Genomic DNA, 120349 nt, shown 5'->3' with positions numbered 1-120349 from the left:
CAATTTATTGCAACAATTTATTAGGAATACTCAACCAATCAGGTAGCAGTAGTGTGTTGCTTAAAATCAAGGCCTAGCAGCTTCAGGTAATGTTCACATTAATCATCAAAGTGGGGAACAAATTTGATGTCTGTCATTTTGGTACCAGACCAGCTGGTCTGAGATTCATAGCAGAACAGTGTGACGTAGAAGAAACAAGCAATAGTTATGCAGATGGAACACCTTATTGATGAGAGGTCAACGGCGAGTGGGCAGAAAGTCTATGGTAACTCAGATGACCACTTAGTAAAATTGTGGTGAGCAGAAGTTCATCTCTGAACGTACAACATGTTCAACCCTGAGAAGGATAGGCTAAGCCTACAGAAGACTACATCGGCTTCCACTTCTATCAGCCAAGAACAGAAAGCTGAGGCTTCAGTGGGTACAGACTCACCAAAACAGGACAGTGGAAGACTGGGAAAATGCAGCCTGGTCTAATATTCTTGATTTCTGCTGAGGCACACAGATGGTGAGGTAAGAATTTAGCATCAGCAGCATGGCTCCATGGACCCTGTGTCAACAGTCCGGACTGGTGTAGGGAATGTTGTCTTGGCACACATTGGACCCTTTTATGACCACAATTTACCCATCTTCCAACGGCTACTTCCAGCATGATAATGCACCATGTCACACAAGCAAAAATAGTCCCGAACAGGTTTTGTGAACATGGCAATGAGTTTAGTGTTCCTCAGTGACCTTCCTAGTCACTGGATCTGAATCCATTAGAAGCAAAGGTGTCAAAAGTATTCACAGTCATTACTCAGGTAGAAGTGTAGATACTAGGGTTTAAAAAGACTTCTATAGAAGTTGAAGTATCAACTTAAGCATTTTACTCAAGTAAAAGTGTAAAAGTACTGGTTTCAAAACTAAAGTAGAAAAGTTAAAGTAATATAAGGTAAAAAGAGGCCAAAAGCTCAAGTCGCGCCACAGGGGGTTATAGTGCACTACCACACCTCCCCAAAGCCGTAATGACTATACTGTTCTATTAAAATGTTCATGTTGAAAAATGTTGGGATGCACTAGGCTGCCTGTTTCAGCTGCATATCTGCCCATTGAAAATGAATGCATTTTAGTAATATCAAATATATTAAAGGAGCATCTATGTGCACTACTGAGCGTTAACATGTTACATGGAGGGAAAATATGATGAGTAGTTGCCAAGTATTGTAATGGGGGAAAAAGTCAAACTTCAGAGGCATGTTATCAATAAGCTTTATTGGAATGTAAATGTGGGGCTTACTTGGGACATTTTTCTCGAGTTCTCTTGAGTCTCTGACACGGACATCTTCATACTAGGCTACATACATCTGCTATGTCTCACTTTTCGATTTATCTGGATAGTTTTTTTGAACAATGACTAGTCGGAATGAAAACAAACTGAAATGAAATGGGAGTGACAAGGCTATTTTCAAAATGTAAGGAGTAGAAAGTACAGATAATTGGGTGAAAATAGTAAAAAGTCGGCTGAAGAATAATTACTCCAAGTATAGATAACTGAAATTTCTACTTAAGTAAGATAATAAAGTATTTGTATGTCGTTACTTGACTCCTCTGATTAGAACACCTTTAGGATATGGTAGAACAGGAGATCCACAGTATTAAAGAGCTCCTGAAAAATCTGCAGGAATTACATGACACCATCATGTTAGCATGGACTAAAATCTCAATCTCTGGTTTGTTTCAGATATCTTGTGGAATACCTGCCAGATGCTGTTTTTAAGAGCAAAAGAGGCCATACAGAGTTCCTCTGTTCCTTATAAACCTCTCACTAACTATAATAAGTTAGAAAAGAGTGCAGAAGTGATTTCACTAGTGGTCTGACTTTTAGGACCTGCTGTGAGATCATTAAAGTCCACCGTCATGTTCTAATAGCTATGCTGTCTGAATTACCAAGGTCTTAGTGTGCCCTTAAAGCTCACTGGCTACAGTGTCTCAGTAAATGTCAGCAGCACACTATGGAGTATACCCAATATGCCTTCACATCTGTATCTGCTGATTTTGCTATGCAATGCTCAGGACGGGCCACGGGCAGTAATCAGTATAATTGAAGTCTGAGTTCCTTCTTTGTTTTTGTTAATCAATAGCAATGTGTGAACAGTATCCTACCTGAAACACTAGAGAATGGCTATTGATTTCACCCATCATGGCATCTGTCCTGCACTGGGTCACACTCGGGTGGTTCTATATAATTTGTTGGAGGAACATGTGAGGAGAATTAGATTAGAAAGGGAGCGGTGGTGCGAGGGTGCAGGTTATTGAGGCTGGGTCGAGATAAAGCATTTCGTTTTTTCTCTTTTTTTTCTCTGTACTGCTGGATTCAGCTGTGTTTGTGTGCTATAAAAGAATTAGGGCTCACATTTCACTGGGCTCCCCTGGGGAGTCACAAAAGTAGCTGCCTTGCAACCTGACACACTCTGGGCACAATTGGTACTATACGATCCAACCTCCCACTGTATCCTTGAGATAGGTTTGCACTGCTATTGTAGAGGAGACTACAGGTACGTAGAAAAAACAATTATTTGGCATCTGAATTTTATAGGAACACAATTTCCCACATATTATATTGGCCAAACATGTCTAGTGGTTGAAGTTTGCTTGCTTAACTTCTGCAAAGTGAATAGATTTTGGGTGGCCTCAGACTTTTACACTGCAGGACAAACTGGATTTGCTTTTATTAATTTATTTTTTTTTTTTTTTCAGGGCCACACATTAGGGCATTTAGCAGATGCTCTGATCCAGAGCGACTTGCAAAAGTGCTTCACTGTTTACTCAGGAAATATCCTTAGCTGGTTTGTATAGGCTAGGATACAAAAGATACCTCTAAGCTTAGATACGACCAAATACAGAAGTCAGTATGGAGACCACAATACTATTAGAAGAGGTGGGTCTTCAGTCTGCATTTGAAGACAGCGAGCTACTCTGCTACTTTTGCGTTCAGACACCCGAACGGGCAAGCTCTGTTTGTAGCTGTCCTTAGAGAACTGGTCACATTTATGAGCTTGGATGTTGATTAGTTAGTTACTTGACTGTAACTAACTAACAGGACAGTCGTGCCATATATTTTACAACAGCATTGCAACACGGACAGAACGCGCCATTAGTGTAGGCTCACCCACACTTGCCCACAGATTGCTGACAGGCTCTATGTTTAACCAGGAATGTGAACTTTCACCTCCCACCAACTAAAATCAGAAATGAAACCATATTTAAATGAGGCTAGAATGTAAAGATGTAAAGGTACCAAGGTACGCATTTATTAAGTATTTTTAAATGTTTTTTTGAGGTTGGGGTGAAAAATTTACAGTTTTACATGCATATTTCTCCTGTACAACATCCAGAGAATTTCGACTCTAGAGAATTGCTCTCTACAGAGGCCGCCCAGGTGCTCGTTCAGTCTCTGGTCACCTCAGGACTTGACTACTGCCGATCCGCACCAAGAGCCCTTCCAGCTTCAAGTACGGCTCGGCTCGACCCGCCTTTCCTTAAGATCCATGGTAGATAAGCGTCCAGGCTTTTTTTTGTCCTGAACCACAGTGGTGGAACAAACTTCCCCTGGGTGTCCGAACAGCAGAGTCTCTCGCTGTCTTCAAACACAGACTGAAGACCCACCTCTTCAGAGAGTACTTGGACGGATAGTAGAGTATTATGGTCTCATATAGTTGACTTGTGTTTAGTAAAGTCTAAACTTAGAGGCACCTTTGAATTTTAGTCTATTCAAACTAGCTAACGTTATTCTTGGGTAAATAGCAAAGCACTTTTGTAAGTTGCTCTGGATAAGAGCGTCTGCTAAATGCGGAAAATGTTATGTAATGTAAATATTTACAACCCTGTTATTTTACCCTATGAATGAAACTTATTTTTTATTTCTGTTGTATTAGTTGGTTTATGGCACTACAACAAAACACTATTTATTCCAGAGTCTTACAGGATAGTGTTGTTGTCCTTTTGTGTTTTGTCCTCTCAGCATGATGTCCTGTTGGCAAACTGAAGAGATTGTAGCTGGGGTTAACTTTTAGCCTTGTCCCCTTTCACTTTCCTGGGTTTGGCTTTTCTTGAGTCTTACCAAAAACAAAATAAAAAAGCCAGTGCTTACCTTTCTGATGTGTGTTTGGCTCACAGCAGTTTGGTAGTCAGCTGAAGTAGTCCAGTTTGTTTTTGAGAGAATGGACGATGGAGAGTAGCGATGGCACAGGGCTAGCTTTAGCTTTTAGCCTAGCATGGGTTCCAGTTTGCCTGTGTGGCTTTCAGCACATGCAAAAACTATCAGAGTGGGGACTTTTCACAAAGTCACCCATGCCTTGACTAGGGATTTCATTAGTGGGCTAGGCCTTTCTAGCCAAATGTTTGTAAATAAACCCGGTCAAGGCTATAAGAAACAGATTACAGCATATGACGTTGGAGTTCCTTTGGAAGACGAACACAGCAGCGTTTGAAGTTCACGGTATGACAGCGGCATGTAATCAAATCCAATCAAACTGAACTGTATAGTGCTTTTTACAACCGCCGCTGTCACAAAGCAGCTTTACAGAATCAGTAATCAGTAAGAGGACATGAGATCAACAACATAAAAACCTAAGACCACCCGTGAGCAGCCAATGGCACCAGTGGCAAGAAAAAACTCCCTCAGAGCTGGAGGAAGAAACCTTGGGAGGAACCAAGACTCACAATGGGGACCCATCCTCCTCTGGTCAGAACTAATTATAAATTACTGATAAAAGTCACCGAACCATCGCAAAAGACTGTTCTTCTGCTCATGTGTGCAACATAAACATAATATATAGTATAACTTAATACAATCATAGTAGAAATGGTAAGAGTAATGAGAGTAATGATAATTAATAGTGGTAATAATAATAATAGGGACAGTCCTTGTAAATTTTAACAGTCATTAGGCAGGTAGCAGTGGCAGGAGGGTGGGCAGCTAGTCTAAGGGAGCCTGGTGGTCAGTCTGGTGGGTGACACAGGTGGAAGGGGAGCCTGGTGGGTGGCAGCTGGTCTGACACAGGTAAAGCGGACCCCAGTGGATTGGATTTATGGAGAGCAGAGAAGAGTGTGGATAACGACTCCGGCAGGAGTCCATTACCTTTCTGAATAAAGCCATACACTTTGTAGCTATATTAGTCGTGTAGCTCCTAAATAAGCATACTTTCGAACAAAAGATATTTCCTGGACAGTTAACTGCATTTTGAGGTTCAGGGAAATTAGCTAGGCTATTATTGTGGGACCAGTGCTATGCTATGAATTGTACTGTAGTACTCAGATGCGACCTCAAAGTGTACTTGTCCTTTAAGGGACACTCTATGGCTTAGCTGACCGTAGACATTTTGAGTGGATCACATTAGGCCGATCTAATCACCCTGTGCTCCATTATCTGTATGGTATCTGTGCACTTGTTCCATCAGTAGCTCTTGGCTCTCCCATGTTGCCTCCTAGAGACGCCAGCTCAGAGGACAGCTGCAGTACAGGCTAGCCCTTAGCATAACACCCCCCCCACAGTCAGCTCAGGAGCGGATTATCTACGGGGCAGAGACAGTCCTGTTCACCCATAAACACAACAGTGTTTTCTTCTGGATAGTGATTGATTCATTTGTAAAAAATAAATAAATAAATAAATAAATAAAGAGGGGGGGGGCTGTTCTCATTAATCACACCTGCGCAGAGTAGTATTATCTCAGGTCTGCACCCACAGAGTTTCCAATTCGAGCATGGCGAGCCGCCTCCTGCTCAAACAGTCGGACAGGAATCGGACATACTGAACATGTCCGAGGATTTTAGTGCGTACTCACCGGCCTTCCAGCCCCAGCACCGAATGTATAAAAAACTGCTCTCCCGTGGTCTATTTAATAGCTCCAGCAAGGCGGAGAGTCAAGCTATGATGTCAGTGCAACTTTGAGAAGACGCTCTAGCGATGCTTGACTCGGGAATGAACCGGTTCTTTTGAATCAGCTCACAAGTAGAACTGAATCGAATTTTTTGTAGGATCAGTGCAACGTTATGACAGTGTAATAACAGTAAAGCAAATCGTATAATAGTGAAATATAAGAATTGAAAATATAAAAATACATATTTTAACTTATTTGATTAGATTCAGCTTAATTGGCATTGCGAAAGTACAAGTACAAAGCAATGAAATGCGAGATAACGGACAGTTTTCTTATTCTGTTTACATTACCCGGCCTCCTCTTTCTATAGTGTGTCCGTGTTATGTGTTGCAAGTCTGACCACGCGTGAGCAGAGGTGTAGACTCACTGTATATAGCTAGAGGCACATTGGACTTCACCTAAATGTGACTCAAAAAGTCAGTGAACCGGGCGTTCGATTCATTTAAATGGGCAGCTCGACAGAATCGGTTCGGCTAAACTGAATCGAACCGAATATCACTACTGTCAGCTTCCACCAACGGTTTAGCCGTTCGTTAGATTTGAAATGAGGCTGCGCGCGCGGCTCGTTGTATTATTCGATGTGTAAATCGAGCGACGTGTCGTGAAGCGCTCTCGGTTTACGGTCGTTTTTTTATTTTGATATCTATCTTTTTAAAAAGCCAAGTTTCGGTGCCGTTTCGGTTGTCATAGTGAACCGGACCGATGACGACGACGCCGCCGCCGCCGCCGTCGTCGCCGCTGCCGCCGCCTCGCGCGTGACTCGCCCCGAGCTTTCGCCGACATGCTGCCGGGCTCGATTCAGATAACGGGCGAGGCGCTGTCCGGGGCGGAGATCAGAGACATCTGTGAGAGTCTCAAGGAGAACAGTGTGAGGCTGCTGTCCGTGCGGGGCTGCCAGCTCTCTGACCGGGACTTCGGCCGGGTGTGCCGCGGCGTGTCCGAGTCGCGCTCCCTGGCGCAGCTCAACCTGAACCTCGGTGTGGTGTCCAGCAGCAGCCGCGCCAAGCAGCTCGCGGACGCGCTCGAGGCCAATAGATCCATTCAGACCCTTTTGTGAGTGCTCATGAGCCCCTTCTGAAGACAGTGCTTCTAATTCACGGTTTGCAGTAGATTTAGCGCTGGTGAAGTTAATGACTAAATGAATGTTGAACCAGAAGAGAAAGTTTCTAAACGAGCCGCTGATGCTGTAATAGGAACATGCAGTAACGCAGGCTGCTCTTTGTCTGTGTTGTGAGCTGTTGCAGCATATGGGCATTAAGTGAGTGGCGGATGCTGAAGTGCTAGCCTGTATTTACTCAGTTGCATCTACTTTCTATGTACCTAGCTACGTTTTTGACCATTTCTTTAGTAAGTGACGGTGAGTGTGGCTCTGTGGGTGATGTAGCAGCAGCACTCTTCACTTTTCAGCTTTAGGATTTGGGTTTTTTTTGACACCATTGAATTCAAAAGCAACTCAAGGGTGGTAGTGGCTTATAGCACCAATGGTTGCGGAGCTGGTGGTGGTTTAAAACAATGACTGACTGCACCAATTCAATCATATAACCATCGATCCATCCATTCATTCATCCATCCGTCCATCTTCGCATCCATTAAGAAATCTATTAATACCCTGGTCAGGGTTGTGGTGGGTCCAACGCCTATGTAGAATCATGGGGGAAGGATAGAAATACCCCCTGAACAGGGTGCCAGTCCACTGCAGTTCTGTAGTACTATCCAACTTGAAGTGGTTTGTTTTACTAGGTGAATTAAAAACACAGTTCAAGGTGGTCGTGGATTATGACGTTACGTTATCTACTCTTTAGAACCAAAACAATAAGCTGTTTAGTCCTAGTCTTCGTGTACTGTCTTCTACTATATTGCTCATTCATTTACACAGATCTAGTACTGTCACAATACACTACCATATGGAAATTGGGATCTCCAGTAGTTGTCATTCTCATGCTGAGTTTAAAACAATGACTGACTGCACCAAATTAATCATATAACCATTGATCCATCCATTCATCCATTCATCTTCTTATCCATTAAGAAATCTATGTAGACCCTGGTCAGGGTTGTGGTGGGTCCAAAGCCTATGTAGAGTCATGGAGGAAGGGCAGGAATACCCCCTGAAAAGGGTGCCAGTCCATTGCAGTGCACCGAATTGAAACAGCAGCCAAAAATAGATCATAAACAAGCAGAAGGGCATCTTAGAGAGAGCATTAGTTCCATAACTTCATGAAGTTGTTGAGTTAATGCAAATTCTGTCATTAAAATGTATAGACATTGATCATTTTAGCCCATAGACATAACTATCTGTATACGGTGTCTGTAATTGTAATCTGTAGCACAGCAATTAATACGACTATAATACTATGGGATTGGTTCAATCAATTGCAACTGATTGAACATCAAACCTCTGACAGTCTTACAGATAGAAAAAAGTAGTCTGCTTTACCCGGCTCTGTAGACATGAGTGCCAGCACAGGTGCATATAGTCCTGGATTATCCTGTGTCCAGCACTCCTTTACTGCACTTAATAACGGTATTCTGTGATAACAGGATTCTCCTCTCTAAGCTCCACTCAGGCATAGTTCCAGCTGGCAGGACCAGTATAGTATTTCAATCACAGACACCTTTGAACTTCTACTAAGCTCTTTTTTACATTGTGCAATATACGCGTCTCTCTGTACTATCAGTTTGCATCTTTTCAGCAGTTCCTTAATTCTCAGTGCCAGTTAGAACTAAAGGGCTATATCGGAGTCTGTTTTGCTACTGTATGGCTGATTAAAACATGGCCTCTGGCTGTGTCTGTGCTCTTCTGCCCCTCACAGTCTGCATGGAAGCCCTCTTTTAGATGCAGGATTGGTCACCCTGAACACAGCGCTGTCGACTCACCCCTCGCTGGTGTCCTTGGATCTAGGGGACTGTATGCTGGGAGATGAGGCGATTCAGCTGATCTGTGGCATGTTGCCTCCAGACGGAGCCAAATCTGGTAAAGGTTCACATGGAAAACTCCTAAGGAAGCACATGAAAATGAAATGGACATATATTTGCCACATATGTGCATACATGTCAATGCCAGAGAAGATACAAAAATTGGCACTAGATCCATCTGGATCAAGAGGGTTACGGCAGTAAAATGAATCTAATGTCTAATGTCGCACTGCAGGTCTTAGGGAGTTGACACTGAGTGCAAACCCAGCAATCACCACCAAGGGCTGGGCTAGACTGGCCATCGCTGTAGCGCATAGCTCCCAGCTACGTGTCCTCAATCTGGATTACAATCCCTTAGGTAAGAAACTTACATCACGCTGTATAGAGGTCATGCCAGTGTATACTTTTATACTGGACCTGGATATATTACCTCATGCCTAGCCGATCTTTCACTGGAGCACCTTATTTGCCGTAGACTTTGTGATGGTGTACATATCAGGTCATTATACTACTGATGGTTTTTCTCAGGTGCATTAGTATTTCTATTTTCATATAAACCTTTGTTTGTAATCCGCTGCCATACGTTGAATTGATGCACAGTTTTGGCTGTGGCTTGGCAATATGTTCTCTGTATCAGTACTCATTGATTTCCACATACTGTTGTACTGTTTTTTTTGGACATGGTTTCTTTCTGGTTAACGCACTGTGTAGGCTTCTCTTTGGTGTAACTGTAGTAGAATCAGAACAGAACAAGACAGTCTAATCAAAACAAGCTATGTCAGGATTGTGAGACTTTCTTTAAGTGTGTCTTCTTTATTCTTCTTTATTAATGCTAACTAAATCCTTAATTAAATCTAACTTGTTATCTTTGTTAATACTAAATATAGTCTGATGTCATAGTCACCTAGGACTGTTTTTGGCTCAAGAACTGTTACCAAATGGTCATGTCTTACTTGCCAGTGAGATTTTTTCCCTCATTGATTTGCTTGAGAAAGTGCTTACAGGATATAGGGCTAATTGTGCAGCCTGCTTCTGATACAGAATCTATCCAGCTCGATAATTACTGACATAAGCAAGTAGGCCCGGTTTCCCCAGAGATCTCAGAGAGAAAGTGTTGGGACTACATCTTTTGTTTTAGCTTTTTGCTGACCACTGCACTCCAGTGAATGAAATTGCCACCCTAGTGTCCAAGCTGCTGGAAGATTGCAATGGTGGCAGTTTCAGGACTCCAAGGATACCATAACATGACCTCTCTTTCTGTCTCTGCTTTTTTTTTTTCATCTGTTCCTAGGGGACCAGATTGCAGGAATGTTGGCTGTTGCTGTGGCTTCCAGTCGAACACTTGAAGTTCTAGACTTGGAGGGAACAGGCCTCACTAATCAATCAGCACAGGTAAACAGTACATTTAAAAGCCATTTGAATAAACATCTATGTCATGAAATTTATTTTATAAGATTTTAAGCATTCATATTTTATTAGTCAGTTGCAGTTTATTAGTTTCCTTGCTTTACAAACATACTTTACCCATGGTCAGACTCAGTGTCTCTTTCTAATTGCTCTACTCCTAGGTAGGGTAAGGTAATCTTTGTTTATACACACATGCATTGTGCTGCCAGTCTCTTTATTACAAGTTACAGCTGTGGTCGGAGGTTTACCTACACTCATCATGGAATTGAATATTGCTATGGCAATATTTGGCTGTACAGCATACACGCATCTTTAATTGGGGGAGGTCTACACATACAGCACAACTAATATATGTTTAGATGTCCTTTTGCTAGTTTGTACCATGCTAGTAGCAAATGAGTATTTGGGATGAGACTGAAGAGAGGGAAGAGAACTCTGGGGGCTCAGGTTGCTTCTGCTTGTGGTAGGAAGCCAGTCCCCCCTTTCTACTAAGTGGAGCCAGAAATGAGAAATGACAAAATGAATGAGTAAAAAGGTAGGAGACGGGGTAGTGGAGGATTGCTAAAACATGTCATAGACACGTGAACAAGACAAAAACTGTATATATAGGACATTATATTGGGACAGAGGGCTTTAGGCATGTTACTCCTTCCAAATGTTTGTTATTTCAGTACATCACCTAGCAAGTTCCCTTTGCAACTTGACCAAATGCTTTTGGTAGCCATCAACAAGTGAAATACTAGAGGAAAAGATAAAAAATATCCTGTATCTAATACTTGGGGTAACACATAAGGCCTAGCTCATTCCCTTCACCCCTATTCTAATCACCCTCTACGTTGCAAGCTCTTCGCAGGGGTCATCAGACAGGCACTTCCCTTCATCTGATCTTTGCTGAATTAAGACGATGACACCTCCAGAAGGTTTAGCAGTAAGATCTGGTGTCCCAAGCTCATTCACAGAACTATCACTTAACCAACTTCAAAACTGTAGACAGGTGACTAAGGCCATACCTAGCCCCACTGGCAAGATTCGGACAGATTCCTGGTTGGATATTTGACCACCCTTCTTGGCAGAATTGGTCAATTGCTCACTGTTCATTTGATTCTTGGTACAGCCTCAAAATTGAGACACAGTCCACATATTTTCAATAGAGTTTAGGTCACTACTTTGGAAAGGCTTTGGAAAGATTGCTTTATCCATTCCACACCCATCCTTGATGTGCGTTTGGGGTCTTTATCCTGTTGGGACACCCAATTGTGTCCAGCTGTTGCAACAGTCTGTCTGATGGTTTGAAGTTGGGCTAAAACATTCTGAGGTAGTCCCCCACCTTTAGTTATTTATGCTACCACCACAGTACCACCAGTACAGTGTTGTTGTGTTGAATGATTCAGTTTTACCCCTCCAAACAAACCTCAGGTCATTTTGGCCAACCAACTCAGTCTTTGGCTCATCTGACCATGAAACATTTGTCCATGTTGTTAGCTGTAAACTGTAATCAAGTAGTCAAATTGGAGCAGGGAGTTCTTTTTTTGAAGAACAGCCTCTTAGTTCATGGCGATGTAAAACTTAATTGAGGACAGTGACACTGGTGTTCCCATAGTATGGTGGTTCTTGGGTTGTTCAATATCATGCTCAGCTAAGAGTGACACCTTGGGTCTTCTTCCAGGCCTTGGGAAAGTGGCTACACATCACAGGAACTGATTATCTTGGAAGCTGCAGGCATTTACAAATGGCTCTAAGTGACATTCCTGGCTTGTAGAAATCTACAAGCATCCTTCTCAGATCTGCACTGAACGTTTTGGACACTTTTTCTGCCAGAGAATAAAAGCGAATAAAGAAATCATAGACAGCCCACTATTGCCATAACATTCATGTCAATGGTGAGTGTATAAAAACGTACGACCACAACTGTATATAATATTAAGATTAACCTTATGTTACTCTTTTTTTAAAGTGGAAATTTAAATCCACAATATATAATGGGTTGTGCTTTGTTGGGCATTCTAAGGCTGTTATTGCAAAGTATACAGAAATTACTGCTTAATGCAATTCTGTGAACGTTTATATACATTTTAAATGGGATATGTAAATCACACATATTAATGAATTTTAAATATGCCAAGAAACTAGAGGCTAGAATAGCAGTTGCAGGAATGTTTGAAATTCTGTAATAACATACACTTTTGCTTTATGCTTTTATTCCCACATTAGGCTCACTGCTCAAAGCTTGATTAATTTATAATTTAATTGGACACATTCTTTAGACTCTTTTTTTCCCAGCTCATGCTATTGTTTCCGAATTAGATTTGTAAAAGGTCCAGCTGGCCTTAACTCATTGTTAAGAAGAAACACATCTAGTTAGTTTATTGTTACAAATGATGTAAATGGGGTGTTTAAATGAGCATCATTAAATAAAGCCAGCCATCCAGGCTCAAATGTTTCCTCACAGCTTCTGTAAGCAACCAGAGGCAACATGTTTATAGCTCTTCTAGAAAGTGCTATTTTCTTAAGCTTTTCTGTGAAAGCAAAGGACAACAAATGTAACTAGTTTAGTGGTATGATTGTTATTATACAATTACACAATTAACTTGTAAAATAAATAGCAAGAAGTATAACTGTTATAACTCTGGGCTTGTTAAGTATAGAGCAGAATACATAAAAGTAGCAGAGCATTGATAGCAGTCAATATAGGCTTGAAGACATTTACAGTGCCCTCCATAATGTTTTGGACGAAGACACATTTTTACCTGATATGACCCTCTGCTTAAACCAGTCAGGCGCTATTAAAGTACACCATTCAGACTTCAATAAACATTTCATTTCCACCACGTTGAAATTGCAACACTGTTTTACTCAGCCACAAGTCGAGAGCTATTCCAATTAAAGTCAAATAAGCTTTTATGAGGCTGAAAACAAGAATAAAGATGTAAACAGGGTCTGAAATGACCAAAATCAACAGTGTGGATTATCATTAAGATAAAAGGACAAAGGGAGTGGTAGGCCAAGGAAGACCTCCACTGCTGATGGCAAAATAATCTTCAATTGTCTTTAGAAGAATCCTCAATTGTCTATCCGACAAATCAGAAAGCCTTCTGGAGGTAGGTGTATATTTGTCAGAGAGAAATCAAGAAGACTTCATGAACAGAAATACAGAGGTACTTCAAGATGCAAACCACTAAACAGAATGGCCAGATTACAGTAAAAAAGTACTTAAAAGAGCTGCAGAATTCTGTGGAAAGGTCTTTTGGACAGATGAGACCAAGATTTGCCTGTATCAAAATGATAGCAAGAGCAAGAGTAAAGACTGGCCACAGTCCAAAACATACCACCTCATCTGTAAAACATGGTGGTGGGGTGTCATGGCTTGGGCATTTATGGCTGCCACAGGTACTTGTGCACTCATCTTCATTGATGATGTAACTGCTGAAAGTAGTTTGACAATGAATTCTGAAGTTCCAGTAAATGCCTCCAAACTAATTGGACGGAGCTTCATCCTACAGCAAGATAATGATCCCAAACATGCTGCTAAGACAACACAGTTTTTTTAAAGTAAAAAAATGAAGGTTCTAGCAAGTCACCTGATTTTAATCCAGCTGAGCATATGTTTCACATGCTGAAGAGAAAAGTTGAGGGAACTTGAAGGCCCTGAAAAAGAAAATAGTTATGGATGGCTACATTAGAGGCTTGGCAAAGTACCTAATGATGTTTATGAATGTCTAGCTGAAACAGAAAATAGCTATGGGTGGCTAAATTAGAGGCTTGGCAAAGTACCTGGTGAATATGCAGCAAAGTACTAAACATGACTGCTTTAATGTACTTATCATTACTTTGTCCTAAACATCAAAGTGCCCTGAAATGAAAGGGGGGGGGGTACCTGATACCTTTAAATTAAAGTCTGGAATGTTATGGATGGTAATCATGTCTGATTTAAGGAGCAGAGAGGCATATTGTGGAAAAATGTGTCTTTATTCCAAACATTGTGAAGGGCACCGTAAATGAAATCAACTACATCAGGCTATGGCACATCCAAAAGGCAAAGTGATCTAAGGCAAAGTGAGCAAAGATCCAAGTGCAGACAAGAACAGAGGAGAAGTTATTTTAAATCTGGGGTTGTTTTAGAAAATTATGCCTTTTACAATACAGATCTTTTCCAAAAATAACTGCTGCCATATGATTATGATGACAAAGGAGCATTTTTTTAGTACTGCATTATTTTTGTGCTTTTCTGTGGGAGAGCCGAGGGTCATATTTAGTTCAATGAAATGTAAATGAAACTCATTTTTGTTTACAGGTGGCCATGATTTATATGAGGAAATGTATACACTCACTGAAAAAGAGTATACAGATGTGTCATACGCTACTGAAGTAGTGGTGTGAGACACTCATCAAGGGCCAAGAACGACTTACAACTAATGATAAGATACAATAGTTTCCTGTTTTTGTTCGTTTTTGTTTTGATCTTTGGTCTGTAATGACAAAAAGCAACAGTTCAGCAGTTCTTTATGACTTTTTCATCATCAGTAGTAGCTGAAGATGATAGTTTAGGGAATGCACTATAATATCAGAATCAAACATATAAACCGATTTAATAATTGGACAGATTAGATTAGTTTAGATTTGACCGATATCTGACCATGCATTTATTGGCTAAACAGTGAGATGATACTGGGCTGCTGTGCTAAAATATTTATTTGTATTTACTAGGAGAACCGCACACCTTTCTTTCTTTTTTTTTTTTAATCAAATCACAGCACATTCACCCACTATAAACCAGTTATTTCACATCAGTAATCGACAAACACCAACAGATATCAGTCCAGAGTGTGTACCACTACACACACACACAGGAAGTGATTAGACTGCAGCCTTGTAAAGGAGCTGGGAGCTGATTGATCAGGGAGGTCAGGAGGCAGACTGGATTATAAAATATTAAACACACACTATAAAACATTTTAAGAAAAGTATCTACTAAACTAAACCAATCTGTCCAGAACAATCTCATTTAGAAAGTCTGTTTAGAAACTGCTACTAAAAAAGAAGTCATTTTACTGCAGGATTAATCAGCAGCACATCTTATCTAAACTGTGGGGCTGTATTAATTACACTAACACAAAGATATGATTGAATTGCACAATCATCAGCATTAAGAGACTCAGATCTGTAGATAAAGACTGCAAATTGAATATATACACAAATATAATTAAGATTTCCGCAGGCCGTGTTTTGGGAAGACTACGTGCATCTGTTATACCTTGAGGTGAGGAGGAGTGGCTGTGTTGTGTTGTATACAATGCTTCAATAGGGGGCGATGTTACACACTTTATCTAGCCATCAAACAGGCCTGTGTGTGCAGCTCATCTGTGCTTGCCTCTTAATTCCTCTAATTACAAAGTCATTCTCCTGTGCCTTTCAAACATGTGCAAATGAATGCAGAAGCTCATAGGTGAGCACACCGCAACAAAGGGCAACCCCCAGTGACTGGGAGCGCGTGATCAAAGTACACCACATCAGCAGTGACAGCCTCTCTCTCCACGTCTCTTCTTCTCCCTTGCCGAGTGGGTGAGGAAAAGATAAATAGCAATGTGTTCATCCCCTGCCGAGGCAGGTCAGGTACATCTCCTGCCAAAGCCCTTCAGCTTGGTAATCGTGCAGAAATTCCTGCAAGCTGGAGTTAGAAACCAGCATGAGGCATGTGCTCACAGAAGGTTCAGTAGAATTCAGCTTCCTGCTTTCCTTACAGATATCAGATGAGGTTTGCCATTTTTCTATCATCTCTTGTATTACATCTGCTCCTTCATTGCTACTGACTGTACCGTACTGTAATTTTAATACACTGGGATACTGCTTTTCAATATTAGCCATATGTTTACAAATATATTACATAGTAAACATGGATTCCCTATTTTATATCCCTAAACTTTATTTACTCTATTTGTTTTATTTATTTATTTTTTAACTTCACCTGTCCTCAAGACTTGTTCCCAAAATGCAAAAGGCTTGTTTAGATGTCCCTGAGGTGAGGATTCAGGAAAGATTTCCTGAAAGATGATTCTTCCCTGAAGGTCATATGAGCAGGTGTCTCAGCGCAGTAGAACAGTGCACCGTCTGCTACATCCTCATGAAGATTGTTTGCAGTCAAACAGGGGTTTTGATGAGCCATTCTAGCAATTCTAAGAACAGTTGAGTTTTTGTTGTTTTTTTGTTTTCCAGACTTTAACTTGACCTTCTCCGTTCCTGTTAACTGCTATTTTTTAATGACAATACGAATGAGGAAATGGCCCCCTGAAAATGCTTGGGTAATAATTACATTCATTGTTAGAGTGCTAGAGAGCTAATTAGAGCTCTGCTGATTGTTGGGACAAGGTTTGAGGAGTCTGACAATTTATAAGGCTTTGAAATATGCATCACCTTGCCTTTCCTAATGATGACTGCATGATGATGAGCTCATTAAGGTCTGAGAACTCAGTAGAAGTTATCTGCAAGCTCAAATCTCCTGGGGTGTGTAGACTTTTTCCTTTCTTGAAATGTGGTATTTTAAAGACTGTATCTTTTGTGTCACTCAAAGAGAAGTGAACAAAACTAAACTGCTCAGTCAGAACAAGCTACATCAGGTGTGTAAGCCATTTTCCTACCATATTGAGAGTACAGAGAGTTGTGGTTTCATTAACTATTAATAAAATATTAGCTTATACCATGATATATAAATAAAATTGTGTCCAACCTTGCATATTACCTTTGGGTCATGTATATTTCAGAGCTCCTAAGGATGCGTTTTCTGCACGTCTGTGAGAAACAATCCTCTGTAGTGCTTGTTAAGTCCACATTTAGTATGTCTGACAAATGACTTTTTACAGATCCTGAAGTGCCGCAGCTCCTCTGTGGACCATTTACACTTTCAGCTTCTAAAAATAGCTTTAAAAGCCGATTCCACTGCTACAAAAATGTCCGTCATGAAGTCCAGCATCATCCGCTGCTTTGTAGAATTTAAATATGGAAATATCTGCAAACCTGAAGTGCCATCATGCATCACTAGTTTTCCTCATTAAGTCAGCTAGAAGGAATTCAGAGAGGACTTTTTTCCCCATATGCACACAATAGAGAAGATGGAGAATAAATGAACGGTCACATATAAGCCAGGGGTCACTTGTAAGCAGAGCGCTGCCCTATCACTGTCGTTTCCAGACCTGTATATATATAATGTGTGTGTGTCTTTTCGGTCACTGCCTCCAGGTCTTCCTGGACATGGTGGAGAATTACCCCACGTGCCTGCGCGTGCTGGTGCTGGCCGAGAACGCCATCAGCCCCGAGCTGCAGCAGCAGATATCCGACCTGCTCTCCGAGGGCGAGGACGATGACGAGAAAGAGGCCGAAGCCCGCGGCAGCTCTGTAGCCCCCCGAGAGAAGCCCGCCTGGCTCCCTCACAGCAGTAAGGGCTGATCCGTGCTCTCTTACTCTCACTATGCCTCACTCGCTTCAGACTGTTTCAGTTAGGCTCTGTCACTTCTGCTCTCTTTTCTATTTCTCTGTGTGAAAGTCTTCGCAGGGGTCACCGGTTGACTCTGAAGAACAGGAGCCTTTGGTGTTTAAAGTAATACAGGGGTATCCTTAGCCTTTTCTTGTGCAATAGAAGGACAGATTGTATGCTTACCATTAGATAGAGTCGCTTGAGTATAAAAGACTATAAATGAAGATAGCATTTTACTTAAAAGTAAGAAAGTAAAGATATCTAAAGACAATAGTAGAACCTGTAGAAAGAGACGCGGTATTGGAGAACTGGAGTAGCCCTTTCCTTTCTTCTATAGAACTACGTTCTTCAAACATTTACTCGATGTCTCTGACCCTTTCAGACTCCAACTCCCAGATGGTCCTGATGACATCAGGACAGGGTGAGAGCTTTTTGGCAGAGACAGAGATGTGATAACTGGAGCTGCCTTTGGTTTTAGGTTTGCACCGCTCACCACTACCGCAAGACCACCTGTTAGCGTGCAACCACTCACACTGCATGACCTGTAGCACTTAGCGGTAGACCGTTGAAGCTGGCACAAAATGAAAACCTCGATCACCAAGTGACTTATAATACTCAATAGTGAATTATTTATTTTCCAGATGTACAGACTATTTATAAGCAACTATTTAAGCAACCACAGTATATAGTCTTCACTTGATCAGCTAAGTAGGATTGTTGTGATGGCCTGATGTCTGATTTGTTTGTTTTTTAAGTGCTTTGTCCTGTTCAGAAACGTGAACCAATGATCATGATTACACTCGACAGAAAGGGTATCAGTTGAGTCTTCTAATTGCATAGACTTTTCTGAAGGGAGGCACACAGCAGACGTCTCCCTGTAATGACAAACACTCAGCTCATTACCAATTCTGCAGTCCAGAAAAAATGTGTCTTGGCAAGCAAAGGAACCTTAAATCTAGTCCAAATATCCACAGGTTTTTTGTGTGGGAGATTTTCCCTTTTTTTTCTTGTCAATTTAGTCATTGCCAATTCCCACTGTATATATATTTAGGAATCTCTTTTCACATGATGGTACCAGCGCTGGAAGGGTAAAGGCGAGCATGCCCTTTCTTGGAGTTTCTTAAAGCCAACCAACCACATCATTTTTTTTTTTTTAAACAACTGCTAACACAATGTCATTGGACAGCTAAACAAACACACTTGGAGGAGAACACTAACTGCCAGTTCTGTTTCATCAGCTAGCAGACACCCACACTGGCTCGAGTAAATGGGGGGGGAGGGGGGGACGACGACACCCTACCCACCCAGAGAGTGTGAGGCCAACTGTGCTGGAAGTACTGGAAGGCTCTGGCCCCTTAATGTAGTGTTTCTCTATAGGCTGTTGTACGAATGTTATGATGCTCTTTTTATGTTGAAAGTTGAAAAACCTGAAAACCTTATGTTGAAAGTTCCAATTTTTTTTTCAGAATTAGAAATAATCAATATATTATCTAGATTTAGGATCTTTTTACTTGCCAAGATAGTTTTTTTTTTGCAGTGTGTTGCCTTTCAGATGAGATCAGTTCTTCTCAAATGCTGTTTCCCTGTTCTGAGTTATCAGACCATGCCAAGTAGTCCAAGCACTATGTGTCTACACACCAAACCCATCCTGGTGTTCTTGAAATCTTCTTTAAATAATAAAAAAGGGTGAAATTCTCCTGATAATGGTGTCATGTTTCAGTGCTGTTATGCTGCTAAAACAGCTCCTGTGCAAAGCTGATTATGCTGTTTATACCATTTCAGGACAACTGTGAGCCGATTAAAGCCCTTTTATTCCAACCTCTTGTGCTTCATGCATTTCTAACCCACCTCGTCCGTCTTCCACAGCGGTGCGCCATGTTTACAAATGCCAAAGTGTTAAAGAAGAAAATCAGTTTCTGCTTTTATGTTTACAGTTCTGTCTGAAGTTTCAGACTGAAAGTCTAATCCGTACCACAGAGGCTTAAAAAAGGAGCTTGGGCTTGAACACAGGGAAAAGGACTATGGTGAGGGTCTGGAATGAAACATGGCATTGGATTGAATGGTGTTAGCTACACACAGGCTTTATTCCCACTAAACCAATAAGATTTTCTCCCCAGTAGGGGGCTGGCAGTACATGGAAGAGGAGGCAGGGTATAACACCCAAGACTCCAGGGCAATCATACCCTCTACTGGTGGCAGCAGTAATAAACCTTCTGACCTCCCTGTACAAGATGGTGTGCAGTTGTAGGTGGGAGCAGCTTTTGTAGAGCTCCCCAGCATCTGCTACGTTTTCAACTAAAGGATTTTATTAGACAGTATAACACTTCAAAACACATTATGATTAAGACCTGTACACTTATTAGATAATTCATGCAATTGTTGAATAAGCCAGTTGTGTGGCCGCAGTGCAATAACCATACACATACTGGCTCGCGGCTTCATGTAATCCATCAGAAAGGAGAAAAATGATCAGAGATTGAGTGTGGTATGGTTGTCAGATGAGCTGGTTGGAGCTTATATGTAGAGCTTCTGATCCCCAGGGATTTTCAGCACAACAGTCTCTAAAGTTTACTTCTGCAGACAGAAACTCCTCGTTGTTGAGGGAGGTCAATGGAGAATGGCCAGGCTGGTTCGAGCTGACAAAAAGCCTACAGGAACTCAGATAACCACTCTATACAACCGTGGTGAGCAGAACAGCATCTCAGATGCACAACACGCCCAACCTTGAGGCTGATCCGCCTTCGAACCTCCGGATCTGAATCCAGTGGAACACTTTTGGGATGTGGTAGAATTTGAGAGATTTGAAATATCGGGAATTGCATGACGCAATCAAGCCAACATAGACCAGAATCTGAAAAGGGATGTTTTCAACATTTCAAGGAATCCATACCCCTAAGGCTTAGGCTGTTCTGTATGCTCGACATGACACAGACTAGAGAATCGAAACACATGGCATACTTCTCTTGTAATTGTTATAGCGCTGTAATGTGTTAAATGAAATTTTGGGTTTTGTGTATCGTTACACCCCTAATATGCAATATGTATCTTAGAGGATCACATATCTCCCTGTCACATTACACCAGTTTTTGTCGGCCTGATTAAGCAGCTCTCGGTGGAGGAGTATCAGAGCCGAAAAGGACACCAATGTGGGCGAAACTCCCTCCCCGCTGGCACTGTGGCCTTTTCACTAAGCAGCTGCCAGGAAAGCCAAATAATACCAGAGGAAAGGGCCTTCTATAATTAAAGGAAGGACTCTGATCAATCTCCTGAGCCGCTTGGTGACCAAGACAAACGGAAGGCAATTTCTTTTTTTCTCCGGTGCGTAGCGGTGTAATGAATCCTCTTCCTCGCTAATCTTCCTCCAGGAGGCATGTGCTAAAAATGATAAAGTACCAATTAGGCTCCTTTATTCCACAGATTCAAGTTGAGTTCCAGCCCAGCGTTTAAAGGCACAACAGTGCTAAATGATTCAAACACAAGTGCCTCTGCAGCACGGTGGGAGTTTCTGATGGCTTTAATAAGACGCTGTGTCCTCCAGTGGGGGTAATTCATACCTTAATGCTGTGATGTAATCTACAGTCAGCACAGTTTTGGATCACCAGCTGAAATGGAAAGTTAACTTAATTAGAGGCCTATTTTGCCACTTGCTCTGAGAACCGCTTCACTGTGCTGTAAGAGCGCTCGAGTCACAGAAATCTAATCTGGGCTGCAAATGAATCCAAAGCAGTGTGCGGAATTTTAATCACCTCCGGTGTTCTTCCTTACCTTCAAGGAAGAAAAAAAAAAAAAAAAAAAAAAAAAAAAAAAAAAAAAAGGGGGGTGGGGGTGGGGGGGGTGGGTAATGAGGTTGTTCAAATATTTTACTCTAGAGCCCTCCAGTTCTTTAAGTATACTTAAGTACACTTGTACAGTGCAACAAAACCTAGGGTCAGAGCACAGGGTCAGCCTCGCTTAAGGGCCCAATAGTAGCAGGAGCTTAGCGGACCAGGTTATTGAACCTACAGCCCATGATTAATAACCCAGTACCCTAACCACTGCCCCTGACCCAAGTTAAACTTCTCATTTTCTGGTGTTAAGAACTGGTGTTAAGAGATCTACCGTGCCATATTATTGACTGTTTAATAAAAAAATAAATAAATGAATCAGCAGTGAAGCCCTAAGCACCTCCTGAGTTTTATATGTCATGTGCTTCTTTTGGGTACTATTTTGCCTCACAACACCTTAAAATCCATGTTTGTTTTTAGGCCTAAACACTCTTTACCTGGGGTAAAGCATCAGGTATTTCACGTCACCTTACCTTTTAGGGGCATTTGACTCTTCCTCAGATGTCTGGCTCCAGTCACACTGCGAACAATTCAGACTCCGTAAACCTTGAATAACTTTCCCTAATTTTCAACCATTTAATCACCTGCTGTTGTCTGTTGTGCTATCCAGTGTCAACCAGAATAGGATTGGCTCCCCTTCTGACTCTTGATTCCTCTCAAGGGTCCTTCGTCTTGATCCGATTTCCTTTGCCTCTGTAGCAATTAGCTTAGTCAGAAGAGAGTCAGACCCGGATCTCTGTAAATCCTTGTGACAACACCTGTGAAAAGCATTGAATCCCCCCCCCCCCCAACACACAATCATAACTCCACTAAAAACAAAAAGCACAATATAAATAAAACTGCACTGAAATATTCTGAATCAGTTGTTGTTCATGATTCTGCGTATACTGCGATACTGCATGAAAAGCGTACCTTCAGATTTCTAACTGACATAATGCCTCCCTTTGTGCCGAGGCCTGAGCTGACTTGCTTTCAGGCTGATTCGAACACGAATGCTCCAAACAGTGTGACCACCTGGAGGCACTCTAAGATTAGCACCAGCACCGCTGCTGGTGTGGCCACACTGACGTCACTTAAAGGGACGAGACGCATCAAAACAACCCCACTGGTGGAAATGAACGGTGTCAGAGCGGTGTAAAGAATCAAAGTTTAAAATAGTTTTATTTGTTTTAAAATATACATCAGTTTACAAATTGAGAAAATAAAATTAGTCGAGTATAACAGTCTTTTCTGTAGAGTTTTTCTTTTCTAGGGTGTTTTTTTTTGTTTTTGTGTTTTTTAGGGGGGGGGGGGGAGAGAGAAAGTCATCACACATGGAGTCGCTACATGACCATGAAAGCTTTACCTGCTTAAGTGAAATTTAAAGAAAATTCTAAAAAGCCATGGAAGACCAGACTGGACACAGACCAGGAGTGTAAAGGGGGCAAAAACTCATTGCAAGGAAAGAAGCACCGTAATCGCTACAGTTAAACCCAAGGTGTAGACAGGTGTGGCTTGTGCACCAAAGTGATAGACAGACACGGCTTGCAGTGACAAACCAAACACAGCCAAACACTAGAGATGTATCTGAAGTGTGCCTGAGTCATTGCCTTAAAGTTCACAGGTTCCACTGTCAACATTCCTAAACGTGCACCATGAATGCCATCTACAATCAAATGCAACCTCTGGGGCACCTCTGGAAGCGTCAGAGGACTCACTGGTGCTTACAATCAAGTGCGAGCACATAACGAAGGACAAAGAAGATAATGAGAGTTAAATGCAAAACAACCACAAGCAAAAACAAAAACAACAAACAAACAAAAACGACGCTAATGGAGGCGGACACAGACTACTCACAACTGAAAGGAGGACTGTGCAAGGAGAAGGGGAACCCTTTGGTATTCTAACCAAGCGTGCATTTCTACACAGCACAGCTGTCCAAAAGAAAGACTACAGGAAAGAAAAAAAAGGAAACGGGTCACGTCTGGAATATTAGACGGAGGTCTAGCCAGCGTAAAGGACAGTCCGTCGAAAGAAACACTGATTTTTAATCTTTTTTAACACTGGACTGCAGGGTCGAGGTTTATGAACGTGCACACACACACACACGCTGAACACAATGATCAAAAAAGATAAAGGTGTGTCACACTGATTACAGAATACACTGAAGGTTAAGAGGGAGATAAGCGTGAGCTTCCCATGCTTATGCACCTGATGAAAAAAAAGAATTATGAAAAAAATACCAATTCATCTATTTCCCCCTTTACTCAGATTTCCCGGTCAACATTTCGCAGGCTTGGCGCAGGGCAGGTCACCTTGGATCAAAGAAGAGACCCGTCAGTCACTGATGCACTCGATTACAGTCCGGATAGGCTCGCACTAAACTCGCAGCAACGTCAGCTGTAAAAGCCCATTTCTACACGCAGCACATCAGACAGAGCTGCACTTCTTCTTTACTTTCTTTTCTCGTATTTGCACAAGCTCTTGTCTACATCCCATCTGATGAAGCCATGAAATATTTAGGGACGTCCATTTCCATGCGCGAGGCCCTGACAGACTGTTCTCCATCTCTCCCTCTCCTTTAAACATCAGCGAGCTATTTTGGAGCATGATAAAAACATCAATTATTCAGCGCAGGGGCTCGTTACAGCTCGACTCATTATGAGCCGTTACAATTACATATGGAGGGGAGACGGAAAAGAAAGGAGAAGGAGAGGGGGGGGAAGAAAGATAGACAGAACGATTGGAACAAAAGGATTAAAAAAAAAAAAAAATGAAAAAAAAAAAAAGAGTGGAAAAAGAAAAAGCACACGGGCGCGGGAGCCCTTCCGTCACACATTCTGTAGGTCTCGACAGAGGATAGCGGAGCTGAATTATTGAAGGCAGGGAGTGCAGAGTGTAGTGCAGACCAAGACCAGTCACGAGGTAAATACATGCAGCAAGTCTGGTTACAGAGTGGCTGAAGTCTCAGAGCCCTCTCGACTACAGCGGCCTGATATGTCTTATGCTGTCAAGTCATGAATCATGGTTGCGCGACAACCCCGTTCCCTACGACGTTTAAGCTGGAATTCGATACTGCACATGATCGGCGTGTGTCCATTTCCTCTACGACCCAACACACACACACACACACACACACCTTCCGGTGACCAAATCACTGAAATGAATTACATATTCATCTAAAAACACCACACATTGAACCCAAACAGAATGTGTGAAGTAGTACTTTAAAGGCAACATGCACAGTGTCCCGACTGTCTTTAGTGTATAAAATGAACGCAGATGTATAAAATGTGTCAGCACTGACATCTCTGACACACGCCAGCTCAGAAAAAAGGAAAAACACCACAAAACAAAACCTGAAATGTCTGAAAACACTTATGGAAAAAGAAAACTACACTGTCTTTATACTGTCAGTCTGACTGATTAAAAAAAAACTCGAAACAAACACAAAACAAACAAACAAACAAACAAAAACCACCATGACAAAACACCAAACATACTGTAGGGTGCTATGAGCTAAAATTTATGCTACAATAAAGAATAACTACTTTTATTTATTTTTTTAACAACAAGCAAAGAATAGTTTTCATTAAATTCAGGGCTAATAGCAAATTTCCCCTGAGCAGAGAGGCTCAGGCATTACTACCCTCAAATACATAAAAAGGACAGCCAATCAGCAAGCTTGCTCTGTTGTTTTGTAGACTGCAGGGCTAAAGGGACCGCCTTGCTGAGCACTTTGCACTTCCATAGAAGTGCGGCCTTAGAAAAGCAGTGGGACAGAATTTCGTTCAACTGATCTACAGTACAATTCTGGTTCGGAAGTATTTCAGAGTTCCTGTATGCATAGTTCTATGTAAATGGCATCGGGTACTGAACACGGCCTCCAGCGGCAAATCAGCTGATTGTTGACCGCAGCTAAGAGAACACGTCATTTCCCACGTAGCGGGACAACAGCAAATAGCAAGAGCGAATCTCTGGCTTTTGCTCGACTGAATGGCAGTTTGGGACGTTCTTCTGTCCAATACAGAGTTCTGAACACAGTAGTGTTGGGGGCTCAGGTCGTTAAGGTCCTAATGCTGCATAAAACTGCATTTTAGAATGCAATAACTTATTGCAATAATTTGCTGTCTTTTTAAATCGAATTAATCTAATCTTTTAGCTTATGGGGGTAACATTTTTTTTCTTCTTCAATTTAATTCAAACAAATAGACATACCAGCTTAGCTAACATATCACACCTCCACGAACGCTCACTGTGATGTGTAAATGAACAGGAAATTCTTTCACTGCTCTTATTCAATCAACCAACACAAATAAATACACGCCAAGGACAACACACAAATGCCGCAAATCTGTAAATCTCTGGTTTAAATATCAGTAGTCAAATTAAAGCATGGATGTAAATCGCTGAAACTAATCAGAACATCTGACGCGGAAAAACAATAAGCTAAATAAAATCCGGAAAACGTTTCCATAGTTGAGTTGGAATAACTCAAAGAAGAAGTTTTCAGTTGAGTCAAGAATTACAGTGGTAGATCTATGAAGAGAGGTGTTTGAATTCCACCCACCATTCCACGTGAGCTGAAAGTAGATTTAAGGAGTAATACTTCCTCTTAAAGGGCAGCAGGGAAACCCCTCAGTCTGAAAAAAAAGGTCAGGCACTGTAAGTCGAAGAAAGAATCCATTAGATTTTATGAAACCTGCATCAGCCCCCTTCATCCATACCAGATCAGTGGATCTGCTGACAGTCTGGAGCACCATCTCCTTCTCCAGTGAAACCCCTTAAACCAAAGAGAGGACCCTTGCTTGAGTTCCTGACAGCAAAACAGCAACTAGCTATGGTGCAGTGCCATCTCCTCCAGTTACAATACTCTGGCCACATGCAAGTCTTAGTATGGCTATATCCTGTGGTCGTCTTCTCATTTACGCCACACCTGGGAGTCTGGAGACCGTTCTTTCACGCCCTGTCAGTCATTCGCATTCATCCGGAGCACAGTTACGCTGATCTAGGACGTTTTTCTTTCGGCTTTTGGCTCCTTAAGATGCTAGAAGCCACCTCAAATCCACCACTTTCGGAAATACCACACTGAAGTAAACGTCTGGTCTCTGAGAAGTGTTACAGTAATGAATCTGCAAAAAAAAAAAAAAAAAAAAGTGACCACAACACCATTCCCTTGCCTCCTTGTTGTCTTGTGATTGCTAGCAAGCAGAAGAGCACTGCAGTAGATCAGAGGAGTATTGTAAGAGATCTCAGTCCAGCAGGTTTCCATGTTCTTGCGCTCTAGTAAGGCTGTCCTTGCGGTGCAGGTGATGGACTCCCATCCTTTTGGGGCTCTTGTGAGGTCGACTGGAACCACTCTGGAGCTGGTGTCGTTGAGACGGGGGCTTGTCCGTGTAATCCTCCAGACCAGCGAGGGCCCTGGACCCGATGGCGGGAAAATCCTGCGGCAGGACATCCCGCTCTTCAGCAGAGCTGCCTGCTGAGCCGGTGTCTTCAGCGAACTCCTGACGCTTTGCAGAAGCTGGGCTGGTTTCCACCGTAACCATTGTATCACCACTGGCGCCATCCTCGTTGTCAACGGCCATCAGCAAGCGTTCGCTCTCTTCATGGGAGAAGTCACCGCCGTACTGTCCCCGTTTGGACCGCAGGTCTGCAACGCTGCTGGTATCCGTGTCCAGGCTGGACTCGCGGCTCGCCGTCCAGCTTTGAGCAGAGGAACCCTCTTCCCCATCTGAGTAGGCACCACGTAAGATCCCATGGTCTGCAGCACCTCTACCTGACTTGCTGTTGCGACTCCTCTCGAGTTCCTTTACCGTCTCACTGCTGAAGGACGTCCGGTTGACCAGGGTGCCTTCTGAGGATGGAGCCATCTTCTCCACAAACATTCGCTGCCAGTTGGCGAGCAAGTCCTCTTCAGAACTCCCTGAGCTGGCAAAGGCACTCGGTGGCTGCGGCGGGCTGCTGAAAGGGCTGGACTGGCTAGAGAGAGGGTCGGTGATGTCCGTCTGCTGGGGGGTTCGCGGGAGCGATGCATGCCCTCCACCTGAGGAGAAGAATGAGGCCACGCTTAGAAACACTACTTAGATCAGTTTTGATACATTTTTATTATTTATTTATTTTATTTCCACCCTTACCTGACGAAGAGGAGGTCCCGGAGCGCCAGCCTCCATCAGACACAGCGGGGCTATTGGGGACAGTACGCTGCCGCTCTCCCGCCTCTTCATCGTTTTGCACCAGGCTGAGAGAGATGGCCTGGCGCGTGGCGTAGGTACAGTTGGGCAGCGGGCTGTTCTTCGGGATCTTCACCTTGTCATCCGAGGAGAACTCTATCACCTTGCGGCCAGGGTAAAGAGGGTGTGGAGGTGGAGGGGCGGGGTAGGGGTTAAGCTTCTCAAAGGAGGGTGCCATGTCATCAGCTGACGGACCGTCTGGACCGGCCTGGATGCGACACATGCCGTTGACATGCTGCTGATCGGAAGCAGTGCCGCTGCTCTGTCTAGCATGTCCAGGACCTCCGTTCTCATTCTGGGGTCCGGTCATGTCAACGTGGACAAACACGTCTTCGGCCACCGGTCGACCGGCACTGCTGCTGGACTGGGCAGAGTTGAGCACAAGTGGTTCAGGTTTCTCAAGCACCCGAGCGATGACTGAGGTGGGCACAACATCTGCAGGTGTCAGACTCAGCGTGTCTGGATCCTGGCCCTGGGCTCCTTGAGGACTCTGGCTCTTGTCAGGCAGGCTGCTCTTCATGTGCTTATTCACCATCTCCTGCAGTTCATATGGCAACTGGAAGGCAAGATGGAAATGAGACTTTTACACATATTTTTCAAGGCAAAGCAAGCTTGGATTGGACAAATATGGACTGGACTTAGTCCTTAATAAAAAAAAAATTACAAAAAAAAATAAAAATTAATAAACCTTATGATTGGCCTCTAACAGTAGAGCCTACAAAGTTATCACCATTCGTTAAGGTACGAATCAAGACTGTGACGATATAATTATGTCTACTCATAAAAACTGTTGAAATTCCATTTGTACCCCATACAATGACATAAGTCCACCTCAACATAATTGTACCCTGCCTCAATGACCCCAATTACATATATGAGGAGCTGGGTAGACAGGAGCCTCTCTGTTCTGCTTCTCGAGATGTGAATGGGCTGGTAAATGATACTCATCCATAGGGGAACCGCTATGAAGGCTATCTCCCTATCAGGAGGAGCAGGACACTGCCTCCTCCTTTTATTCAAAAACTCCAGATTTTTTAACATAAGATGCAAGATTAATGACGAGGTAAAAGATCACGTCAAATTAGTTCTTAACTAAAGTGCTGCGAGGGCGAAAGAGAGAGGGAGGAGAGGGAAAGAAAAAAAAAAAAAAGGTATGTAAGGCCTTCATTTCATGTTGCTGCCTTGACTGGATAAAGCCAGGCAGGGCTATCGATTTGTGGAAAACAGACAGGGACAATCAGTAAACGCACAGCACAGCTCAGCTGATGCCTTAACGATCCTGTGGGGGTAGCGAGTGGCCTGCACCCCCCCAACCCCCCAACTTCCTCTTGGTGCGAGGCCATAGAAGATCAATGCGTCCAGGCAGCGTTTCCGAGCGCGACCCCTGCATGGCCTTCTAGGTCAGGGATCTACATGCTGTGCCCTGTGCTATACTTTCCCTACAAGGGCAGAGTGAACATACAGCACAGCCTACACAATCAACTTTCCCATCCGGTGTCTGCAACTACAAACCACACATTAGCAATGTAGCATAGCACCCGCGTAGCACTGGCAATCTTATTCACTCATCCCAGCTGATCCATCACACAAGCTCTCAAACGCTGTAGATCAAGCTCAATACAATAATTTACCTATTAACATGATCATATCAAATGTACACAACTGTCTCCTTACAGTAAACAGAGTGAATCCAGCTAGACATCCAAAGTTCGCTACTTCAATTTTGCATTGGTGATACGAGGCCAAGGAAACTAGTAAAAGGACATTTGGCAACCCATCAGCACTGTGAAAACAGCATGCCTAAATCATCATCAATATGCTACACAATCTGAAACAGACTTCATACTATATTTTATAGACTATTATCTACAACAATGAATTAAAGTATGGACAAAAAGCTACATCACACTCAATTTTATGTATTTTTGCCAATATTTAGCCCATTTCCTTCCCAATTTGGACCGCCACAGTACCGCAGCGAAGCGATGTGGGAAGAGAGTGCCGTCTACCCACCCATGAGAGAGCAAGGCCATGATGCTCTCTCGTGGCCTCTGCTGCTGAAGTCTAGCAGCATTACCAGTATTCGAACCAGTGATCCTCTGATCATAGTAACAGCGCCTATACAGAACCGTATTGCCATTCAGAGTTAACTTTGAGTCTTGTGTGGTTTCTATGTGACATCCATCAGAGTAGACTTTGCACAGTGCTAACCGGTGGTTGTATGCTTCCATTCCTTGATCGCTCTAGACTGTGAGAAAAGACTTAAATGACTGCTTGTAAAATAATGACCGTCTCTCAGCCTATCCCACTCTTTAAATGCTATGCCAAGAGAGGATGGCTTTTAAATATGATGATCTGAAGGATGGTGTTTATTTTATTATTATTATTTTCTTATTAAAACTCTGTGGAAGACCAAAACTCACAGCTTAATGTCCAAATAATGAACAAGCAGATTTATATTGTCTCAAAGCTAAAAAATGATCTGGGTTCATACCTTATTTGCTAATGCAAAATTTCTATTGAAAAATGTGTGCAAAGATACGCTATATGGACAAAGGTTTTGGGACACCTGCTTATTCTTTCTTTGTTTTTTTTCCCCAAAATCAAGGGTACTTTTAAAAATGAAAAAGTGTATGTCCTGCTTTTGTTGAAGTAACAGTCTCTGCTGTCCAGGGAAGGCTTTTTATTATATTTTTGAACATTACTGTGAGGATTTTACTGCATTCTTTAGTAAGAGCATTTGGATGTTCTATGATCACCAACCCACCTCACCCCAACAGTAATGGATGAAGCAACAACATTCCAGAGAACAGTTGAAAGCAGCTAAATGCATTCGTTAGACAGGGTGTCCACAAACATTTGGACACATAACGTATGCACGTATTCATCAGTGTGGAGCAGGCCAAGTGCCGCATGCTCTCCCTGCAGCGGTCGTGCATCTGGTGGTAACTGAGAAGGTTTGATTTCCATCTCCCTGCTGATTGGTGGTATGGGCAGGCACGACTGCAACCTGCCCCCTCCCATCCTCTTATTTGAACAGGAGGCTGACTCAGTGCTGCTTCACGGCGTCTTCACATCCGAACACACAAGTGTGCACCCATTCCCGGGTGGCACATGTAACCATGGTTATCAGCGTTTTGCTTGGGCCAGCTTTTATCCGCCTCAGTCAGCAGCGCTGTTCTTCTTCCTGCATCCTTCCCCAGCGGTGGCTGGTGGGAGGAGGTTTCCCCCAACAGCACAGACTTGCGTTTTGCGCCTCCTGTAACATCACTATTGTTGTCCTGCAATCGAGACATCATCTAAATATAGCGCCTCATTATAACTGCATTCTTCTCCGGAGAGACAACACAGTAACTACTACTTTGTCAGCGACTGACTGGAACATAATGGATCTTACCATTTCTCTGCTTTTTGAGGGCTGTTCAAGGATACACACACACACACTTGATACCTCACCCTATCACTTCACAAACAGCAGAAGCCTTGGGAGAGGGCAGCACTGCTCTGGCTAATTAAATGTCTCTGGGAAATAACAAATTGCTCTCATTTCCTATCATTATGTCACCACTTTCCATATGAAAAGGTTTGATTAATACGCACCAAATAAATCTGCATGTGATTATTCACCCGGAGCGGGACAGACCACCGGAGAAGCAGCACCGCTCCTGAAGCAGGTTAACCTCAGCACAGGCTGCTGCCAGACTAATGAATCAAGCCAGGGTGAGGAGATAATTTAGGCAATAAATAATAGATCTCCTAAAAATAGGCCTGCCCTACGACACCCACCTTCTCCTGCAGGGAGGGCCGGCTGTAACAGGCCGGCACAAAACAGGACACCTGGGATTAGTCACGTCATGCAATTCATAAACAAGCACATTAAAGAGAGGTGACATGAGGTGGCTCCTCCGATTAACGACAGAGAGGAAAACCTTGCCTCATCTACGCTTATTCAACTGGGCGCAACTACAAAACAAACAGAACTGCAGAGAAGCTGTTGCTGTCAAAATTATTTTTTTTTTTATACCATTTGGCAGTGTCTGCTGGACTTTCTATTGTGTGAGTACTTTCTGATCAGTGGACCATTCAATTAACGAAGAATTTGGAGCTATTTTTGGGGCTCCTGGGTGGCGCAACTGTCTAAGCGTCCAACTTTATTAGTCTGCTTTATTGCCAAATTAGCTCCAAGCTAAGCACAGCTTCACACAGAGATCCAACCACAACAATTCTGTACAATATGGAGGACCTTTTGGGGACCAGTCTTCTAGTTAAGCCCCAGTCATGCCTGAAATCCGGATGCAAACTGGATACAAATGTCTAGTGTGATCATGTCTTTAGTGCCAGTTTAAAAGAAGACTTTCAATCATGAGCTTGTCCTCATCCTCCCATCACCGGTGGCCTCATGTGACATGACAAGTGGGTGTGATTGGCAACGACTAACTGGAGAAGAAAGTGGATGAACTGAAGAAAAAGTGACGGAACAACCCTCACTGCAGCAACAGTACTTCCCTCCTTAGCTTGTATCGATAAACAAGAAAGCTAGTTTCCGTCTTTCCTGGCCTTAATCCACAAAAGAAAGAAAGAAACAAACAAACAAAAAAGCTGCAACTGCTCCAGAGATTTGAAGAAACCGGACGTAGTTTATACAAAAGAAACTATGAAAGAGGCTGTGTGCAGCCTTTCGATAGGCAACAGGGTGTACTGTGATGAAGCGTCAATTCCCCTGGGCCCTGTTCTCTGCCATGGCTCTGATAAAGGCCTGTTAACTCCCTGGCTCCTTTACACTGACACACAGCTGTCCATCACTCGGACACCTGCTGCTGCGTCGGGGCCCGCGGATAAACACAAAGGCCAGGCAGACTTATGCGTCTGGGTCTTTGACACCTTGTCAATAACTCACCTCAGGTCTGCTGGCCAGCCTGCCTTTGTCCAAGGTCCAGCTTAGCTCTGCAGTACGGCTATGCTTACCTGATTTCATGACATAAAGACTGGCATAAAGCCTCTGCTCCATCCCAGACTTTGGCTGTGACCGAAATACGACCCTATTTCTTATTACGGCCGCATCATGAAACGGATTGTGTGCGCCCCCCCACATCAGCTGAATGTATACCAGCGTGCATTGTGAGTCTCTTGTTACTAAGCAACTGATGGAGAGCCGTTACGTGATGATGGTGGCTGCTGAGTCCCTGAAAAACAGCTCTGGGTAATTAAAGGACCTGAAAACATCTAATGATGAATGCATTTAATTGTTTTGAGGAGGGAGGTGGGCCAAAGACCACCTAGAACAACTACAGGAGTCCTATAAGAAAGAGTGGGTGTAAGATGGTACCGACCTAGTAGTGACTTCTTCTAGTGTATTACTGTGTAAACGTGGTACTGTATGTGGTGTGCTTATGATGACACGGCATAAGTATGTTTACCTGCTAACTGCTAAGCTAGCTCCAAGCCAAGTTGCCACCTATCTGTCAGTTCTATACATCTGTTGTTGTGCTGGTGTGTGCAGTACTGGCCCCCACCAGTATTACTGGGTGTTTTCACATTAGTGTAGTTTATGGTTGGCTAATTAGCTAACGATAGCATGCTAACTGCACCAAAATTAAGTACTTTTTGGTGAGCAGGCTTCTTCTACAGCCCTTTTCACACCCATGTCGACATTTGTGACCTCTTCAGATGCTCAGGCCTTTCTGCATGGCAAATTATTTCCTGTAAGCTTTTGCATACAACTGTGTGTGTGTATATATATAACAACACTAATGAAAGAACTCTGATGACAGACTGCATGCTGAAAACCACTCCTGCTTCAAAAAGTCACAGGGCCATCATCCCCTCTCTCTTCCCATTGTCCAAGTGTGTTACCGCAGAGCGCACAACACATTTAGGCTGCTCCCACAGGTAACAGCAGGAGCGTGTGGGCTGAAGGAAATGGGAGCCTTTAGTGGGCAAACCAGACACACTTACATCTGCAAACTTGTGATTCCTGAAATGGGACTTGTTGCACTTCAACAGCTGCACGGCCAAATTGCAGTCCTGGCGGTAGCGCTCCTAAAGAAGAAGGGGAAAGGTAGATTAGCGCAGGCTCACAAATTAAAGAGTAGAATGACGAAACAAATCATAGTCAAAGATAGTTATACGCATATCTGTATATTTGTCCATCTATAGCCTTTGCCTTTTAAACATATTGAAAAACATACACACATATAAACAATACTGAGAGATGGAGGGGATTATTACTAAACACACACAACTGAAGAAATGCATTTTAGTTCAATTATTTAGTAAAATGTAAATATATATATATATATATATATATATATATATATATATATATATATATATATATATATATATATATATACACATACACACACACACACACACACACACACACACACATACATACATATACATACACACAGGCTTACAATAGACATTTTTTTTTCTTTATCCTAAAATCTACAATGAATTCCCCCAAAATAGTGTGGTGGGTGGAGTTGAATGCAGTTTCCTGTCTGAGAGAAATCCAAGGAGAAGACATCTCCACAGAAAGTCTTCTGAGGTATCAGCTATGAGTGACTGGTGGCTAATCTGCACAAGAAGATTAAGCGCTATGCTTTAGTGACAGGAACAGACAGCTAACCGGTCCCTCACATTCTGTAATTAGCTCCCCACAGCCCTGCCGCACACATGCACTCAGTGAGCAGGTGGAATCAACAGTTAAAAAAAAAAAAAAAAAAAAAAAAATAAATCAAGTTGAGCTGCATAGAGTCACTCTGAATTTCCTGAAGGCATAAAACCAACACGGTAATATTTATTCAGGATCCTGCCAAAGACAGTCATAATAATGTACACAATCTAGGTAAAGCTGGTCGATCTATTGTCCATACAAGTATACTGGTATAGGTGTCACACAACAAATACTGCGTGCACACAGACGCTCTTTTGAGTGTCTGAACTTTTCAAACCTTGAAAAATTGTACGCCAACCAATAAATCAGTCAATAAAATCAATGAAATCTTGATTTGCCCATTTGCTTTAAGAGGTCTTTCAATGCTCCAGGTATGCACACTTCTAGATGCGTGTTGTGTAGTTTGTAAGTACATTTAGCCATAACAATACAAAAACAATGGCATGCAAAAGTTTGGGCACCCCATGTCTGACCGTGAATAGTTAAGTGAGCAGAATAAGAACCGATCTCCAAAACCCATGAAGTGCAGGATGAGGATAAGAATTCTTTTCAACATTTGAAGCAAGATTAGTGTATTGTTTTTGTTTTCGTACAATTTAGTAAAAAGAGAACCTCCCCGCAAAAGTCTGGGCTCTCCAGCCATAATTAGCTTGTTAGGGCTATGGCTTGTTCATATGTATCGTTAGCAAAGCTTTATACATAATGAGACTTCTCAAACTTTGTTCCAACAGTCAGCAGCCATAGGCTCATATTAACAGCTGATTAGGTCTCCAAAAATTAAAATAACTGATGACCACAAAGTAGGAGAAGACTACAAGAAGATAGCAAAGTGTTTCAGGAGTTTCCTTAGTTCATAAAGGAATTATGACATGACTGTCTAACATCTAAACGAGCCTGAAGCATTTTTGATATGAGTCCTGTGGACTAATGAAGATAAAAATACAATTCTTTGGAGAAAAAGAGGAGCAGAATTTCATGGAAAACACACCTCTCCAAATGTTAAGCACAAGGCGTGACTCTCATGCTCTGGGCTTATTTGCATTAACAATTATGTACAGGCTGTGATACCTGCCAAATAAGACATTACCAGGTACTGGGGACTATGCAGGGTGCTCAAAACTGCTTCAGGCCAATTTGCTTTTTTTGGCATTTTAAAACTGCAGACTTTATACCTTTTGGAAGGTATCAGGTTATCTTTTACTACTTACAGTAACCAAAGAATTGCATGACATGACATCATAAATAGGTACAAAATGTACTGCATTGAATCTCATTTACTGGATGCTTCAAGTAAAATACATAAAAAAAGAACTGTTAAAAAAACATATTAAATGCATAACAAGCTTTCTTTCTGGAAATGAGGTTCAACAATCAGCAATTGCTTTAACATACAGTATAAGTACTCCAAAAGCATGGGTTCATTAACTCTGCTAATGTAAACCCAAATGTCATCAGATACAATGCTAATTGGAAAAGTCTGTGATAGTGAATAATAGCTGTAGCAGCCAGCACTTTATCTAGCCACAGCCAGTCAATCCAGAGTGCAATAATACACTGACTGATTAATAAAAAAAATAAAAAATAAAAAAAAAGTTGTATCCAGACTTAATCAAAAAGTACAGGCTGTCTAATGTAAAAGTGCTGTTTCGCCCTGCAGACCTCTATCAGGCAGAAATCAGCTGCTGGGCTGCAGACACATCTGACAATGCAGTTTTATGAAAGCTTAGCAGGAAACCTCTTAATGCAACTTTCAATTTTCAGCTCCAGCGGTTACCATTTTGAAGTTATACTACAGAGCTGACTCTGGCGCACTGTCTGACACACACACACACACACACACACACACACACACACACACACACACACACACACACACACACACACACACACACACACACACACACACACACACACACACACACACACACACACACACACACACACAGAGCTTGCCCATACATTCAGTTCCTCCAGCTTGTCGATTGTGTTCTTGGCATCCACAAGCTTGTTGGTGAGCTCCACTATCTCCTGATCCATGGTCTTCTTGTCTCGCTCCACTTTCCGAAGCTGCAGGAGACACAGAATGAACAGACATTAGCATTTGCTCTCTAAGCACTTCTCTGAGGGGAGCAGGCAGACACTTAGCTAGTGGCTGGGCTGCTCTGCTTTAAGTAAGAGCAGACAGTCGTTTCCTCATCGATTCGCCATAAAACTTCCAGTCTCTCATCTTCGTCTCTCTGCTGACGGTGTCAGCACAAAAACAAAATGATTACAAAGAAGAAAAAAAAGAAAGAAAGAAAAAAAAAAAAACTTAACAGCCATCCTTTCAGCTTGAGAGCATGGCTGAGGTCAAAACTGGAGCAGGAACAAGGAACAGACATCGACTTACATAAACAGATCGATTCCACGTCGCCCATAGATAAAAAGCCCAGATGAATCATTCTGCTGAATCATCTGAGCGAGCAAGACTCTCAGCCTTCTCTCAATCTCTCAAAGTCTGGACTTTCAGAAATAACCTCAGCTCCAAAATAAACCCTGACTGAATTCATTAGCACTGATGACACTGTCCATGAACAATGTGCTTTACAGGATGTGATCTCAGAATATGATAGCAGTCACAGAAAAGTGGGGAAACATCATGAGACAGACAGACCTGAAAGTGTAATGACGTGTGGTAATGTGGGAAACGACTTAGCTTATGATGAGAAAGGCCAGTAAATTCTGTAAAAGGAGAAAAATGGGCAATTAAAGCGGGGGAAGCTGGAAGCTGGAGTATTTATTTTTGGATTATTTCATTTTCTTTGTGCAGTTCAGCTACAAAAGTGCTGTTCATGTACAAACGACATTATTAACATTAACGTGTGCAATTCAAGGCCTTCCTAAGCCCAATTAATGAGGTATCAGTGCTGTTACAGCTGCCGAGAACACAAGCAAAAAATGGAAAACAAACGGCCTTGGTCTGTCAAGCTACAGTAAAAAAGAGGGTGGTGGGACGCAAATGGGGCACAGTGGCACCTACTATCCAATAAAGGGGCCTAAAAAGTCTGCTGCTGAAGACAGTACTAGTCTTCAACTTCCAGTGGACCTAAGAAAAAAATGGCTGTGTTACCTTATTTTTACCTGACCGTTTATGTTCACGACCATCTGTCACATCATGAGGTCTAACTAGCAATAGCAAACAATGGTACAGTCTTTTCAGATTTAGCTCCCATCACCCTATACGAGACACAGTTGATGGAAGACGGTGTACACTAGTCCCTGAACTGTAGAAACCACAGGTTTCTCACAGCTTTCCACTTTCTTGTGGGCACTAATTACGTTTGTTCTCTGCTCTTTTAGTTGCTAGGAAATTTTATTCCGTTAGCAGTTCCTAATTACAATTGGTGACATGCCTCAGGTCTCATTTGCTAAAAACGTATTGGCATTAGGATTTGCCAAAGAGTCCTATGTCTGATTAGCTAAAGAGACAGTGTTTACTACTTCTGCAAATTACAAAAACTGGCCAAGGGTGCTCAAACTTTCGTGACAACTGTAGCTTCCTGCATCTTGCTGTCTTAATCCAGGCTCAGTACCTTTCCTTAATAAAGCCACGTCTTATATGGATTTATGACATCATTTTTGCCACAAAAGGGCGCGCCCCCTTGCTTGGGGGTTTAGTTTACCACAAAGCATGAATACATTAATTCCAGTGTTCCAACAGCATAAACATTCCCCAAATCTCTAGTCTGGAAAACGTCCATATCAATTAGCAATGCTGTGCAGATCCAGCTGCTCTGTGTGTGTGTGCTCACAAAACAGTGTGGAAAGGTTCATCTGTCACATACACAAACCTCCATCTCTGCCATCAGCACATTATCATCGCTTATGACTGTGTACAAAGTCAGCGTCTATTATGGACCCGCTGCAAGTTCGTACTGAGAACACGGAGAGACACTGGATTTAATTGGATTGAGTGCAGCATCACAAAAGTGAAGAGCTAAGCAGGTCTGTGCTGCCCAAAATGTAACTGAAAGGGGTGTGTAATCAGATGGCTGCACATTATGCTCTTTAAAATAAAGAAATAAAAGACACTGAATAAACAAGACATTAGAACTAGTTTCTCATCAGTAGCATCATATTGGTTGACAGATGATGCGTTTTTAGCGAGATCTGTGAATATATTACGGAAAATATCAATTGTTTGAGTTCTTCCCAAACAATAGGATCATTTCTACATTCAGCGCTGCTGGAAGGTTCGTGAATCCTGCATACAGTACCAGCATTTCTGTATTTCTGCATAAATTTGAGCTGAAGTGTGATTAGATCTTCATTACTAGTCCTAAAACTACATAAAGAGAACCTTATTAAACAAACTTGCAGATATTATTAATAGTTTTTATCTTTATAAATTGAGTAAAAACATGGTCTTCTATACATGAACTGCTTGGAACCTTTTCCAGCCTGGTGAGCATCATGAATCTCAGGAATCTCCTGTTTAAAAGGCATGACACACTTCCTGAACCTCAAACCTGTGTGTAGTAAATAGCAAAGCATATGCTCTAGAAACCTGAGAGGGCCTTCTAATCTCCTAAATGCCATTCTCTTGATTGAAACACTTGACTGTGGTTACCCCTTTAAATGAATGCACATTCCTAGTGGTAACTATACCTTTTCCTGACATTTAATAAATGATCACTTTGCTCAATAAATAAATGTTACAATACATTTCTTTTGCATAATTTGCTTAATCTGGATCTATATTTAGATTAGGGATTAGCGCAGGACCTGATCTGGTCAAATTTATTCAGACATACAAAGAAATTGCAAAGGGTTCACAAAAATGTTTTAGTGGCGTTCTATAACAATAATAAAACTTTGTAACATAACATTTTATGAGTAAAGTCTTCGTAATTAACAACACTCGCAATTCTGGGTAAGTGTTCCTCAAGTGCCTAGTTAACCCCTTACCACAGCGAGACTTATTACATGCGAAGGTGTGTTATTCAGTAACTACAGGGACTTCTGTACAAACTGGTGGAACTAACAGAAGTTCGTAATAACGCTTTCAGCCCATCTGTGGGCTTTTTAAGGAGTTAAAGAACTTCTTATTAACCTCCTGTGAGAGGTTCGCACATTCACAGGCTATGTCTAATCTTAGGCTAAGCGAGGCCTTGTAACAGGGAATAGTGTCCGCATAACTTACAGTTGGAGCTACAGCTGATGTGTGGTTGGGAGAAATGCTACATGGCTGTTTAAAATCCAGCTCAATTTATTCTTGGCTTCAGAAAGAGTAGAGCCAGAGTGAGCGAGAGCAAGACTGCAGCAGTCTCCCTGGTGCTAGTCAATAAAAGAGCATTTAGCTTTACAGCTCGTGTTTGACTGAAGTGGACAAGGTGGAACGATAAAAACCAGGGCACAGAAACAGCAGCTGCTCACTGAGAGTCCATTTTCCCCTTGTGATAAAAGACATTACAGCAGGCAGCAGATACCCAGCACAACCAAACTACTGAGCATTCCAACAAGAGAGAGAGGGAGAGAGAGAGAGAGGGAGGGAGGGAAACAGCTAACAGGGTGAGAGCAGCTGGTTATGTTTGCACTATTTAAAGCTGGAGTCCAGTGGTTGAAATATCAAAAGACCCTAAACACTATGTGACCACCACACAAGGGTAAAATTTGTTTTTTGACAAAGTCTAGTGGCTTATACTTGCCTAGTGGTTCTTCTATGGCATTGCATAAGGAACCCTTTGTAGCACCATCATTTTTATTAGGAGTGCTAATAATAATGATAATAGCAGTGTAGTATATTTCAACCATTGCTCTACACACTTGGACTCTACCGTGCAGCAGAGCGATAGCGTCTGGTATCTATAGCAATCTAACCAGCAAAATTATCACATGCAAAATGAGAAGAAATGGATAAGGCAAAGGAAGCTGGAGAAGGGCATCTACACTAAAGCGGAGAGAAGAAAAAGAGCGTCACGCAACTGCATAGACCCATGTTTGACTGACGGCAGCCTGATGATGATGAGGATGATGGCGATGATGATGAGAAACCCAAGTCACAAGGCAGCATGAGTGGAGAAAGAAGAAATAAGAGGAGAGACACAGAGACAAAAAGCAATGACAGGAGAAGAACACAGTATGATCATGAGTACAGCCAGTCTTCCCCTGCTTTAGGCCTACATTTGGAATGTTTGGCAGGAAGCCCTGCCTTCCAAAGAGTGTCCTGAGAGCACCTGAAAAGGTAAGGTTAGGACAACTGTGCTGTTCTGCCAACGCAATGCCTAAGCTGCCAACATCGCATTACCTGTAATGCCACCTGCACAACATGTGACTGGAAAAGCTTTCAGCAGGAGACACTAATAAGAGATGCAATAGTGTAAAACTGGAATTCAGGTACCGTACCCTCTGATGGTGAGCCTGTACAGAAGAAAAATACCTACTTGTATGACAAACATACAGACTTGTTTGTAGCTGTTTGCAATAAACCAATCAAACAACAAAGTGCCTTCTCTAAATTCAACACAAAATACCACTATTAATGACCACTGCAGTCTGAGAATTACTCTAATCTCCTAAATAGAATCCTACATAAGAGTGCACATTTCCAAATCTGGTGGCAAGCCAAGGGCTTCATTAGCTACATCAGGTGTGCCCGAGATAAAACACATCTAATATCTAGATTGGCTTAGAGTTTGTTGTCTTAGGTTTGATTGCATGTAAGAAATATGGTCAACTAAAGAGAACAAAAGTTCAGAAGAGATCAGTGCCTTCACAAACAAAGAAAACGATACAAAAAAGAGAGCAAAGCACCTTCCTAGAGATAGAGAGCTGAAAGCACAGTTTACAAGAAACACTGGGTACACTACCTGGAGGTACCAGAAAGAGGAAGCTATCTACAGCTGCCACCGGATTCCCGAGGACAGTAAGGCGCACACTAAACGGTCTCCATGCATCGACACCTCTACTCCAATCTGAATCCTATCAAGACCAAATAAATAAGCTTCAGAGGTTTTAGGATTCTGTTCTGTGCAGTGGTGAAACAAAACTAGAACTTTTCAGGCCTGTGGATCAGTGGTATGTCTAGAGAAGGACTATTGAAGCATTCTCTGAAAAGATCACACCGCCTACAGTGAAGCATGGCCATCGCTTTGTCAAGTGATGCTCTGGGGCTGCTTGCTTTGCCTCCACATGACAATGGTCCCAAGCATACCTCAAAAAATCTACCAAGGCTTGATTTCAGAAGAAGTCCTGGAAGATTCTGGACTGGTCATCACAGTTACCTGAATTGAACCCCATAGAAAATCTTTGGTGCGATTTGTAGAAGGTGTGTGTATTAGTGAACTGGAGGCCATTGTCCATGAGGAATGGGCTATGATTGGTCAAGAACTCTGCAGAAAGCTGGTGTCTGGCTGTGGATCATGTTTTGCAGGTCATAACAGCAGAAGGCTGCTCTACAAAGTACTCAAGATGCTGGTCAGGAAGGGGTTGTATAACTCTGAGACTGCAGTGGTCATAAAAAGTGGCATTTTGTGTTGAATTTAGAGAAACACTTGCTCTATTTGTTGTGTTGAGATATTTAAATTGGTCTTGTTTGATTGGTGTACACGGCTGAAAATTGCATTTGGCTAATTTGCCTAAATTTGCAATGGGAGTTGAATCATTTCAATTGCAACTGTACAGCCTAATTTCCATAGTACTCCTCAAGGAAGCCCAGTGTTGACAATTGACATGCATTTATATTCCTGCATTTATCTACTGTTACTGTTTAACTGTGTTTATTGTAACAATGCTTTTCAATCATTTAACACTTCCTATGACTTACACATGCAGTACATATTAATAACAAAGACTTCACAAAACCTTACTTCCCTTAGGCGTCGATAACGGTTCATACCAATGCACAGATAGCCTTGAACAGAATGTGTGTGGGGTATACGGCCTGAAATGAAAATGGCATGGTGCCTGCCCTTGATATTAAAAGACGTCCAACACAACGGCTCACTAGGGGTGATTTTGCAGACTGCCTTAGAGGGATGGGCATGTAAAGTCTTGTGATCTGAGAGTCACTTTAGCACATTTCACTCCAAAGAGGTTTGATTACATTAGCATTTGAATGGCACTGAAAGGACGAAGGACGTACAAATTGTGTAGGCTTCGAACCTCCTGTCCCTCATCAGTCAGAAAACCTTCGAAGCACTTAACAGTAAATCCTGATAAATACCAGCAGTTCTGATAAATATTTTGCAGGATGTGTGCTGGCTTCACAGCGTGCTTTACAAATATTTCAATAGCCCTGAGCTGCCTATTAAATCACAACCTCAACGTCATCACAACTGGAGCCGCTCGTGCTGACTCAGGTCTATCCGACACTACCATTAATGGGATGTAAAACCATTCCAGCAAAGGCGGTAATCAATCACCTGTTCTGGCATTAGGAAATGGGGAACTGCTGCCCAGCACAATAGAGTCTAGAGGCGCCTTGTGAAGAATATCAGAGGCTTTAAAAACGCACTGCCTCATTAGCCTCATGTGACTGATTATTTCCAATTCAGAAAACCAAGATTTGTCAGTCTTCAAAGCCTTGATGAGACAGACGGGACTTAATTCAATTAGAGGCTAACCTGACAGATCTGTCAGAGTTATCCGCTCGGACAAGCAGACCACAGCCATGCGTGGTCAAGCATGGCACTTGACATTTGATTTTGGAGGATCGATTGTTTTCCTGAAGAGGAAGCAGTACATCTGCCTCTGTTTACTGTGACTGGACCTCAAAATATAATTGAGGTGGGCAGGAGCGACTCTAGGAATGAAAAATTAGGTGGCCACAGGGTGGCCTGTGCTATTTAAGGGGTCCAAAGTCTATAAGAAGACATCTAGAGAAAATTACAATGAATACGAATCAGAATATCGTTGCTGAAGGAAAGGTGGACAAGATGCTATAAGAAAGTGTGTCTACTTTGGTCCTTTTGTAATATCAATACAAAAGCTAACTGAAATACCTGGAAAAAAATGTTCCCCGACAGTAAACCTAACAGTAACATGGATAAACACCTGTATGGATCACGGGCGTGATCATTTACAGTCAGCCATGTTCCTCATGTGTCCCTATAAGATTTTGATTGGAGCTTAACCTCAGCTTATGAAGAATGTAACTCCACAGGAAAAGGCACTACCATTCATTTAATATGGCTCCTATGCGTGTCTAAACATCAACACCCTTTACTCCTACGCAGGGACAGGGGGCTTCCATGCTGCCTGGCAATTTCTACAACCATTACTGTTCCCCCACTGGCTTTAACAGGAGGCAATTACCCTCATCTATATTTGCAAGCTTAGACATAGTAGCTGTATAGCTGCGTTGAGCGGGTTACATAGATCCCAGTAATAAAGCAGCAGGCTGTCTGGGGTACGATGTAAAGGGCACCATATGACACTCTGTTAAAAACACGTCACTCTCAGAGCCTAATCTGATCTCAGTGGCACTAAGTGAGACAAAGGCCCGACTCATTAGAAACCCGCTGCATATCTATTCATTACAGCGAACAACACAAACAAAGTTAATGAAAGACATCAGTCATGAAAATGAATGGCGAGAGAGGGTTAAGGGGTAAAAAAATAAATAAATAAATAAATAAAAATAAAAAATAAAAAAAATGAACGGTTACCAAGGCATGTAGCTTCTCTTCCAGGTCCTGATTAGCTCTCTGTGAGGCTGTGTAGCTGTTTTGCAGTCTGTAGGGGAAACACAAACACAAATATATAATGAATACTGCATACAATGTGCAACACCAAGCTCATCCTCAGTATCTTACTGCATCTGCTCAGGTGCTGTACCACCGAGTAATAAAGCCATTCAGCTACACAGAACACTCCACTTCATCCACTGTATTAATTTACCTATTTCATCGTTTTCCACTTAATCTTTCAGTAGTCTTGACATCTTGGATTTAGAAAAAAAGGAGGAGTACTGCAAACTGCCAGGATGGCTTCCATTTAATAAGGCCTTATTGAAGTAGCTCTGTATAAAGCAGCTATGCTGTGAAGGGCAGGTAAGAGAAGAAGGGGAAAGAGGCCCAGGTATTTCCCCTTCTCTCCCCAAGGAACAAATGGGCAGCCCTTCCCTAACACACAATGAAGTACAGATAGTGGCAGTCTCCAGTATCAGCATCAGCTTTATACTGGCAAACCATCAAAGGGAGCGAATTCTGAAATAAATCTATCCTGAAATATCATACACTACCAAAAAACTGGACTGGACCAGGTTGTACCACTGAGGGTAAATGATGTTGTTTGTGCCCTGGGAGGGCTACAACGTACCTGTACCATACATGCATTTCTGGCAGTAGCCACATAATGTTAGGAACGAGTTAGGAAGGAGTTTAATGTTAGGAAGGAGTTAGGAAGATGTTTAAAATCTAATTTTATGTATTTGCCAGCTATAAGATTAGTAAAAAAAAAAAATTGATATCAACCAATATTAAAGCATAGAGCATTTTCCTTTCGCACCCATCCTCACCACCACCCATCATTCAGTGGTAACAACAGACACCACCTCCATGGCTGCACGTGAAATATGCTCAAATGAATATGATCTAGCCCTAGTACAGGTTCTGCCTCCCCCTCCTCTTCCTGAGATACTTTTACTACTAATTTTGGCTTGTTTTACAGGTCACCCCTTTATGTTGAGGAAGGTGGGTGATAACTGACAGACCCTCATGGACTTAATTTATAATCCAAGTCTTTACATTTTAGACTATTTAGTGGAACTGCATTACTGCTCTTCTCAACTTTTAGCTTTTTCCAGTTTGCTGAGCTGATGTCTGAGTTTTGGGACACAGATCTTTTTTAGCAGTACACAAAAATTGAATATCATCTATCAATGTCATAATTTTCTTTTTTTTTTAATTTATTTAGGCTTATTCTTTATCCACAGTGTGATGAGTGTAGTGAAGTGAGATTTTTAGTGTTTTATTTGGTTGTTATATTGGGAGGTATGCTTATATTGGGAGCATATGTTGGGAGGTCCACAATATTTATTTATTTATTTATTTACTACCATGTCAAAGACCCCACTTTGAGAACCATGGCTGTAAAACATCAAAACAAAACAAAACAATATATATGTTTTTGCTCGACCTGACATTTTTTACCCACTACTCCGAAACGGCCATAATCATGCGATCAACTATAAGTACCATTTCAGCAGCGGCTGACTGACTCACTCTGCATTTCCTCCTGTGGGCCAGTGGAGTGTTTGTGCAGGTTGAGAATAGTTCTTTTAGATGACCATCTTGAGTGAAGTGCTTTAATTAAAAATAGCTGGTAAATCAAAAATCCATGTTTATAGCAAAGGAAAAAAAATCATGAATCATGTAATTTCTACAACAAAATCATTAACCTTTCACTACAAGTGATTTTCAACAGGTCTAGTAAAGAGAGAATGCCAGTAAAAGATTGAAGAGGGGGAGCCATGCAGGTTCTGCACATTTCCATTAGGATATTATTCATTATTTCTCGCCTCCCTCTTGGGTTCTCACAGCCACCTAAAATTATTTTCACAGTCACAAGAGCTGTAAATTTCATTTCCCAGCATGTATTATGCGACGACTCACAGGCCAGGCATCCAGTGTTCACTCACTGCATTTCCACAGATAATTGGAGCCCATCAGAATAAGCACAGTGCATAAGAGACGACTGTGAGGGCCATGGAGATGCACTCAGGGCTGGAGTACATTCCTGTTACAATGACAATCTATTACCTATGGCTGCCTACATAATTTTAAATGTATTCATGTCACATTAGAACGAATGCCTCTAGATTCCAGTTCAACCAGATGCCTTTCATATTACCTGCTTTATAAAGCTGTCGAGAATCGTGTTCAAGGACAAGCTTACTCAGATAAGCCATAACATTAAACACACCTGCCCTAGTGTCACCAGAACAGTTCTGACCCCCTTAAGGCATGGACTTGAAGGCACCAGAAGAGACTTCAGAAGAGGTTAGCAGCAGATCCTGGCAAGTCCTGCAAGTTTCAAGGTGGGGCCTCAATAGATCAGACTTGTTTGTCCGGCACATCCCGCAAATGCTCAATCGGCCTAATATCTGAGGAATTTGAAGGTCAAGTTCCTCAAACCAGGCGTTGCGACAACATCCACATAAACGTCAGGTCTCCCAGGCCTCCCAGCAGAATACTGGTTGTAGCATCACACTTCTTTTGCTGGCTTTTCTTCCCATAATGCATCATGGTACTTTTTGTTCCCCAGGTAAGCAATGGATATACAATCGGTGGTCCACATCGTGTAAATAAAAGAAAAAGTGATCCAGTACACCAGGTCACCTTCTTCCATGGCCCAGTTTCCGAGGCTCACATGCCCATTACAGGCACTTCCAGCAGCGCTCAGGGGTCAGCACTGGCACTCGGACACTCGACATTTCGGACATTTTGATCATAGCCAGCATTAACGTTTCAACAATTACGTGCTATAGTAGCTTCTCCGTTACGTCAGACCCCTCCCCACGGTCATCCATGAAAGCTTGGGCATCAATGTCCGTGCAGTTGGTTCCTTGGTGCATGTTTGGTAGGTAATGAGCACTGCACACCAGGAACACCACATACTACCTGCTTGATGTTTAGGAGATGCTCTGACCCAGCTGTCTAGCTATCCCAAGTTGGCCCTGGCCCCATTTTACCAGCCTACCCGACTGTTCACTTGCTGCCTAATATGAATTTCCCACCCCTTCACAGATGCAGATGTTGTAGCAAGATGATCAAATGGTATTCCCTTTACCCGTCAGTGGTTTTAATGTCATGGCTAAACAGTGCAATGCTTAATTTTAAACACTGTCCGACTGCTGAAAAGCTGCAAAGGGGACTAAACGACTAACGACTGAGGCAGCATGTTACTGTGCACTTGCGTGTCTGACTGCAAGCCATATGTGGAGCCAGTTACTTCCCAGTGACGAGAATGAGTAGGCATGTGACTGTGCTTACGTGAAAACTTGTCATGCTGGCCGGAGCCTCAGGCAATCAGGCGTATTGATTAATTGGCCACATGATATTACAAACAGCAACTCAACCAACATAACCTTGCCCCAGTTTTCAGGCAAAATGGCCACAGACAACAGCAACTCTGCCTCACAGACACTGCACATATCACCACATCACACCCCGTAGATAATCACCAAGGTTCTTTTACATAAAACGTTTAATTAGGGCCATAAATATCAATACACGATTCACACTGATGAAGATTATGGGTTCACATGAGACTGTTTCCCAGCCGAAACAGAGGACGCTTCCCCTCTTTCCCTCTGATCAATATCACTTTACTGTCAGGAGAGATTATTAGGGGTACTCTCATTCCGTAACAATTAAAATGAAATCAATTCATTAGCGAGTCCCGCTGATTCCCCGCTGAGTGCAGTCATAAACTCGCGCTGCATAATAGAACAGATCACACTGCACTTGCTGGTGGAATGCAGAATGTGTTCAGTAATTACCACCATTCGATGACCATCCTGCAATAGAGACAAATTTCCATCTGAAGGGTCCCGGGGCAGGGGCACGCTAAATCAGCTCCTCAGAGGTGAGGCGAGGATGATGAAGCACAGATAAACCACAGACGGAACAAGTGAATCAAGGAACAGATAAAGGAACAGAATAATTCTGTCTACAGCTGCATCTGCTCCAGTGTGTGTGTGTGTGTGTGCGTGTGTGTGTCTGCACAACAATCTCACACCACATCAACCGACGCGGAGGCACACACTGGGAGGCCCACAGTCATTAACTGATTGTTATCCAATTAGACTATTAGCTAAGATGGCAACTGAGGTTCGGGGCGTGGAAGAGGGGAAATGAAACGGGAGCTGCGTTGCAGTGGCCGATTTAGGACGGGAGGAATGCAGGGTAATTGAATTCGGTTTCCATCAAGGACCAGGCGAGATGGAAACGCGTTCTGATTGGAAATAAAGACAGGCATGATTGCAACAGAACTAGACACTGACTCAATCAAGGAGCCCCAGTCTGAGAAAGCCAGTGGAACATCCGTTCTGAACCAGCGCAAGTCAGGCTGGATGCTCGGGGCTCAATCCCGAGATCAGGAAAACCAGAGTCGACACAGACAGAGCTAAAGAGGTCTAAATAACTCTAGATGTAGCACCCAACTGCTAGCGATGCACTGGAAATTACAGTGATAATATTACATAAATAAAAATAATGATATACACAGTGGGGGGAAAAAAGTATTTAGTCAGTCACCAATTGTGCAAGTTCTCCCACTTAAAAAGATGAGAGAGGCCTGTAATTGACATCATAGGTAGACCTCAAATTCTGAAAATCACATTGTCTGATTTTTAAAGAATTTATTTGCAAATTATGGTGGAAAATAAGTATTTGGTCAATAATAAAAGCTCATCTCAATACTTTGTTATATATCCTTTGTTGGCAATGACGGAGGTCAAACGTTTACTGTAAGTCTTCACAAGGTTGGCACACACCGTGGCTGGTATGTTGGCCCATTCCTCCATGCAGATCCCCTCTAGAGCAGTGATGTTTTGGGGCTGTCGGCGGGCAACACAGACTTTCAACTCCCTCCAAAGGTTTTCTATGGGGTTGATATCTGGAGACTGGCTAGGCCACTCCAGGACCTTGAAATGCTTCTTACGAAGCCACTCCTTTGTTGCCCTGGCAGTGTGCTTGGAATCATTGTCATGCTGAAAGACCCAGCCACGTTTCATCTTCAATGCCCTTGCTGATGGAAGGAGGTTTGCATTTAAAATCTCACAATACATGGCCCCATTCATTCTTTCATGTACACGGACCAGTCGTCCTAGTCCCTTTGCAGAGAAACAGCCCCAAAGCATGATGTTGCCACCCCCATGCTTCACAGTTGGTATGGTGTTCTTTGGATGCAACTCAGCATTCACTCTCCTCCTAACACAACGAGTTGTGTTTGTACCAAACAGTTCTACTTTGGTTTCATCTGACCATAAGACATTCTCCCAATACTCTTCCAGAACATCCAAATGCTCTCTAGCAAACTTCAGACGCGCCCGGATATGTACTGGCTTAAGCAGGGGAACACGTCTGGCACTGCAAGATTCCCTGGCGGCGTAGTGCGTTACTGACGGTAGCCTTTGTAGCGTTGGTCCCAGCTTTCTGCAGGTCATTCACTAGGTCCCCCCGTGTGGTTCTGGGATTTTTGCTCACTGTTCTTGTGATCATTTTGACCCCACGGGCTGAGATCTTGCGTGGAGCCCCTGATCGAGGGAGATTAGCAGTGGTCTTGTAGGTCTCTCATTTTCTGATTATTGCTCCCACAGTAGATTTCTTCACACCAAGCTGCTGCCTATTGCAGATTCAGTCTTCCCAGCCTGGTGCAGGTCTACAATTTTGTTTCTGGTGTCCTTTGACAGCTCTTTGGTCTTCACCATAGTGGAGTTTGGAGTGTGCCTGTTTGAGGTTGTGGGCAGGTGTCTTTTATACTGTTAACGAGTTCAAACAGGTGTCATTAATACAGGTAATGGAGGACAGAGAAGCCTCTTAAAGAAGAAGTTACAGGTCTGTGACAGCCAGAAATCTTGCTTGTTTGTATGTGACCAAATACTTATTTTCCACCATTATTTGCAAATAAATTCTTTAAAAATCAGACAATGTGATTTTCTGATTTTTTTTTCTCATTTTGTCTCTCATAGTTGAGGTCTACTTATGATGTCAATTACTGGCCTCTCTCATTTTTTTAAGTGGGAGAACTTGCACAATTGGTGACTGACTAAATACTTTTTTCACCACTGTATATATAATAAATAAATAAAGAAATATATAATGACACCTTTCTGTAAATAATATAAATGGCTGAGCTGAGCCTTTGGGGGATTTTAAAAGATGTCCTAGGATGGAAAACCGGATTTACCTTCGCCATATGGAACTGAAACACCATGAACCTCATACACTGTTTTCTTGTTATTGAAAAAAACTCCGACATTACCGAAACAAATTTGCAAAACAGGTCAACTCCAAACCCCCAAAACTGTTACGTAATAGTATTGACTCATTATATTTACATCCCTAAAAATGTACATATCCCCAGCCCACTAGTGAAAGCCTTACAAAGCTGAACATAAGGGCTACGGGAGTGTCCCGAAGACCGCTAGCCTAAACGTTAAGCCACCTGACCGGTTACAATTTCTTCAGCTAGGCTAGCTAACCACAAATCATGCCAAGGGGACAGAAGGTGACCACAACACTACTCGGTAAGATTTACAATTTTCTTGCTACAGTACTAAGCAAGGCTAGACGGCTACTGTGATCCGTTGCGGTGACCAATGAAAGGAGAGCTAATCATTTTGTTCATGAGTCGATCATAACAGAAAAATCTGCAGGTTTCATTCTAAGGCAAAATAACAGTTGTTAATTGGCTTGTAAAACCGCATCTGAGGATCTTTTGCCCCAACCAAAGCTCACATACTTACTATTTATACTTGTAATACTCAGCAAATCAATTCTATGGCACCTTTAAAACAAGTGCAGCACTACAATAAAAAATCTACTCCATTATTCAATACGAGCCTCCCAATTCAATAGGCCTGTGTATCAATTAATACATACAGCTATCTGGAGCTCACTTCATGCACTCACTTTTAATCTGATTATACACTAGGAAGAGTTAAGAAAAGCAGTGGCTTTGTAAATGTATATTTGCTCCTGCTCTCTGTAAGTTCTTTTTTATTTAGAAAACCAAGAGTGTGTAATGATCATTACTGCATCACCTTATTATATTATCAGCATAATAGCTTCAACCTCCTTCAATCCCCCAGCATGCACACCAATTAACACCAGAACACACACAGAGCACTGCAGTCTGTTTTGTACTTGTAACAAAACTAGTAAATTAGTTGAGCAAATTATTTGAGCTTTAGCACCTCAAAATCGCTGCTTACTTGAGCCCTGAAAGCACGAGACTTTTAGAAGTCACAGGTGAAGCCAGCCAGCTGCATTTTTGAATGTGCAGTTATAAATATCACATACAAATTGATGTGGTGGGTGTTCCAGTGTACAGGTGCATTGCGTGCAATATTATTTAAAATGGCTTAAATTGGGGATACCATTTTTAAATAAAATACATATATATTAAATAAATAACCTGAATACATAAGAGAAGAAATGTATTCCTAAAATAATGCCAGCAAATTTAACCCAGCAATAGCAGAAAGGGGACGGGGGGGCGCGGGGTGGGAGAAAAATAGACTCTGCAACAGACGGCGTAGTCTGTAACTGACAGGCCGCATTAATGTCTCAAGAAGTTATGATTCATCATCGAAATACTGAGAAAGACAAATGGTCTGGCAGCTCCTCAAGCCCACTGTGTTGTGACTGTAACTGTGAGTGACGGTGCGAGCGGGGCGAAGATGGGACTGCCCTTAAGGCAGAATCTCCCACATTCAAAAAGACCTAAAACATTGATATGAAATGATTTCACACAGCCATTTCAAGCACTAGCCCCATGCTCCACTAAATAACCACAGGGCTGCAACTAACAATTATGGCTCTAACCAGTTAACCTACCCACTATTCGATGAATTGACTAATAACTCCTATGGCTATTATTGGTTTCTTTTCTATCACCATCACCATCTTTCAGAGCTCTCAGACCTGTGTGACGACCCATTTCCTTTACCGCGGTGTAACAGTATAGAAGTAGTTTTCTGCAGTGCAGCTTTCTATTCATTGTGGAGGGCCGGTGTTCAGCACAGTTGGCGCTCTGTTCTACTGTGCAGCGATACAAAAATAGCGCAACAAATATGACATGGAAGAGCCATCAAACGTTTTTAAAGGAATATCTAAATGAGCCTGATGCCTTCAGAACATGGGTCCTGTGTTAACCTAGAATCTTTGTCTAAAATAAGCAAAGATATGGAATCGAAGGGAACACCTCTCCAACTGTTAAGCATGGGGAGTGGATCGCTCATGCTTTGGACTAGTGTTGCAGCCAGTGGCACAAGGAACATTTCACTGGTAGAGGTAAGAATGTAGTCATGCAGTAATACCAGCAAATTCAGAAAGAAAATCTCACACTGTCTGAGGATAAAAAATAATGCCTTCTACAGCAAAATAATGATCCTAAAAACACCTCAAAATCCACAATGGACTACCTCAAGAGGTGCAAGCTGAAGGTTTTGCCATTGTTCTGAAACTCAACCAAAACATCATCAATAAATCTGTGCGCAGACCTCGAAAGTGCAGTGCATGACAAGACAGCCCAAGAATCTCACAAATCTTCTGCAACAAAAAATGGGCAGAAACCCCCCAAACAAGAACTGAAAGACCTTTAGCTCCTACAAAAAAAAACAAACCAAAAAAAAAAGCGTTCACAAGCTGTGATGCTTGCCAAAGTGGGTGTTGCTAAGGACTGTCTATGCAGGGTTGTCTATGCAGTAATATTGCTTAAAAGGTCAAATCAAGGCATCATTAACTTTATGCCTTTTGAAAAATCAGATCGTGAACTTTTCACAGTGACAGATACTTTCACCAAAGGTGGCAAAACTTGTATGCCACAGCAAAATGGGATACGCAGCAGGTGTATGATTTCTAAAGGGGTACAGGACTGCCAAATTTGGGCACCACTGCCACAACTGTGATCAGATCAGAGATGTAAAGAGCGTACTATACACACACACACCACACTACAGTATAGTCAACCAAGCTGTCTCAAAATCGGCCTGGTTCTCCTGTACTGTGGACCAGGTCAAAGACATATTTATAGGCATTATAAAAGGGTGAAAAGTACCTCAGGATTGGTCTGTGTACTCTTTGGGGTGATTGAGAACCCTCTAATACCTCAGGGATGAGTTAAAGTGACTTTTGTGATCCAAAACTGATCATGCAACATCAGTACCTGACTTCACTAAGGGCCTCGCAATGGTCCAACACCTAATGCGAAGCATTTCCAGAGGCCTACAAACATCCTACACAACTCCCTGATGTTTTTTTTTTGACAACACAGGTTTCCTTACTTGCCACCTCCAATGAAAATCTAACTTGTGCAGTGTCTTTCTGAGGGTAGACGCTTTGACGTACTTTGGCGTCCACTGTGGCGAGATCTACCTGTAGATCCTGTGATGACCTTTTCGGGTTCGTTGGAAACTTCTTTACCCATCTTGGGGCATCTGCTGTTGGGCTGACCTTGCTAGGACGGCCCGACCTAGACATGTTAGCAGTTGTTGCACAGGTTGTAAAACTGTTTAGCGGACAGTGGAACGCCTCATTGCTAAGTGTTCTGAGATGTTCTCAAACCCTTTAAACAGGGTTGTGGGTTCGATTCCCGGGCTCGGCAAGCTGCCACTGTTGGGCCCTTGAGCAAGGCCCTTTACCCTTTCTGCTCCCCGGGCGCTGGAGTTGGTTGCCCACCGCTCTGGGTGTGTGTGTGTACTCACTGCCCCTAACACATGTGTGTGTGTGAGTGTGTGTTCACAACCAGATGGGTTAAATGCGGAGGACACATTTCGCTGTACAGTGTACACTGTACAGTGACAAATACGTGCACCTTTACCTTTACCTTAAACGCTCCAAGCCTCTTTCTGAAGGTTGAAGAGCTCTTTGGATCACATTAATCAAACTAAATGAGGTTTAAATAACTGACTGGCTCTCCCCAAATCCCCTCCCCTAACCATGCTCTAATCACCTGCAGCTGATGTGCAGCACCGGGTTCTAATTTTAGCCACTTTTAAGTAGCAATAAATGCTATTTTACTAATTATTTCAGACAGAAGACATCTCTTTCAATATTGCTGAATGAAAAATAACAAAAAGGTGTATTGGGGTGTCCTAATATTCTAACCCTCTGAAGACTAACCTTCTAAACTTGTCTCTCATCTTCTCCAGATCATCTCTGGTTCGACCCATCTCTGCCTGCATGTAGTGCCGACTTGTCTCAAACTCCGTCTCCATGGCCTCCATTTTGTGGGTCGTTTGAGTGAGACGGCGGCGCAGGTCTTCATTTTGCTGTTGCAAGATCCTGGAAATAAAATGCACAGGAGCAATATTTAAAACCTAGAAAGGAACCTAGAAAGGTTTTTTTTTTTACAACAAATGCAGTCGCAAAGCAGCTTTACAGAGATCCGGGTCTGAGCCTCTTCTAAGCCAGCCAGTGGCGACAGTGGCAAGGGCAAAACTCCCTCAGATCAAGAGGGCGAAACCTTGAGAGCAACCAAGACTCAAAAGGGGACTCCGTCCTCCTCTGGCCGACACCGGATAGACAGATTACTGCTCAAGAATTGATCAGACCCAAGCTTGATCCTCTCAGCCTGCAGTACAAGAAGTGGTTAAGGCAGGGAGGGGTGTCCAGTCAGCCACAGGGCCAGTGTGATCGTAGGCTTTCTTTAGCTGGAATTAAAAAGCCTGCAGTAACATCGGCCCTTCTGTGAGGAGACCGGACGCCCCTGGGTTAAGAGTTTAAGAGATAAAAGATTTTGTCTAGTTCTATCATGTTCAATCTTGGTACTTGGTACAAATGTTCATCTGTGGGAACAAACAGCTCTGCAAGTGCATTAGTGCATAAACCCCTTCACATGGAGGGGGACAACAACAGAAAACAGCAAAAACTAAGTAAAAAAGAGAAAAGAAATGAAACGTTACGTCTGAAAAGGCTAAACAAGCCATAAAAAAACAGCTCTGTGACGGACCACCATCCACTGGTGAGACATTAAAAGAGTGGGTGTTGAGAGACTCAAGTGCTAGCTGCACAGGTGTGGGAATATTTGACTAGGAGGCAGACAAAAGCTCTGCTGTCTGTGTGTGTCTGTGTGCGCGTGTGTGTGGGTGTGTCTGAATGGTAGAGAGAGAGAGAGAGAGAGAGAGAGAGAGAGAGAGAGAGAGAGAGAGAGAGAGAGAGAGAGAGTTCAGTGGAGAAAGCACTATGTTCTGGGAGCAGCTGGTTACATGTTGAGTGGACAAGGGCAGTTGTCATGTGACACCATGCATCTGCTACACGCCACAAGGTTCTCTCCTCACTTCCCTCAGTACAGAGCACACGGGCTCTGGGTAGACACTGCTCTCTACACTGGTCCATCTCTCCAAGTAGCCAGTTTATTAAGTACACACCCTGTACATTTGAACAGGTCCACTTTTTATAAGGTATATCGTATATATTTTATACCCGTATATCGGTTTGCAGCTTAAAGGTTTGTTGTTATTAAATTGACCAACATAGAACCGTGTGTTTCCACAGACGTTCTCTCATGCAGGTCATCTGAACAGAGTACTCCTCTGCAATGGCTTTGCTTCACTGTAATGCAAATACAGCACGAGAAGTGGAGCATTTTCTGCTTCTCAGGATTCAAGTCATCCCAAACACATTCAATGATGATCCTTCAAGGAGATCTAGACTCAGAATGGAGTGGTCAGTTCATTCTACTGCTTCTGCACTTAGCTTTGCATATATCGTTTTGTCTCTTTGCTTTTCCAAGTAAGAGCTTCTTGGTCAGCTCCACACCTACAGTGGCCTACAGTGTAAAGTCGTCGGCTCACAGTAGAAGGACAGACAAACCTATGTGGATTTTTCTAAAAGAAAAAGAAGAATGGAGTTTGCTTTTCTTAATGTTGAAAGCGTTAAGTGCTGATGCATCCAATGGCGAGAGTTCTACCGGGTCTTGCATGGATGTTAGGGGTCTCATATTCTCTGTATTTGTCATTTGTTGAACTCTAGCTTTGAAAACTGCCACTTTCCTCTACTTTACTAACTAATCAACTCAAAATTATCCCTGAGGATTGGTCTAGAACTTTACTGCACAGTACTGTACATACATACACTAGCATAGCTGTCATAGCTGTGCTGAGAATGGTTCATTACCCAAATAATATCTGGTTAACAGTGCCCCTTAGAGAGGCTGACAAACTGTGCAGGAACAGATGGGCTACGGTCAGTGTACAGTGTACAGTCAGTATAGTGGCTGTAACTGTAAAACAGCCAATGTGTGTAGGTGGCTCAGGTGTTTGGTCAAGTTGGCCAGGCTGTGATAGTGCAAAAAAAAAAAAAAAAAAAAAAAAAAAAAAGGCTTACTCACGACTTTCCCAATTCACAGTACAATCAATTGTGGAGGTTTTTTGGCAACCCGTGGTCTACAGACGCTAAATTTTTAATTGACGCTGCTCCCCGAGCACCCCGCCAGACCACTGCTGCTCACTCAGTAGCCTCTCCTACAGTGCCGAGCAAAAGCAAGCAAATATCTTGCACACGGACACACATGCTCGAACACCTGCCAACACGACCCGGCTGAAAGTAAAAGCAAAAGCAAAGCGAGGGAACGGCAACATCAATGATTCATGGTATAGTTTGGAGGGGAGGCAGGGGCTTGTTTCAGGCTATAAATACACCCATACAATTTGCTCTTTTCAAAGCAATCGCTTGTTGAAAGATGCATATTCAGCGCACACATCTGAAAGCACAGGAATTAAGGGAAAGAGACAAAATAGCTGGACCACAGCAGGCCCTGAGTATGTGTAATTGCTTCAGGGCTGCAGGACAATGGATCTGACGCAAGGCGACACTGAAATTTGCGCCATGAGGTAAAGAGGTGGTGTGCGCTGATGGGCACATGAGAGCAATATGCAAGATAAGAGATGCTAAAAGATTTCCACACACTCTGAAGCACTCTGTGGCGCTAGAAGGGCAGTGAATAGCTCTATTTAGTAGGTCAAAAATCCAGAAAACAGCAGAACTGCAAAATACATTAAAGCAGCTGTATGCGAAAACATGCAATTCTTGCTCTTGGGCTTCCTCTACAGTCTGGAAGTATAATTTGAGCTTTGAGCCACCAGTAAACAACATGCTTTACACTTGCATTTTACAAGCTGAGAGATACAGAACTGCCATCTGTAGTGACTGAATCATGTTGACTGATGCAGCAGGACTCGGGTACTCGGAACGTGTCTCGGGTTAAGCAGGGTTACACAGTTCTTGTGAACTGCCCATTTCACCAAAGTTACATAGTGTCGTTTCTGGTGTGCTGAGCCTGGAAGAGCAACGCCAACAACGCTACTCTCCCTAGTACAGGTCAGAGGGTCATCAAGATTATTTTGAAGCTGTTATTTTAAGATAAGAAAATTAAAATAAAGCAGCTTTAAAGGTCCCTACAGTTTTAGGCCTCTACATGGAACCTAAGCATATACATACATCCACTCATTTAGCCAGCAGTTTAGCCTTGCCAATTCACGCTAAAGTTCTGAGAATTGTTTCAGCCTGGCCTGCTTTTTTTTTTTTTCTTTCCAGCGGGATGCAACCCAGGGCAGTCCAAACACAGCTTATGCACATGTATCAGTCAAGTGTAAGTGATTAAGAGAGGTTGAAAAATGGCCATGCTTTATTCCATACATTGTCCCACTAAACATCATAGGTGGACATCACACATCTATACATATCTGGTGAAGCGCTGGCAAGTTTTTGGCCTTCGTCAATGATTCAGTTCCCACCACACATTAGGGAGTATCTAGGGCGATCGATAAAGCTGCTAGTGTCACCATGACACACGTTTCCGCTGTACGTCACTGGGGAGACCTAAGTCTGGTTCATTTAGCCTGAGTGAACAGCACGTGCAGACAAAGGACACCCCGGCTTCGCTTTAACAAACGCTGTGACAAAGCCATGCATATCTCTCAACACTGAACTGCGGATAAAGGACAGCCTGAGAGGAGTACTGTACTGTTCAACCAGCAGACCTAAGCATCTGCAGCAGTCTCTGGCTCTGCGGAACATCTACCAAGCATATAGAATGTTAAGTCTTTGTTATCTGCATGGCTCTGGCAGCTGCAGCGTCTCTTAAGAGTGTAGCAGCAAGCTCTCCCAGGTGGAGGGCAGCACTGGCCAATGAGACAGTAATGATCACAGAGGATCACTGTGAGCCCCAACACACTTAAAGCCTGGCAAGACAGAAAAAGTGGCTGTGTGCTCTGACTGATCTGCTTAGCAGAAGGACACCTGCCTTAGACCTTCCAATAATCACCCTCCTTGCCAGCAGCTCCAGGCCAGGCTCCTTGATCTTCACCCTGCAGCCTGAGACACAGCACATACTCCTGGCCCCAGGCTGCCTGGAAGCCCAGACACACTGCCTGTGCTTGACTGGCTAGGTCATGCTGACAGACACTGTGTTACATTAAAATACTTCTTAGGGATTATACATGGCCAAAGACAACAAATATAGAATTGCACACACTGTAGATTACCGTTCAACATGATGACACTTCAGAAAAGTAAAGAAATCGAACTACTAAACACAGCATAACATCAGCTCATGTGCATGAAGCAGGATGTAGGAAGGAAAAAAAGGACACTTACTTGATTTTTTCAGCATCTGATAAGGACTCCTGTTAAAAAAAATAAACAAACAAAAGTAAATATCACAAGTTCGCAAGTTTAAGCATACAGCAACTTAGAAAACTGCAGCAGATTGAACGGTAAATTGGTTGAACAGCAGTTATTCCTCATGCATCTCGTAGATCCTGATGGTGATTCTAATTAAATACTTCTTACATTCTATCTTTAGACTGGTAAAAGTATGCACATGCTCCCACCTGTCCTCCAAAAACATTGATCGTCTGTCAGCCATAGCAATTATATCCATCTTTAATGGATTTTAATAAGTTTCTGTTGCAGAATTAGGTCTCTCTGATAATCAAAAGTAATGATTAGGAGCTAAACAGTAATTAAGAGATAAGGAACCGCTCACACTCAAGTAACCTGATACTGCCATTTCCCACTGGCTTGTGAACCACAATTTAAGCCAGGCAAAATACGATGCGAAAGAAAACGACCAATAAGAACGTTTAGACAGTCTTCACATATGCCTTTCAGTATTCCTTCCCTTAAGATAAGTTAAGAACAGTGTCTGGTAATACTACAGCTCGGCCAATAATCAAGTCTTTTCTGAGCTGGATCAGGTGAAAGTGTGCAGGTCAATGGGTCATCAGGAGCAAGATTAAGAAACACTGTGAGGCAATTTGAAGGCTATGGCCAAGAGCAGCAGTCAACTTGATTGACAGTGCTCTTAACCACCCATATGCATATGTCTTGTGAAGCAATGGAATTGATTTGGCAGCCCTGATCTTCTATCATATCCCACAAACACACAAAGGTACATCAAGGTAGCATCTACAACACGGATTGTCTCAAGTGTTGAGGGCAGTCCAAATTAAGTAAACAATGAGTTCTCAGGGCTGGAAAGGGTCAGGGACTGGAGGCAAGACCAGTGCAAGGTTCAGGATTCATTAGCCAAGCAACACAATTTTAAATAACCCTTAACAGGGGGGTGTAAATGGTGAGGGGGGGGAAAAAATGAAGCATCTTGGCACACATACCTTAATCTGAGATAAAACAGAAAAAGCAGTTTGTGATACTGGCTTGTTTTCACTCTCCATATGAACTGTAGAGAAGCCAACCTTTGGCAGCCCTAATTTATCCATGGTATTCTTAGGCTGGGCCCTGATCTCCAACCGGGTTGGCTGGTGGGCCGGAGGTTGCTGTTGAGCCCCTCGTCGATTCTTGCTATCCCACTCGGTTTCACTGCTATGCCTGGAATCGCCCACCCGAGCATAAATTGGACCCTCGGCTTTAGGTCGAGCCCCCTCCCTATTGGGGTCCACGTGCCGTCTGTCTGGCTCCCGTTCTGCACTGTCCTTTTCCATTGGAATATGCGAAGTCTTGGGCCGGTCGTTTCGCTCATTCTTTGCTGCTCTGCCTTGTTGAGTGCTCCAGTTGTCCCACGGTCGGTTCTTCTCCTGCTTCTTCTCTGAAGGTGCTTTGGGATCGGTTTGCTGGGAAGGAATCTGCTGCTGGGACTGGGTACCTTTGGGAGGTTCCAGCTTCTTACCCCCAAGCATTTTCAAGCTTGCAGGACTCAGAACTCTGTATGTAATCTCATCCAAGAACTGGGAGAACTTCAGCTTCTCTTCCAGGAGCTGGATCTTCCACTCTGGTGGCACAGAACTGGGGGAGGTAGAAGAGATAGAGGCAGCGCGTCCTGGGGGAGATGTTCCTGGCTCCTTTTCCCGGTCCAGGGACATGCTTTTGGGTTTCCTACCACGGCCGCAACTTTGGGTCTGTCCCAACATCTCAGCTGACTTGGACTTGCGTAGGCTGTCACTGGAGTTAACTCCCAGTTGGTGTGGCTGCTTGAGAATACCTTTGGGTGGAAGGGCCTGTGGCGGAAAGGTAGATTTGGAGGTACAGCGCTCTTGTTTGGGAGCAAGAATCTCTGCCTGCTCCTTGAAAACCAATGAGCGCTCCCCGCTTCGGCTAGAGAACGACGGGGAACTTCCACGGATACACTGCTGCGAGTCGTCTGAGGTAGAAAGGTCCTCTTCACCCGACAGAGTCAGGAGGTCCTCACTGCGGCTGATAAATCGGTTAATGCCCCTTTTTTGCTTACGAGGGTCGTCCATTCCGAGAGCACCATGGCTAAATATCCGTGGAGGGGGAAGGACCGTAAGCTCCAAGCTGGAGAGGCTCGAGACATCCAGTTCGCTGTCTGAGGCTAACGACCATGATGATGAGAAAATATCTGTGGCCTCTGGACTGTCCAGGCACTTTGGGTAAGGGCCGGTAAAGTGCGTGCGCTGCAAAACGGGAGAAAGATTTCGGAGGTAAATTACCTGGCTGGAGTCAGGCTGCCCCGGCACCAGAGGGTTGCCGGTTGCTGAGGGACTCCCACTAAGGTCATCCCGGAACACGGGCAGGCTGTGGCGCGTCTCGCGGTGTTGTGGAGGCGCCTTGCGATACGGCTTCCGGGCTGGGGCGGCACTCGTCATTCTGGGAGCTCAGCGTCCGTCCAAACACTGACCGTTAGTCCTGCCAAGAGACATGAGCATGAGAAATTGCAGCAGAGCAGCACCAGCCCTAGATTCCTGCCCTGTCCAAAAAAAAAAAAAAAAAAAAAAAGACTGCTCAGTGTCTCTGCTCTTGCTTTTCCCTGGCCTCCTGGCTTCTTCCTACCTCCACCTCCCCAAGCGACTGCCATGAAAAAAGCAGAATCAATAGGCTTTGATGAATGCAGCAGCACTGGGCAGTAACCAAAAAAAAAAAAAAGCAGACCGTCAGAGCTTGGGGAAAGGAGGGAGGGGCATGCCACTTCAAATAACCATCAAACATCTGTCAATGCTTGTGTAGAGTGCTTTTCAAAAAATCTGCCTCAAGAGTGCGCAGCGTATGTAATAAAGTGTGTGCAAGGGAAGAAGGACAGTTGTGAGAAGGGGAGGATGATGGAGATAGATGAGGAGGAGTAGGAAAAAAGAACAGAGCAACTGTTAAACCACTGCCTGCGTGACGCTCACCGATCACAGGGAGCTAACTTTGGAAAGGGAAAAGTGGGAAGGTCATTTTATTGGCCCCACCCATTGACATAAGGCTGACCCCTTGTTCAGAGATCACTTAGATGGAGAGCAGATTTTATAATACCCTATTCAATCTGCCTATTAATAAAGCATAAGCGTTGAACAACCCTGCCCTGGAACTCAGTTAATGCAGTGTTAATGAGAAAAAGATGGTAGATCCTATGGACATATGAAAGATATCCATATCTATTTATATATCTTACCCCCTAATTCACAACTACACCTACAGTACAGGAAAAACCAGCTCAATTTTCGAGGTTACAATTTCAGCTCACTTGCAATTTCCTGCTATTAACAGCTATGAGGGACAGTATAACCACTAGTCTCTCAGGTCACCAAGATCTACGGTCTCCATTACATCCACTGCAGTAACAGCTGTGATAATATATACAAGTCACAGCCCCTTTGTCCCACTATACATATTCAGTACTGAGTGCTGTGACAGCGCTGCACTGCCTATTGTACTTCCTGTGCTCTTTGCTGGTGCATGTGTACTTCATGTAGTCGTGTGTAGTATTGTGTTGCTCTATGTTGCACCATAGTCCTGGAGGAACGGTATTGCTGAGCCCCTTGAACATCTGACTGCTGGAAAGCTTGAAAAGACTCTTCCTTGGCACCCACTGCCGAGCAGTCCCAGCACTAACCTTTAAGAAACTTATCATGGACTGGCTGGAAACAAATAGAACACTACCCCTGTTATAACGACGAACAGAGTTGAGTTAGTGTTGAATATTCACTCCAGGTCCTGGAGGACTTCTGACCAGCCCAGCCCAGCCCAGCTTGGTGCCTTGCCTGCTCAAAACACACCTACTAAATCTGCAATTACCGTTCAGCCGAAGCACAAACTGGGAAAATGACAGTGAAGGAAAGCTACATTTCTCTTTAGAACTGCTGCTATGTTACGAAAGCAGTGAAATTCTATTCACTGAAGAAACAAAAAAAACACGGGTGCAACAAAAGGGGAACGTGCTGGTGTGTCTCAGCGTTCCACCAATGAAAAATCAATTTCATTCCCAGTGCAGAGTAGCTAATGTGCCAGGGAGGAGTTCAGGGCCATGCAAGCGCTTACGCACACACCCACCAGCACTCTGCACTCAAACACGTGCGCTCTCACTCAGGCTTGAACCTATCTTTTTTTTAATGTGTCACTAAATACCAAACACACGCAATTACTGCTAAATACTCACTACAATGACGCCATTTATCATGGTTTACTGCAAAATACTCAGAAACCCTGAGTCATGAACTGAAATCTGTGCCTGATTCTCCTGTAAAACTAGGCCAGGCTGACTGTGACTCTGCAGTAGTCTGTTATTCAATGGGACATTTATTCTGTGGGGGGAGACAAAAGAGTCTTGGAGGACTCAGAGGCCTTGTCGTCTCTCTTAAGATGGCAATAGACAGGATTTGTATGTGCCTTGTAAATTTTACATATGCCTAAAGCCTGAAACCTTGTAGTCTGAAAGGGCTCTGTCTTCAAGTCACGCAACATTGGCGAGACTATATCTGGGAAAATGCATGTGTGAGAGTACATTCACCACAGCTGCAGGAGAAAAGGTTTAAAATGTTGCAAACTGTTCTTACCAGGAGAGTGGGTAATTTCAACAGCCCTAGAAAAGAGTGGTTTGATGTGATATGCTCTGTTTTAGAGAAACTTACACACCCTTACAATGGCCCAAATTGGTCCTTTGAGCATCGCCCTGAAAGAAGTACTTGGTTCCATAAAGAACCGTGTTGGTAACGGAGTTGTGAGAGTGTGAAGAAGCTTTTACAGCTCTAAAGAACTTTCACTTGATGTTCTCGAGTTTCTTTATCACTGTAACCACACTCCCATCTCCTACAAACACAGCTCTCCTACGAAGTCGCTCAAAGAACCATTTACTCTAAGAGTGTACAGACTCAGACTCCTCTAAAATGAAGTCTAACTCCTCAAAAGTGCTATTACACATGGTCACAATCCCCCTGCAGGCTGAAGACTCTGCTTCATTATAATGCAGCGCTCTTAAAAAGAAAAGTGCTACGAAAAGGTGCTATGGCGGCGCCATAGAAAAGCCACTTTTAGGTTTTTATAAAGGATCATGTCTGTAATAGGAGTGTGGAGAAGTGTGGAGTGAAGGTTATTTAGGTTCTCACACTTATACAGCTCTATTGCAAACACTATTCTTTATGAAACCACAATAGAACTCTGCATACACACACATATACACCCCCCTACACACAAACCAGTCCATAGTTTACAAATTATGTCTCGTTTAGTTGCATTATGTGCACACTTGTGAATCCCATTATTATAATTATTAGTTTATTCATTATTATCATTATTAAAAAAAGCCAATTATGAGCTTTACTTCAGCCACCTTAATCCTTTAACAGGGACTGCAACTGCCCGGTAGACTGAGCTGGATGTGTTTTACCTACAGACTAGCATGTTCTGAAGACCATTTACTTCTAATATAATAACATATGAGCTAGTTGTACTCATTAGTTCTGCCGTAGCCATCATAGCTAAACCTCACTGTGCGTTGAACAGCTATAGGTAGAACTATTTAGATCGGTAGGAACGTATGTCAGGCTGTGACTGAAGGGATGGAGATAAAACATCAGTAACCTTTCACAGTAAACTTTATTATATTCTAGTTCCACTGTTTTACCAGTGATTGCTCTGCAGTACTGGTTTGTTGCCAAAATTACCCTAACTGGGCAAGTCAACCGGCTGGTTGACATGCGTATCTGCCTCCTATATAGTTTAACCTGCTGACTTAGGCTGCAGGAACACAATATTACAATATTATTGTGTTTATTAATTAGTGTGACTGTTAAAGGGTTAAACTACTCTAAGCTTTTACAGAGGCTCTATACGAAAAATGGACAACGTTGTATGTGTGCGTGTAGGTGTGTGTGTGTGTTTGTGTTTGTGTTGCACTTGCGTTTCACTGGAGTTACAGCAGCACAGCAGAGCAGGGCCAGGCCTTGGACTCCACCGCTTACAGAAAAGAAGACTGTTGCAGCATGCGGCCTTCACACACATGCCCACGCATGAGCTGCAGTCTTTCATAATAGAGTAATGGAGTGTGCTTAGTTTCCCTTCACTGCTTGAAAATGTGACATCTTAATTGCAGTCAGAGCTGGCTTTAGATTCACTAATTACATTTTTCAAGTGCATTCATGCCACGTATTTTAAAAGCAATGACGTAAATTCATCAAGATTGAAATGACATCTTTAGTTACCTGAAGCTTATGTAATACAAAACATCAATGCAGTTAGTTTCAGGCTTTGTGCAACAGCTAATTAGACCACGAATAATGCAGCACATGATCAATGTCAAAAGGTGGGTTTTACTGGGTTACCGGACAACAGAATAAGACAAGATGGTTCACTGGACTCCAAGGCTAGTAGTTTTTCATTAGTAGCCAGTAGCCAGCCAAACATTGAATGCAAACACATCGACCAACACAATTCCTCACAATGTTAAGATTTTCTGATGAATTGCTTCTATCAATTCCATTACCTTTTTCATGTCTACTATCAAGTTATGGGAGTTGGCAACTTTTCATTAGGTCTTCTCCAAGTCTACATTTTAAGCCCCCATTGTTCTCTTTGGCTTGTGGCTTTTCATGAGCTCTTTAAACCCTCTCCTTATTAATCTTACTGGATCTTTTTTCTCTTTTCTGGTATGGTATAGCAGTGTGGTGACCTTTTAAAAAAAAAAGAAAAAAAAAGTGACCTGTAACCAACAAGCCCAACTATCCAGCCAATAGTAACTGCAGTCAAAATAGCTGTTTCTTCTTATTCTTAACTAAATGTATTATATTCATCCAGTTAGTACAACACCCAGAGAATTCGACCCTTCCTCTCTAGAGAGGCCACCCAGGTGCTCGTTCAGTCTCTGGTTACTTCCAGACTTGACTACTGCAGCTCTCTTCCGGCTGGTCTCCTTTTGCGCACCATCAGGCCCCTGCAACTTGTCCAGAATGCAGCGGCACGGGTCGTCTTCAACGTTTCTAAGTTCAGCCATGTTACTCCACTGCTGTGTTCTCTTCACTGGCTTCCTGTAGCTGCTGCCCACATCAGATTCATAACCCTGACCCTGGCCTACAAAGCCAAGACTGGACCAGCCCCTCTGTACTTGATGGCAATGGTCAAAAGCCGATCCGCACCAAGAGCCCTTCCAGCTTCAAGTACGGCTCAGCTCGACCCGCCATCCCATAAAATCCACAGAAGACAAGCGTCCAGACTTTTTTCTGTCCTGACCCCAAAGTGGTGGAACGAGCTTTCCCTGGGTGTCCGAACAGCAGAGTCTCTCGCTGTGTTCAAACACAGACTGAAGAACCACCTCTTCTGAGAATACTTGGGCGAATAGTAGAGTACTATGGTCTTGTATGGTTGACTTGTGTTTAGTAGTGTCTAAACTTGGAGGTATCTTTTAATTTTAGTCTATTCAAACTAGCTGAGGTTTTTCTTTAGTAAATAGTGAAGCACTTTTGTGAGTCGCTCTGGATAAGAGCGTCTGCTAAATGCAGAAATGTAAATAATTCACATTTCCCTCTATTCATAATCTCCCCTCATTTTTTATAGAGGATAATTTTGACAATCAAAGAATGAAAGAAAAGGAGGATGAGGTGTGGTCCTATGAACTTTTCAAGTACACAGTGGTTCTAGGGGAGAATAAGGCAATTTCAAAAATGCCAGACGTCAGATCACAGGTCCGTAAACAGAAATATGAACAGCAGTGACAGCTAGGGATTTTTTTAATAGTAAAGAAGTAAAGCTGTAAATTGTAAAGAACACATATCACTATTTAAAAATTATCTGTAGTGTGGGATTTATTTTATCTAAACCACCCAAATTACTCAAAAATCACTCCAGCTCTTAAGTCAATGAAAGGCAGGCACAACATTTTTAACCTTCTTTGGAAACTTTGTTTGAATAAAGACTAAGGCACAAAGGCACTAATGTGACAGCCAGCGTTCCCCAAGTTCCCCAAGTCAGGAGAATCAGTGTGATTCTGCATGCAGTTTATAAAGATTCCTTATCCAGACTTCTGGAAAAAAGCCACTCCTACACATATTTGTTTATTGACGCTTGCATCCAATTTAAAAAGGTACTTTCAGACGATGTCATGCTCATGCAGCTCCACTTAGATTTACATCTGCTTTGGTTGCATTTTTTTTTAAATCTGCCGAAATCCTCGAAACCTGGGTTGCTCTGGCATACGCATGCCCCATTCCATGTGCTTTACCTCACATTCACCCCAGATTAAACACCCTGTGTGAATCCCCTCATAATTCTAAAGGTGCAGATTTTATTAAAGGTGCACGTATTTGTCACTGTACAGTGTACACTGTACAGCGAAATGTGTCCTCCGCATTTAACCCATCTGGTAGTGAACACACACTCACACACACACATGGGTTAGGGGCAGTGAGTACACACACACACCCAGAGCGGTGGGCGGCCAACTCCAGCGCCCGGGGAGCAGAGAGGGTAAAGGGCCTTGCTCAAGGGCCTAACAGTATTAAATTGTCCCCCTACTCATACTAGTGTCTGGGTGACCCTAGCGGTCTCAGTCCGAGGCATGGCTGATCCTACACATTTTTAATGCTTTTATTCATTAGCAAGGCAACGTATCAAACAAGGACACAAAACGTCATTGATGCGAATCGCCAAAACCTATTGGATGAGTAATAGCACCAGCTTGTGGACAATCTTCAGCCTGCTGAACGCGAGCAGGTCCATGAGGTGCGTTTTGGAATTGGTATTATTAGTTTTTCTGCACTGTGATGCCGTTTACAGCACCAGACCTGGTATACCTCTACATATACACCCGAACCTACTGTACTGTTCCATTTACATGCACAACACCCAATCACTGGACTAGATATTCCTTTCTTTTTATTTACTAGTACAGTAACTTAGTTTCCTTAACTTAGCTGGCACATGAATCACCCTGCCTCCATGCACACGTTTGCACTTAATGAGTTTTACACTGTACTTATTGTCCAAGCACCCAGCCTATCTTTGGCCCTGTGTCTATTGTCCCATGATTTTACCCATCACTGCACCAGTTTCACTTTACTCTACCCTGGGTTAGTATAACTGGATTGAACTGTCGCAAACACAAATCCCACTTTTAGCTCCCCCACATAATTTAATACCTGTAATATTGCTCTGTTGCATCAGTCAGTATGTTCCTTTCATGTTAGATGCCGTTTCTGTATCTCTGGGCTTAAATGAATAAAATAAATAAATAAATGCATGTTTAGAACTGTCCATGTGGGGGAGCTAAAAGTGGGATTACGCAGTGCTAGGCAGTTCTGGTATTGGCCAGACTTTAGGGCCCTTAATGTCAACAACAGAGATGCCATTCTCCCTATTACAAGTCATTGAACATCACAATGATTCTGGATACAATACGTCCAAAAAAAAAAAAAAAAAGGTGTAATTTCCTTTCATTTGGTTGGTGTAGACACTGAATGTATTGCGTAGGATTTTGTGCAACTGGATTCAAGAAGTCAGATGTTGAGGTTTTTACCATGTAAAGCCAGCCTAACATTGATCATAACATTATGATGCCAAAAATAGCTAGGCTAATGTCACAGCTACGAGTACAGTCAAGAGGGAAAAATAAGAAAAACAAGATTCGAGAGTCAAGACCAAGGGCGAAAAGGTATTAACACATGGAACAGCAGTCAAGTTGATCATCAGTAACTTGGGCTGCAGGGAGCTTTGTTTGGATAGCTATAACTATAGTTGCGCTCCGCCAGTCGTCTGCATTAGATGAGCCAGTTCAAAAAGTCTCCACATTTTGTATGCAAGCAGAGAGGCTCATGTTACATTTACCCGCAAATGCTCCCAGCCAATTTTCCAGAGAGTTCACTAAGCCAACTTGATGCCCAGTGCTGGCAATCCACACACTTCCTTTTAGCCACTCACTCTCCCTCTCCCTCTCTCTCTCTCTCTCACTCTCCTCGCCTTCAGAGCCCATTCCACGTTCTCTAATGATCAGCCTTTCAGATGCCAGACGTCCGGCACCAGTCACTGCAGCACGGCGCTAAGAGTCTACCCTACTGAATATCAAGTTTGTCAGTGGATGCTGGTTGCAGCACCTTCACGCTGGCTTAGAAACACTCAAACAGCATGGCTGGTGGAAAATGCTAGAAAGGAAACAACAGATTAACATAGAGCAAGAGTCTTTAATAACTGGCCTCAACCTATTACACTGAAACACACTGTAGAACGTAATAAGTAAGATTACGTTTGTATGGAAGAACTGAGAACCGAGTCAAAGATCTGATGAACAAGTTCCAAAAGAGCTTAATAGCAAATGTATGGGATTCAAAATACCAATGCAGAGCCAAAATCCATGACTAACATTTCCTCACTCGAAGAGCAGGTGGTGTAAACTGTGGGGCTCTCTTTCATGAGGGAGATGCAGCATCTTCCTGCTGAAGCCGCCTGCATCTTCCCGTCATTACAGAAACAACTGGGTTTCACTGGGGAGCGCAGTGGAGAGTGATGGGGCAGGCCAATTACAGCTATTTCTGGAGGCTGCCACTCCCAGCAATTCACAAGCCAATAACGAACACACACACACACACACCAAACTTTTCATCGGCTCTTCCTTCTAAATAATGATCATAATGAGCATACCCAAAAAATAGAGCTAGCTCATTCAGTTGTAGTTAGACATATTCATTAATGCACATCTGAGTGAAGTTTATTTTACATCAGAAGATGTAGGCCATACTACTTCGGGTATAAAACACTCAAGCTTCATTAAGCTGTTGCAGTTGATGTTCCGAAACAGAGCTTGTGCAGCCAAGAAACAGCCTATTCGTATACAGTATACAGTCACTGTCCAATGAAAAACATGTATCTCCAAAATGGGGACTTTACAGGAGAAGACAAAAATGTTCTGAACTTCGAAAGGATTTTAGAGCATTTCTATTGGTCTATCCAGAACAATTTACACAGTCTACAGAGCAGCTACACTGTTCAAACTATGGAGACAAATTACAAAAATGGAGATACATGTTCATCATTGGACAGCAGCGGTATGAATATTAAAACGTACACACAGATTATATATATATATATATATATATACACACACACAGTGGGGAAAAAAAAGTATTTAGTCAGTCACCAATTGTGCAAAGTTCTCCCACTTAAAAAGATGAGAGAGGCCTGTAATTGACATCACAGGTAGACCTCAACTATGAGAGACAAAATGAGAAAAACATTCTGAAAATCACATTGTCTGATTTTTAAAGAATTTTTTGCAAATAATGGTGGAAAGAAAGTATTTGGTCACCTACAAACAAGCAAGATTTCTGGCTGTCATAGACCTGTAACTTCTTATTTAAGAGGCTTCTCTGTCCTGCACTCATTGCCTGTATTAATGGCACCTGTTTGAACTCGTTAACAGTATAAAAGACACCTGCCCACAACCTCAAACAGGCACACTCCAAACTCCACTATGGTGAACACCAAAGAGGGTCAAAATGATCACAAGAACGGTGAACTATTTGGTACAAACACAACTCTTGTGTTAGGAGGAGAGTGAATGCTGAGTTGCATCCAAAGAACACCATACCAACTGTGAAGCATGGGGGTGGCAACATCACGCTTTGGGGCTGTTTCTCTGCAAAGGGACTAGGACGACTGGTCCGTGTACATGAAAGAATGAATGGGGTCATGTATTGTGAGATTTTAAATGCAAACCTCCTTCCATCAGCAAGGGCATTGAAGATGAAACGTGGCTGGGTCTTTCAGCATGACAATGATCCCAAGCACACTGCCAGGGCAACAAAGGAGTGGCTTCGTAAGAAGCATTTCAAGGTCCTGGAGTGGCCTAGCCAGTCTCCAGATATCAACCCCATAGAAAACCTTTGGAGGGAGTTGAAAGTCTGCGTTGCCCGCCGACAGCCCCAAAACATCACTGCTCTAGAAGAGATCTCCATGGAGGAATGGGCCAACATACCAGCCACGGTGTGTGCCAACCTTGTGAAGACTTACAGTAAACGTTTGACCTCCGTCATTGCCAACAAAGGATATATAACAAAGTATTGAGATGAACTTTTATTATTGACCAAATACTTATTTTCCACCATTGTGTGTGTGTGTGTGTGTGTGTGTGTGTGTGTATATATATATATATATATATATATATATATATATATATATATATATATATATATATATATATATATATATATATATATATATATATATATATATATATATAGGGGCAGTGGTGGCTCAGCGGTTAGAGCTCCGGGATATCGATAACAGGGTTGTGGGTTTGATTCCCGGGCTCGGCAAGCTGCCACTGTTGGGCCCTTGAGCAAGGCCCTTTACCCTCTCTGCTCCCCGGGCGCTGGAGTTGGCTGCCCACCGCTCTGGGTGTGTGTGTGTACTCACTGCCCCTAACACATGTGTGTGTGTGTGTGTGAGTGTGTGTTCACTACCAGATGGGTTAAATGCGGAGGACACATTTCGCTGTACAGTCCACACTGTACCGTGACAAATACGTGCACCTTTATGTGTGTGTGTGTATGTATGTATGTATGTATGCATGTTTTACAGTACTCAACAACAAAGTACCGCAACAACAAAGTATCTCCAAAATGGGGACTTTTTTGGAGTAGGCAAAAATGCTTTCAACTTTGAATGAAAGTCAATGTGTGTGTATATACACACACACACACACACACACACACACACACACACACACACACACACACACACACAGCTGCTGTCCAATGAAAAACATTAATCTTGTGCAGATTAATCATGTGTTAACGTGTTAACAAACAGCATTATTTATACATATATACAAACAAGCATTATTAAATGCAACATTTACAGCTCAATTACTGTCAAAGTACTGTTAAGCTGTATTTTAGGGGGTGCAGGCTTTTCAGCAGTGCTCAGGGTTTTGTAATAAGTTGTGAAGAAAGTTTGTAGAAAATTGTGAAAATTGTGGCTTCTTGCGCACAAAAGTGCATTTCTGAATAACTGTGTAATTATTCTGACAAACTGATTAAAGTAAAAATCCATTAAAGGATCTAATGTGAAACAAATGTGACACAGTTGTTGATCCTTGCCATATTCAGTGCACTGAGGACATCTGCGTTAGCAAACGGGAACTCAGGTATGTTCTCACTCCACTAAACCCATCTGTCAGAACTCACCTTATGCAATTAGAACTTTCAGCAGTGCCTCTTCCCCGAACCACATAATGGCTCACAGCCTGCTTTTTCACGTCTGCCTCCATGAAGTGGTAACGACATTAGTGAACTCCAGTGTTTCAGACACACCTAGAAAAGCCCATTTCAGATGAATAGCAGACTAAAGAATCGGCGCTCTGTAAGGGAGGGAAAAGGAGACTTTCGGCATTACCAGAGCCAGTCTGGGCTTGAATCTCTGCGGTGCATCGGCCAGGGTGGGGGTTCGAGATTTGAGAAAATGTGTCTGGCTTTTCCAACAGGGAAAATAAAACTGGAAAATTGCCATGTGAAAGCGATCACCATTTGAAATGGAAGTACTGTACTGCGAGCCATATGTCCCAAGCTGAACAGAGTATGAGTAGTGATGCGGTGATGGATGAATTTTGAACATGCTGTCCTTCAGGAACATATTCCATTACAATACATAAACATACTGATAAGGCAGATGGGTACAACTCACTATATGCTGTTCCTTACTGCTACTGGCTGCCAGTTTTCCTCATATGCTTCTATGGGGACATGTTTCATTTAATAATAAAAAAAAAAAAAAGGTAAAAAGGCCCTAAGCAAACATTTAAGCCCCCTTAATGGGCAGTACTTAGAACCACCCCCTTTTGGTAAGTTTCCCAACTTGTAAATGCTCTTTGTAGCCAGTTAAGAGTCTTTTCATTCTTGATGCTGGTCAATTTCTGTCAAAAAGACTTCTAGATCAATAGGATTCTTGGGCCACCTTGCAGATTTGCTATGACGTCAAAATCAAGGGACTCTTTAGGTAGTCCACTGTGAATTTTGGCTGTAGATGATTGGTGTGGTGCAACAAATAACACCACTACCTGTCAGTGAGCTACCACACCACATGGACGACTGGGGTTCGATTCCCGGTCTGGGTGACTATGCTGCACTACATCAGTAAGAATCATTGGGCAAGACTCCTAACACTACATTGGCCCGCCACTGTAATACAAGTAACCTCGTAAATCACTCTGGATAAGAGTGTCAGCTAAACGCCAAAAATGTAATAAAGCCATCCTCTTGTTATCTTCAGCATTTATTTATTTATTTTTACAGTTGGTGTGATGTTTGCTTCCAGAATTTGCTGCAATTTAATTGAATCAGTGTTCCTCGTGCCACTGGCTGCAACACGAGCCCAACAGTCGGAGAGGTGTTCTTTTAATGAACTCCTGCACCCTTCTTTTCCCTCAAAACATACCTGCGAAACACACTGCGACCAACAGTCCACAGGACGTTCGAAAAATGTCTCAACTTCTGATGCTGAATTTGTGGTGATGACGCAGGGAAGGTATTCTTCAGATGACCCCGGCAATAAGGTCATATTGGTGCAGGTTTCGCTGCACAGCAAAGAGTGGATAGTGGAGAGCAAGTGTGTCTACTAAATTTCCCTGAAGATCTTTTTCAAGCAATCCTTTGTACTGATCTCCCTAAAAGATTTCTTGGTCTTCCAGACCTCAATTTGACCTCCACTGTTCCTGTTTAACCACCATTTCACCATTTCTTCACGAACGAAGGAAACAGCTTCCAGATAACGGATGGCTACCCTCTTACGGTCTTCGTCCTGCTTTGTGAGCATCAATTATTTTAAGTATCAGAGAGTAAGGCAGCTTTGTGGAATCAAGAGTATTCATAAATCTTGACCTGATCTTTCCTATTGATGACTGTGAATAAGCCATAGTACTAACCGGCTAATTAAGGTCTGGTGCCTTGCTGAAACTTATCAGAGACCACAAATCTCTTGGGGTTTCATTTTGAACTGTATGTCTTTCAGAGAAGATCAGCTCATTCCTCTTGCTCATTTACTCTTTGCATGCCACTGTATTCCCAATACAGCAAAAGCAGATAAACAAATACACTGACAGCCCTGTGAGCAGACATCATATACACGGTGGTGTATACAACCAAAAACCGTTCAGAAAGGCTTTGTAATCCCACTCACGGGCATCAACATTTTTTGGAGCAGTACAAAAAAAATGAGGCCCAAATATGGTCTCAATCTATGTTTGTCTATTTGCATTGAGCCTCAGTTCACAAATACTAGCGTGTAATCCTGCGCAGGACAGACTGATAAGAGGCCATAGCCAAAAACACCATCAAATCAACGCACAAAACTGTAAAATGGGTCCTCGGAGGTTATAAACCTTGCTAAACAGCCAAATTGCTAATGATACTGGAAAGAAAAAAAAGGAACGGACCACAATGGAGCCAATTATTAGTACTTCTTACAATTCATATACAAGCGAGGGAACTCTGCCAATACATAAATAAATAAATAAAAAGCAAATGTTTTGAAGAATGTCAATGAATACCTTTCTGCTAGAGGAGCTCTTACCCAAACACCATTTCAATACCAGGGGTGACTTACAGTGCACACACCACAGGGTGTGTTATCACTCATATTGAATCACAACTTTCCCAAATTGGACGACTGCTTACATTCATTTAAAAAGCTTATTAATGAAAAAAAAGCAGCTTACAAAACTGTAGTGGAAAAAAAAAAAGTTTAGCAAACCCTCTCGTATATTTGCAGAGCGTTTATCCCTCCTGAGCTGACAGCATACATTATTTACTGGGTGTAAACGTGGTCTTTTTCTGTGGTGTTGCAGGCCTTCTGCTGTGGATAAGACAGCCTTGCAGCAGGATGTGACACAGAATAACAAAATGTGAAGGCCTGTGGCTGCCAGCCATGCGTGACAGTCAGCTGGTGGTGCGCTGGAACAGAGCCCCACACACACACACACACACACACACACACACACACACACACACACACACACACACACACACACAAACAATCTATCTGCCCTCACAACAGAGGTCGCAATCACGGGTATGACGGCCGCAGCCAGCCAGGCAATCTAACACATCATCTAAGAAGACCGGACACTACAGCAGGCGCCAGGCAAAGCTTAAGGTTTGCAAGCTAGGCCGGATAAGGGTGAACACACACACACACACGGGTTAAAAGAGAAAAACAAACAATTAAACAAAAAAGGGGAATCCAAGGGACAGAGACACTGTGCTTTATTATTAACAAGCACCTGAGCAGGGTGAGGTAAAGCTCTACTGGCCCACGCGCCGGCCCCGTCTGAATAATTTAATGAGAGGCCGTGGTTCATATATCCACGCTTCTGGAAAAAAAAAGCCATTATTTCCAGTGATGTACAGATGGGGAGCAACAATAACCCTGCTCATTATGGAGGAAATAAAAAAAAAAAAACAGGTGCTTGGCATGGTTAGATAGCTTCAGCTCTTCCCTTAACAGAATCAAAAATAATGAGACCGGGTTTAACTGAACAAGAACCTTTGCTTCGAGCAGATCACAAGAGGTCAGCTCATTCAATGTTCTTCACAGATTCAGGAATCAAGAAGGAAGGGTAGTTTTTGGTCTCCTGTTGAGGAAGAAGGTCAGCCTCAAATTACTCTGATCTTCTGCTGGCCAGTACAGTTCAAAGTAAAGGATATCTTGATGCCATCCAGTGCACTACCAACGGCTGCTCCCATGTCACACACACACACACACACACACACACACACACACTACATATATAGATCAGCCACATCACTGCACACAGGCAACACTTCACAAGACCTGCCTTCTGTTTGGAGACATTCAGAACTGACAGTTCACTTGCTGCCTAATATATATACATACACACACACACACACACACATATGTATATGTGGGTGTATATATATATATATACATATATATATACACACACACACACACACACACACACACACACACATATATATATATATACACATATACATACACACACACATATATATATATATATATATATATATATATATATATATATATATATATATATATATATATATATGTGTGTGTGTGTGTGTGTGTGTGTATATATGTATATATGTGTGTATTTTTTAGATGATATATAAAGCAGCTGCCGCAGGCTGAAAAATGGCTGCAATACTACTTTTTTTCTTCCTTCTGATACAGATGCTGAAATCTCGAGGGTCTTGTTGTCCGTCCGATGTCCGTCAATGTGCTTAAAATATGCGCTTTAAAGTAAGCTGTGCAATTTAATCAAATCAGTTAAGTAATAAGTTTTCTTCTCACATACAGTCAGACATTGTAAAACTAGCAGTGAAATCATATGAAAAAATTACAATAAAAATAGAAATATGTGGTGATGAGAAATTAAAATTAATTAATTAATATACAGAAATATTCTTGATGTCACAAAAACCTTGTCTCTCAATTTTACAGGAACTGTAACTTTGAATACATTAACATGAAAAGAGATTATTCCAAGCCAAATATTTTTATTGGTCCAATCATTTAATTTTGTAAATGTAAAGACAATATAAAGAACAAAATTTAAATGATGTCAAAAGTGTGCAATTGTAATGTTCAGTGAAGAAGAAGGATAGGAACATGGTAGGTTTTAGGACATCAAGCTCTTCACCTAAAAGTACTTCAGCATCACACTCAACCACCCCTCAGGAAGAAGCACACAACCATCACCACAAATCCCACAGCTGTTTCAAGCTAGATTTGTTACAAGATCAGATCGGATTCATTCCTCTTTTCCTGTCTGATATCTGATCCAGCATTTCCTGCTAATATCGGCTATGTGTTGATACCCAACCGCACAGATACACCATCTCTTACTGTAAGTACGCTTGTAATGTAATATGCATCATAAGCTTGGTGTCAAAGGCTTTACAATGACAACAGTGAGCAGTTAAAATGTGGTTCTCCAAAAAAACACAAAAAAAGAAGAACAAAGTTTGGATGAGTAAGAGCCTAAACAGCAGATTTCATGTGTGAAAGTGACAGACGCAAGAACTTCCCGTCTCCGAGTGTTCATACAACCCACGCTTACGAAGCCAAGGACAAACAACACTAGTCAAAGCGACATGGACCGAGAGTGGCAGACAGTCTGCAGGAGACTGATCAAACGGAACAAGTCGAATGGAAGTTGAGAGCGAGACTTTTACAGTGTGAAATGACGGTCAGTGATAGCATGTGTGTGTCATGAGAGTTCTGGACAGAGTAATACAGAAGGTTACAGAGGCAGTAAAAAAAAAAAAAAGCCTGCACGGCATGCGTTGCCCCTCACCTCAAACGTGCACGCTGCGAGCTCCAGTCATCGCCCCGAGTGTGTTCCTCTGGTCGCCAGGGAAACTCAATCCAGCTCTCGTTCCTCTCCCTCTCCTCTACCTCCCCCTCGGCCTCCTCCTCCTGGCATGTGAACCTCCGGGCTATCAATGACCTGAAACAAAAGGCAGGTGGATGGAAAAACACCAGCATCAGGAGTGACCTGCTGCCAGTCACCGAGGCCTGGGAAATAAAGCCCTGTGTGCAGTCCAGAGCCAGGGACAGCCTCAGCTGCCAGCCTGCCTCACACATGCATCTGCCCGCCTCGTTCGCATTCCTCGCCTCGAGCTCCTCCGGGCTCTGAGTCCCCACGGGCCAAGCTGGAGCCAGCAGCGAATAAGCGGTTAGAGCCTAATTAAAGACTGTAACATCATGAGAGAGTGGCTTGATAAATGGTTGTGTGGGACGGAGCTGCAGAGGGCTGAATATCCCCCTGATCTCCAGCTCAGAACGCCCCCCCCCCCCCTAAAAAAAAAAAAAGGGTGGAAGGAGGGGGCAGTTGTAACTGTGACGAACAGACCAAGTATGTCAATGGGAAGGTCTGTGTGCAATTTCATTTATAACCTGCTCTTTAGGTTTGCTAAAATTCCCCCCCTTTTGCTTTAATGACACCAGCGTCTGGCAGTTCTGGAGGAACCTCAGCCCATTCCTCATGGGCAGTGTCCTACAGTTTTACCAGTATTCTAGAGTTTGTGTGCTGCAATTGCCTTCTTCAAATCCCATCAAAGATTTTCTATGGGATTCAAGCCAGTCCAGAATCTTCCAGGACTTCTTCAGAACCCAAGCCTTGGTGGACTTTGAGGTATGCTTAGGACCACTGTCCTGTTGTAAGGCCCAGGCTACAGCTTTGTCACAGAAGACATGAGGTTTTCTCCTAGGATTTCCTTATTTGTCCAGAAAATTTGGCTAATAAGCCTAAATTGCTAATAATTTTGACTGCAATTGTATGTATGTATATATTTCACTGATATCTTTACTTTATTTGACATTATTTACACATTCTATCCTTATTATCTTATTGTTTCATGCGACTTTTGATTTAATTTTAAGCCCTACTTATCACTGGACTGTTTTTATACACCTCACCTTAAAGAGACTAGCCATAGACTGCAATGGGAATTAGAAACATTCAAGACTGAATGTGTACGTACTTGTTGTGATGCTACTATAGGAGTGGGAGCCCAGGTGATCCTGTTCCTTTTTGGGTCTGGAAGTGTCCGAGGCAATCCAGGGAGAAAGATGGACCTGTAGAGTTTAAAGGAAATATTATAATTAGAGCATGATGATTGGATAATGTAGTGAGTGGTACCATTGTTAGATCGGCGTATAGACAATTGTACTGAACAGAACAGCTGTGCCTGTAATATCGTATTTATGATCAGGCTTCCAGGGTCCAATTATGGTTCGCAATAGGGCTGGACGATATGACTAAAATGTATCATCGCTGGCCTTCTGAACATTCCCTCCCTCCCTCCATATATTATCATTAGTATCAATAATTATTGTCATCATGTAAGAATGTATGAAGGCTTTGAGTTCTATAGGATTTATTTAACCCCACAAAAGGATGAGAGATTTAGGGAAAACTAATGTTGATCCACCACATCAACTTTTTAAACATCATAAAATCATTGAGCATGTCTTTGTAGGTTAATAGTGGCTTAATTTACTACTAATACACATATTTAACCATTGAAGTGTATTGCAAATATTTATACTGTACAAAAAGCAGAAAACTTACAAATAAGTAAACCTGCATTGTTGCAATGTCTTTAAAACAAAGCTTTTAAAAAGTTTATAATTTCTGAACTTTAGAACGCAAAGGTGCCCAGAAAGCCTTCAGTCTCTCAACATTACTGTAGCGCTTGGGGTGTGTGTTTGTAGTGAGAGATATGTTAGTAGAGAGGGAGTTGTTCAATAAAGCTCTGTCTGTGTTCATCGTGGCTATGGCTAAAGTGTCTCACAGAGCTGCTGGTTAAGACATCTCCTGACCGTAGTCGTGAGTTCACTGATAATAGGAGCGGGTTTATTCAAATCAGGTGGACGCAACAGCCCAGAGGGTCCTTGTGATGTCCACAGTGTTTGTGCTGTTTCGGATGCATCAAAATTACGTTCTGCAAACTTTCTTTTGTTGCCTAATGGTATTCCAGTATGAAAGAAATGAAGACAATAGGACAACCACAACTGTAAACCAGGTTAAACTGTGCTAAAATGTGCTTGTGCAAAAAAAAATTGTGATTGGCTTCCCAATAACATACTATACTTTGCACTGCAATGAAACACAATTTAAAAATTCACATAACTCATCAGATCATGCCCGATCACCCACCTCTTTAAGCCCTATATGGCTAATATAACTGCTGCATAAAGCCATCTACTTCTCAATTTACATACTATAATGAAATTAATAATAAAACTGACTAGTTAGAGGTTCTGTCTAGCCAAACAGACATTTACAGACTGCAATGGAAAAACCTCTGCCAGTCAATTACACGGCTGCTTTAACCAATCAAGGCTACTGACCTGCATCCTCCCACTGCTCTGAGAATGAGGAGGAACACCACCCCTGAGCTAAAGGCTCAGGAGGCACCAATACCAGCATTTTAAAAACAGACACCAACAGTTGTCACATTATATATATGAATGACAATTAAGGAATTTCAAAATGATAATTTTAGAAACTTTAAATTTTTAAACTGTAAAAAAACTCAATATTTATAAAATTATTAAATATATGTTGTCTGCATTTCAGGGATCTGCAACTGCATCTATTCAATGTGTTATTTGATTTATACTTTTCACAATAGTACAAATCCATTTTACAGGATCACAGCATCATCAGCTTTACCACCCTGAAAGTCTTTTTTTGGTGCTACCAGATCTTAATTATTATAGTATTATATTTGTGTTATTTACAAGTAAAAATATGTATTGAAAACTTTGAGTCTCCCAACTCAAAAATTTAGTTTGAACCCACTGAACCCTGGCATTGCACCATTTTTTTTGACAATTTTGAGAAATCTGAATTTTTGGATTCCACAAAATATTGGTCCACGTTGACATAATTGTGCCAAGCAATTCCGACTGATTCATGCTGTAAATCTTCTATTCCGCCACATCTTATGTTCTACTGGATTGGGATCCGGTGACTGGGAAAGCCACTGAAGAACACTGAACTCCTCGTCATGTTGAAACCAGTTTGAAACGATTCTCATGCTGGAAGTATCCGCAGCCATTAAAATGAGTTAAATTAGTTTTAGTTAATAAATTGTGACCATGAAGGAATGCACATGGTCAATAACAAATACTCAAATAGGCTGTGGCATTTAAGCGATGCCCGATCGGTATTAATAGACCCAAAGTGTGCCAAGAAAACAGTCCCCACACTATTACACCACTTCCACTAGTCTGGACTGTTGAGACAAGGCGGGTAGGGTCCATTGATCCATGCTGTTTGTTGCAAATTCTATCCCTACCTTCTATGTACCAGATCACATTTCTCCAGTCTTTAACTATTCAGTTTTGGTGAGCCAGTGCCCACTGCAGCCTCAGCTTTCTGTTCTTGGCTGAAAGAAGTAGAACATGACATGGTCTTCTGCTGTTGTAGCCCATCCACCTCAAGATTGGACGTGTTGTGCATTCTGAGACGCTGTTCTGCTCAGCGCAGTTGTACAGAGGGGTTATCTGAGTTACAGTTGCCTTTCTATCAGCTTAAACCAGTCTGGCCATTTTGCTGACCTCTCTCATCAACAAGTCTTGTTGTGCTGAAAATTCCAGGACATAAGGGGTACATCCAAAAAACCCTAAAAGTTACAGCTTTTTCCTACGAATCCTCCTCTTCTCCTTTCTGACCCAGAAATTGATTTGCGACACCATCAGGATGCCTGTCCAAATACCGGAGGAGACCCACCGAAGCGGCTTCCAGCAGAGGATACGCGAGAGTATGCTACCCAGTCCACTGTGTGGATGCCCAGAGAACATGCGATAGCGTTAATTGTTATAAAAACATATGCAGGAAGCCTAGTCAGAGAATATTGTTCACAGAACCTGGATGAGCAGGTGTTTAAACATTCCCAATGAAATGGACAGAACTGCTGCTCTGTGCAGCACCTGCGATTGGCTCGGGAGTATTAGTGATGTGCAGAAAAATAGCAAACGCTGCCGATAGTGCTGATAGTTTGTCACTTCATCAGTAGTCAGCATCATATTCAAAAAGGATCAGCTGTCCCATTTCCCCCAATTACTTCTCGTTCTCTCTGTTCCTCTTCTTGATTCCTCTGCGTTCTTCCAGGGTAGGAGAGGAGCAGCTGGAAGGGAGGGGGAGGACAGGAGCAGAAGCAAAAGGTTTCTGGACGCATCCTAGCAGTTCTAGAAATATTCAGGTCAGCCCATCTGGCACCAACAATCAGGCCACACTCAAAAATCACCAAAATCCCCCCCCACCCCACACACACACATTCTGATAGTTGATTTGAACATCACCTGAAGCTGCTGGTCCATCTCTGCATGACTTTACACATTGCTCTGCTGCCAAATGATTGGCTGATTAGTTAACTGAATTAACAAATGGTGTTTCTAAAAGTTCTTAGTAGCTCAGTGAGTTTGAATTCACATGAAGGAGACTAGTGAAGGAGAATAATTGGATGGATTCCATTATTGTGCAGAAAAATGTATGTAATTTACCCTCATACTGTACATCAATTCTGTATAGGGCTGTATTACTATCTATTATATTAGTAATACCTGTTTTCAGCATACATCACCAATCACTTATACTTAGAATTTTACTTTAAATGCAGATCAAACTCCTACAAGTGCTTGCAGGATTGAGAGCTTATAATCAAAGGAGTGATGGAAGCAGAAGCTTTACTGTTCAAGGCCAGTCTCTGTGGTTTCTAGCTGTAGAATGACTTTTAAATTATACCAGGGCTTATACAGTTTGACGGCACTTCACATGAGAAGAGAAAGACCAGTAGATATTCAAATGGCATTAAAAACACATCTAGTGTATGTCTGTACTAGAGTTGTAATGAGACAAGACCCCCCCCCCCCAAACACACACACACACACACACACACACACACACACACACACACACACACACTTGTACAACTGACAGGATTTGCAGTCCCTAAACACAGGATGCATGAAACTGACAAGCCTGCTGTTGGAGGCATAGTCAAGAGTAAAGAAGCAGTACTAGTACTACAGCTCTGCTAACGGAGGCTGCCTGTACACATATTTCACGCGGTCACGTAAAACCACTGTACTGCCTTTCTGCACTAGCTGTGAACATTCTGTATTACTGCACTGCACTTAATCATATACTGGAAAGGGTTCTGTGCCACTGTTCATCTTTTGTATTACTGCACATTGAACATCAGACTGTCTATTCCACTACCGTCTAATCTCCTCTGTTGCATTATCACTGTAACTCAGAGCAGCATGAGTGAGAATTCCAATGTTCTTGTCACAAACGGTCAATAAAACCCTTTTCGGTGGGCAATTCTTGTTTCTCTTCGCAGCCGCTTCCCAGAGACGTCCCAAACGCAAAGCTATTCTTTTATTAATAAACTAGACACCCTTTCCGGGAAGGCAGGCAGGCGGGAAGGCAGGCAGGCCGGCCAAGCTGGAGGCGTCTTTGATTTCCTTTACAATGGAAACCCCACTAGTGACAAAGCGTAATGCACTGAAGCGGTGGGAGGAAGAGAAGGAAGGAATAAAGTGAAGATGCTGCGCTGTGGCGGTGTCATTGCAGCGCTGTGTCATCAACCAGCCGGTTGTTTTGCAAAAAAATCAAGAACCGCTTCAGGCTGCCCACGAAATAAGAAGAAGAGTCCTGGCATCAAGGTCATTTCAGAGGCTCGGAATAAATTCGACGAGGCCGCACAGCTTGCCACTGAAGGCTGGGGACATCACATCGCAATCCTAAAGTGCCATCAGCCTCTATTAGAGGAGCAATCTGGCCCATTTCACCTTTCAGCTTTCAATCTCGCCAGCCTCCTTCAACTGACGCAACACTAGAAAGTTGAGCAATTGCTTCTCCTCTTAGACGGTCAGTGTCCCGGAATGCAGGAACCTGCTGGACGCTCAAAGTGAGAAGCTGAACTAGTCATGTGCACAGCAGATGCCTCCTTAATGGATAAATATGGTCAAATCATTAGGAATCTGTGGATCAACTTAAAGCCTTTTAGCATGCGGAAATAAATAACTGCATCCACGTCAACACTGTCAAGATGCTGTGTGTCCTTGCGCTGCTTTTCAAGCTCTGAATGTGGTGATAAATAAAAATAAATAAATAAATAAATAAATACAATTCTGAGATACTCTGAACATGCTCTCAGTCTCATTCATCTGGAAAAGCCATCGGAAAAACCTCGTTCCCCACCAGACTGTGGTACTGATGAGCAATTGCTTAGCATGCCTTTATGGGGAAAAACTGCAAAACAGCTCAATTTAAAAAGGCAACACACTTGTCTGACAAACAATACATATTCCACAGTGCCTTTAGCACAAATAGGTCTTTTTATTATGGGTTTTCTTTTTTGTAGCTTTTATGAGAACATCTGTGAAGCAGAATGTCTTCCCCATCATTTATTACAGCAGCCAAGGAAACGGAATCGTACAAACCTGAGTGCAAAAAAACAAACAAACAGACAAAGTGTTTCTTGATGACAAAGGAAAGCCATCAACATGGAGCACTGCAGAGTTCTCTGGATGTTCAGAAAAATGGAGAATACCAACATGCCTACAATCTGGACATAAGGAGGACTTGAAAATCTACTAGAGACCAGTTGAGTACAAGGCCTCTGTCATTTCTGTTTTGGGGGCATAACACTGGTATAACACAGGCTTGGCTGATCCTAACATGTACCTTTGATCATGTATGATGTTCAGTGACCTATATTATGCACTAAACGACCGAAAGCTTATCTAGGTTAGCGTACTGCAAAAAGATCAACCCTATTTAATATTACAGTGGTATGCAAAAATCTCATTCGTGCAGATTTCTCCTGTACAACATCCAGAGAATTCGACCCTTCCTCTCTAGAGAGGCCATCCAGGTGCTCGTCCAGTCTCTGTTCACTTCAAGACTTGACTACTGCAACTTCCTTTTGGCTGGTCTCCCTCTGCGCACCATCAGGCCCCTGCAACTTATCCAGAATGCAGCGGCACGGGTCGTCTTCAACCTTTCAAAGTTCAGCCATGTCACTCCACTGCTGCGTTCTCTTCACTGGCTTCCTGTTGCTGCTGCTCACTTCAGATTCAGAACCCTGACGCTGGCCTACAAAGCCAAGACTGGACCAGCCCCTCTGTACTTGATGGCAATGGTCAAAAGCCGATCCGCACCAAGAGCCCTTTGAGCTTCAAGTACGGCTCGGCTCGACCCGCCATCCCTTAAGATCCATGGAAGATAAGCGTCCAGGCTTTTTTCTGTCCTGGCACTGAAGTGGTAGAACAGACTTTCCCTGGGTGTCCGAACAGCAGAGTCTCTCGCTGTCTTCAAATACAGACTGAAGAACCACCTCTTCTGAGAATACTTGGGCGAATAGTTGAGTATTATGGTCTCCTTACTGACTTGTGTTTAGTAGTGTCTAAACTTAGAGATATCTTAGAATTTTAGCCTTTTCAAGGTTTTTCTTTCTTGGGTAAATAGCAAAGCACTTTTATAAGTCGCTCTGGATAAGAGTGTCTGCTAAATGTCGAAAATGTAAATGTAATTATACCAATACAGCAAATCATCTATATGGGAGGAACATAGCAGAATTACTGCTCATCAAAATGACCATATTTGATTTCACATAGTTTAGCATAAAGTTTGAGAAGAAAAGCCAATCGTGTAAAAGCAGTACAACACAAAAAAAAAAAAAAAAGATTTTGAGCATGACATGCTTGTTGGTGCCAGGCGAGTTATCATCTCCTGGGATGTTCAGCACATAAGAAAAAGCACCCAGTGAGCAGCAGTTCAGCAGCCAGAACCACTTAGTTGATGGCAGAAGCTGACAAAAATGACAAGACTGGTTCAAGCTGACAGAAAGTCTGAAGTAACTCAGATAACCAATCTGTACTTAATGTGAAATAGAAAAAAAGAAAAAAGAAAACGGTCACAGAGGTGTAAATGGGCTTTCCCAGTGCAGCAACCCTGATTGGCTACCAGCTGTGTGAGGGTGTGCTTTCAAACCAACATTGTGATTGACTGACTGGATCAATAATCAGCGTCAAATCTCATGGCACGGAAGTGGATCAGCTGTCTCGATTCCCCAGTTACCGCTCGTTCTCTTCATTCCTCATTCCTCAGCGCCTTCCCTCCTCTCGATTCCTCTACGTTTATACAGGATAGGAAGTGAGAAATAGGAAAGGAGGAGGAGGAGAAGCAAAATGAGAAGGAGCAAAGGTTTTTGGGACACTCAAGGTCACTCATTGGCCTTTCTGAAACATGGGTTCAGGCTGGCAATTCTGAAGCCCAAAAATACTTCAAGCATACCTCTACACCACTGGTTATGTTGGCCAGCACTTGCCACCAGAAGTAGTAAGGGTGAGGCATTTAACCCCTAGAATACTGTACTAACTGTTAAGCATGGTGGTGGTAGTATCATGCTCTGGGGATGTTTAGCTGCCAGTAGAGCTCATAAAATGGCACAAAGTTGATGGTATAATGAAGGAGGACTACCTCAGAATTCTTCAGCAAAACCTCAAACCATCAGCTGAATGGATGAAACTTTTACAGAACTGGGTGTTCCAACAGGACAATGACCCCTAACACCTTAAAAGTGGATTTGAAAAAGCAGCCTAACATATCAAGCTTTTGAAACGGCCTACTGAAAGTCCTGACCTCAAACCCATTGAAAATATGTGGACAAATGTGGACGGAGTGAACAAATAAGAGTAAAAATACAGTATGCTGAACATACGATATATGGACAAAAGTATTGGGACACCTGTGTATCTATCGTTTCAAGGGTTTTAAACAAGTATATTCTGCTTTTTTGTAGTGACCATCGCTACTGTACAGGGACAGCGTTCTACTAGACTTTGGAGCATTGCTGTGAGGATTCGATTGTATTCAGACATAAAAGTGTCAGTGAGCCCACCTCATCCCCACCTCATCCCAAAAATACTGGATGGAGCTCAATGCTGGGGGTCTTTATACCCATCTAGCACATGCCTGGCATAAGGCATGGTGCCAACAAATTCAACTGTACCGGCTCAAGAGAGTTTTATTCTATTGGCGAAACTTCTCTACAGATGTTGCACATCTGTGTCAGCAATGGGTTTGTCTTAAAGTAGCTGAGTGAATTTAATAGAAGGGGTGTCTACAACCCCCTTTTTTTTATTGTTTCTATTAGTAAACCCCGATTTAGATTAAAGACAGATGCATGCACTATAGCAACCACTTGCAATACCACAGCAACAAATAAGTAAAAGATGAGACATGCCAAAATGCGTACATCATAGCTCAAGCCTCTTTGGCTTTCCACAAGGCATTCTCCACACTATGACTACAGTCCACTTTTATCCTAGTGACATATTTCTCTTCTGACAAAGGCTTAAATCCTCGGCCGCTGAGCACTGTGTAATCCCATCAGCCCCTCAGCTCCTAGTACACCGGCCCAGCACGCGGTCACATGGGCCGAGGGTCAGCACTGGGCAGTGTGGACAAACTCCACCCGTGATGTAGGATGCAGGGCTGAGTCAGGGAAGATTCCAGACTCTGTGTGCATGGTCCGATGCGTGGGACTGAGGCAGCACGATGTGCAACGAGGGAGGGAGTCAGTGGCCGAGCGAGCGAGCAAGCAAGCAATCTAGTGAATGAACTAGGATGTGAAGGGCTGAGTCTGGGAGCTGTCAGCCCAATGTGAGGCTGCCTCCTCATCCTCAGGCCACTCCACTAGACTAGCCTACTGCACATATGGCAGCAGGCAGCTGGCTTCGAATGGCAGTCACCAAACAAGCGGCAAAGCAGAGAACCAACTGAGTCATCATGAAGCAGTATATACACTCCTCGATATCGCTACACCTCTTTTTACCTATTATTCCTCAAACTATCAAACTGATTTTGACCATTTAAACCAGATCGAGTTTCGATTAGGGTTGGGTGGTATAACGGTAATGCAATATGTACCACTGAATTTAAAAATGTAGATGGTGTCTCAAAATGAGTTTTTTTGGACATGTCTGATGGGTCGAAGTTCTGTTCTGTGCCTATCTAGTACATGGGCAAGTAAACTTCCTGTCCGTATGTGCATCTAAGAGAGCTACAGGTTATGGGAGCTCAATTATTAGTAATGTCATGCTCTGAAAACAGATCAATAAATAATAAAAAAAAAAATGTAAAAGCTCACTGAAGTTGCAAGTTTAGTAGGAGAGCAAACAAACCTGGATGAAACAGTCTACTAAGACGTGCCTGAACGTGTCAAAAACACTCCCAGGACTATTCACCCTTTCAGGCTTTGTGCTCTCAGATATGAGGCTTCATCCTCTGAACGTGTGATGTGAGCCTCAGTTAGCTGGAACACTGGCTGTGCTGTGGCGTTTAGCCTGTTGGCTCATTTATCTAAGCTTAGATAGTCGGCTACGAGTCCAAACATGGCGGAAACGGTCTCACTTCTCCTTCTGTTACTCCCAACACCAGTTGCTCGACTTTGCTGTCTTATGCACTTGCGTCAGTAGCTCAGCAGTTAGTCAATAGCAACATTTATACGTGGGCGTTCAGACAGCAGCTTCTCTGTCTGTCCTGATTCAGAGCAGTTTAACATTTATCTAATGATCGCTTTGTAACTGCACACATAGTTCACATAGCTCGTCAACCTGTGAGCAAACTTTACGTCATATTTGCTCGTTTTTCGGTTTTAAAATAATGCAGGATGAGAGGATATGGAAGTTACGTAAATGTAGAACCATCTGCAATATTTGGGCAACTTGTGCTACTCCCTGCCCCTGGTAATACCGTAAACCGAGAGCTTTTGGGGGGAGTGCAATAATGGAGTTCACCCAGAGTCAAGTCAAATGTATTTGTATAGCGCTTTTTATAACTGTGGTCATCACAAAGCAGCTTTACATAATAAGTAATTAGTAAAAGACAGAGACAAAAAAAAAAAATAACATAAGAAGACATGAAGGATCCAAGACCCCCAGTGAGAGAGCCAACGGCGACAGTGGCAAGGAAAAACTCCCTCAGAGCGACCTGACCCATCCTCCTCTGGTCAGAACTATTTAAACATTATTGTTAAAGTTACCAAACCATCTATACTGTTGAACTGCTCTGATCATAATCATAATATAATAATCATGGTGTAGATAGTGAATAGTGGTGCTATTAATAGTGGCAGAGCTTCGCAGGCCTTCAAAAGAAAGCCATCTCTGATTTGGAAACCAGTACAAGCAGAACAGTAGATTTGTGCTTGTAGCGTTCAGAGGAAATGAGAAAAGAATATACTAGGATATAAAAGTGTATGAGAGTAATGAATCAAAGCCTTATTACCTCCTGGACAGGTGTGTTTAATTACCCGAGTCTGCATCCTGTTGTTTGTGAGGGAAAAACTTTAATACAGTTTGCAGTTCGCAAAAGTATTTAGATAAGGCCGTTACTCACTCGCCTTTTAATACAATTACTCTCCTCAACGTTCGTGCATTTGAGCTGCTTTCTGTGATAAGACTGCTGACTCATAATTTGATTGCATGGCGTCAAAACTGTGTTCCTGAAAATGTCTTTCAGCAATAAGCGCATTTGGAAATGTCAGCATGGTTCTTTGGCTCTGGATTTGTCAGCCTGTAGAAACTCCAAAAGGGATGCTGCTGCTGCTGCTGTTGTATTGGAGACTTGACATTTGAAGACACATTTAAGGCTCATATTTTAGACACCATTACGCTGCAGCGACTACCAACTGATCATCTGCTTCACGGCTTTCAGAAACAGTGAGATGTCAAGTTAGCAAACCTGTGTAAATAAAAGCTTTCTTTTATGAAGAAAGACGAACGCTCAACAACTAGAGCAAAAATAAAACATGAAAAATAAATAAATAAATAAATCATGAATATTCAGAGAGCTCTACAGATTGATTTCACATCCATCTACAAAATCATGCAGTTGAAGCCCCTACTGACCAGGCATTTATTTAGATTGGTATGGATGGTGCGGTTGTTGAAACACAATATTTATAATATTTGTAAGGTGCTGATTCACCGGCATCATCTGCCTGTGTCTGTCTGGGCTTGTCTAGTCTTCCCCCAAGCTCTACATCTTTCCTCACCAGTAAAAGCTCAAAAAGCTCAGTACAGCTTTATGTTTTCTGGCTTACAACCATATTTACCATTTGTGATGGACACAGATAGAATTTGGCTTTCGTTTTTATTCCATCCGTGCAGTGAACACACACATCCACCCACCCACAGTGGACAGCGAGCACACGTGCCCAAAGAGGTGGGCTGCCATTGCTGCGGCAGCTTGTCAAGCCCGGGTATCAAACCCACAACCCTGTCATCAAAAGCCCGGCGCTCTAACCGCTGAGCCCTCGCTACCCCCCACCTCCCCTCATAACAAACACGTTCAGCCACAAGAGCATTAGTGAGGTCAAGTTCTGATGATTAGTTCTGAGTCACAAACACCCCGTAACCTCCACCCAAAGTTACTGGATGGAGCTGACCGTTGGTACTGGCCATGGCGGCTCCAGACAGTCCCATTTTACTGGCTTCTACCAGTGTTGCTCGCTGTTTGAGAGCGGCTTTTCCCTATTCCTCATTCCTCCAGGCAGATCTGCTGCAGGTTGTTCAGACTGTTTGGATGATGATTGTGGATCACAGTTTTCAAACAGTGCTACAGACTGAGATCTGGACTTTGACTTGCTCGTCATAGAACATTTCCCATTTCGTTGCCCAACCGCTAATGTGTTGTTAGCCTTGTGCTTGGGATCATTGTCTTCTGGAAAGTTGAGGTATCTCCGAAGCTTTAGGTAAAGCATGTAACGGTATGGTTAGTGTTGCTGCTTCAGACCTAAGGACTGGAAGCAGTATGAGCGGGTTGAGGGAAGTAAACATGCCTAGAATAATCTTGGGTCACTACAGACGTCCATCACTAGCTACATTAGCCTAGTAATCAACTAAACCAAAGAAGCAAATTTCAGGCACTACACTAAACATCGACTTGGCTGATCAGCTACATTTGGGGTTACTGAGGTCATGAGAACCGATACTTTGGTGCCAAGTCGATTCCCAAACTCTTTTTTTATTATATGGAAACTACAACAGCCGTCATTGTTAGGCAAAGTTCTCTGTGACAGAGAGGGTGGGCAGAACAATAAGCTTACACATGTAATCGACATCAGAAACACGAAGAAGACAACAAAGTGTCAAAATGTGCATTGCTAAGGGCAGGAGAAGCAACAGGTCTGCTGCGACTCACGGATTCAAGTGTCTAAGCATCTCCAAAGCATACACAAGGAGTCATGTAGGCAACAGAAACGCCGTGCTGGTCCAACCTTCCTGTACCTAGAAGCTTCAGACTTGTGGTCATCTGACCACAAGCAGCGTGCCGGTTTTACTTTCTTATAGCGCTTAGTCCTTATATAAGAAAGCTGGTCTTGATGTATAAAGATCGCTAGATAGCGATTTATGATTATAAGCCAGTGCTGGACTTTATACTAGAAACAAGGCCAGAGGCCATCTTGTTCTAATCAACAAGCTTACCTGCTTACCTTAACTAAGGCTGCGTGAGTGTCACTGAAGCAACAGAACACAAGAGGGAATGTGTTATTGTGAGTTAACAGCATGGCTGGGATGAAGCAGACACGAGCCGAAGGTTGCGCAGCTGGAGCTAACTGTTGTCTAGGACAGTATTGTTCTCTTTAAAGGTTATTGTGATGGTGTGAGTGGCTCTACACCATCGCAGATACTGTATATACGCAAGTTCCTGTTGAAACAATACCTGGTTACCTGATGCAGGTGTAGATCCTGGTGTCCTCCTGGAGTCCGGGAAGACTGGTGATGGGGTACCTGTAGATGTAAAGAGAGAGTTGACCTAGCTGTAACAAAAAATCATATGCATATGCAAACAGTTTTAATGTTGTGCCAGTTATAATGGTCACTGTGCGTCTTTGTGATGACACTTTATTAACCAAAGACTCACTCCCACTCTTGTAGCTTAAAAAAAAACAACAAAAAAAACTTGAAATACATTTATTTTATTTTATATATTTTTTTAAACTCTGGTATTGGGACATCCTTATTTGGTCTAATTATGGAATTGTGTAAATTAGATTTTTCACCAAGCCATTCTTTTAAAATGAATAATAATTAGACATTCTCTGTCTACATACAACTAAATAGTGCATACAGTAGAGCATAAACCCCCAGCCCTTTCTCCTGATCTCGCAATCTCAGCGCTCCACCTAACTCATTAATCTCTGTACCTGAACTCCCCAATTATTATTATCTATTATTTTATTTATTTGGATCCCTGTGTTCTAAGAACTTGCCTGAGAACACGCCGGTTTTCTTAGCTGACTTCATCTGGGGCCACACAACCGTTTGGTGGGAGGGCTTAATGTAGACATAGAGATCCACTTTTTGGCTCCATATGTGCGTCATCTTTGTGCCGCAAGACCCAGAGTTCTAGATCATTCCGGTCCATATCCATCTCCGTTTCACAGGTTAGAAGGCTAACTTGCTAACTCTGTGAAATCAGGGTGGGAATGTGAGACTGGACACATCCGATGAAGGCAACTGTCACACTACTTTCACGAGACAGTATGAACTTCCTGGTCCTGATTTAGAAACACAGCAAAAAAAAAAAAGGAACCTTAAGTGGTCTAACTGTCTGCACCGGCACGGAACGGTACCATTCGGCCCTGCAGTGGAAAACAGGCCAAAGACTGCTTCAAGTGCTAGGTCGGTTTCATTCGGCTACATCTTTACATTCTCACATATCTCTAATCAGCTGCACAAGTTCTGGAATCTGGCTATTTCTGACAAAAGGGAAGCGCAACATCTTCAGTGGTTTGAGAAGCATGTTTGCAAATCTGAAAAACAACAGATTACTGGAAGAAGAACATGCAGCTAAAAAGGACAGGACGGGTACTCAACGTCAGCTGGGTGGCATCAATGTTTGGAGCAGCTCATGCTCTACTTTAAAGGCCTAAAATTATACTAATTTGACTTTAAGCCATCAGGACAGTACAGTACAGTGCAGTGCTAACAACAGAGAATTGGGTAATCGGAGGAAAAAGGAAAGGCACCAGGTACTGTAAAGCTTTCAGAAAAAGTCAACTTCACAAACCCACCCAACCACCCACCCTCCGAGCATTGCCCCAGAGCTATTTCATAGACCATTTGCATAGCACCTCTGATCGCTTTGCTCCCCCTCATTCTGAAGCCATGGTGCTTTGAGATCGAACAATGCAATTACGCAGCGTGAGAAGCAATAATAAAAACCTCAGAGAGACAACAGAGCAGGTAGGAGGCAGGAAGCAGCGTTGCCATCCTCATTTCAGTCAGAGACCTGCTATTGCTGCAGGTAAACGCTCTCTCCAGCCACAGCCAGGGCGGCACAGCTAAACAGCTGAGAGAGTGAGAGAGAGAGAACCAGCACTGGCAATGAAATGCACACTCCGAAACGAGGCTCGGTAGCAGCAGGAGGGATGTCGAATGCTGCTCACACAAGCCACGTGAAACGGACTAAATCAATTTCTACCGCACGGATACGAGAGCGGAGACGTTCTCAGACATTAAAAGATCTTCGGCGAGAACACAGAGCCGCGCTAGCTTTAAGCGACGTCAAGACGGCGATTACAGACAGTCCACCAACACGAAAATAACCCAAAGTACTGTTCAAACCGCTTCAAGTGCGTTGCCACAGATAGATCCAGGGCAACATCTGAAAAGCCTGCACTTCTTCATCCATGGCTTAGCTGGAACATCACAACGAAAACGTCCAGGAAAAGGAAAAGGACAAAAAACTAAACACTGACAATATCCTCGCAATCACCGTGACGATTGACAGTGTACAAAGCAATTGCAGAAACTGTAGAAACGACTGTGCTGTCGGCCGCAGCAGAAGCAGCACCGTGAGCAATCCGTCACGGGGACAACTGCATTACCGCTACGAAGAAAACGAAACATGGAGTTTGTAAAAAAGGTCACAGTTAAGCGTTTACGTAACAAGAGCGCCGGTCAGAGTTCCAGACTGAGCTAAATGACCTGTCTAACCTTTCCTCTAGAAGAGTTAATGGTTCAGAGTACGGGGAGAAACCTTTCCAGTAGCATTTTCACTTGAAACGCTTACAAAGCATGCTTAGCTGACAGTGCCGTAGCTGACGGAGCCACAGAGCCGCTGAGGTAGGAGGTCATAACGAAGTGTCTATTTGTGGACTGGTTCTGCGTTTGACACCACATATTTAACATGCCACATACCCTCTGAAACGCCAACCAACTGAAGAACCACTGAAACAAGTTAAAAGAACGACTCGAATAGGAGAGAATGAAATCACAGGACAGGTGCAGCAGTAAAGGCTTGGTTCCAGCTAACTGGGACTTAACTTGGTGTTTTTAGCTGTAAGCTGTGGGTGAAGTACGACCTAATACATAGTTTTTTTCCTATTTCTTGGTCCCAATTTAACAGCACAACAAATGGAAAGGCCTTCCTGAGTTCAGTAGTGACACACTTCAGTAGTCTATACATACTCCAGTGGACTAAGGCGCTGACGCTATGACCTGAGGATCGCTGGGTCAAATCTGGTTGCCATCAGCAGCTGGAATCAGAGAGAGCACAATTGGCCTTATGTTCTCAGGGGTGGGTTAGTGGACTTCCTCCCCACGTCACACATTGGAGCTGAGGAACCACAACGTCCCCTGAGCATGCAGGCTGCCTAGCGACTCTTTTTGAATGCATCAGTGGCAGTTTACAAAAGAGGCGGTAATTGGCCCTCCAAATTGTGTAAAAAAAATGGGTTAAAATTAGAAGTCAAAGAAGTCATAAAAGATGCCTAAAAGCAGATAATTAATATTATTGTATGTAGTTTCATATAAGTATAATCATTTCCGTATGAAAGTATAAATAAACTATAAACAATTACTTTTTGAAGAATTATTCAAATGTAATAAGAAAACAAGAGTCTATTTCAGTAGTAAATATTTAGTAGTAAATATTTACTACCTTATGTTAAAAAAGACTTTAAATGTAGTAAATGTATTGTTCTTAATCTGAGAGAAGTATGACTAGGCTAGTAACTGTAGCTGAGGTGGAAACCGACCCAGTGTGCAGGGGCCGGTAGTCTTAAAAGGTGCCCTAGAATGGGAAATTGAATTTTATCTTGGCATTGTTGGATAATAAGAGTCTGGTAAATGGAAGTGACATGCTGTGATTCTCAAAAGAACAACATACACTGGCAAACAGGCCAATTATAAAACCCCAAAACTGCTTTGTAATAATTCACTTTCACCCAGCCTGCTAGAGAAAGCCATTAGAGGCTAAATGCAATGGCTACTTCAGGAGAATATGGAGGTAAGGCTGAAAGGGCTCAAATCTAAAGCGAAGTCAACTGGAGAAGGGAGAAATGCCAACCCAGCCAACCAGCATCAAATCTCTGGAGCTGGCTAACTGAATCCTATGCCAAGAAGCTGAGAGGACCCAGAGAGGACAGCAACACTATCAGACTCTGGTATAATTACAAAAAGTTGTGATGAGCTTGTGCCCTGTCCAAGGGTTATTCCTGCCTTGCCCCCAATGATTTCAGGTAGGCTCTGGACCCACCGCGACCTTGACGACCTTGATCTGGGCCTTTTTTCACCCCAACCAAAGTCATACATCACAGTTAGAGCGTAGCAATGGCTGTCTTAAGTTCTGCAGGTTGTCAGTGTGTGTTTGTGTGTGTGTGTTTTTCTGTGTCAGAAGGGAGAGATGAGCTGCACTGCCGATCAGAAGCAGTGGAGGGAAGCCAACACACCTCAGTGTACAGCACAGAGCCACACCAAGCCTGAGGACAGATGGAGACTCCAATTCAGGAGTGAACTGATATTTTCCTTGCGTTAACTCCCCCAAAGACAGGGAGACACACACACACACACACACACAAACACACACACACAAACACACACCTTCAGTCCAACGTCGCCTTTAGCTCGTTCCCTCTCTCTCTCCACCTCCAGGCTCTTTGGAGAGTAGCAGCGGTTTCATGGCTGACGCCCGGTGCAGGGCGGCCGATTTACCGCACTTATTCAACAGATGTTCCAACAGCTTGGGACAGGAGAGTCGAGAAGCGACGCCAGCGAACGCCAGCGATACACTTTAGATTAGTGGGGCGCAGGCGAGCATTCACAGGGAAAGACACATTTCATCTACGGCCTCGCTTTGCCCACTTTTCATGGGCTCTTTGCCATCGTGGTCTAATGAAAGCGGTGAACACAGAGCAGGGGTGGGTGAGATAAGGAATGCAGAATAAGTGCTGAACAAACAAGCGCTTTCCAGGTTCATGCTTCAGCAACCGGGATCGAGATGGGGCTGCTGTGGGGGTTGTTTGGAGAGTTCCAGAAGAGCATGGAGAGAGAACTGCGTGGCTGGAGATGCCAATTTAAACTGAGCAGAGCTCAAGCACACCTGCCTGCTGGACAGACTTCCCACTTCATATCTCGTATCTGTGCATGGATACGGTGGCGTGCAAAAGTTTGGGCAGCCCTGGTCACTATGAATAGCTAATGGCTTTGACACACTACACGACTTGTAGAGTCGACAGGTCGCAGTACTGTTCAGACTACACAACTCCAGCTTACTGTGGTTTGCACACTACGCGACTGTTCAACCACAGCAGGTCACACACTACACACGCTTTCCAGGAAAAATCGCAGACGTCGGTAGAAACATCAGAAAGGCACAAGCTCACCTGCCAAAGTTCAACAAACTTTTCATCTGGGCCTTGGCTCCAAAAAGGCTGCGGAACTTTCGCTGTAGCCATGCTTGCTGTCCTTTCGCTTCTTTCTTGGCTTTCCTCTCTCCTAACCTGGTCATAACCTGGTCGTGACACTTTTCACATTACAGGATTTCGACTCACCGACAGGCAGGCGTTTGCCGAGCCGATCGGGTCGAGTCTTTGAACATTTAACACGTCCCGATCTAGAGCAATATTTGGAGCCCCCAGCGAACACTGATTTTCCTCTGAGCTGATGTTTTTCTTAGAGACTTCCAAAACCTGCCTGTGAACGGAAAATCAGGGTTAAAACCGCGTGGTGTGAACACGGCATAAGCGATGGCCCGATTTACAAAAGGCATAATATGACACGTTTACTTAATATTTTAGGTAGGGGTGCCCTGATCCGATTCAGTGGTAGGGGGCTGATACAGGCATTTAATGGATTGAGCATCGGCTATTTTAATCCCAATCCAGTTCAGAGTCTTCGTTTTAACCACGGTGTTCAGAGCGATCTGGAGAGATCTGGTGGCCCCAAGGCGTTTATGTCCCAAAAAAAAAAAAAAAAAAAAAAAAAACATGTCCCATCTTTTAAAAGAGGACTGTACATCTACCCCAGTATAATGAGACATACCCAAAAATACAGTTACAGCTCTTTAGCAGCTTTTATGATGCAATATGTTTAAACTGAATAGCAAACGGTGCGTTATCTGCCTCTGTCTAGTCTGTAGGGACCGCCCCCCCACTACACCCCCACACCCCCACACACACACAAGCCAGCACTGTGTATGCATGCACCCTTATTCATGGACACGTCACTAGCCTCGAGAATATTATGGAAAGGTGAAAAGTAACTCTAAAAATGAACCATGTTCCCTTTCCAGACTTCCATCCATCCTTCCATCCACCCATTTCAGGCTGAGCACAGCAGGTTTGTAGCACAACATGCTTTTAGGGATGATTTTTTATATTTATGAGCGCCCACTTCTCTTCCTAAAAGGTACTGTAATTAAAATTCTAATATATTCAAAGATTTCACAAACGAGCAAGAAGAAATCTGAATCAAATCCAAAGTGAAGACGACAGCCCTGTTACCCAGTTACATCCTCCCCCAACTCTTAACTTACAATGAAGTGGAAACGCTCAGCTAGCTCAGCAACCTTCACTAATCCTGTGTTTGGTAGTAAGTCGGAGTAAGGACCTAAAATGCTTAGCCCCTCAACACTCCAGGTGCATTACCTAGTAACTGCAGGGACATCTGTACAATCTGCTGGGGCTTTTCTTTGGTAACAGAAGTTTGTTATAACACTTTTGGCCTGCTGGTAGTTCATAGGCTTTTTAAGGGGCAAACCAGGACTGAAGGACTGTGATTATTTTTATAATACATGAATGAATCAACTTTTATTTTATTGATTAACTTCCGTCCTTGTGACGCACGTCTCTGCTATTCAAAAATCTATTTCTTTATTCATGGGAAAATGAAGTGCGGTGTACAGCGGATTCTGCTCGTCCTGCGTTGGAATACAAGCCACAAATGTTCGTGTATCGCTTGGATAACGGTGTGAAAGACTACAGCAGCAGCAGTTGAACTGTGTTCCACACTATTATTGTTAAGCCTTAGGCTGTAAATCCACAGTTCACATATGTGCAGAATAGGGGGGGGTGCATTATTGATGTACTGGTCATTGCTCTCCAACAGAGAGCAGACGAGAGACCAGAACAGTGCGACTGCATAACAGCAACATATCTGCTAAAATACATGCAAGTAAACACAATGGGCAAAATCAAGGTCACCTACACCTACATCGAGGTCCTGTCCATTTACTGTACGTGAAGTTGATAATGTAATTATCATGCCTACGTGCCGGTGTGACCTCAGACAGCAGTTTCCACCCAAAACCATCTGATACTTTGGTTAAAAGATAGCAGAGCAAAGTTAGCTTGGCCAAGGTCATAAGTTGGTTTATATAGCAAGCAAGCTATTCAGGTTATGTCATACCACTTCGTTGTAAAGTCTGCAGAATTCTAAAAGCCTGATGGTTATTTCTAGTGCGAGAAGCTTAGAAGCTCTTCATAACAAAGTAACATGACTGAACTGATCATGACCTGGATTTGCCACCGTGTGAAAGTGGGAGCAGACAGGCCAGCAGTGAAGGACCTCTGAGGAACAATGTTGCCAAAGCCCTCCTATCAAAACCGTGCGTGAAAAGGCACCAAACCTGCCTCGGCTCGGAGCTGCTGTAAATCCTGAGGCCAGATTTGTTCCACTCATTTCCCCATGGCGTGCAGAGAGACGGACAGAATTTCCTGTTCCCACTTTTGCATGTGTTTATCCAAATGTTCAGGACCCAGTTCCACCTCCTTACCACCAGTTTGAGGCATCAAAACAACCAGCTAAACAAACAAACCTAAATGTGTCTGGGTTGCAGACGAACCACAGACTCCAACATGGGACTTATCCGGTTCGTCACTGTCACCATTGTTATTCTTCCAGACAGACGACAGCAGAGGAACAGGGACGCTGGGAAATCTGGCCTCTCTCAGCCCATATTAAGTTAGTGTGGTAATTCAGCATGCCAGTAAGTCCCTGCGGGGCTTCCTCTTATCCACCACCACCCTCCCTAGCTCCCACCCATCCACCGACCCACGGGGCTCCCAGTAGCCAACGGAAGCAGTTTCCTGCATCTGGCTCACAGTGGATTCTACCGTGTCCCAGTGCAAAAGCAGCTCTTGCGCACTCAGCGCAGCACAGCAGGGGGACTGTGAAGGAATGCTAACACAAATTCCCATACAGGCGCCAGGGGGGCCCCCCAAACGAGGCTGAGCCCCTTTCATCACAAGACCAATATCACCACCAAGTCCCTACGAGTTTAACCAACCAGGCTTCATATGAGTTGTCAGCTGCAAATCCCTCAGAGACCTCAGAGAATATTGGACACAGACGCTTCTAATCCGGTATGGACTTTTTTTTTTTTTTTTTTCATTTTATTGCTTTTAGACAACTTATTGTATTCCTGCACCCTATAGGCTGAGGGCAACGTCCTCCTATACTAGCTGCCTGTGCACTTCCAGAGCAATCTCACCTGCAGTGAATGCTGTTTCTGAACAGGGATCACCACTATTTTTTAAACTTTGGAATAAGGGGGGAAAATAATAATATTAATTAAAATTCATTTGATATTAAATTCATTTTAATATCAAAATTACATAAAAGTATTCAGCCACCTTGCCAAAGTCCCATGCCACCTGATGTAAAGATATTACAACGACAAATACTAATACAGGCTAGGGCCTCCTTTTGCTCTCAAAACACCCTCAATTCTTCATAGCATGGATTCAAGGGCTGCCACTAATGACTATTTTTTATTGATTAATCTATCGGTTATTTTGCAGATTAGTCGATTAATCTAAACTGTTCATTTCACTCCAAAAACACTAAATAGAGCATTTCAAATTGCTTTTATTTTGACAAAGCTGTAAATAAAGGTTTACATGTTAAGTGCAAAACATAGTCAGCAGTGCACCATAATCAAAGTGTATGTGATGCACTGTGTTTCTGCCATTCCCTACACAAATAAATATGCTTTATATAATGGTGAATAATTAGTAGGGCTGCAAGTAACGTTTATTTTAATAATCGATTAATCCGTCGATTATTTTGACGATTAATCAATGAATTGGATTAAAAATACATTTCCATGTCTTTATTCAAAAGAACTCAATTTACAATAATTCAATAATAATAAATTAAATTATTAAATTAAAAATGAGATGAATTAAAAAATAAAAAAAATAAGTGCATTGCTGATGCAAACACTGCACTGGAGTGAGGAGTGAGACAGGATGAATTGCCTTTAGTCTGTATGTAGTGTCTTCACTCATACTTAAAATATGAAGCTTAATCATTAATAACCACCACTGTGTACAAGTTACATGTTTTTATAAAGCACATTTAAACACTGCTTAAGCGAATTAAACTGATAATAAAAGTAACACACACACTCATACTGTCATTGTCATTGTCCAGTTAACAAGCAAAAAACAGCATGTGCCTTGCTGTGCCGGTTCATATAGCGCGAGTGCGCCATTACGTTTGCGTCAGTCATCTTTCATTTTTGGGAATGCATTTACTTCTTGATGTTAAACTTATTTTGAAGATCACGCCTCCGCTCCAGCTCGCTTCCTTCAACTCGCTCTTGTGTATTTATTTACTTTTCCCAGCAAAGACGTAAGCGGATATGACAAGGCGAGTAAATCATAAATCACGCAACACAACGAACCGATAATGAAATGCTTTGCAAACACTTTTAATAATCGATTATTGTCAATTTTATCGATTCGTTGTTGCAGCCCTACTAATTAGATATGGCTGGAGTGCTGTGCAGATGATGACAGTAGGGTTACAAAACATATTCAAAAACAAATCAAAAGCCTCAACTGTCTTGGTTGACGTCCTCGTCGGCATCGCCTCCACCATCACCAAGCGCCCCACAGGCGCTTCTCTGCAGGGCTGTAGTGTACGGATGTTTTTCAAATCTAATGTTCCATGTTGTTTAGGGTGAAGGGTAGCACCCGTGTAGCACATAGGGCTGGGCGATATGGTAAAAACACTAGATCACAATATTTTTTTTTCATGATATACAATATCTCCAATTCCTTAAAAACTACTATTCAGATACTCATGTACTGAATACAGTGATTATTATTCAACATCTGCTGCTCTTCATCTAATTTAACCAGTCTAAATACACTGTTTGTAATGAAGCCTGCAGCTGATCAGTGCTTATTGAGCACTAACCGTGTCCTTGATATGCTTAGAAAAGCATATTGTTACCACAATAACAAAAATGTATCACGATACAATAAAATATCATCATATTGCTCGACCATTGGGAATTCTTCCGAAACTGACCTGCACTATTCACACATGGGCTTTCTCGGACAGTGCCTGGACTCTGTACTAAGAGGCTGTCAGCATAAAGTCCAGGTAATGTCCGGTACAGCTCATTCCGGTCATTCAGCTCCTCCTCCAGAAAACCTCTGGCTTACCGCACATGTCTAAAAGAGGCTTGAGACATCCGACCCTTTCTGGCGAGCTCGTCTGGCCATTCTCTGTTGACCTCTCTGGTCAACAAGGCGCCTCCATCAGCAGAAGCGTGGATTACTGGAGGCGTCTTCCTCAATGCACCATTCTGAAGGAAATACTGAATCCAGCCTACCTGGAACCAACAATCATACCACTCTCAAAAAGCACTGACCACAATTATCCTCATTCTGATGGTTGGTGTGAACATTACCTAAACGTTGTGGCCTTCATCTGCATGATTTTCGGCTGCCACAGTATTGGTTAATTAGATAACTGCATGAATGAGCAGGTGTATTTATTTATTTATTTATTTTGCAATGTCTAGATATCGTGAGCAATTGTTTCAGTAAAGGATTTGGTCATTTCATCTAGGAAGGATCAGGATAATGTATAGCTTCTTGTACACAACCTAGTTATTCAATAGATGTAAAATAAATAAATAAATAAAAAAATAAATAATAATAATAATAATACTAATAATAATAATAATATCAGTGAAAGCTGTGAGGTGATGGGCTTAATTAACAATGAAGCCAACTCCACCGCAGGGGAACGTGGGAAATCCAGTAATAAATGTCGACGTGACCAAGCTTACTTTGAGCGAAGCTATGTGGGAATTAATTTATTCCCACAATCCAGGTACAGCAGAGAAATCTATTCCAGGCATGATGAAACATCCACTCCAAAGGTACTCAGTACTCCCACTACAGACTGACAAAAGAGGCAAAATACATCAAGAATAAAGGCTGTCAATTTTCACCAGCCCCTAATACCACAGAGCGAGATCATCTTTAGAGAGCAGCGTTGAGAGGATGGATTTGGATTGGATATTGAAAGGCACACTGAATGTCAGCTGATGCATCTGAATATGCATCAGCTGACATGGATGAGGCTGCAATGATTCCTATGGAAAACAGCTACACCGCCTGCTGCCAATACTGCCTACACTCAGCTCTACTGCTGCACCAAAAAAATAAATAAATAAAAAAGCAGGGAAGTGGGCCAAAGCACAATCAACATGAAAAGGAACTCATTACCATGCGTCAATCAGGTGCACCAAAGGATGGCAGTGTAAATGTGCATGTATGACTGTAGACTGTGTGTGTGTGTGTGTGTGTGTGTGTGTGTGTGTATATTGCAGAAGGACAGAAACGGCAGCTCAACAGCGGCCGAGATTTGTAATCACTTTCCGTCTCTTTAATAGCAGCTGACCTCTGGCTGTGTGCACTTAGGGGAGTCCAGAACAGTGCTGAAGCGGCTCTTTTCGGTCCCCTCTCACGTGATTCGCCGCTCCTGGGGGAGGATGCTCTCAAGCAGCCATAATGTGCAACCTGCAAAGTCACCAGGAACGGCTGAAGCCTAACCCTGCGTTCACACCAGCAGACAAGGCGCTTCCATCGCCGATTGCGGGTGCGTTGGAGGGCGCTCGCGCTGACGCGTGTAGGCGTGTGCAAGGTCCAGCTTCCGACCAGGAAGTGTAATAGCCTAAACAACAGATACTTTATGCAGCGTTATTTTTAATCTAAAAATCGTTAATAAATGTGTGGATTTTAAAGACGCATATAAAATGGGAAAAGTAGAAACAGAGGTAATGAGCCCCTCTTACCATGTTCAGCACCACACTGCTGAGAATAGGAACGGAATAGCAGAAAGCAGAGGCTGAGGACCTTGGACCCCTGTCCAATTCATTAGCATTAAGTTGAGGGCCTCGACTCGATTTGCTGCTTGCTGCCGTTATTCACAACACACAATCTCAATTTATACAACCATGCTTTTACACTCATTCTTATTACTTAACTTAATCATTACTTTTTATACCTTATTACATAATAATTCAGAGGGTCCTATGATCTTTAAAATGCACGCTCTTCAGCTCTGTCCCAATGTCAAGTGCACAAGGCTTTGGAGGTTGTTGATGCTGTTACAGGACACTCGTGAAGGTTGCGAGGTTTTCTAATGGCGATTGCTGTAAGACATTATGGCCTTGAGTTTGCTGTTCTGCGAGCTGATCGGACACTGCTGACACAGTCATAAGTTTTCTACTTAATCAGAAGTATATTTTCAATTTCTTTAAATGTAAACCATGGTCAGAATTGAACAGACTAAGATCAGGAGTTTTTCTTAGTCATGCTGTGGTAAATTACCCAACAAAAGATACTCAATAACCCTAAGAAGCCCTAACTTTCATACTGAATATGCTTCAATACTCATGGCCTTTTCCAAATGAAGTAGTTCCACAAGAAATGTGAGAGTTCTTGCCGTGCAATTGTAACAATTCCAAAACACCAGAACAGACTACGAAGAGGTTTGTTTAAGTACCTGTTGAGCCCTGTAAGCAGTCCGACAGTTCAGTGGCTCAATCAGAACCACAAAAGGTGAGCCTCATGGTATCAGCAGGCAGTTATCTTGGACTGCTTACAGGGCTCAACAGGTACAACAGGTAAGAGGTTCAGCCAGAGACCTAATAAATGAGGAGACCAGCAACATACCTGGTTAACAATGGAATGGGAGTTTTCCTAAAGTCAAAATGCCGTCTCATCTTTCAACCGGCTTGCTGGTTATGCTGTGGGCAGAGGATTGGCTACATTCAAGTTCAGTAGCCAGAACAAGCTGATTAATACATTTTTGTGTGCATTATTAAGCCTAAACCAGATTTTATCATTCATTTAAAAAAGGTAATCTAATCTTCCAGTATTTTAAGTCTCTCCTCATTCATAGAAATCGGAGCCTGGTCTCGTGTTACTGGAAATCACTGCACAGCAGCATTGCAAACAAGGCCACCGAGTGAACAGACTTGCCTATAAGGACTTTGGTCCAGCTCAGACTTTTTGTTTTCTTTTTTTGTGTCAGCAGAGTGATACATGTGCCATTACAAACATCAGCTCAACCAATCAGACTGAGGCCTGAAGTAGCTGTTGTATAACTGTCTGTAACTGAAAGTTACAAATCACGTACTGCCATAGAAAACAACTGGTTGCTAGTAGCTCGCCTGCTAGTGCAAGCCCGGTACTTGGTGGGCAGAAATTAACAGGAAGTGGCTCAAGTGATACCAAATGTACAGATAATGTGCCACAGCTACTATTGCACCTAAACATGCCACCGCACGAGAGTTTTAAAGAAGTCGTTAAATATCAGTAAGTTTAAACATCGGTCTTATCAACAATATCTGTTTTAAGCGCCTGTCTGCTGATATCGCTGTTATTCTGATATCACTTTAGTATGTAATGTAATTAAGAAACACTTCAAAGTAAAAGTGGGGTTGAGTTGAAGGCCTGAACACCTTTAAAAGAAAAGCTCATAGCATTGCTACAAGGGGAAATTAAAAGCCCTGTTTGACTGCAAAAGACCTTAACAGATTTCGCAGACTCCGGAGTGGCGGAGCACTATTCTACTGTGCAGCAGCACCTGTACAAATATGGCCTAAACTGAGGATTCAGAGGGACAGCTAAACAAGCCTGATGCAGTTCGGAAAGAGGTACCACTGTCTGATGGCCAAAATCAGCAAGGGTATGTTTGGAGAATGCTTGTTGCTTCATTAATAGAACACCCCACCAACTGTTAAATATGCTGGTAGATCGATTTGATGCTTTGGGCTTTGTGTTGTAGCCAGTGGCACAGAGAACGGACCCAAAGGACTACCTACCGAAGGCCCAAGCTGGAGGTTTTGCCTTGGCAGCATTAAAAACCTGTGGACAGCCCTCAAAAGAGTAGTGTTTTCATTCACTGTGGATCTTGAGAATTTCTCCACTGTGGGACTAATAAAGGATTCTTAGGATAGGAATCTTATCTTATCTTATCATTAAGAGGAGGAACATTTAAGTTGCATTCATTTGAGATACAGACAGCAATCATAAGAACACCACATGTCTATCCATTGGAAATGTTGTTTTGGGGTGCTACTTTTTATATATATAAAAAAAACACCTCTGCCTTTTCTACAAATTCAACAAACGCAGCCACTTAACAACGGTAGGACCCCGTTGCAGTGAGTCGCCACGACAGAGCAGACTAAATGCAGCAGAACTGTGGGCAGCTGGAGTGAATGTGCTTTGTGCTTTCTATCCACAGAGAGGGTCACTCAGGCAGTATCAGCAGTACTCCACTATGTCAGTCTACGCGCTGGATCGCTTACATTACCGCTCTACCTGTAACATGAGCGTAGCCAAAAATAGGCCCTCAGTCTGTGAGAATACATATACTGCCTCACATCCACGACTACAACTCATCATGAGCTTTTAATAAAAGTCAAAACAAGACACACACACACACACAGACAGTAGAGCAATTGTGCAAAAGGCATTTTATATTAAAAAAAATAATAATAAATGGTCTAAAGCAGTGAAGTGAAGCATGTGAATTCTGGCCACGGACCGGAGGGGCTTAAAATTCAAGGGAAAAGAGACCGAGGGGGACAGCACGCAGGAGACAGGAAGAGACGGTGCACCATACTGCGTCAACCATGAGTCAATAAATGTCCTGCCATGTTTTGGCAGCTCTCTGAGGCGGCATCGTGAGATGGCACTTACAACCGACACTTCCACCCCCAGGGCTCTTAATATACAACCAGACAGTGAGTACCTCAGAAACTCGTAGGCAACTATCAATGACTGTACTGAGAGCAAAGTGAAATCCCAAATGCTTAATTATAGCCTGGGATAAACCACTAGTCACCAGCAAAAGAGTTCCCACAAAAAGACAAAGAAGAAATAATAAGAAATAAATAAACAAACAAACAAATAAACAAATCAAGTTACAACAATGAGAGCACGGAGAGACCCAACTGATACGAGGCGGCCTACGGGTTCCTATACGCCTGCAGGCCTGAAGCAAGAACGATGGGCTGCAGTAGTCTGCCTCACTGAGATCTACAGAGTTAAGCCCTCACCAGCAGCTGGTGTGGGTGTGTGTAGCGGACTGGTCTGAGCTCGGGGCAATAGATGTGTGTTGCTGAGGATTACTGTTCCTCTTTCCCTCTGCACTACCGGCATCACGCTCGCACAGGTATTCCATAAATACACATGTGTATTTGTGAGAACTGAAATGCAAGGACGGACCAAATTAGAGGTTTCCCGGCCCTTTTTTGAGTAAAAGACCCTGAGATTGTGGCACCTCACTGCATGTCTTTCAGTTATCAAGTAATCCTTAAAAGGGAATTACATAAATTTTTTGATTTGCCACCATTTCCCCCCTTTATCAACCACCAAACACACAAACTCAAGAGACTCCTGTAGGTTAACTGATTGTTTTGGATGGCAAATTAAAAAGGACCGTAAAAGCACTGCAGACATTGCCACCTGCCAGGACTCCCATCACTGTAAAGTAGGGACGTCCCGAACAGGTTACTTAGCGATCCAAGTCTCTTAATGCTGAGTATCAGCCAAAACTGATCAGATCGATGTGTTAGTATAAACAATACAGCCACACAGTCTCGATAAGCTGCATGTGTGTGTAGCGGTACACACTCTGAACTGGTATCTGTTGCTGTTCGTCAACTACTAATATGAAATAACTAGTTTATAGTGGGTGAATGGGCTGCGATTGGGGTTTCTATAGCCTCCGCCACTCTATTCTGAAGGTGTTCTTCAGTGCTGGTTTTAAAATAAAAAAAAATTATCGGTGGGTAATAGCAGCAACAGTTTCATATTCAGATATTATGGTCTGTTTTGATGCTCCACCATAAAATTCAAAAACAATGGTGGGCCAATGTAGTGTTGGGAGTCTTGCCCAAGGACTTGTTAATTGGTGTAGCACAGCATAGTTACCCAGACCAGGAATCAAGCCCTGGTCCCCCACATGATGTGGTAGGTCAGTGGCAGGTAGTCGTGTTACCTGTTGCTCCACACCAACCGGCTACCTTCTGAGAATGTCCTCACCGCCACAGGCTGAGCAATTACGCCCATTAATGGCGCCTTGAGGACAGCAGATGGCAGATGGCACTCCGAACTCCGAACTCGAACACTGTGGTTTAAAACAATGACTCTGGAAGAACTGAATTGGGATTCAAATATCCAATATCCGATCCATTCAAACATGCCCGGGGTTGACTAATCTGTCTGCCCAATCGGACTGGATTTATTAAGGGGAAGTCGGTAAGAAAACTCTCCCACCACAGGATGAGCTTGTTTAGCATGTGAATGTTTAAATCCCTTGACCACATGCAACTCACACCACAAACATACTTGGTTGAGTAACTAAAAAATTAAAAGCATGCATTTATTATTATTGTTTATTTTATTTTTTTTCTGTGATCATGTGATGCAAACTTTCGGGCAGCAGAAACTTGCACTTGCTCAGCTGAGAGTTAATATCGTATATGACATCCCCCTGATAAACTAATCCAATGCGAACAGGGCTACGACTGATTTGGACGGAAATGAAATAACAGAGAAGAGAAAATTAAATTAACATGAAATCCTCGGATAATCACATCCTTTCATCAGGGCTTTGTAGGAGCTTCTACTCTACTAGGCCAGGTTCTGCATTTATGAAGACCATGTCTATAACCTGGAACTGTGGCATGCAACACTCCAGAGCTCCAGATAACAGCGTATTACGTGGCCTAATAGAGTACCAAAGCTCAAAGTCCAAAGTCTTCCTAGTGTACAACTTACACAATCCTCAAGACGGCCTGGATGTGTGAGAGAGAGAGAGAGAGAGAGAGAGAGAGAGAGGTTTCAGCCTATAATAATGAAACATATCTGGACCTTCTTTGAACAAAACACACACTACAGCGGGCCTACAGAGATAATGATAAGCCACGGTCAGAAGCTGAGGTCTGGGCAAGGGGCTAAACTATAAAAGAACACAATCTGAACCGTGAGACACTGAAAACATTGTAAAAGGTGGCAGTTAGAATCTACGATGGTGACGGAGAAAAGGCAACAGCTATATTGCAGGTCACAGATAATTGGATTCAAGCAGCAAACAAATAAAACAGAGCCCTGACAGGCTGACAAAGAGAGCAGGCAGCAGAAGGGCAAATTTGCACAAGAATTGAATGGTGGTTGCTGAAGAGCATTCCACCAAAACGGGGCCACGGCGGAGAAAAGAACCGCTTCTACGCGTCCCTGATGACTCAATACCCCTCCCGTTCAAAAGACCTTCATGCAGGAACAGAAGGCCCACGAAACAACGCAACGCTGAATGCAACAACTTATGAAGACAAAACTACGAGCCTGTCAATTTACTTACATCTACAGACGAGGAATCTAATTATGCTTCAAAACACAGACAAAAATATCTACTAAAGCTCAAATCAAATAAAATACCTAAGGCTCCAGTCACACAACCTTCCACAATCTAAGAAAAACAATAGCTGAAAGCATCTACACTATGACTCAGTTTCCTTTGAATGAATATGGTAAAGACTGGCCACATTTGAAAGATTTCAAAAACACTCAACAAATTTATCATGATTAAAAAAAAAGATTATTTTTGCATTTACTACTCTCTAACTTTTCTTCATTAGAAACATGACTGCATAACAACCTGCCAGAACAGCTAAATTTATAACCAGAATCCCTTAGCATTTCATTTCTCACCTTTTTACTTGAGCTTTTTGCAAAAATGTGTCGACAAGGTCAATACCACAAATTTCTTAAATTGTGCTTCGCCATCAGCAGCCGGAGCCCCAGAGAGCACAACAACTGGCCATGCATTGTCTGGGTGGGTACACTGTGTTCGTTCCTCTCATCTATCCCAAAAGCGATGCTGGTCAGCACAGGCGTCCGTTAACTGACGTATCAGAGCTGGGCATCCGGCGCATTCCTCAGAGTGCATTAAATGCTTAGTGATGCTGCCTAGGCAGCAGTTCGAAAAGAGGCAGTGGCAGAGGTCACATGTATCAGAGAAGGCATGTGCTTGTGTTGGAAGCATTGCAAGTGATGTGGGAGATATGGGGTGGGTTAATTGGCTCAGCTAAATTTGGGGAGGAAAAGTTAAATACAATTATATATATATTATTATATAATATATTATATATATATATATATATTTTTTTTTATGTTGACTGATTCAGATCAGTATGGGCCGATACTCTGGATCGGGACACCTCTAGCCATAGGATCTTGTTGTACCGAAAGCTACGTCCCCTACTTTACGTCCTCCGCTAACAACGCACTGCAACGGCCCTATTTTAAGACCGCTGCTTTAAAACCTGGTCAAATGCACCCAATAATGCAGGAGGGCCATATAACCCAGTCATCCCTAATCCAGAGCTTTCCCATCCAATCCTCAGGGACCCTCAGCCAGTCCATTCGGATGTTGTTTTCCCCTTCATGACAACTGAGCTAGGTAATCGACATTCTACAGTGTTTCATTGCCTGGCTGGTGGGAGTTTGGAGTTTGAGCTGGAACGAAATAAAAATATGGGCTGGTTGAGGGTCCCTGAGGACTGGATGGAACAGCACTGGATTGGAAATGACATGGTTATATGGTCATCCTGCATTACTGGCTGAATTCTGCCAGCTTCTAAAGCAGAGATTGTAGCGCACAACTATAAATTCTTGTCCAGTTTTTATGTTTTCTAAACACTGGTGATTAATTACAGTGTAATAAAAAAAGTGCAGCACCTTTACAGCTAGTATACCCTCTTCTATGCAAAAAGGAGGGCAGAATTAAAGCCTCTCTTATAATCCATAGCTTCTCTGATAAGCTGCAGTCCGAGCATGTGTACTTGCGAATCACGTAAATTCAACTGTCAGTGTAAAGTAGACTGCGGTAAATTTATTTTACAGTTTTTTTTGTAATTTATAATAAAATTTAATCCAATATATATTTCATTTATGAGTTTAAAAAATGAGGAGATACAGACTTGAAGATACGGCATCACCCAAAAATAGGGAAACGCTTCACTTATCGTCACTTATCACTTTAAAGCAAGGCCATGACAGTACCAAGTTTACAGCTAAAATATGTACATATCTCTTTCAGGATGTGGTGCATCCCTGGGAACAATCACTTTGGATCTGGAATATAGTATCTAAGAAATATAGTATCCGGAAAAAAAAAATAAATAAATAAAAAATTATATCAGGTTGAAATATATATATACACACACAATAATAATAATAATAATAATAACATATATATTGGGGTAAATTGTGCCAAAACGTATTAAAGTATATTTACTATATTTTACAGTACATTTACAGTATTTTTCAGCTCAAACTGTGATGCTATATAAAAGCTAGACAAAGTCAATAAAAAAGTTTTATTTAAACTTATTTCACATCGAAGGCGAGTTTTAAAGGCCAAAAGCCTATTGTACCACATGAGCACATCGGAGGTCAAAGCAGAATGCAATGTACAATTACAATAAAATAATATATTTAAAATAAATGGTACAACTTAACCCAGGCCCCATGGCACAAATCACCCCAACCCAACCCTTTTGGGAAAAAAATGCATCATCCAGCAGTTTTGAGCTAACATCATGCTTGCTGTACAGACTCATTGTATAGTTTAGCAAATCATTAAAATATTTGAAACGTTTTCAAACTTGTCTTTAACTGTTCAGACACAACAAATAAAGAAAACATAGAAATCTTACTTTAAAAGGCATCTTTTTTAAACTTAAATGTGCTTACCTCTCATGCAATGAGGCTCTTCTTTGCAGGATGAGTAAATTGACTGACTCTTCAAAAATGTGTGGTCCATGACCAATTTCTACCCCCCCTACCCTCATGTCCAAAATGGGGACTTTACAGGAGAAGGCAAAAATGATAATCAACTTTGAGTGGAAGTCAATATAAAATCAGAATTTCATTCAGAGCATTTCTATTGGTCCATTCATCCAGAGTTATCTACACAGGGTACAGAGCAGCTACAGGCCTCAAACTATGGAGAAAACTAAAAACAGACCAAAAAGGAGATGCTTTTCACGGGAGAACAGCGATATGGTTTTACACCTCTTTCACAAAGCAAGCTTTTTTTAAAGAGTTCAAGAGAGCAGCACGACTGACCTGTGGGAACATCTAGAGAACAGCAGAAACATCACAAACCCTACTGCAGTTATACTTTAGTAAATACAATAAACACTGTTGGCTGAAGGGATGAGCTGCATTTCAGTCTAACCTGTGCATAATAGTTTATGTAACAATAATTAGATATTTTTCACTCATAAAAATAATAATAATAATAAGAAATTCTAATTAATTAATAAAACGAATAAGGCCAACTCAGTCACTTCGTTTCTGACAAACAATTATGTGCAACTCAGTAATTGCAATAGATCTCAATAGGTACTTCACCCAACTTGTTCAGGCCCTACCAAACACTTATCCATGCTGCAAATGCACTGATGGAACCCTCCTCCACACGCACGTGCTGCGTAGAGACCTGGTCACCATGCAAATCATTTTGTTTATTCATGTAAATCATGTTCAACAGTAGAAAATCACAGTCAGGCATTGCTCAGAACAGGCGGACACAGAAAGCGGTGTACTCTCCTGTATAAAAAAGGGCGGTGCGAAACAAAATGCAGCTCTACAAATAATTCATTCGGATCAGAGCGGATAAGAGCATTAAAGGGAATGCGAAGAATGCCTAGAAAAGCCACAGCCATGCAGTTGGGCTAGAGGCTTTTTTCTGGCCGACTAGGTACTCAACTCCACACACAGGAAGTGACCTTTGAAAACAATATGACCACTGTAACTCTGTCTTACAAGGAAGACAACACAAATCCTGAATAAGCAATACCTTTTTCAGTACTATGATCTAGCAAACAACTTAAGACTTACATTCTGTTCTGAGAAATTGTATTTAATTTATTCAAATATATATATAATAAATGCCTGTGCAATTTGGTCGAAGTATCTATTGGGATTTCAGTATTACAATTACATTTATTTCCAATAACACCAACATATACATGTTTTTCTCCTCTATATTCAATAAAGCCTAAAACATTGTTTATATGTGCTTTGTTTGATGTTTATCATTGAACACATCCATAAATCTAGACTTGTCAGTTGCTGAGGAAAGAGACGAGAGAAGAGATTAGCTTCCTGACACACTGGTGCCAGGAAATTAACCTTTTTCTAAACGTCAACAAGACCAACGAGCTGATAGTGGACTTCAGGAAGCAGGAGAGTGTGCACTACCCCCATCCCCAGCAACAGGGCCACTGTGGAGAGGGTCGGCCACTTCAAGTTCCTTGATGTTCACGTCACAGAGGAACTTGGACATGGACAGAGCACATCACACAAGTTCCATCCCCTGGACCAGCAGTAAACGGAGTTGAGGGAGTGAATAAACAGTGCTTTCCCCTCACTCAACCTTAACGGCCGAGGTGACCACGAGTAGGATCTGAGAAAGGCATGCAAACCCCAAGCGCTCCCTGAGTGCCACGAAGGCTGCCCAACACTCCAGGGGTGTGTTTTCAAAGCCCTATTTACTGTATGTGTGTTTACACTTCCCCGTACAAGGTATATTTCATATCACATCAATAGAGATGGAAAATTTGATCAGCTATGTATTGGTACTGGCTGTTTTCAACTCAAATAGGCGTTCGGCAATCAACTGATGTTTCTCTAAACTAACCAATCCTGAGAGCTCATCAGAACATACATAAGGATTACAGCTGCTTTACAGCGGACTTTGAACACCACTAACCGGTCAACCCTCTCAAGCTTACATCACTCTGTTCAGTACAGTGAGTATCAGAACACAGCAGAGCTAACAAACACCACTAACCACACAAAAGTGCAGACCACATTTAACCACCACCACTGAAAGTACAGCAGACACAGACAAATGACAACAAAAGCTAACGGAATCAGATGCAAAGCAAAAGAAATCATGTACAAAGCGTTCGGCACAACATAAGCAGCATTTTCAGCAGTGTTTCCACTTTGCAGTTCAGTGCTTAACAGTTCGACAGCATTTTTCTTAAAAAGTAAAGTAGATTTCATCTGCAGGAACATCCTTGAGATCCTAAGGAAGTCCTGCATGACAATACTTCACCGAAAGATTTGCCTGGAAAGGCTAAAGTGGCATCCAGCCAAGTCCTCGAACAGTACTGAGATGATCAAGATGGTAAACAGGTCCATCAAAATCTTTGCATTACCTCGAACCTTAACTGCAATGTGTAAATATTCAGTATTTCTATTGTGTAAATATTCAGTATTTCTATTGTGTAAATATTCAGTATTTCTAAATTTTCAGTATTTCTATTGTGTAAATATTCAGTATTTCTATTGTGTAAATATTCAGTATTTCTAAATATTCAGTATTTCTATTATGTAAATATTCAGTATTTCTAAATATTCAGTATGTCTATTGTGTATATATTCAGTATTTCTATTGTGTATATATTCAGTATTTCTAAATATTCAGTATGTCTATTGTGTATATATTCAGTATTTCTATTGTGTATATATTCAGTATTTCTAAATATTCAGTATTTCTATTATGTAAATATTCAGTATGTCTATTGTGTAAATATTCAGTATTTCTATTGTGTAAATACTCAGTATTTCTATTGTGTAAATACTCAGTATTTCTAAATATTCAGTATTTCTATTGTGTAAATGTGTATGTTTCTGTACTACTGTGTGATGCACCCAATTTTCCCCCCCTCACCTTTACACCTGTGTAATGTGATGTGACAATAAAAGTGATTTGATTTGAGGTTCCTAACCACAAATATCCCAATATTTCAGGGTCGTTGAAATGAGAACCTTAAAATCCACCATCTGAATTTTCAATTCTCACTGATATTATATTTTGAACCATGATTTTGTGATTTTATTGTGAACCATGAATAAAAGCAGCTGCCTTAAAAATAATATATACATAAAAGCAACACCACCACATTGTAAAACGCAAGGCGGTGAGTCAAAGTGCACTAGCCTGTGGCAGATCTCTCCTCATTAGTGCAAAACTGCTGCACAGATTTCATTTCCACAGTTTACTGAAGCGCTCTGTTTTACAAGCTCCAATTACGGGGATCACCAAATGCGCGCTTCCTCCCAAACACCCAAAACTCACCGACAATGTGGAGACCTTGGGAGAGGGCAAAAGATGCTAATGGCTGATTAAAATCACTTATCAGATCACACTGCATCACAGATCGCAGGATCGGAAAGGCGCATACTGTACACACTGCAATTATCTTCAGCCTCCATCTTCAAACCTCAGAGTGCAAGTTCCTCACAATCACACTCTCCTCAGCTAAGCTGCGCTCAGAGCGGCGCCACGGAACCGTTCAGCAAATTCCTCTATAAATACTTTCACACTGCTTGTATACTAATTGATAAACCTCTGCAGGGGACAAGCCTTATAATAATAATGATAATAATAATATCACCGTGCCTCATAAATCCCTCCCCCCACCCAAAGGCCTTTTAAGAAACTGACACAGCTTGAATGCCCATGTGTATGTGTGTGTGTGTGTGTGTGTGAATGTCCTGAATGGTAACACTTTGTTGGAAAACCGGGATGAGAAGAGGTGTAGAGTCGCACTGACAGGGCCCTAGAGGCTGTTCAACGTATACCATTAGTGCATGCTTCAATCACTCTGCGGTGGCTTTACCGTTAAAGAGCCGATCACATTATGTGCAAGTCAGAGGACTGTGAGGACCAAGCTTCGGTCTGGGTCTCTTCAGGTAGTCCATTGTGGACTCTGGGGTATGTTTTGGATAACTGTCCCATTGCAGAAGAAATCCCTTTCTTCAGTTTTAGCCTTCACATGTCCCTCTATCCATCTAATATGGCCAACGCCACTGGCAGCAACACAACCCAATGCGTCACAGTTGGCAAGGTGTTCTTTCCATTCAAAAAAAAAGAAAAGAAAAACTGCTGACTGTGGCCGATGAGTTCTGTTGCGATTTCATTAGTCCACTGCACTTGTTTCCAAACTCATCAGGCTTCTCCAGATGTTCTGTAGCACAGAAATCAAATCTTGCATTTTATCATTCAAAACATCTGTTTTTAAACACAACTCTGCTGTAACCACAAGATCAAACTCTTCTACAGCAGCATCATGAGGGACTTGGTATTTTCTGCACAAATCTGTGTCCATAAAGGAGTACAGTTCAGGAACCACGAAGCATACGGGCTCTATAAGCCAGCAGAGATGAGTACTGAGCTACTCCAGCACCACAGCACAAGCATCAACACAGTCAGAGCTGTGTTTCTCAACAGTGTCACACTCTGGACAGATCACTGGTTTACTCTGACTCACCACATCATCGAGAAACCACAGATCTGGTTAGTGAGGGGGGCGCAAACACAGCCCGCAGCCTCACTACTGAGACAGCCAACTTTGCACTGCTTTGCAAGCACTGAGTAACGCAACTTTTAGAGATGCAGGAAACACAGCACAAAGCCCAGCCCAGCAGCAGCAGCAGCTACTGTTTACCGCCTCACACGCCGGCACTTAAAGGTATTAATATATCGTCAGTGTCAGGTGTACAGCGGTTTTAGCGAGCTGAGTGTGGAGCCAGAGCTGTACAGGATGAGCATTACTGCCTCAAACACCACGGGCCATTCCAGCTCCCCCCGGAGCAGACAGTGACGTCACCACGCTGATCTACTTTGCACACGTTGGGATTTAGTTAAACGCACGAACCCTGGCTCTGAGAAACATAGCCTCACACACACGGGGCACATTTGCTCGATTAAACGGGGCACACCAAGACTTAAAAAAAAAAAAATAATAATAATAATAATAATAAAATTAAAAAAAAATGTTGTAATTTACGACCACAGCGTCTGGGAAAGGGCTCGCTTTGCACAAGCAGCCCAACTTGTGCCCTCTGTGAAAAGCTCAGGCAGGCGACCTACGCTTCAGCCCTCAACGCTGACTGACCTCAAAGCTGGCTGAATACAGCGTTTCCGCCCGATTTGTCTTACTCCCGGGGATTAATTCCCATCAGTTGTGCCCCGAGTAAAAGTGCAAATGGAGTCGTGACAAACTGAACATGAAGGAAATCTCCCTCCAGAAACGCGGGTTAGGATATCGACCATTAAACTCCCTATTAGTTACGCGATCGATTAGCTCTTCCTGTCGGTAAAGCGGCTGATCTACACAGCTAACGTTTAGATAACCACCCTGACATCAACAACAGATCAACTCAACGCCATTTTAGTTCTTATTTTATTATTATTATTAGTAGTAGTATTACTATTATTGACAAATCCGCGTGAGAGGAACTAGGACTAGGCAGCTAGCCCGCCTCGCTGCCTTTAACCTCCTGTGATTATTTTGAGCTGCTATTACGTTACACCGTTATGTCACTCCGTTAAATAACAGTAAAACTGCCTTCATGGCTGTGGGGCTTAAATGTGAGCTGTAACATGAATGTCAAATCTAATGAACACCACAGGCTGATTTCTATCGCCCCAAGCCTCAACTCGACAGAGCCACCAGGGCTCTCCTCGGACTGGACCAGCTGTAATCCTAATCAATGCTCCCGTCGTTGGCACTTTCCGTCCCCGCTCACGAGCTGAACGCCTTGGCGGATAAATAAAGGCTCACAGGAGCTAAAATGATCCCTTCCAGCCGCTCATCCACCCGGGCGTTCCTGGCTAACGGCGTGATCTCCTGTGCTGGGTGTGTTTATCAGTGCTCGGTCTACTGACTGGGCCACTGTCAAGAACATAAAACCCCTGATCTCAGATCTCCACTTTTACACACACACACACACACACACACACACACACACACACAAGCAAGCAAGCACCGCTGTCGGTCTTACCTGCTCGGTTTCGGAGACGCTGTGGGTGAGCGGCTCGTCTCCGGTGGTGGTGTGGACGGGCAGGCTGAGACTGGGACCGCGGTGATAAACTTTGTTCCTGCAGCAGTTCGCTCTGCTAACACTTGCTAGCGTCGGTCCGGACTCGCAACTGCTCCAGGTTTCCTCCTCCGCTCGAAACAAAAGCGCACCGCCTCGGCGCTGGCGAGGGGCGAGCTCGCCGGACCTGCTCTAGCCGTCTTCTACGGGCCGGTAAAGTGCTGATATCGATCTCCGGTCGAGGCTGCCGCGCTGGAGATCCACGATAAACTTTATCTCCTTCTCCTCTCTGACACCGCCATCTTTCCCGCGGGGCACGCCGGGTAATCCTTAGGAATCCCCACGCATGGCGAGCTGAGGAGCTCAGGTGGGAACAACCCGGAGTTAAACAAGTTTAGACCGTAAAAAACTCCGTGTAAAACTGGAGGAGCCACGAACTCTGCACCTCTACCTTCAGCTATGGTGCTAATGCCGAAGAAAGCCATGCAGCGAGCGTGTTAGCCTGCTGATTTTCCTCCAGTGAGCCTGCGATCTGGAGATGAAGTGCTGAGGTGGGCACTAGACAGTAGACCACCACCTAACTGACTCTACCTAACTTTGTGGATCAGTATTAAATGCCAGCATTGGATTCAGTTGTACGTAAGGCTTACGATATGTCCAAAAGTTTGTAGACACCCGCTCATTTAAAATACACTGTATGACCAAATGTTTGTGGACACTCCTTCCAGTGAACGCCTTCAGCTACCTCAAGTTAACTGACACAGATGTGTAGTGGTGCTCACACAGCTGGACTAGACCCTGTAGAGAGGTGCTGCCAATAGACTAGGACTCTCAGGAGCAGATAAATATGATCCTATTGGCGCCATGCCTAAAGCCAGGCGAAGCTAGAGGGGTACAACCCCCCATCCGATACTTCTGGGATGAGGTGGAGTTGGTGATCCAACATCCAACGTCCAACATCCTGACCTCGCCAATACTCTTGTCACTGAATGCAATCAAATCCTCACAGCAATGCCCCAGAATCTAGTAGAACATGCTCCCTGGACAGTATAGACAGTTACACTAACAAAAGCCGGATAAACTTTTAAAAAGAAACAATGAATGAGCAGGTGTCCCAATACTTTTGTCCATATAGTGTATTTTCTGAAACCAGTGGTTTTAACAGGGGATTTATCCACCTCTGCTCTTCTGGAAACGCTTTACATTATGTGCTGAAAAACTGCTGTGTGAATTTGATTGTATTCCGTCACAAGATCATTAGTGAGGTCAGGTACTGATGTTGGTTGATTAGATCTGATCACAAATGCCAGTTTAGCATTTCATGTCACCCCAAAGGCAAAAGCTGGTGCTCCACAGTCCAAGGCTTGGGGGCTTTGTAACCCTCTAGGCAGAACAACCTTTTCTTTTGAGATTATGCAAATAAATGCACAGTGAAAACCAAAATAGGGCCATCCTGGTGCACTTTAACGTGGCTGAGTTAATTAATTAATTAGAAGAATTATTAACACCTAGATGTTCAGCTCACACTATACTGAGTCAAACGTAGCAATCATATTAGAAAACCTGATCCACATCTAACATTTGCCATTGGCTTTCATGGGTTAATATGAAATACAAATACCAGTAAGGTCAATTTAAAAGACTTTGTGAAGTATAGCTCTTGGATATTAGTAGATCATGTTAGCCAAATAAACTACGCAGTGCTTAGAAATGTAGCTGTGGATAAATCGATTCCATATGGGGGGGTGCACAGACACAATGGATCCCTAAGACGCTGTGTGACGCGGCCTGTGATTCAAATATTCGGATGAAATTGAATTACTGGAGACAAGCTCAAAGGATCATCTTGCAGAATGACTTCAAATTCCAGTTGTTCATCCAGAACACACAGAACCACAGTTACAGATGTGTACTAACAGTGGACAGTGAACACCACCAAACACCATTACAACGAATGGCCTCATGCCCCATCTGCCACTGCCCAGAGTAACACCAATGCAACATCTTCCAGCAGCAGCCAAGACGTAACGAACACTCTGGGTGAACCGATCAGCCATAATTAACACCTCAACCAAACACGAAACCAAACCGAAAGCATCTGTTTACAGAAGAGGCCCTCTATTCCAGCTGAAGAACATCGATGGAGACATCCGCATAATCGCTCCATGCGGCCATGGGCATTACAGGGGGAGCACAGATTCAGGACAATAATCCATTGACACGGCCCAGCAGAAATCACCACAAAGCCCTTAAGTAGGGCCGGCAAACGTCATAAGAAAGGTTCCTTTATTCAGTTACATGCATCATATAAGTGCATAAGCATCCAGAGTATTTCCCAAGCACTTCTATGGCTGCTGGCTTTGGCCGTCAATCGCCAGCTCGAACAGGGGGTCCTTCTTGAGTGAAAGCTGCCATCTTGAGTGTCGAGGGATGAGGCAGAGGAATGGCTTGAATTTACACTACGGACGACCGAATTCTGTTGAATGTTTCCAGGTGTAGGGAAATGGGGTCAAAATAACCCAATCCAAACTTCTCCAAGCTCAGCAGGCTGGGCACATTCAACGGGCATCTGCACTGGCAACAGAACTACCATCATGCAATGTTAAGGCATGCAATATTTACGCCCATCACCTAGACATTTTGTTTGCCTCAACACCAAATCTGTCAGCTTGCTTCCTACACTGTAACAAATGTCATTTAATGGGATACTCTGTAGATTTGTACATATGTATTTATATATTTATACATTGTATACACACACACACACACACACATATATATATATATATACATATATTTACCTCACAGCTCAGCTGCAGTGGCAGATACGCCACCACAGAGAGCTTAGCTAAGTTTTCTGAGGTAAATATGATTACTAATATGGAAACAACTTTTTGTATTGTATGCATGAATGCATTTAGACATGTAATATGTCACTTACAGATAAATAATCATATATATTTCCTCTAAAGTTAGCATTATAAAACTAGCTGTAAAGCTAGATGAAAAGCTAGCTAGCTAGATAGCTTAACACCTAAGTTTTGGCTTTTCTGGCCTGAGGAAATTTGATTGTACTGAATTTACTCCATGTTAACATGAGCTACATGTTTCAGAAATATTCAGTATATTAATATTGTATCAAGAAGACAAAATGACATAAGGCACATTGCTAAGTCCTCTAGTGTGTCACTGTAAACATTAGCTAGTTAGCTAGCTAGCGAACTGGCCAGTTAGTGACAGGCACTGATGAATTTGAACTTGATGTTAAAATAAGTAAATAAATAATAAATGTTTGTTAGCATGAAATGTTTTATTAAATTTTTTGCTAAAAAGCTCGATGTATATTAATAGTTTAATAGATAGATAATAATTAATATAGCCATTTATTAGCTGCTGGTTAGCCACAGGAACCTGCTTTTGTGTGTGTGTGTGTGTGTGTGTGTGTGTGTGTGTGTAAAAAATT

At 42.7% G+C, this 120349-nt stretch overlaps 2 protein-coding genes across 3 annotated transcripts; one reads left to right on the top strand and one right to left on the bottom strand.

Annotated features, from left to right (window-relative positions):
* The first annotated feature begins 6422 nt into the window (after positions 1–6422).
* lrrc73 (leucine rich repeat containing 73) lies at positions 6423–19507 on the top strand. Its single transcript, XM_072677642.1, has 6 exons — positions 6423–6974; positions 8735–8895; positions 9073–9195; positions 10129–10229; positions 17475–17670; positions 18092–19507. The coding sequence occupies exons 1-6, from the start codon at positions 6703–6705 to the stop codon at positions 18160–18162; spliced, it is 924 nt and encodes a 307-aa protein (XP_072533743.1). The 5' UTR covers positions 6423–6702; the 3' UTR covers positions 18163–19507.
* A 3168-nt stretch (positions 19508–22675) lies between these two features.
* Positions 22676–117403, bottom strand: tjap1 (tight junction associated protein 1 (peripheral)). 2 transcript variants are annotated; one of them, XM_072677640.1, is made up of 12 exons: positions 116851–117403; positions 91100–91159; positions 78322–78415; positions 77133–77285; positions 61048–61243; positions 58736–58764; positions 54260–54421; positions 44075–44141; positions 36387–36494; positions 33701–33784; positions 27650–28301; positions 22676–27558 (listed from the first exon to the last, which is right to left on the bottom strand). In XM_072677640.1, exons 5-12 carry the CDS (start codon positions 61201–61203, stop codon positions 26765–26767), a joined length of 2052 nt encoding a protein of 683 aa, XP_072533741.1. In that variant the 5' UTR covers positions 61204–61243; positions 77133–77285; positions 78322–78415; positions 91100–91159; positions 116851–117403; the 3' UTR covers positions 22676–26764. The 2 variants fall into 2 exon arrangements, with proteins under 2 accessions (XP_072533741.1, XP_072533742.1); XM_072677641.1 differs by lacking the exons at positions 61048–61243; positions 78322–78415; positions 91100–91159; positions 116851–117403 and having other exon boundaries at positions 77133–77181.
* Positions 117404–120349: the final 2946 nt, after the last annotated feature.

The sequence above is a fragment of the Salminus brasiliensis genome, chromosome 4 (assembly GCF_030463535.1).
Source record: "Salminus brasiliensis chromosome 4, fSalBra1.hap2, whole genome shotgun sequence".
In the NCBI taxonomy this organism is placed as follows: Eukaryota; Metazoa; Chordata; class Actinopteri; order Characiformes; family Bryconidae; genus Salminus; species Salminus brasiliensis.
Note: the sequence above shows the minus strand (reverse complement) of the source record. Positions and strands in the feature narration are given on the sequence as shown.

Coding starts and splice junctions, on each gene's coding strand:
- tjap1 (XM_072677640.1), bottom strand. CDS start 61,203: ATGACGAGTGCCGCCCCAGCCCGGAAGCCGTATCGCAAGGCGCCTCCA. Junction 28,302..33,700: donor GGAATCACAAGTTTGCAGAT/GTAAGTGTGTCT, acceptor CTTGCCTTCCAG/TTGCCATATGAACTGCAGGA. Junction 27,559..27,649: donor CGGGACCTCCTCTTCGTCAG/GTAAGGGTGGAA, acceptor TCTTCTCCTCAG/GTGGAGGGCATGCATCGCTC.
- lrrc73 (XM_072677642.1), top strand. CDS start 6,703: ATGCTGCCGGGCTCGATTCAGATAACGGGCGAGGCGCTGTCCGGGGCG. Junction 6,975..8,734: donor AGATCCATTCAGACCCTTTT/GTGAGTGCTCAT, acceptor TGCCCCTCACAG/TCTGCATGGAAGCCCTCTTT. Junction 10,230..17,474: donor TCACTAATCAATCAGCACAG/GTAAACAGTACA, acceptor CACTGCCTCCAG/GTCTTCCTGGACATGGTGGA.